Source organism: Rhea pennata, chromosome Z (assembly GCF_028389875.1).
Source record: "Rhea pennata isolate bPtePen1 chromosome Z, bPtePen1.pri, whole genome shotgun sequence".
Lineage (NCBI taxonomy): Eukaryota > Metazoa > Chordata > Aves > Rheiformes > Rheidae > Rhea > Rhea pennata.
In genome coordinates, this window is record NC_084702.1 from 3713906 (window position 1) to 3847820 (window position 133915).

At 40.1% G+C, this 133915-nt stretch overlaps 2 protein-coding genes across 5 annotated transcripts; one reads left to right on the forward strand and one right to left on the reverse strand.

Moving 5' to 3' along the window:
- Positions 1 to 25074: 25074 nt before the first annotated feature.
- Positions 25075 to 109626, reverse strand: MOB3B (MOB kinase activator 3B). Of its 4 annotated transcripts, XR_009961214.1 has the most exons (5): positions 109583 to 109626; positions 78324 to 78929; positions 57931 to 58119; positions 53639 to 53703; positions 25502 to 25521 (listed from the first exon to the last, which is right to left on the reverse strand). XR_009961214.1 is itself a non-coding variant. In XM_062600156.1 (4 exons), exons 2-4 carry the CDS (start codon positions 78739 to 78741, stop codon positions 25492 to 25494), a joined length of 651 nt encoding a protein of 216 aa, XP_062456140.1. In that variant the 5' UTR covers positions 78742 to 78929; positions 109583 to 109626; the 3' UTR covers positions 25401 to 25491. The 4 variants fall into 4 exon arrangements, 3 of the variants coding, with proteins under 3 accessions (XP_062456138.1, XP_062456140.1, XP_062456139.1); XM_062600156.1 differs by lacking the exons at positions 53639 to 53703; positions 57931 to 58119 and adding an exon at positions 41840 to 42042 and having other exon boundaries at positions 25401 to 25521; XM_062600154.1 differs by lacking the exons at positions 53639 to 53703; positions 57931 to 58119 and having other exon boundaries at positions 25075 to 25521.
- On the forward strand, positions 101829 to 102395 carry IFNK (interferon kappa). The gene has a single exon (XM_062599651.1). It carries the CDS (start codon positions 101829 to 101831, stop codon positions 102393 to 102395), a length of 567 nt encoding a protein of 188 aa, XP_062455635.1.
- Positions 109627 to 133915: the final 24289 nt, after the last annotated feature.

Sequence of the window (133915 nt, forward strand, 5' to 3'; positions counted from 1 at the left end):
TCTTTCTCCACTTTTCCTATCTTCCCTCTTCTCCTCTATTTTCTTCCCTCTCTTTTCATTTCTGCTCTCAGTTCTTCTTTTCTTCTTCCTTCCCTCTCTTTTCCCTTCTTCTCTTTTCTCTTCTTTCTTCTTCCCTCTTTTCCTTTCTTCTCTTCTGTCTTCTTCCCTTTCCTCTTTTCCTTTCTTCTCCCAGCTCTTCTTCTTTCTTCTTCTCTCTCCTCTTTTCCCACATTGCTTCCTTCTCTCTCCTCTCTCGCTTGCTTCCTTCTCTCTCCACTCTCTTGCTTGCTTTCTCCTCTTTTACTTGCTTTAGCGCCTCTCCTCTCCTCGCCTCGCCACTCCTCACCTCTCCTCTCATCGCCTCTCCTCTCCTCGCCTCGCCACTGCTTGCCGCTCCTCTCCTCGCCTCTCCTCTCCTCTCCTCCCTCTTTCTTTTGCTTCTTTCAGCCTCCGCTCTCTTTTCTTCTTCTCTCTCCTCCATTTCTTTTTCTTCTCTCTCACTTGCTTTCTTCTCTCTCTCCTCTCTCTCTTTCTCTCTTTCTTCTCTCGCCACTCTTGCTTGCTTTCTTCACTCGCCTTCTTCTTTCTTCTTGCTCCTTCTTCTTCCTCTTTTCCCTCTTCTTCCCTCTCCTCTTTTCCTTTCTTCCTTCTCTCCCGTTTACTTTCTTCCTTCTCTCTCCTCTTTCTCTTCTTCTTTCTTCCCTCTCTTTTTACTTCCTTTCTTCCATCTCCTTTCTCCTCTTCTTCCCTCTCCTCTTTTCCTTTCTTCTCTCAGCTCTTCTTCTTCCCTCTCCTCTTTTCCTTTCTCCTCTCTTCTCTTCTTCCTTCTTCCTCTCCTCATCTCCTTTCTTCTCTCTTCTCTTCTTTCTTCTTCCCTCTCCTCTTTTTCTTTCTTCTTTACTTCCCTCTCTTCTGTCTCTTTATCTTCTTTTCTTCCCACATCTCTCTTTTTTTACTTGCTTCTCTCTCCTCTTTCTTTTCTTTCTTTTCTCTCCACTCTTTTTGGCTTTCTTCTCTCTGATCTTTTCTTCGCTCTCCTTTTTCTTCCTTTCTTCCCTCTCCTTTTTTTCTCTTCTTCCTTTCTTCCTTCACCTCTTTTTCTTTCTTCTTCTCTCTCCTCTCTTTCTTTCTTTCTTCTCTCTCTCTTCTCTTTCTTCTTTGTCCACTGTCTTCACTCTGCTACTTTCTTCTTCTACTCTCCTCTTTTATTTTTTTCCTCTCCTCCCTCTTTGTCCCCTCCCCTCCCTTCCCCCCTCCTCCCTCCTCTTACCTCATCTCTCCCTCCCCCTCTTCCTCTCCCTCTCCCTCCCCCTCCCTTTCCCCTCCCCTCCCCTCCGATCTCCCCTCCCCTCATCTCATCTTCTCTTCCCCTCCCCCTCCCCCTCCCTCTCCCTTCCTTTCCCCTCCCCTCCCCTGCCCTCCCCTTCCCTCCCCTGCTCTTCCATTCACTCCTCTCCTCTCCTCCTCTCCCCTCCTCTCCCCTCCTCTCCCCTCCTCTCCCCTCCTCTCCCCTCCTCTCCCCTCCTCTCCCCTCCTCTCCCCTCCTCTCCCCTCCTCTCCTCTCCTCTCCTCTCCTCTCCTCTCCTCTCCTCTCCTCTCCTCTCCTCTCCTCTCCTCTCCTCCCCTCCCCTCCCCTCCCCTCCCCTCCCCTCCCCTCCCCTCCCCTCCCCTTCCCTCCCCTCCCCTCCCCTCTCCTCCCCTCCTCTCCTGTCTTCTTCTTGGCTCTCTCAATAAATCCGTAATTATTTCCTGAATTTACTGAACAATGCAGTGATTGTATGCAGACACCTTCTCTGTCTCAGACGAGCCTCCCTTTAGCAGAAAGTTGCTACTTACTCTCAAAAGCAGAAATACCGTATCCTGATGGGAAAACTCAAAAATGCTAGGTTGTAACTTTTCGGGAGAAGACATGAGTTGAGAAGAAGGTGAGAGCCACAGAGGGGACCAGGGTCTTGGCGGCTCACATCTGTAAGAGAGTGTCACAAGGATTCCTTGCAGCTGCTTGTGTTGCTGGGAGACAGATCTGTCAGGTTCTGGCATTCTCTGGTCATCACACAGCAGAGCTTGGTACTGAAACGTGAACTATGTGGTAGGCCCTTTGGCTTCAAGTCATCACTGACAGAGTAGTTAAGAAAATAATGAAGTGGCAGAGAGAAGTTTTTTCTTAATCTGCCAGTGGTAGCCATGAGTTTCAGAGACCTCCCTTTTGGATAGAAAAGAAGGGAAAAAACACATGAGAAGTGAGTAACTGCTTTAGGTAGGAACCATTTTGAAATGAAGATCAGTATTATGTCCATTACTCCAGCTGTCTTCAAATACACCATTCAGCTACTACAAGCATCAGTTTACTATGTGACAACAGAACACAATATGTCTTTTCACACAATTGAGTATGTCTTTTTGTCTTTTGAAAATCTCTTGGCAAAATTCTTTACCATGGATAGATAGGTGAATTTCTATCTTCAATTAGTGTTCAACAGTCTTCTGCACTCTGAGGAAATCTTCTTGTTTAAGGAAGACAATGTCTTACAATGTTTCCTCCTCAGAAAAGCAGTGGCGTTAGGTTTAGGTAGTTTTGTTGAAGCCAACGTGTGAAGACACCCTACTATTTTCTCTCCTCAAGTACAGAACCAAAGCATACCACTAGAAGAAAGTCCATTTTATTCCACTTTGCCCTGGTGCATTTGGATAAGAATTGCATTTCTAGGGAAAGAACTTGTCATTAATTCCTTGCTGAAATTTATGCACCTCTGGATGCAGTGTGTCAAACAAGAGCCAATAAGATTACGGTCAGTCCGTAATGATCTTCAGTGCAATGCCAGAGAAATAGACTTTCAGTGCCTAAGTGAAATGTATTTTGCCATCATTCCTTCAAAGCCTTTCCAACTGCAAATGAGAGACCCTCACCTCTGCTCTAAAAACACTTTGAAGGCCAAAGTTACAGTCCTGAGGTGCTTAATATGCCGTCCTGAAAACAGCCAAGCAGACAATGATTGCCCATTTGATGGTATAAGGAATTAATGTTGGTATAAGGGTTACTAGGACATTTTAGTAATAGCTGTAGTATGCAGCCCCCCAAAATCATTTCTTTTCAGCCAACTGAATTTAAATTTGTCTGTGATTATTGTATTCACATGTGAAGTGATGAAGACCTGAATCTAGCAACACCAGCCTAAAGAAAATTCATTCCCGTTTATTTCCACCCTTGTAAGAAGGCAGAGGCGTAGAGGGGTGCTATTATTGTACCTGTACAAGAAGAAAGAAAACAAAGCAGTAATACTACTTACAGGACACAGCTCCGAACCACAGCAGCATTTTTCCTGTCTCAGGCTCTTATCTTTATGCTCTGTCCCCTGTACCACACTAAAGCAGTTCCCTTTCTCTCAGTCCCTCCATGTCTTGGTGGCTTGCTTCTCTATGCCTTTTCTTTTGGCTCAGGCAAGATGAACATGTGGAAGAAAGAAAGAGGTGAAATCCACGAGTACATGTTTCCCCAGCAGGGCAATGGATAGCCAAGGCCAGAGCTGCCTTGTGAGTTCCTGAGTGCACGTGTGCTCGGAGTGCACCTGCGTGCTGCACATAAACCTTTGCAACTATTCCCCTTTTCCTTAGGACAAACATGGTCTTGGAGTCATAACACGACTGCTCTTTTCTGAGAGTATTTTGTGATCCAAGTAGCAGAATTTCATGTACTTGGCCAGTGCTGTTGTTCCATGAATAGAGCGGAGAGAGTTCATTGAAGTTTAATCTCTTAGCTCTCTGCACATAAAGGTGGCCTTTCTCTTTTGCTTCATCAGCATTGCCTAGCTTAGGAATTACAGTTAATTTCAATAGTTTCCCTCTTCACTTGCTACGCTCCTACTTAAATTCCAGGTATGTGCATATTTAACTCACCAGTGGGAATGCGGTTACATCATCTCCGGTACCTTCGGCAGGCTTCTGTCAGCTGTGGGCCAAGATGGTTGGATGCCACATTTAGTTAAACATAACAGAGAAATATTTCAAGCAGGTCTCACTACTGCATTTTTTCTGAGTGAGGAATTAGGACACGTGCCCACTAAACCCACTTCTGGCTGAGCTGCCACAACTCCCCAAAGACTTCAGCGAGCCCTTCACGCTGCCGCCATTCTGGGTAGCCAACAGCTAGGACGCTTGTCATGAAAATGTCTAACTTGATTACAAAACTTTATTTTATCTGCCAAACCAATGAAGGATGATTCTCAAAGAAGATTTAGGCAGTCATTGAATAAGGCCAAAGACCTCTAGGACACTAAACGTAAAGGTAATTGTTTCATTCTCTTTGTTTTGATTTCAGGAGAGAGCTATTGTATATATGGTATTCATATTGTTAAGACGCATGGCAAACATGAACCTGTGTAATGCATTTGCATTAAACATAGCTGCTCATTTATAACATCTGAAGAATATACTTGGCTTGACTCACTTCATTTTTCCTGATCCGACTTATTGCACACCATTACTAGAGTCTGAGGAAGTTTGGAAGGATCCTTTCTGCCATCTCACAAGCAGTTTTTCCTTGTCCTCGCCATCCCACAAAGCACTTTATGCCAAAGGGTGTATTTCATATGCTATTTCTCCACCTCTTTCTTTCCAAAGCTGCATTTCGGAGGCTAGAGAGGGTGATGGGGAATGATCAAGGCTATTACTTGTCTGATACAAAACCAGAGCAGGACACTCCACCTGTCTTACCGCTTTTTAATGCTGAAGGTGCAGCTCTGCAAGGCCCATTGTAAGAGCTGATGCTGGCGTTCATTTTGGAAGTAGCTTCATGGCTCTTTCCACTCTTCTGTAATGTATTTCAATATTAGAGGCTGGGTTGTAGCCCAAGTGAATGGGGACAACGAGGGAAGGTGCATAGCCTTTTCCAAGCCTTGAGACACGAGTCTGACCTTTATTCTGTTTCAGGAGTAGGCTGCAACAAGGAGCTTTTCATTCAGCTGTCTGCTGGAACTCAGTGAATTGCCGGAGGCTTGTTTAGCTCTCCTGCTCCCTCCTGCTGAACTGGTTCTTTAAAAATTGCTAGATTTTTCTAGTTCAGGGGAAAATCCTCAGCTACATCAACAGCTGGCTGTATTAATAACTTGTATGAAATAAAATAATTAAATGAGAAGCTGCACAGGAGATAGATGTGCCAAGGGCTGAGTAAGGAATCAAGGAATCCTGATTCCTCTCTGGTTTTCTCTCTGAGCTCTGACAAAATGTTTTTTCTTAGCAGTTCTGCAGTATTAAAGAACATGCCTGTGCTTTTCTTTCTTTCCAGAAACTCTATGGCTAGCGGCTTGGTCATGAATGAAGCTCCTTTCTCCGGCAGTAACTCTCTCCTTCACTCTGCCACAGGTCTTTGAACAGAAAGAAACATTCTTCATTACGTTACGGAGAATCACAGTGATTCCAGCTGTGAAAATGATTATGCAAAGTGACTGCTGAATTCCCATATGACAGCATTCTTGGTCCGACTGCTGCTGAACTGATGACATGCTGCTGTCTGTCAGGTTTCAAAACTGGTAGTTCAGAAAAGGACAAATGCAGCTTGACAACTACAGCTGCACAACACTGTTGTGTGCTCTCATGATTACGAAGTTGCCCTCTGCAGATCAGCACGTCAGTAAAATCTCAAGACGCAGATTAAGGAAGAGAAGATTTTGCATTCATTTAAACTAAGTTGGTCCAGCTGATACCCACAAAGACAAAGCAGGCATAATTAAAGTGCTAACTCTATGCTTACAGTAAACATTTGCAAAATGAATTCTCCAGAGTTTACTGGAGCTCAATCCCGGGATCTTCTGTGCTTTTATCTCTACTTTGGTTATTGCAGGATCCCATCCTGCCTAGACATCCAAACTCAAAACACAGAGAGGCTGCATGTGTGGAAGAAGAGCTCTGTCGGAACTGAGTGGCAGGAGGAAGTGGGGTTGGTTGAAACAGAACAAGGATTCATGATTCCAGGCCAGTAACTCATGACTGGGCTTCTTACATGTGCTCATTTACCATGGACTGGTAGCTGCTAAAAAAAAGGACAGCCTTATTATAGCAAACAAAAAGACAGAACAACCCGAATCAGACCAACGGAGCGGCTTTTTGCTGCTAAGACTGATCGGCTCTTGCAGAGCTTCCTGAAATAGATGGTGGGTGTCCCAAAACAGGGTCTGGACTCTTCCTGAAAAATACTTTCTCACTTCATAACCGCCAGCTGCATGAACGGTAGGGAGAGGCCTCTGCTCTCAGCGATCAGACTGCCTGATCACAGAATTCTGTGGCCTGAAGGCATAACTGTAGTAACCTGTGGCAGCCTGTGTGTTCCTAATGTTCACTGAAAGGTATATTCCATGCTTGCCTCCCTTTCCTCCTTGCTGCATCACTCCACAAAAGTAACCCATTTTAATGGAATTACATACTATTTTATAACCACGTCTCAACGGTGTTCTCTGCAAATATCCTGAGTTTGAAACTAAATGCATTATTCTAGCTAACTGGCCTGCAAACTCCCCTTTACTCACAGTCTGGGCTGGAGTCTCCCCATCTTCCACGCCCTGTTCTGGGCTAAAGGTTACAGAAAGCAAATTTTGCCTGTAAGGACACTTGGAGCTCCCCAGTGCGTGGGGTTTAGGTCTTTCTGAATGAAGAGAACAGACCATCTATATAACAGCTAATAGGAGTAATACTGGTGTCATGCAGCAGCCTGGTCTGTGAGCCATTGATTATGGGTAGCGATTATTCATGAGAAGATTCATGAGAGATTCAGCTTGGAAGTTCAAAGGGGGCTTGCAGAACTAATGCTCAGTACCCTTAATATATGTGATGCCCATATGCAGCCTCACATTGCTTTAGTCTTTCTCTACCATGGGGTTCTTTCTTTTAAACTCTGACAAGACTCTATGCAGGCCTCCTCCAGAGCTGTTCTCTGTTCTGATTGCATAATCCAAAAGAAAGAAAAAAGAGCAACTTGTGTTCAGATTTCCCCTTCCATACAGTTGTCCATAAAGAGTAAATTTCATTTTTAGATTAAAAAAAGATCTCAAAGGGAAACTGCAGCAAATATAAACCTCTAAACCTCTGAGCACTTTTCTCATTAGGCAGTTCTCATCTTCATATTGGAGCAGCTGTTGCACTGGAAGTTTCCCCTCTCTAATGCAGAATTCCGTCTTCCTTATTAATTCTGTATCTCATCTTCCTTAGAGCTACACCAATTATGTTTGTTCACAACTAGCTAGATGGCGGATTACTAATCTATGTTGTTCTGCTTGTAATGTACAAATGTAGCCATGACACTGGTTTCCATTGCACGAGCAATGTGGAACCCAAGGACTGTGTGCTCTCTGGAAAAGAGAATGTGCCACGTCCTGAGCTGTACGTTGTAGCCTCGGCCTCCTCACAGCTACTGAGTTGTTGAGTAGCTGTCCTGCAAGAACACACTGAGTAGCTGCTTCAAATGGGAGACCATTCACGAGCTGGTGTTACTACTGTTTAGCCATCCTGATCACCCAACCCAATCTGGTATAGAGAAACTCAGAGAGTGATAGAGTCAGCAGAGAATCAGCTGCAGGAGGCACCTTGCACTGGGAAATGACATGGTCAGAACCAAATGGGTGAATTCAGCGGCATGTTGAATTTTGATTCATAAAATTTGGTCACTTGTGGGTAATGAAGGGAAGTGAGAACTCTGACTGGTGTTTTGAGGAAAAGAGAATGTCTACGGCATGCCACTGTCCAGCATACTTCAGCTAAAGAACTTTGCTTTCATCCAGGGCTACGGATGCCTCAGGGTCTTCAAAGGTCAACAGATCTGATGGGACTGAGGAAAGGTGGAGTTCAAGCTGCAGAAAGCTGCTAACCAGCCCAAATGCGAGAATTTCACTGGCTAGAAGAGGCAAAGTAAGCCACTCCTTTGTGGCCAGCTCAGGATTTGGGCTGCTGGAGTACAGGAGAGAAGTGACATGGCTTATGACAGCCTGCTCTGGTTTGTTAGCCAAGAGAGTATGGCAGACTATTGCCAAGACTTCCCCAACAGTGAGGATGTGAATTTAATAGCTTACTCTGATTTCTCTGGTGTCAGGAGCTAGGCAAATATGAGTGAAGATAAACTGCTTGGTGTAACGAGGCATCTACACATTCACACACCAGCCATTAGCACATCTAACATCAACGATGGGCTGACCTGGGGGGTCATGTTGGTAATGCTCTTGAGCTACCAAGGCACAGGAGCTTCTGTAGTGAGAGGCATGATGCTGGACAAAACCCAATTAATTAGATACTCCTACTCCTGGAGGGTCACAGTCTCCACAGTGGCAGGCTCCTGCAGTCTAGCTTGGCTTTGCTCTGCCCCAGCCTTCTTCTGCACATCTCATTCCTAGCTGAGAGAGTTCTGCTAGCCCAGGCCCTTTGTTCAGGGGAAGGAAAATCCCCTTTTCTGGCCAGTGATTCACACCACAGGTGTTGCGGTAGGGTAGAGAAGGGGGCAGGGTAGATAGCCATAGGAAGAAAGCACTTTGGGCTGGGAATTTAATGGGTCAAGAGGACAGAAGCAGGTACTAGCCTCCATCTTGCTGAAGCAGGGCCTAGCACTATCTCTATCTTGCACCAAAGCCACAGAGTAAACATCCTGAGATGAGGGACAAACAACTCTCTCTGCAAGAGAGCGAGGGGAAAGAAAGCTCCTGAGAATCCCTCCCCAGAAACTCCTATAACACAGAGTCAGCTTCACAGAGGTAAATCCCAGCAGCAGTTAAGGTACATCGAAGATGTACCATAGATGCAGTACAAAATCCACAGGATGCACATGCTCTGCAACCAGCATCTTTGCATCAGAGGTTTCTGTTCTGATAGCTGGATCAGGCACTGGAAGACAGCGCTTGCAACTAGCTTTGCAGAAGCATTGCTTAGTGCATTCCTTTAGCCAGCAAATATGTTTTGTGATATGGAGATCATTATGTACTCCTTCCTTTCTGCTAGGCTTCAAGGCACCTGCTTTAGAGCAGGTCAAGAGCTAGTCAGTAGTGATTGCTTCTGCATGGCTCTCCACAGGCATCTGTGTGTGTTATATTTAATGAAACGCAGAGTGACCCCTGTCTGCAGCACAGATCTTTCAATGTTCCTCTGGACTGATGCTTGAGGTCAATGAGGCCGGGAGGGGAAAAGCTGCACAGTCTCTCCCGCTTTTCTAGAGGTACAGCGGTGCTCCTCTAAGGAGACGAGAAGCACAAGGCCTCCACCAGCCATCTCCTTGTATACTGCTTGTGGCAACTAGTTTAGAGTATCCTGCATTTTAAAATTGCATTACTTACTTTCAGGTATCCTTCACTGTGTTGAAGATTTTGCGGCTTGAGAAATCTCCACTCTGGAAAGCAGGGATCTGTTGTATCTTTCCTAAAGATTCTGTTTCCTCCATCCAGATTTCCCAGTAGCCCTCCAACAAATCCAGGCTAGAGAACAGGCTAGAGACTTTCAGCTTGCAGAGGGGAGCAGAACAGATGCCATCAGACTGCTTGGCTCCTCTACAGAGTAATGAAACTAGTACAGATTAAGAACTTTCAGGGAAGTTCTGGAACTTTTCATTGTGTGTTTGAGAGCTGTCACAGATTCAAAAACCAACCGAACAAATTCAGAGAAGAAAAACCCTGCCAAGGCCACTCTGGAGCTGCAAATCCCTGAAGGCTGCATATGTTTGAGAAGTATTATGTACTCCTCTTTTCCAGTCAGGCAAAATTGCTCCCCAAAAAGGACAGGCTGCTGGGCTACCAAGATCTTTGCTTTGTGAAGAGCTCTCCAAAGTCTCTTGGCTCTTGAAAGAAAAGTAAATAAAGGAAAAGAAAAAAAAACATGGAATTTTCTGAATCTAGACTGTGCAGTGAAGTATGTCAAAAAAGCTGGCACAGACAACATATTCCCCCTCCTCTGTATTTTCTGTTATTTGAACACACTGTGTTCCTGACTTGCTGTATGAAAGGAGCAATTTGCATCGGTGAATTCATTTTCATGTGCAAGCAGGTATATTTTCATGCCAGCCTATTTGAGCAAGTTAATGCTTATTAAGGCTCAAAGGTTGTCCTCAAAATGATACCATGCATGACCACTTTCATATGCCCAAATCAAAGACTTTTGGCACTGAAGGTGCTGGCAGGAACCCAAAAGTGTGCACGCTCTTCCCTACCTACTTTGCCAGGACCTCATGCCATGCTTTCCTGATGTAGGCTATCCTCTTCCCCCACGTGCTTTCTTACCTTACTCTGAGTCATCCACTGATCAACAGGGTTAATGAGAACATACAATTTAAACTGTCTTGAGGCATGGCATGACTTACTGTATTGGACATTGTGCTGACTGTATGATCTGACCCCTAGGCTGTGGAAGATCGGTAGAGTGATTCAAGCAGGCGCCAGGCCTGCGTAAGCTAGTCTTGGGATCATCCTCCTACAGGCAGGTGTGCCTGAATATGTCATCTGAGTTTGAGCATGCTCCAGATATCTTGATTAATTGTTTAACCATCTCCTAGTACTGGAGCACCGAACACTTGCCTTTTCTGGGCAGAGAGATCTGCGTTATTATGATAGCTGACCCTCTGCAGTCCAACACTCCATGTTCTTCTTAGAGAGGAAGATTCGCAGAGAAACAACCTATCACTTCACCACCAGCTGTCCCTTCCCACGAAAGGCCACACTATACTTAAACCAATGGAGTCCTACTTCTAGGTCTCTTTTTTTCTGTCCCTACTGAAACTTCTTCCGTCATCTTCCACCTCATCTGAGAAGATCTGGTAGTCTACCTATGGAGGAGCATCTGGAGAAGCAGCCAGTGAAACACAGTGTGGGCCACTTGCATTTTGTCTTTTCTGTTGCAGCTCAGTCTATCACTGCAGTCTGAGCTGGAGAGGACAGTGGGGATTGGGGAAAAGTGAGTTCACTGAGATTTCACTAAAAGTTGCTTTTGTTGATTTACAAGCCATCTGTTTGGCAGAGAAGAGCAGAGCAGAGCCACTTAATGAAATTCACATTTTCGGAGAGGAAGAGTGATTTCTTTATGCAGACATGAAGTGCTGCATGATGTCAGCTGCATACAGGCTACAGTATATGAGCAGTGTCTCCCAAAGGGTGAATGCTGTGCTAGATGGGATGATCAAGAGTGTGATGGTGTGGTGTTGAGGAAAGCTGCAGTGCATCCTCCACAACACCCACTCATTATGAATGTTCATCTGTCTTTGCAACGAGAGTACCACTGGGTATATTTTCCACTCTATTTCCATTTTTACCACCTGAGAAGGTCCCTTCTGCTCACTACCCCTTGCTCTGTCCACAGAGATGTCCCCAAGTATCAGCTTCACTGCCTGGCCCAGTGGCAATGAGCTCCAGGTGGCTGAGCCTTCATGCAAAGAGAGACGTTGCCTCGGAGGTAAAGGACATCTCTTATGCTATTGCTGATGAACTGACCCCATTCCCCATACAAGAAAGAGATTCACAGTGCTGACAAAGTCCAGTGAAAACCACTCTCTCAAGTTTATTGATACGTCTTTCCTCTGGTCCAAGGGAATCTAAGGCAAGGGCTCTGAGACTGAGCTGAACTGAACAGCAGAGCTACTGTGACCCCCTCCAGACTCTAAATCTGCCTCTGTCTCACTGGATATTGTTTAGTCTGTGACTGTGGACTGTGCCTACAAGTGGGCAAGGACACTCTCCCTTAGCAGCCATTGCACTCCACTGTGGAAGCACTCCTTGCAGCTACTGTGGAAAGATGCAGAAAACGAAGACAGCTCTTTTGGCAGGGCTGGGATGCAGGCATCACACTACTGCCTAAAGCAGGCAGACCTCTGAGAAGGTCTGCCAACCTACTACAGTAATGAACCCCAGAAGTGATGGTTTGAAGGGAGGTCTGTCAGTCTCCATTCCCAGCTCATGCTTGGGGGGGATCTACTACCCACCACAGCAGGGAAGGGTGGTGCTGCCTTTGTCAAGGTGAAGCTTGGAAACGTGAAGGATGGACCCCTCTCACACACACTTCACTGCAGACCTTTCCCAGGGCTGAAAAGTCTTCCTGGGCAGGATATTATGCCTATGTCTAAGCTGAGAGCTGAAGCTGCATCTTGTGCCCATGGACCTTGGTTCTATCCTCCGACACTGCCAAGAAGACTTTTACTCTGTCATCTTTGAACTGCCCTTAGGTAGCTGTGCGATGCTGTAGGGTTTCTTTGCTCTTCCTCATTACCATGTGGAAAGAATTAAGGAATCTAAATTCTATCGAGACACTCAAGGCTGTCTTATAGTTTTCACAGTGATGCAGCTGAGTATCATGACTATGTCTGTACACATGCCAAATGAATTAATTCTTTTCACAAACAACCAAGGAACGCTACAGGAGAAGTCATCTGGTGCATGATTGCATACCTCTGAAAAGGCTGGGCATTGACCCAGTGAAGATTAGCTTTGCAGAGAAGGACCTAGGTGTCCTGGTGGACAACCAGCTGTTGGCAGCAGGTCAAAGGAGATGATCTTTCCCCACTACTCAGCCCTAGAGAGGCCATATCAGAGGACTGAGTCCAATTCTAGGCTTCTCAATACATGAGAGACATGGACTTGCTGAAGTGATTGCAGCCAAGGGCCACAAAGATGATTAAACATTTCTCATACAAAGAGAAGCTGAGAAAGTTGTGGCCATTTAGCCTGGAGAAGAGAAGGATCTAGGATGATCTTATCAATGTTTTTACTGGAGGTTTTTACAGGATGCTGGAGGCATCCTGACTTGAGCTGCATTTTGTTTATTACCCTGTCTCTATAACTATCCCCTTCCCCCATCCTGCCTAGTTGAAAGCCCTCTTTACCAGGCTGGCCAACCTGTTAGCAAAGACATGTGTGACCTGCTGGGGTGGATCCCATCTCTCCCCATCAGCTGCTGATCTTCAAACAGGGTCCCATGGTTGTAGAAAACAGAGCCCTGTGGCCAACCTCAGTGGTGCAGCCAGTTGTTAACTTGGAAAGTCTGTCTGTTCCTCCACTCATGCTTCCTCTTGCTGGCAGTGTTGTCCAAAATCTGGGTTCTGTTATCAGGTGTGCAAGCAACCAATAGACACACAGGGTCGAGATATTTGTTTATTTCATTTCTGCACAGAGATGGGTGCTAGGTGGTAAATCCACAAAGCTAGCACACCTTCTCCCCCTCTCAGTCTTGATTTATATACACTTTTCAGGGAGTACTTTATACAAATCTTTCTATTGGTTACAATTTCATTACCTCAGGTAATCGCTTTGCGCTTGCGCTTTCACATTCTTGTTAATTAGCATAGGAAGCGAAGAAGAGGCGGTAACATCATTATCATGTCATTTCCATCTCATTATTCATTTAGGGGTGTGAAATTTAATATGTTAATAAGAAGCCTTAATGAACCTAAGGTCACTTCTGGGTTATTCTGCTGTTTTTGTCTTACCTACCCCTCGCAATCTTCAAAGCGCTGTGGTTTCATCAAGGTTCTTTAGCCGGAGCTGGTTATCCTTTGCAGTACTGTTTTTCTTTCCCCCTTGTCCTTGAGTCTTGTTAACTATTTGCAAGGTTTTTCTCACAGTATTTCTCTAACATAAGTACCTGAAGGGAGGGTGTCAGGGGGACAGAGACAAACTCTTTTCAGTTGTCCCGTGTGACAGGACAAGAGGCAATGGGCAGAAATTGAAGCACAGGAAGTTCCACCTGAACGTGAGGAGGAATTTCTTTGCTGTGAGAGTGATGGAGCACTGGAACAGGTTGCCTGAAGAGGTGGTGGAGTCTCCTTCTCTGGAGATCTTCAAGGCCCATCTGGATGCAACCCCGGATGTCTCTCTCTGCAGCAGGAACACTGCCAAGCTTTTACATGAGCACAACTCTCAGAAGTCTTTGATGAAACTTGTACGTTCAGGTTACCAAGGGAATGCCAGGTTTCTGCACAGGAAACCAAGATTGCTCGCTCCACTTCTCTCCTCCCGTTTCCCCTGGACTTGCCTGTCTTTAGTTTTTAGCCTTCTCTTTGATTGTACTGTGAAAGAAAAACAGAAACAGCTTTTCCTTGCCCACTCGCTGGTCATTTGATTTACACACTTCAACAGGAGCAAGACTTCACTGTTAATAGCAGCATAAACTCTTATCATTACAGAGTGTCAAATTGTGCTTTAGAGCACAGACTCTTATGCTAGCACATTCTGTAGCAGGGGGGAATGAGCTTTAAAACCTGCTAGAAAGATATTATCTCTTTGCCTCTTCTATCCAGGGTGCAAAAGCCAAATCTGTGGAGGGACTCATACACACGGGTCAGAAGATTTGGGCTAGCCACAGGTCTCCAGGCAAAAACTAAAAGTGAATGCCATGTTTTGCTCTTGATATCGATCAGTTCTAGGCGGTGTGATCTTGGTACACAGTCTGTAAGTGCAACTACCTACAATACACAGTCATCACAACCTTGCAGCCTGCAGTAGATCAGAGGTCTTAATGCAATGAACCATTCACTGTGGCCCTCGGAGCATGAAACTGTCAAGTAGCACAAAACTTGTATCTAAAGCCAAATCAGCAGTGAAATCAGGAAGCAAAAAACAGTCAAGAAGATCTTCAAAAAAGTCATGAAGGCAGGCAAAGAACAACAACAACAAAAGCTGAAGATCATCTGGACACATCCTCAGCAACATACTCCAGGGGACTCTGAGCAGGGGCATCAGACTATATCTCCAGAGGTCCCTTCCAACCACGATCATTTTGTGATTCTGTGATTCTATGAATCAAGAGCGTGAAAAAAAAATTGCCATGTGTAGACAGCCTAGGGCTGGCTATTTAGAAGCTGATCCTAGAAATAAGGAAAAGAGTCTGGAAACAGGGATAATAAAGCAGTGTAGCTAAAGAAGAGAGGGGAGGCAGAGGCAGAGTCTAATACACAAATACAACCAAGAGATACATGAGCAAACAGGAACACTGCCTCAGAACCTGATGTGTATCTGTTGAGCGGGACAGATTTTTCCCTGGCTGGTCAAGCTAATCAGGTCCTTGATAAGTTGTAGACCTGGTCATTGCAGGCTTCAGAAACTGGCGCAGATCAAGGAGTTGGCTACTGCCCAGCTGTCAGTGCCTTGGGTTGAATGACGCTGTCCTGCATGGACCTGAGCAGGCCAGGTTGGGGTACACCCAGAACCCAGGCCGAGTGTCACTGCCTAAGATGAAGTGTAGAGACGTTGTGAAACTCCAAGGAGCAAAATCCTAGCTAGGAGTACTCTGATATCTCTGTTTTCTCCTAAAGTCACCCTAAAACTAATGCTATCACTGATCCCAAACACTACGGGAATGGAAACTGCTCAGCTCCTTCTTGAGAAACAGTATGTCTTGACTGTCTGGATCAGTTCTCATAGCAGTAGGCTAATACAGTAGCTCTGCATGCTCCTCTTAAGCAAAGGAGTAGTGTTGCTTCTGTTGATACACTGTTGTTGTGGTCCTGGGCAACTGTAAACTTTATTTTTCTTCCCATAGTTGACCATTTGAAAGAGGAAAGAAAATCTTTACATTTCAAAAACTTCCTGGGCAATGGAAGTGCAGTGTGTAGTAGCCACAACAACACAGAGAAAGAGAATGAAAGTTTTCCAACCTCATTGGAAAAGCACTACCAAAGCCACCGCACCTCTTTACAGATCTGAAAATACTGATTATCTTTAGCCAGTCAAAATTAAAATGGTTTAACACTAATGCAAAAGCTCACTTATTTTTCAATAACAGACAAACCTCATTCTTGTTCCTTAATTCAACCATTTCATCCTTGGTTGAGAGTTGTAGATAGAGGTATGAGAACCCATCAAGTGCGGCTGGTTCTTCCAGTCCTTTTCAAAGCGTGTGCAGCAAGCAATTTGTCCTCCTTGCCCTTGCCTGCTAACTAAGCAATGGAAAAGACAGAATCCTTGTACTCAAGGCTCGTGAGTCTTCCTTTCTCGGATAACGTTTGTCACGTAGACAGAATTTGTGGGTGAAGAAGTTTGCTGAGCGTAGTAGTGCTCTCTCCCACCTGCTCTTCTGCAGGGGAGACAAATGAAATTCCAATACTGCCTCTGTGTGTGCCGTTGAGATGCAGGCTTTGTGATGTGGGAAGGGGCAAAAGTACCTAGCAAGATGCAGAGTCTACCAGCTGAAATGCCTAAACGGAGGCTCCCTTTAAAATGCAGGAAAAAGCTAAAAGAGAGCATGAAAATGAAAGACACAGTCTGGACACAAATTAAAGGACTTCCTCCCTTTCCTTCCACGGGCGTTTCCAAAAGAAACCTTGAATATATTTAGGATTCCTAAAGGAGTATCACATCGTCCTTCAATGCAGGTCATTGATATAGGGCTGACTGTGCAGACATCTGAAGGGAAGGATGGGACATGGCCAACTGCAGCATGCACAGCATGCTGCACACACATACACAGGTGCATGGCTAAGGAAGAGAAGATTGTACCGAACTGTAATCACCATCCATAGCTATACTAATTAAACAATGAGCCACCATTTTTTTAAATCCAGTTCCAATATCAAGAAAAAGTATCTCTATGGCTCTGCATGTGAGAGAGAAAAAAAAAAAAGTCAGATCTCAAATCTTTAGTGTTATTTGTAGTTATAAGAAGTGAGACCTGGAATCCCTCACTGCACTTTCAGCCAGCCTGCTTTCATGCAGGCATTGCAGAGTATCATTTTACCTACTCATTGTCTCATGGCACATAAACAGCAGCTTTGTGACAGTTTAACGTATTGCCAACAAACACCACCTTTTAATTACTGATTTAGGTATTGAGAAAAAAAGACAAGCAATAAAACACTTGGGGAAGAAACATCCTTCCTGATGACATACATTTCTGAAACTTCTCAGGGGAATCTATGGAGTTGAGCAATGACTTCCTTCTGAAAAGCTCCACCAGTTTTCATGATTGCTATAGCAGTAGAGAAGTTGCTTAGGCTCCCACTTCTCCAAATTCACAGGCCTTAGAGACCAAATGTTGCCTACCCTCAACAGGAACTCCTGTTTGTGGGATGCAGGAACTCCTACCCACCAGCCTGTTGTGAGGGTTTAATGGTAGGGCGCTGGGGACAAGAGAATTCACACACATGTAGGAAGGTCTCCTTACTGCCAGGAAAAATCTAACACAGGAACTGTTAATGAAAGACGACTTGTCGGTGAAACTGTTTGCTGAGGAAACCAGGAACTGTTTGCTGAGGAAACGAGAAGCTCTACTTCTCAGGCTACATGCATCAGCTTAGGAAGGTATTGTATTGCCGCCTAGTTTGAGAAGGGTAAGTGCAATGCAATTACTGATTAGGACTGGAGAGTTTTATCCTTGAAGAGTTTGCCAAAAAAAATAGTATTTCTCTCCTTGTATTTGATTCCTACTTAAAAATTAAGCAAGTGGGCACAGACAAGTGGAAACAATTAGTTCTAGAACTGGTCTCTAAAATAATAGCATCACTAAGTCAGAGGCTATTAACTAACAAAGATTTACTCTGCAGCTCTGTGCCCAGCCATTTTGCTGTATTATAAAATGCAAAGGTGGGTTGTGTTCAGCAAACTGCTCCCCTCACTCAGTGGCTGGGAACTATTGCATCTCTTAGAAGGCAAACTTGCTGTGAGCAGCGATTGCACCTGTGAGTGCCAGCTGACAGAAGCCACTTGTTGCAAGGTATTCATACACATTGAAGCCTAACTGAGCCCCTAAGCCTCAGTTATACTAGCTCTCAACCTCTCCTCATATGAAAGATGCTCCAATCTCTTCATCATTTTGTGGCTCTTCACTGGACTTGCTCCAGTGGGTCCATGTCCTGCTGGGAGTCCAGCACTGGGCATAGCACTGGACACCACACTCCAGATGTGGCCTCACAAATAATAGGTAGAGGCGAAGGATCATGTCCCTCAACCAGCTGGCAATGCTCTTCCTCATGCAGCACGGGATATCCTTACCCTTTGTTGCCACAACAGTACATTGCTGTCTCACATTCAGCCTAGTGTTCATCAAAACCCCAGGTCATTTTCTGCAAAGCTGCTTTCCAGCTGGTGGCCACCCAGCCTGTACTGGTGCCTGGGTTTACTCCTCCCCAGGTGCAGGCTTTGCCTTTCCCTTGATCTTCATGAGATTCCTCTCTAATCCTTTCTGAGTCTTGTTGAGGTCCCTCTGAAAAGCAACACAATCATCTGCTGTGTAAATAGTCACATTACCCCGAGTCCCTTCCTGCTAGCCTTGTCACTGGGATTCCTTCACTCCTGCCAAAGTCCTTGCCTTCCCTTAGCAGCAGATTTCCCATTATTCCTTTGATCCTAGCATCTCTCAGCTTCAGCTGCTCCCAACCATCTAAGAAGAAAGACACCTTAAGCCAGAATCAGGTCCTCTCCTCACGGGTGCTGTTTCTGCCTAGCCTGAAGCCAGGCTGAAGCTCTGTTCTTTGTGTTGCAGCTTCCTGCTCTGCTCAAGCTCCAGAACTGTCTCATGTCCAGGCTCCTGCTTCCCCCCACCTCCTTGCAGTGTCACGTGTTCCTTCAGTCTCACTTCTCCTCCAGCTATGCCGCAGTGCCTTTTACTTACCCCGAAATTCCATTTTTAAAATCTCTGCTTTCTGTTTCCTTCTCTCTTCCTGTTGTCTCCTTGTTTAAGAAGCCAAAAGCACACAGGAAACAGTCTAATGAGCATAAATACATTGAAGCTGGTTTCCATCTTTCTGTTAGGCTTCCATCTCCCTTTGTGGCAGATAAATTATAACTAAGTTTTATTTTTAGTTCTGTTTTTAAGAGATGAAACTTTGTTTGGCACTATTTGTCCCTCCTGTCTTGGAGAAGTCCCATGAGGAACCAGCTGACAAGCATGGTGTAACTCATGAATCACACAAGAACAGGCATGCAAGAACCAGCAGGCCAGCTTACTTGAAGAAAGGCTACTTGAACAGTCTGATCCCACCAATGCCAATGAGAAGCTGGCCAGTTTTCACTGGCGCAACCTTTACTCCATTATTCCCGGTGGCATTACAGCGTCAGGCAGTTGCTTTGTTGGCACTGATGGATCTTACTCATCTCTAACTCCCGTGATTTGGACAGAAAATTTTATTCAGCATATCCACCATATGTCTTGCTTAAAAGAGTTACATTCCAAATGATTTCACCACACTTACAGAGTTACGTATCTTTTAATTCATGCTGTCTTAATTCTTAGTGTTATCAACTAGAACTGATTGGAAAAGTAATTTTGCAGTGTTCTGTTTTTTTAACATCTTTAACAGTTAGCATCAATCTCTCTTTATACATGACCAACCCACCATTTAATTATACACAGAACTAAAAGAGTCTAAGACCCATTTGACATAAAAAGAAAATGAATTAACATAGTGAACAGTGATGGTGCATGAAGGAGAAAATGAACCAACCACTTAACCATTAGAACTATAAAGCTCCAAAATAACAAAAAGAAAATAATGTGCTGTGGGGGACAGAGCCAGAGATACATGCATCCATTACACTTCAACATCCACCAGTCCACCCAAACATGTATGCACGTGCACATGTACCTATGAATCAGATCAGACAAGTGAATATTTTTTTCCCCTGGGATAATATTGTGATACAAATCTTTATTGTAATATATTTGTGTTAAAAGAAGAAAACTTATGAAAACAGAAAAGAAACAACTGCTTCCGTAAAAGCTTCAACCTCAATTGGCTAGGCCATGGAAAATGTTGTCTCTCTCCTTAGCATGAAATACACGAAGCATCATATTTGATCATTTTGGATTTAAATGCGTATCACTACCAGGTTCTTGTTAATTTGGCTTGTTTGCCCTTGGGACTAACGACTTTACAATGTCTGTAATTTCTTCCAACATATAGGAAAAAAGTCTGATCACCGATGACTTGTTCATACTGTGTCCCCCTGTGCTATCCCCCTCTTAAAGAACCTAGAACACAGTATGGGACAGGAGCATACTTTGGTTTTAAATATGGTATATCCTAACTCACAGCACTTGGCAGGTACCTCCTGCCCTCTGCTTCTACTTTTCTGCAGAGAGAATGAAAAACCAGCTTGTGCTGATAGGTTTTCAGAGATCCTAGGTGCAAAGTTTTCTTTTCCAGAGGCATAAAAGAGGTGGAAAAGCTACTCTTCATGACAACATCTTCCTTGGGGTGAAAGGGAAAATTAAAAGGCATAAGGTCAGCTCTGAGACCTCACTCCCCAAAAATGTAGGAAAGCTGATGAACAGGTAGAAGAAGTAGAAAGTGAAAGGCTCTAGAATGTGTAATTTATTCAGCTTGAAGTACAAAGTGCTAAAAGACTCCCCCAAGGTTTTGGGAAGGAAGCAGTTTGAGTCCTTGGCTCTTTATCTAGCTTGCTCTGCCTGAGAGAAGGCTGGCCTTAGCTGGAAAGAAGACACAAGGAACCAGGACACACCAGAACAAAGACCTGAGAGGCTAATGTTAACAGAGACGTGGCAATGCTGCTGCAGAGTACCATTCCCCAAGGAACCGCTGTCCTCTATGCACAGCCACAGCAATCTTCTCATGCGGTCACTAGCACAGTGCGTACCCCTCAGGCTATTGCAGGATTTTACTAGCTGTCCCTTTAGTGCCCCTTTAGACTTATGCATTAGTTGTTTTCTTCCCATCATACATTAAGGATTTCACGATCCGAATGAAAGCATTGGTCAGAAGACTTGAACACCTTGTAGGGTATAATTTTGCTGCTTAGAGCTTGAGTTCCTGGAGAAAATGCAAGCCTTCAGAAGTACCTGCCTTCTCTCAGATCTGATTGCATTCACCAGTTTCACTGCTGTGTGTTAGTAAATGTAAACTTGGTACGGTAGTTCCTAGAACTCCCTCCTCCAGCAAAGCTCAGGGAGCTTGTATTAAGACCTGGTCCATGTTACATACGTCACTGAAGTGAAGCGTCAGCCTATGTTCACACAAAGCAAAAAGTTCCTAACAATTACAGAGACAAAACAATGAAAGTCATTAAATCTTTAATCACCGAAGGCAATTCTGTATCACAGCAGCACTGCACTTTCTGAAGTAAAGCTGGCTATCAGCTCAGTCAGCTAAAATGATCCCACCTGTATTAGCCTAAATCTTAACACTACAACATTTCTTAAATTTAGGGCATGTACTAAACTTGGAGTACTGTTTTAAGACAAAGAAAACAGCAACGGAGAGGCACTGATTAGTGATGTGAAGGTTGGGGCAGCCTTGGCTGCAGTGACCATGAGATGGTGGAGTTCGGAATCCTGCAGGAAAGAAGCAAGGCAACAAGCCAGGATTGCAACTGTGGACTTCGGGAGAGCAGGCTTTGGGCTCTTCAGAGACCTACTTGGAGGAATCTCATGGGTTAAAGCTCTAAAAGGAAGGGGGTGGGGTCCAGGAGAGCTAGCTAGTATTCAAATATCCCTTCATCCAAGCTCAAGAGCGGTGCATCCCTATGAGTAAGAAGTCCAGCAAAGGGGGCAGAAGACCTGCATGGATGAGGAAGGAGCTCTTGGCCAGATTCAGACAGAAGAAGAAAATGCACAGAATGTAGAAAAGGGGACAGGCTACTTGGGAGAATTACAGGAATGCAGTCAGAGTATGTAGAGATGTGGCAAGGAAGGCCAAGGCCCTGTTGGAATTGAGTCTGGCAAGGGATGTCAAGGACAACAGGAAGGGCTTCTTCAAACACATCAGTTGCAAGAGAAGGACTAGGGAAAATGTGGGCCTGCTACTGAATGGGGCGGGGGCCCTGGTGATACAGAGATAGCAGAATTACTGAATGCCTTCTTTGCTTCAGTCTTCACTGCTAAGGGCAGCCCTCCCGAATCCCGAGCCTGGATGTGAGGGAGAAAGTCTGAAGAATGGGAGACTTTCCTTTGGTTGAGGAGGATAGGATTAGAGACCTTCTGCGCAAGCTAGACATCCACAAATCCATGGGCCCAGATGGGATGCACACACAGGTACTGAGGGAGCTGGCAGATGTTGCCAGGCCGCTTTCCATCCTCTTTGAGAGGTCCTGGAGAATTGGAGAGGTGCATGAGGACTGGAAGAAAGCCAATGTCACTCCAGTCTTCAAGAAGGGCAAGAAGGAGGACTCGGGCAACTATAGGCTGGTCAGCCTCACCTCCATCCATGGAAAGCTGATGGAATAGCTCATTGTAGATGTCATCTCCAGATATATGGAGGAAAAGCAGGTGATTGGGAGTAGTCAGCATGGATTCCCCAAGGGGAAACCCTCCTTCACCAGTGTGAGTGCCTTCTCTGATGGAATGACTGGCTGGGTAGATGAGGGGAGAGCAGTGGACATTGTGTACCTTGACTTCTGCAAGGCTTTTGACCCTGTCTCTGCTAACATTCTCCTAGAGAAGCTCAGGAAGTGTAGGTTAGACGAGTGGACAGTGAGGTGGATTGAGAACTGGCTGAAAGGCAGAGCTCAGAGGGTTGTCATCAGTGGCATGGAGTCTAGTGGGAGGTCTGTGGCTAGTGGAGTCCGCCAGGGCTCTGTACTGCCTCCCATCCTGTTCAACATCTTCATCCATGACCTGGATGAAGGGACAGAGTGCCTCCTCACCAAGTTTGCTGATGCTACCAAGCTGGGAGGAGTGGCTGATACACCAGAGGGCTGTGCTGCCATTCAGAGAGACCTGGACAGGCTGGAGAGCTGGACAGACAGGAACCTCCTGAGGTTCAACAAGGGCAAGTGCCGAGTCCTGCACCCAGGGAGAAATAACCCTAGGCACCAGTACAAGCTGGGGGCTGACCTTCTGGAGAGCAGCTCTGCAGAGAAGGACCTGGGAGTGCTGGTGGATGACAAGTTGACCATGAGTCAGCAATGTGCCCTTGTGTCCAGGAAGGCCAACGGTCTCCTTGGGTGCATTAGGAAGAGTGTTGCCAGCAGGTGGAGGCAGGTGATCCTGCCCTTCTCCTCAGCACTGGGGGGGCCTCATCTCAAGTGTTGCACCGAGTTCTGGGCTCCCCAGGACAAGAGAGACGTGGAGCTACTGGAGAGAGTCCAGCGTAGGGCTACGAAGATGATCAGAGGGCTGGAGCATTTCTCTTAGGAGGACAGGCTGCGAGAGCTGGGCATCTTCAGCCTGGGGAAGAGAAGACTGAGGGGGGATCTTATCAATGTGTATAAGTACCTGAAAGGAGGGTGTCAAGGGGATGGGTCCAGACTCTTTTCAGTTGTGCCAGGTGACAGGACAAGAGCAAATGGGCAAAAACTGAACCATAGGGTGTTCTGCCTGAATGTGAGGGAGAATTTGTTCACTGTGAGAGTGACAGAGCCCTGAGGCATCTTTGGATTGCATTATAGTTAGACTCAAAATAGCATACAGTAGTCTAACAAAATGGAGAATAAATGATTTTATATATAAATTACTTCTTTTCTGCCATTTAGTTTGTGACACTGTCACCTTTCTACACAAAATTCCACTGATTTGCATCTTTATATTAATCCTTAAAATATAGCACTGCAGTACTGCCCAGCTGCGAGAATGCAGGATGGCAATTTATCGCAGAAAAACTCGATAGCACTTTATTGGCTACAGCTCCATCTCCAGCAGTGCCAAGACCCAGACACTTCAGAGAATGATACAAGAAATATTTTAATAGGTAATTTATGTTGTAATTCCAGGCAGTTAGCATCCACACGTATCCGTTCAGCTTTCTTCCAAAGATATACACATTTCTCTTCTTGAAAAGAAGCAGTGTCTGTTGCAATGAATCCCACTAGTTAGTTATATTCTGTGTAAGTGCCAGCCTCCAAAAAAGGCATCTGTGTGCCTTCCAATCCCCAAAGAGTGACCCTGGTTGCAAAGAGCACTGAAGGAGGTAGGAACACCTCAATCCATTCCCTGAAAGCAAAGCATAGTGCTACTTGCATAATTCTAAAGATGCAGAAGCATCTCCACCTTAGCTGTATCTAGCATTTGCAGACAGAATCCCTTTGTCCCAGCAAGGATTCAGTCACCATCACGCACCATGGACAAGCCCTATTTGAGCAAGCAGGCAAGCACATGGGAATATGCCACAACATGAGCTCAGAGAGGTTTGTTGTTATACTTTAGTGTCTGTACACCTCTATTTTACATGTTCCAATCACTCAATACTTTATTAGACCTGCTAAAGATACTGTCCCAGAAGAAGTAAATGTATCTAATCCAGTTGGGTAGGAAGGCAGCAGCAGGGTTCAGCAATTTCTCAGGCAGGAATGATCTTTCACAGTAACAAAACTATGTAAAAATCATTAGAAGACATGGAATACATAGGTGTATTCCAAATGATTCCTATTTATTCAGCTATATCTCTCTTGTGAGCTTCTCTCTGTAAGCATTACTCTGCCTTTTTCTTTTTCTTTTTTTTTTTTTTTTTTTTTTTTTTTTTAATAAATACTCTTCTCAGGGCACACTCGACATAGAAGACCGGATTTACTGCAGTTGACCCTTCCAGGTTTTCCACAAATGAAATGTATTACTCCAGTGTGGAAAGTAGGCTATACCGGTGAACACTGTTTAGATGCAATGGACACCATCACTTAGATCATCCAGCTCTAACCATCAGACTACTCATCTTCACCATATCTTCCTCCCCATTACCAAATTAAAACCTCTTTTTCCTGGAAGTACAAAACTTTAAGGCAACTGAGGGGGATCTTTTTCTTCTGAGGGGGGCAGGGCACATCAGATTATGTAACAGCGCAGTGCACTTTATAAGGTATTTCAGGAGGATGCTGACTATAGCTTTTTTTCCTTTCTTTCTTCTGTAGTGTAGAGATACTGAGATTTTCTGTCAGTCACAGTAGTAAGAATTCAGAGAGAAACCACCAACATTGCAGAGATAAATCTAGATCCCAATTAACGTAACTGAGATCAGAATCTGTCCCACTGCCAACCAGTCAAGAATCAAAATGAAGTACAAATGGTCAGCTAGAGGACACAACTTTGTGCCTGAAAATAGAAGGCTCTCTGGCATTTGGGAATGCTGACAAGGCCTGGTGAGAGGCAGGGGGACACAAAAGTCTCCAAGTTTTCTGTCCAGTGTGTCTTAGTTTTTCACTGTACATGGAAACAGTGCACGTTACCAAGAAACAAAACAAAAAGAGAACAGTATGGCAGCTAACAAAACAGTTTCATTTCAAAACAATAAATCTGGAGATCAGCCTAGGAACCCGAATTTCAGTAAAGCCCTAGCAGCAGGAACATGATATGTCATCATAGGTTGCTAAAGAGGGTCTCATCCCTAGCGGAGGAGCTAAAGCTTACACAAAGCTGATTCTTTTTTGCAGTAATCCATGTCACTCAAATGAGGTTCACAGCAGCACAGTCCGGGTTAATAACATTGACAGTGGTGAGAAGCATCAGTGAAAGTAACTGTGGTTCTCAGCTTTCTTCCTTCTCAGCTTTTTCTCAGCTCCCATTACCTTCCCACAGTTTACAAAGCAGGTTCAGTTCACCAAGGCAATCTTGTCCTTAAGTTCTGCTTTAAGAAGGAAAGTGAATTTAGCTTTTCTTTCAGTGGATAGCTTTTTAGTGACACATCCTGGTTGTCATCTCTCTCTGTAAAACAAGAAGAGGGAATTAAAAAACAAAGGGCATTCATTGTAAAATGTGGAAACATGCCTTTTTCATTACCATTTCTGCCTCTCTGCAAACTTATGTAGTGTCATATGCCATCACGCTTCTGATTTTTCTGTCATTTTCAAGGACAATGAACATAACTGGGAATTAGAAGGAAGCATATTATTTTTGACAACTTTAATGCCTTATTAATTCCCTAGTCATGTCAGGCAAATGGTGTGGCATCCTGCATAAAAGAAATAAATCACCTACCTCTGTGATGCAAGAAACAATTTGATGTAAGAAAAGGAGTTCCAAATGTTGCCACTGAACTCATACCTAAGAGGAAACATGCAGATACCTTCTTTATCTAGTTATTTCCATCTACACATGAACAGATATGGTAAATCTTCTCCAAGGCTTTATAAGAACTGCAGAGTTTGTCTCTAGGATGGGGTCTGGGACCATTCACAGACTCCATTGGTATCAACTGAAGTTATAAGATGATCATGGAAAGGGTTTCCTGACTGTCTTGTATCTATATTTTATCCTGTATTTAACTGATCATTTTTTTATCTAATACATAGAATTGTAGAGACATTTTTCCCCCTTTTGGAGCTTTAATTCATTTTTATTCTTAGTTGTTTCATAAGCTTCCATAGCATTAGCTGTTATTTTGCTGTTATAATGTAACAGAATGGAACGGTATCATTTGTGGCCATTATAAAGGCAATGTTAATTAGTACAGTAATCTATATTCTCTACAGTAATCCACACAAGAATCTGAAATCTTATTTTCTTATAGGTGACAAGGGTGAATGCTAGTGGAAAAACGTTCCCCTTTTCCCTTAAATCTTATTTTCTTTTTTTTCCCTTTTTTTTAAGCAGCTGCAATAAGGATTATCTCTTTAGAGCAAGAAACATCAAACACAGCACAATTCAGTGTACTGTTGGATGGTTTTTGCACACAAGTAGATACAAAATGCTCACCCCTCTTCTTACTCTGAGAGATCAGCAAAACAACTATGCAAGGAAATGCTAACAAATAACTCTCTAGTACTCAACCTCATGAGAATGAGTTCTAAACCACTGAGACACTGAGAAGCTGGTAAAATCCATCAGCACTCCGTTTTGTTTAAGCCTCAGGAAGCTCTTGCAAGGCGGAGGCGGGTGGAGGAACAGGAGCAGCGAGTGGATGGATCGCAGGCCCCAGCACCACCCTTACAGACAAGGCCTGGCACCATTTCCAAAGTTCATTTTCCTAGGCAAGATTCTCAAGAGCAGTCCTCTCCTGATGGGTTTGCACTCTGAGCGGTCTCCACAGGATGGTGCTAGACTTTTGGCTATGGAGGGAGGATGCATGCACACTGCAGAAACAGGGACTGCCACTTGTTCATCTTCTTCCTCAGGAAAATACGCCTCAGAGAGAAATGAACTAAAATATGTTGAGGAAGGGAGGACTCCTTGCCAAAGTCTATGTTTTCTTCCCAGTTTTTGACTAGTTCTTTTATTTTCTCATCCGAAGAATGACTAGATGCTAATGTGTCCCAAGGCAATGTTAATCTCTGCAGTCCCTTAAATTTCAGTACTTGGTGTCTACACATCAGCAGTGTACACCCCATGACCAAGCTGACAGATCTATGAGATGAAATAGAACCACTTCTTTCTGCAGCTCTTGCTGCACTGCTACTTGTAGTCAGCCAGTAATAGCTTACGTTGTTAGGAAAACAGTACGAGGATAATGCAGACAGTATCAGTGTCTCAGTAAAGCTGGCCATTCTCTCAGGAGCAGTGGAAGGCAAACTGCCTCCCAGTAAAATAACAAAACATCACAAATAACAAATTCATTATGCAAAATCTCTTTCAATTCTTAACTCAAGGAAAAATGTTATAGGAGATTAGACAAAAACATTCAGGCAAAGAGTAAGCACTTAAATTATCTACACACAAGATGTAAACTAGACTACTTTAAAGCAATTGTAGTCAGAGTATGTGTCTGAAGTATTTCAGCATCAATAAAGTGAAGCTGTGAGTGTTTCATTGCCAAAGTGTCATTGAGTTTGAGCCTACAATGCCATCTCAGCTATTTTTTGCCAAGACAGAAGGTATCTTTTATAGCAGCATAAATTCTCCCCAATCTGTCTCACCCTTCATATCTGGAGTATTTTGGGTTCATGATATATTCATGATATACCTGGAATATTTTGTGCTCATGATACCTTCCATCCACTGCCTCCCGCTTTATTCTTCTGTTGCTAAGCTCTACCTCTCCCAGTATCAAGACTGCTGGAAATGGCTCTGCAGTTTTTTCTCTGCTTCCACTTAAAAGAGCTTTTAGTTCCAACACCTGCTTGACTTTGGTTTTGAAAATGTTCACTGAAGTCATAAAGTCAGAATATGCATAAAATTTTTCTATGTGGACTCATATTGTTATCTGTAAATGAAGAATACAGAAACACATAAACATGGCCACACTGCACTCCTATAGGTACGTGCACAAGCTTTTACTGATTTCAGCAAAGGACAAGGAACTAGAAACATTTTTTAAGACCATGATCCACAGAACAGTGAATTGGCATGTGCTTTGTGAGACTGACTTTCTACTTTTAGTTGTTTTTAAAGGAATTTTCAACAGGGAAGAGAAATAAACAGTAAATGATTTCTCATGGGGACTTGTAATTATGAAGTTGGCAAGGAAAGTTAGTTTCAGACAAAATTCAGAGAGGAAAAGTTATATCTAAAGAGTTCCCTTGAACTTCTCTGTCGGGCAGCAGTACATTGCATTCTCTATGAAACAACACCTATTGCTTGGTATTTCAGAGAGAAAAGTGTATTTACTTGCCAATCTGTTCCACTGAGATAATTATTCTTAAAAATCAATCATTCACTCTTCTCAAGAGTCTGCTAGCAAGTCTCACACTGGTTCTGACAGGCACTAGAGACTGTTACTAGGTAAAGAGGCTGAACTTGGTCACCTGATGGCACATGGCTGCTGCTGCTCCATGTCCCCAGGTCCTTCCTGTAGCAAGGCTGAGAAGGTATTCCTGGCAGGCACACATATCAACACACATATATAATACATATATACCTGGCTGCCACACAGATGAACACAAACAGACAAACCCAGCACTCACACAAACACAAATAGCACCAACAGCCTCATCCTGTTCCCCTCTCTGACTGGTCTGGAGGAAGGTCCGTTAGTAGGACATACACATATATATACATATGTACAACGTGGATCCCTTCAGCACCTGGGTGTAGAGCCTCAGACCACCTTGTTGCCATTCCCAGATTCCCTGTCTCCTCAGTCACTGGCATCTGGACATGCAACTGCCCCAGGGTTGCAGCCCCACTCCAGCTGGTGGTTCAGACCCCATCTCTACTCTACAGCACTACACTACTACTCTACATCTACTCATTGCTACAGTCACACACACACACACACACACACACACACACACACACACACACACACACACACAGACTTGATCTGTCCAGCAGCTGACCTTGAATATGCAGTCCATCAAGTAACTGGTCCTATACCCTTCCTCTTCCAGCTGCCCCTGTTCTAGACACATACACACACACACACACGGGTCTCAGTTGACCCTCAGTCCCCACAGTCTCTCCTTGGCAGTCACCTGGGACCTCCAGAGCCTCCAGCAGCCAATTCCCTTGGGCTCTTGCCCTCAGATATACACACACACCCCTGGTTCCCAGGTCAGTTCATCTATTCACTGGCCGGTCCAGCTTGGTGCTCACTAGCGACTGCACTCTGACCTGCATACCCACACTCACTCCCACTGCTGCCACCACACACACGCAGCCCCCACCCCCTGCTCTGGCTCCAGGTGCTGGCCTGCAGATCTCCACACACATGCACACAGAACAGAGAGTCCTTCTCTCAGGAAAACAGGTAGGTAGGAATTTAATAAGAGACAGGACAGACTGCGGTGATCAAGCATAGCGCATGATCAGACAAGAATACCCAGCATTTACAGATGACTGGCCCCTTTTATCCCCTTAGCTTCACACATTTGTTCCTCCTCACACCACCTAGCTCCTTCCTTTTTCCTGCCTTTGGTGCCCTAAACATTCCATAAGACGCCTTGTGCAACCCCCTAATGCTCCCCACAGCATCCTGCCCTGTGTCCCATGCCCCAGGCAGTGCCCTCAGTCTAACAGGTGCTGCAGGGAACTGCTGCCATTACTCATCTTCCTGCTTTCACACCCAGACCACGGGGCCGTTGCTCTGCTGAGACAGCCTTGGAGCAGCCGCCAGGGTGTCCATTTGGGTTCCCCTTCTCTTGCTCTCCTTTGTGGTTGTAGAGACGAGTTGTATCACACAACCTAATAAATCTAATACACAGTCCCACTCCGTTGAAATCAGAACAGAGGTCTCTCTGTAATCTCAAATGAGATTCATCTCACTGTTACAGTGGTGCTCAGCAGTTACACAGGCACTACCTTCAATAGGCTGAAAACCACATTGTCTTTATTCTCTTTTGAATCTGCATGGTTCTGTGCTTGTCTGTAACGTTATTGTTCATTTTAATTTGATAAAAAAGAGAGTATGTTCTTGACTACTAACTACCTATTAAAAGAAAATGGAGGTATTTCCCAAACAGAAGAAATAACAAACAGTTGTTGTTCGACTGTTCTAGCATGGCAAAACAACTAGATTTGCTGTTTCTTTGGCTCAAGGCACTACATACCTAGCCCCAAAGGGCTATTAGAAAATAAAGTATATAGACTAGGCAGGCAAATTAGGGAATGAGACAGAGAGAAACACACAGAGATACATACAAACATTTTTTAAAATATTTAAAACTTTAAAAATCTTTCTAGGTTGACTGAATGCCCCAGAACACAGTTAACAAAAGTTTTCAATAGCAAAGCCTGGGCTTAACTTCATGTATCTTTTGGAGTTGCACTTCCTCTAGAAAAGCAGTCACAAGAAATTCCAGAGTATTATTCTCTGTAACATCCTCCTACATAAGCTCAGGAAGTGTGGGTTAGACGAGTGGACAGTGAGGTGGATTGAGAACTGGCTGAAAGGCAGAGCTCAGAGGGTTGTCATCAGTGGCATGGAGTCTAGTGGGAGGTCTGCGGCTAGTGGCGTCCGCCAGGGCTCAGTACTGCCTCCCATCCTGTTCAACATCTTCATCCATGACCTGGATGAAGGGACAGAGTGCCTCCTCACCAAGTTTGCTGATGCTACCAAGCTGGGAGGAGTGGCTGATACACCAGAGGGCTGTGCTGCCATTCAGAGAGACCTGGACAGGCTGGAGAGCTGGACAGACAGGAACCTCCTGAGGTTCAACAAGGGCAAGTGCCGAGTCCTGCACCCAGGGAGAAATAACCCTAGGCACCAGTACAAGCTGGGGGCTGACCTTCTGGAGAGCAGCTCTGCAGAGAAGGACCTGGGCGTGCTGGTGTATGACAGTTGACTATGAGCGAGCAATGTGCCCTTCTGACCAGGAAGATCAGTGGTCTCCTTGGGTGCATTAGGAAGAGTGTTGCTAGAAGGTCGAGGGAGGTGATCCTGCCCTTCTCCTCAGCACTGGGGGGGCCACATCTCAAGTGCTGCATCCAGTTCTGGGCTCCCCAGGACAAGAGAGATGTGGAGCTACTGGAGAGAGTCCAGCGTAGGGCTACGAAGATGATTAGAGGGCTAGAGCATCTGCCCTATGAGGAAAGGCTGTGAGAGCTGGGCATCTTCAGCCTGGAGAAGAAGAGACTTATCAATGTGTATAAGTATCTGAAGGGAGGGTGTCAAGGGGATGGGTCCAGACTCTTTTCAGTTGCGCCAGGTGACAGGACAAGAGGCAATGGCACAAACTGAACCACAGGAAGTTCATCTTAATATGAGGAAGAACTCCTTTCCTGAGATGGTGACAGAGCACTAGAACCGGTTGCCCAGAGAGGTTGTGCAGTCTCCCTCTCTGGAGATATTCAAGGCCTGCCTGGATGCAGCCCCATTTAACATGCTCTAGGTGATGCTGCTTGAGCAGGAGATTTGGACTAGATGATCTCCAGAGGTCCCTTTCAGCCTTACTGATTCTATGATTCTATGATACTGCATTCAAACTTGTTGCTATTCTAAAGGCTGGATTGCACAATTAACTCAAAACAAATAAGTGCTATTCCCCATATTGCCACCAACCAGCCCCTAAGGAGAACTTTACACAGAATTGACTTCTAAGGAACCTGAAGAGAGACCATTTGTTATTCTTTGTCAAGTCCTTAAAGAACTTTCTCATTTGCTAAGTTACTCTAACCGGCACTTAATAAGCAACATGTTTAAACACTAGAGGATGGTTTATTTCCATGGTGTTTGAGATGTCACAGAAGGATGCATTCCTGGATATTTTCATGGAAGCACCTTTTCCCAGAACAGGGGAAAAAAATGCAACACAATTTTAAGAGTAATCAATCATTATTTCTCTGATGAATATCTATTCGCTTCCACTCTTTGCTGCTCCAATATGCATGTCAGACACATTCAGCTCACAGCTCTCCACCTAACAATTTCAGTTTCTGCTTTTCAGCTCCCACTAAATAAAGCAGAGAAAAAGGAAAAAAAAAATCAAACCGCTTACAGAGTTTGCGAGTAGCTGAAGAAATCCCTCTCTAACAGGACAAATCCATTTCTGCAGACTTCTGGATGAAATCTGAATGGAGTACCTGAAGAATGCATTTCCCAGTAAAGAACCATATTATTCTAAGAAAATGCCATTTTTACTCTTGCATGAGTCAAATACAGAGTGGACAAAACATAAGGCATAAAAAAAGATAAATGCATATTTGATGGGATTCACAGTCTGTCAAAAGCTGATGGGAAGGTGGGTGAAGTGAGATAAATGATTATAACGGCATGGTATAAAAATGAATAAACACTAGAAAAAAGAATAAATGCAATAATCACCTTCATAAAAACTAGGGCTGCTTTGAAGATTCAAATTCTTACTCAACTGCTCTACCCCTGTTGCATTTTCAGTTCTGCCAGTGCAGCATAACTGAGTTTGCCATTCTTCCCTCCTAGCTCCTGTTACTGCCAGTAGACAAACCATGTGATGGCATAATAAAGTTGTGTTTCAGTCCCTGATAACTGCTTCAAACCCTATAAGGGTCATAGCTTTTTCCTCTATGCTCTCACACAATGAAAAGAAAGCCTCACCCAGGGGGAATCCCATATATACACAGACATAACAAGACTTCAGAATCTCAGTGAGGTACCCACTAAGCTAATCCACAGCCTTTTAGTTGTTCAAATCAGAACCACAAAATAAGCCAATGAGCAAGTATAAGGTATAAAAGAATATTCATATTTCATACATAAATACAAATGATCATAACTTTCATTGCTGACTTTATCAAGAGGATTTCAAAAAATGACAAATATTCATCATGTGGACAAAACTTTTAGTATCTTGGTCACAAAAGAGGCTGTTTATTGTGGAATAATATAGATAAAGCAGTCCAAAAACCAGTGTTGCAGAACTTAGCTATATTTAGACAGCTAATAACCAGAATAGGAATGCTGAAGCAACACTAGTAACAGGTAAGTGATTTGCAAATTTACTCTCTTTTTTGTGCATTTTTAGTTGAGAGTCATGCTTTGAATCTACATACACAAATTTTCTCCAAAGTTATTTTTTCTTTTTTTTTCAGTTCTCTCTCTCTGTACAGTCATAGAAAAAATGACAGAATTGCTATCCAGTAAGTATATCGATCACTTGCGTATTCCTTGATTAGATTTCAGAACACCTTTTATTTGATTGACTCTCAATTATCTCAGTGAAGAAGACTAAATTAATCCCTCCCATAATCTGCTTGGCTTCAGGGTAGTTATTTTGAAGCTAAACATGGCCTGATGTTCAAAAAACTATAATAATCCTAGCTGATTACTCCTGAATTTGTATAGATTTTTGTAGAATGTAGGTAATACTTCTGTTTCTGCATGCAACCTCTTATCATTGATGACAAAGGGAGTTTATCAAGTTGCAGCAAGATCAGAAGATTACACTGCGAAATGCACACATCAGTAAGACTAAATTCAGGTAGACACACAGAACATATCTTTGATGACTGATTTGATTAAATATTGTCATATTCCAAAAATGTTCTTATGGCGTTCTCTTTCACCTATTTTTTTTCTTTGTCTGCAACTAACTGACTAGAAATCCTTCTGTGGCGGGTTGTGATGCATCTTGTTCAACTGACTTATAATTTGCTGCTCTTGGCACAGAGGTTATACAGAAAGAAAAAGCAAACAGTAGCACTACCATTGGTATGCACTTCATAGAGAGAAATTCCTCTTAACCTTAGCATCAATTTTTCCCAGACAGCACATGGGCAAGGGGTTAAGGCCAGTCCACACAGTGAAGCCTATATTCTTGCTGCTTGTGTTGCACTTGTTTTGAAAATACTACATTCTCCTCATCCAGTTCTGTTGCATCTTTCACTAACATAACACCAAAGGGAAAGAGCAAAGGACTTCAGAGAGGTTGGGAACGAGCCTTTCTTGCAGAGTATTTTCTCCTATTTAGGGGATTAATCATATCATCATAGAATGGTTAGGTTGGAAGGGACCTCTGGAGATCATCTAGTCCAACCCTCAGCATAGCCCTTATGGGGACTGAACCTGCGACCTTGGCATTAGCAGCACCATGCTCTAACCAGCTGAGCTAAACCTGCCCCCCTCTCCAATATACGCTGAAGAAAAATGCAAAAAAATGTGCTTTTCAATCGTGTTCCCAAGCAGCTGTAAATCTATTGACATAATCAAGGAACATCAGCCCTACCTAGCCAGCCCCAAGAATGGCCAAAGCTTGGTTAATTGGTCAAAGCTACTTTGGCCTCAAGAAAAAGTACTGATAGTCTGGGGGACTGACATTAATGTCTTATTGTAGTCTTGGCAAAGTAAGAAGAAGAAACTTTTCTCTCTCTTTCTCTCTCAAATATTCACCTGAGCATTGTTTGCCTAGAATACATCTAATAAGCTTACCTGAAACAGACAGGATTCTTGGAGAAACTCAAAAATGGAGATTTCCTGATCTGGTATCCTGAATCCCATGTGAGTCCCTCAATCCATGACTGGACTTGCACAGATTACTGCTGCAAGCCCAAGCTCCCATGTAAAGGTTCCTTCACTCTTGCCATGATTAGAGAAAGACTACTTTAATCCACAAAGTCACTTTAATCCACAGAAGTACAGACTTCTAGGAAAGATATAGTCACATTTCCTGCTTGCCCCATGTCCCCCAAACCACCAAATGCCTTGTTAGTATATTAGATTATGTATAACTGCTCAGGGAAGAGTCCTGGACAAAAATATCAGTTTTGGCTGTGCTAGTTTTCAGCTGATCATTACCTGGATCTGACTACGGTAATATAAAGGCTCCGACACAAAGAAGGAGAAAGAATCTGCAGCTGGAGGTGATAGGGAAGGCAGGACCATATTTTTCTGCTTTAGACTGCATTTATCTTGGCTTAACATGATGGTGGATTATACCTTAATTAATCATTTTTCCTTTTTTTTTTTTTTTTTTAAGGGTTATGGAAAGTATTGGCTGAAAGGCCTGGTGGGAGAAATATTTTCTATTCATAAACAATGCAGCACTTCTGATACCCTGGTTAAAAGTATATCTCTGGGAGAAAATGACTCTTCCATCTCTCATCGTAGTCTTCAGTTGTTCTGCTAACTGTGGCTACAAACTCATTGATAAATACATTCAGGGGATCCAGAGCACCCTACAAAAGCATTCAGAACAGCATATTATGTAATATTAATGTTGGTAAAAAAATAGTACATGAACATACCGCTTGAGACTGCAGGGCTAGATTTTTCTCTGAATTTTATAGGAAAATTCCACTGGCTGAAATGAATGTGCTCCAGATTCACATCAGTGTAATCAGGGCTGCATATCAGCTCTGCATCATAAAATGTAGGAAGGTAAAGATATGGCCATTACACAAACGTAATTGTGCAATTTCCTGAATATGTTTAACTTTTAAATTTCACTGTCACCTAGCTCATCATAGTGTTCTGCAATTCACATATAGTACTGCTTCATAGAAGAAAAAAAGAAAGAAAGAAAGAATTGGAGAGAGTTTAATGATCAGGTTAATGTAGAAGTTAACTTATCTCTTTACTTACTAGTCTGCCTGGATAAATACTAGAAATTCCATTCAGGAAAGAGAATTTTCTGTAGAGACGGAAAAGCTAATTTAGATGCTTACTTTTAAGCAGCACTATATATTAGATGAAAAAGCTTGGAATTGCTTGGAAAAAGCTTGGGATATTGGAAGTCCATTATGCTACTGTAAAGTCAAAGGAAGCTTTTACATTGCGAATAATGGGGTGGTAAAAAGACATTATTTCTGGTTATCCTGGATATTAACTCCATCCTGCTGGAGGCAATTACCAGCTTTTCCACTTTTTTATATATTCAGATCCACTGACTACCACTTCTAATCCCAATGGCATCCACTTGCAATCATAGCTGAACCTCAGTGCATCAGTATTCTTAGTATTTATCACAACTGCACACTTAAATAATACTCTTCTCTACTTTTTTCATCCAGGTGTAATTATTATTTTTTGTCCTCATAAAGCGAAGTATTTATAACAACCGGTTTATTAATTGGTTCTAAGGCATGGGAAGAAAAAAGACATCCAGAGAATATGCAATAGAAATTGACAGTTTCTATTGTATTTTACCCCTGTCCTCACTGGAGAATTTCACTATAACCACTAGCTTCTGAAGATATGTAGGAATCTGCTGGGGATCTGAATACTATTTTGCAATGAACTTTCAGAAATTTCCAAGAAAGCACAAAAGGTGCTTGGTGCTCTGTCGGAGGACAGTATATCTGTAAACACAAAACAGCACATACTGGTGTCTCTAGTCAATAGACTTGTGCCTTCTACACTACCTAGTTACTACAAGAGAAGCAAATGTATTCAAATCACATGAATCTTTCCTTCATGGTTGGCAGAGTCTCCCTTGGTCATCAGTTCCCGCGGCCCTTTAGTACAATAGGAACTCTTGACTGACACACAGTTTTGTAACTCTGTCCCTATGCAGAGTTGAAATACACTTGCTTTTACAACTGAAATTTTTTATTAGAACACAAGTTTCAAAGTACATATTGAATATATAACCTCTGCATAAATTCTCAGGCCCTCTACGACCTTGCACAGACTCACTAAGAAAGAACAAATACACATTTTGTCTTAGCTCTCCTTTTTAGGAGATACAACATGAGGTTACATAAATAAGTAATGTTCATTAACGAAAAAAGGAGGGAGGCCCATTTCTTCTGCAAAGAAAGATAAAATGAAGGCGCCTTAGGAACCTTATTCTTCAAATGAATTACACTATGCGCAGAGATCTAAATTTAACATTGACATCTCACCATGTTTTGGGGTGGATTTTTATTTTTTTTAACTAAGTCTCACAAGCACAAAGCATAGTGAATATGTAGGCCAGCTAAAATGAAGAAATTTAAAAATCAAAACAAGATACTGCAACACATCATGAACAAAACTGTGAAGCTGGGAGCAGGCAATATCACCTCCCTTTATATCACTGACAAACTGCTATCGGACAAAATGCTTTGCGCTGCTGTTCACACACTGATCTCTAAAGGTTCTGAATCATTTGGATCTAAAACGACTGACCATAAAGTACAGTTGCAGGATTCTTTGCGCTTCTCTCTCTGAGAGGCACCTTCCTGCTCAGAGGGAAGAAAAAAATCCTCTGTGATTTAATGCTCCTCTGGAACTATTTTTTTTGCTTTTCAGAAGTAATTTTTCCCTCCCCCCTCCCTCTCTTTTAGGAGGAAATGTTGCTCCACAGGTTTCACGACAGTATCTGCTGCAGCTGAGCTCGGACTGTAGCAGTGAACAGGCTCTGTAGTTACTGTGCCAAGTGGGGCACCTGAAAGTGCTCACCAGCTATTGCTGAAAAGACCCCCAGCACTCAGTGATGGGAAAGAGGAACTGTATTTCTTGCAACAGAGTTCCTTACCTCTGGGGAAATGGGGTCTGGGATCTGCTTCTGCATATAGCCAGAGGACACTTTAAGAAGCTGGATTCCTTTAAAGAGGGAATGCTGTACCTACAGCTGCACTTCATTCCTGCTCATTAGTTGTTATTTAATGGAATGAGAGTAACGGAGAGTTAGGCATATCAGGGAGGGTGCTCATCTGTCTTTAAAGGAAAAAGCTATTTAGGGTTACTTATGCTGTACTGAGGTAAAGAAATTAAAAAACTTGAAAAGGATTACATTGTATCGAATGCAGTAGCTTGCATTCCTTAAAAATAACAAGACCAATGGATGATCTGTCCCAATAAAATATATTAGCAGAGTTTGTCAAAACTACAAACAAGTACACCTTTCACAACTAGAGATGGTGCTTATGACTGCAAATATTGTGAACATTTTAACAGTGATGAACTGCTCTAAAAAATGGTTCAAAAGACAATCTGCTCTGAGAAAGAAAGGGAAGGCTAGGGTCCAGTTTAACAGACCACTAGCTTAATGTAAGCTTTTTGTTTATTCTATAGTGCTACAAAATGTAATAGTGTGATGCTTGCACATTTCCAGTTCTCACTGGAATTCCTAAGGGAATAGCAAATAAAATGAAAAAAAGACCTAATTAAACTATGCAGGAAGTTTAGTCCTCCCATTTTTTATACACACCAACAAGAAGGATTGAGCTTGCTACTGAAGGTCATTCTTAAACACGAGATGCCAATTTTGGGCTCATGTTACAATCATGTAAGACCATCAATAGTAAGTTCTACTTTTATTATAGTTTTATTTGGTGGCATCAGAGTACCGAATTCAGTATTTTCATACTTTTGTCAAAGGCTAAGTATTATCATATTCGATTCAAGAAAACTGATGAGAGCTATTTATTTACACTGTGAAGGGTAGGAAAGCCACAGCAAAACTGGAAACAGAATGAAAGGTTTAAACCACCAGATTGCATATAACTTATATACTGCTTATAATTCTTACTTTGTAGAAGATGCATTGTAACAGGCACAAATTTGGGGTGTAAGGAGGTGCTCTATGTTGGGCAGGGACAGCCCCAAGGTACTGTGTCTGTGGGTGAACCACACTGGACCAGAAGGACTGCAGCTCATGGAAGAGCCATGCCAGAGCAAAGGAGGAGTAATCAGCAAGGAGCTGCAGAAAGAAACCACTGTGCACATGTCCCCAACCTCCTGCATGGCCTGACACCTCACTAAAGGGATTGGGAGGGACTGCGTGTAACCTGCTGCAGAAACAAGGAGAGCTAAGACCAGGATGGGGAGGGGGAGGTTGCTGACTGAAGCTAAGCCTGGGAAAGGGGAGGAAGGATGTTTCTTCCCCAAGGGTTTTACTATTTGTCTTTTTTTTCTTATTACCTGAATCAATAGTCAAAAGGTTGTGTTAATTGGCATAAATTACGTAACATTCCCTAAACTGAAGCCATTTCACCCAAAACATGTCTATGATGTGCATGTTTTCTAGGCTGCCATTTGAACAGTAAATTCTGTTCAAATTATATGAAGCTATATGCAGCTATATGAAGATGTGAACTACATATTATTATCTTAAATATATATTAGGTATCCTTATTATTATATATTAGATATTAACTAACAAGTTTGGATTCATGAATATTTAAAGCACCATGTATAAGAGGTCATCCATGTGCAGTGAAGGTGTGGTAGACATAACAGATATCATGCAGCTAGATAATTTTTGTCCACTGAAAGGCGCTCAGAAGTGAATTAAGGTGAACTGCTGCTAGTGGAGAATAAAATCAGCTGCACAGGGAGCCAGTACAAAACAGAGGCCACATCTTAAATCCACATCATAATTTATTTCCTAATAGCCTACCCATGGAGACAAGCATTACAGGTCTTCTGAGAGATATTATGGGGTAAACTGCCTTGGCTGCCTGTTAACTGTTGGGAAGGGCAGGTATGTTTTCACACTTCCTTTTTTCCCCCAAACTAACTAACTGGCTGTGTGTGCCTTGGGACCACCCGCAGAGTCAGTGAGTGTGCCAACTTGGGGGCTTTTTTTCCTTCAAACAAAATAGCTCTACAAAATCTCACAGATCTGTTAATTTAAGGTAGCCTTCAGGATGGGGCAAGGATAAGCAGCATTTTAAACTACAGTCTCCACTTTAATTGATCAAATGCAAATTAAGTAACTCCCTAAGGAGAAGCAAGGGAAAAAAAGTGTTTGATCCATTTGATTCATTTGATTTTATAACTGCTGCACTGAGTTGCAGAAGGCCAATAAGATCTACTATTAACAAAGAGCCTAAGTCTTCCTAGCAGGCTAAGAGTATTCATCCAGTGCCTGCTTCCCCAGTTACTCTCCCTTCTTGAAGGTACATTGATATATCAGTTGCCTTCATCCTTATTAAATCATATGCCAGTCTGTTTATTTAATTAGCTCTTAGACCATTTTCCAATTAAGGAAAATAATGTGGGCTTATTTCCTTCCATGGTGATCCTGGCAAGGCATAGGTTGTTCTCAGTATTATATCAACAATCGAGATTATTTGTCATGTCTGCTTTTGTTTGGCAACTCCCTCCCTGCCTTGCTGAAGACAAAAGTACAGACATATGTTTTTCTGCATCTCTGTACTGCTGACAAATGCCCAAGTTAAGGAAAGGAAGATGGAGGAAGCTTGCTGAGCTGGAAGCTCCTCAGTGTAGGTAGCAGAGTTTTCTGGAAGTCCTTGAATCGCAGTTCATAATACTATGTCCTGTGATGATACCAAGAGTCATTTTATGAAGGAAGGGAATGCTGGGGTGCAAGGGGAGTGCACTCACCAGTTGGAGTGCATTCCTAACTTGCACTGCAGTTACACATGGGTAACTCCTGAGCCACTCTGGCCCAAATCCTTAGTCTCTCTGCTTAGTGCAGGAATACTGTTAACCAGTAGCTGTGGCAATAGGTCATCCTTAGACTCTCTGTATTCCAAGAGGGGCAAGAATATTTAAATTCTTCTCTTTCTATCCCTGAGATATCCTCCCCTGCAAGCTGTTTGAGACATAGCCAAAGCATTCAACAGCTACAGCTAAGCTCAAATCACTGCTGTGGCAGGGGAGTTCTCTTTCATAGGGCCTGGTCTATCCCTTAGGACACATTTAGATATCATTTAAGTTATCCTGTCTCAAAACAGTCATGGATACACCGAAAGTTATCAATGCACACCAAATGCAGTGTCTTTCAGCAGGCCCTCCTGTGAACTGCTGCAAACAAGACCCTCTATTTTGTCTCGCTCTACAGGCTTTGCTTCAATGAACATAAGCACAATGTGTACACATCCCCTGCAACAGCCAGTGGTTCCTGTGCAAGTATAGGCAAATGTTACCTTGCTACACATTCAGAAACGTCTCAGACCAACCGTGCTATATATCTCCTTTCAATGTAGATTTATCTAGAATGACTTCAAAAATAATAATAAAAAAAATCCTGATGGTTTTAGCACTTCAACAATATGTTGTAGGACACAATATTTTCCAAGCTCTGATCTGTGCAGAAATGTAGCCCTGATCTCTTCTAAAATTGCCTATATGGCCACAGCGAGAGTTTGTTGGTAAATTACTTTCTGAATTGTCTGTCATTTCTATATTTTTATTTTATTTGCATTTGCAAGGAAAAGCAAATCTGTTTCCAATTCTGAAGTCTTATTTTTTGAAACAGTAAGTTTTGATCTACCCCAGACCAAAGGGAAGTGTCTAGTTTTGTTAAGCTGTTAATTGTCTGAACCTTTCTCTCTTCTAATTTGTCTAACTTAGCATACTCTGGATCTATCACACTCAATACTTTCACAAACGCTTACTTTAAGATTAAAAAAAATAAAACTCAGCGAACCCTTACACAAGTCATTGTCCCTTTCATATGCATCCAAGTCTTACGTACATTCAAGTCATTGCTCTGAGTACCACACTGTTACTAACTCATGAAAGAAGATAGTGAAAAATTAAACATATATATAGTACAGGAAACAGCATAAGAAAAGTGAACTTCTGTTTTCAAACATCAGCATTTTTCATTCTGTACTTTTCCTTTCAAAATACATTGCACTCTTTCTGTTAAGCCTGCTGAGTGTCTCGCTGCAGCGGATGGGACAAGTCTATGGACAGAGGTAAGATTTTCCCCTTTTGACTTGCCTAAATTCAATCATGAATCATCTTTCCAGTAGAAACCCACTGCAGCAAATATGGGAAAGACAGTGAAGGCAGGAGGAAGATTTCCCAGAGCTTTCCCCCAGACTTCACACTTACCAAAGGCTCTAGTTCTTTGCGGTCTATGAGACTGAGCTCTGTCACAAAATAATAAAAGTGCTTGTAACAGGTATTGACATGGGCCTCAGCCCCCATAAGGATGATGCGGTCAAAGTGATGAATGTAGACATGAACAAATACCCGAAAAAGCCGGCAAAGTATCTTCTTGCAGATCTGAAGGAAATTCTTTGGAAAGGGAACACCTGTGAACAGAGAAGGCAGGGCTGTCATAACTATACTGTCACTCCACCCTGCCCCCGCAAGACAACGATCACGGAATGAAGCACCCCTTTGTGATTACAAAGTAGGTTATGAGTTCCTAGGCCACCTTTCCAATTTAGAAGTTCACTTAATGCACACATTTATCTTACTCCTGGCACCATTAAAAGCAACCAAATACTTAATCACTCTAATGGATAAAGACCAAAAGGTACCAGTCTTTTTAGTCCTTAACTAATGTAGTGGAGGAACAGCTATGTTGCAATGTTCAGAAATGTGATTTTCACAGCAGTGCACACTATCTCCTTAAAGCAAATGGCTTTTCATCCTAGGATGGTTGTTCTCCACGCAGTTTCAGACACAGCCCTTCCTAGAAGTAATACATTGTCTCCTGACCATCTGTTTCAGAATGGTACTTTCATAATATCAAATTTAATAAAGAACACAGATTCAAGGATAGATCCATTTGCTTACATCTTCCTCCCACTTATATGTTCCCTTTTCACTGCTGTTCAAGAGAAAAGCTCTTGTAGAGCCACAGGTATAGCTCTTCCAACACAGCTTAGAAGTTAAACCACTTTGCACTTCAAGACTCCAAAGCAGCAGCAAGAGCAACACGTGGGAGTAAACAGCACCGTAAGTGGTATCCATCAATGTAGCATCAACAGTGCGTCCAAAATCTCATTTCATTAAAGACTGATCTTACATGGCATTGTATACATTTGTGCATCACTGAGCTTCCAGAAAAATTGAAGGTTTTACCTCTTTCTGTGATCGTGCCCTGGACACGGCTGTCCCTGAAACTCCATTGCCAAACTATTTTCTTGCTCATTCCCTTGATTTTCTGCTTGTCTTTCATATTTTAGGGAGATCTGAGCCTACTATTTTACAGAGATATCATCCACTGGTCATGGCTTTGCTTCAACTGGTGTTGTCCTGCCTCTGCTAAAGAATCCCAAAACATGATACAAGTTGGCTCTGTAACAAAACTCAATACTAGATGAATGTTCAGAAGAACGGCACTTCGTGCCATCACAGAAAGTCCTGCTTGGCTTCAAAGTGAAACTCTAAGGCTCTTTCACATGTCTTTGTACCAGCAATATATTTGCTAATATGTCCTGTAAGGCATTTCACACATGTAGCAGCACCTGTGAAACAGTGGTGGGCTCACAGGACAGCAGTTGCTTCCATTCCACGTGCTTGTAGAAGGGGTACTGACTACCAATTGATTTGTGATAGCAAAATTAAATAATGACATTTAAAGAAAAAAAAACCCACCATTTAAAATATCTGGTGAAGTAGGATACTCACCAGTAGCTCAATGAAGAAACTAAAAACACCCTAACTGGGAAAACTGTTACAGCTGTCTTCCCATTAAGCACAGTTTTAACTGTTCCCCTCTCTCAGAGATAGTTGTGTTCAGCCCACCAAATCTCCCTAGCTACGATCCATCAACACTCACACAAAGTCACAAAACTAGAGTCTGGTGTGATCCAGTTGTGGATGGCAAGGAAACTAGCTTCGTGTTACACTTGCAGCACTACCAGCACTCTCAAGTTCATCACCAATCTCAAACTGCTTGGTACATTCTTAAACGGTTAGCTCCTTTGTCAGACGTAAACATGAAGATCTTAACTCCAGAGAGGTTGTGGAGTCTTCTTCTCTGGAGATATTCAAGGCGCACCGGGATGCAACCCTATCTAACATGCTCTAGGTGACCCTTCTGAGCAGAGAGGTTGCACTACATGATCTCCAGAGGTCCCTTCCAACCTTACTGATTCTATGATTCTATGATTCTAACTATCATTTTAGTAAAATTCCTAGCCATAATAACTGCAGGAGAAAAAGAGCTTGAAAATGTGACACAACTGCAACTCAGGGGCTCAGAAAACCAAAAATATCTCAAACTATAGGCACCGCTCCTATAAAAATGAGTTTCACTGTTAATGGTGTCATGGCCTCCAGAAACCTAGCTCATACTCGCAGCAAGAAATATATTTATTATTTGCAGGAAGAAGATGAAGATAATAAATCAGCATTCTCACAAACATTCTGATTTTCAAATCTTAATCCTCTCTCAAAAACTGCTTAATACCCATTGGAGACTGGTGAATAAAGGGGTAAATTTGTGTAAAATTGGGTATAGTTTCACTCAGGGAGATTTGAGGACATACAGCAAGAATTTCCACACTGAAATCAGAGCTTTGATTACAGAATACATTAGCTATCCATCACAGCCGTAATCAGTTCACATCCCACCAGCATACACATGCCCCTTTATCTGGGCAAGTAATTACCACGCACAGACACTGCTGACATGAATGTCACTGTGTCTGTTAACACACAAGTTACAAACATACAAGTAGGGAAGTGTATCAGATGCTCAGACCTACCCTGACACTGGTCAGACCATTCAGAGGCACCCCGTTCTGACTGCATCTATGTGTGGGCCTAAGGAAAAACTATGTTCTGGCCCAGTTAATCCAAATCTTTTGTCAGTTATCTGGAAGAACTCCTCAAAGTAAAATGAAATAACTTTTTAAAATGTAGACGTGATAGCATATACACAGTACAAAACTCGTATACACAGAACTCTTGCAGATTCCAGGCTGCAATAAACCTTGGATTAAAAGTCTGGGTGTATTAAATAAAGGCAAAACACAGCCACCAAATAGGTCTGATGGTCTTTCTCTCACGCATCTACTGAGTAGTCACGAAGTCCATGGGAAAAGGCAGAACTATTATACAGTTAATTCTTGAAATTCAGATCACCACACATGATACAGAAGATGTAGAAACTGAGAAGGATGGATAAGACTGGAGGGCAGGATGCTTTCTTCCCGCTTGTTTGTGCTGAAGAGTTGCTTATTGTACCTTGAATTGCACCTACATTGGCCATTGCTGAGGTGAGGACACAGTAGGGAAGCGGCTACACACCTTATTTTTATTGTCTGTACTGTGTTCATTGGCAGCAAATTCTTATGATGTAATTTCAAGCAGTTTTAAAGATGTCTTAAAAATCTGCAGTGCAGCCCTTCTTCCTCCCAAGGCACAAATTAGGGACTGGAGATCTGGATCTATCAAATCACAGTTTCTCCATCTCCTTGAAAATTGTTCACTTTTGACTGTCACATCCATTTTTAGAAATTAGTTGATCTCAATGCAACAGGTGAAAATCTAAGGTCACAGAGGAGCAGGTCTAGACACTCAAGCTTTGAACTGAGGCATCTCTAAGTACGGGAAGCAACAAGAGGTGCAACTGTCCTGGCAATATACAAACCAACTCCCCTCCCCCCCCCAAAAAAAAAAAAAAAAATTTAGTCACCCCCCTGGATTACTGAAAGTTATTGTTGTTATTTCCCATGGCAAAATAAATACAGTAGGTTAAAAAATATAACACAAACCTCATTTAGGTGCCTGTTAGCCAGGAGGATCTGGCTGCCTGTTTCAGCCAGCAGAGTGTGACTGAACTCAGGAATGATAACAGCAGCTGCCTGCTTTACATTTTTGTAAAAGTAAAATTTGTAAAGTTTAAAAATACAGTGAATAAATTTTCTAAGTCTTAAAAGAGGAGGGAAGCAAGGAGGGAAGCTAGTTCACAGAACTAAGAAACAAATTCTCTATGGTACTGTATTTTCTGATCCAGATCAGACATATCCCAAAATGGAGAATAATTAGCTTCACTTCCACTGGGCTCAGTGACTTGTGATTGTTACCACACTCCGCAAATAAATGAAGAACTTGTACTCCAGTACAAATAAGCTGAATAAATTACACTGACAAAGGGAAATTAATCCTTTACCTCTTTGGAGCTCCTGTTCCCATGGTTTTAAGACCCACAGTTATGGGTATTAAAAGAGCAAAGGGCATAGAACACTGTTCTTGCTGTGCGTGAAGCCTGAAAGGTTTTTAGATGTGTTGTGCATTCAGTTTGAGGACATGTAAATAACTGCTGAAAAATAAAAAGCCAATGCAAAACAGCCTAAGGCACATAAATTTACAGTGTTCCCACTGTTCCTTACGTGCATTTAATTTTCACATGAACTGTATAGCTTTGTTCAGCATTGTGGAAATTCTCCAGCCTTGCAAAGCTATCTCTATTTCATTTAGTTTGATTCTTAAGTGAACAGTGAAACAGCGTTGCTATCACAGAGTTATCAGCGGGCACTTCAAAATCCATTTTCATATCAAATGACTCTGATTACTCTCTCCTTTTTGCAAGGTTGTTTGCCAACTGACATGGAGTCTTAAATAGCTAAAATGTGTCTGCTTCTACTGTAGAAAATAATTGATAACTTGTGCAGTGGATTAGTGATCTGATGTGGTCTAGTGGTCAACCTCAATCTACAGGTGAAGCATACAGAGAGGACTGTAGCAATAATTTAAACATACACTGCTGCTGCTCTTTGTACTCAAAATTAGACAGGGAAGATGGTAGGAACACTGTTCTGAAGTGCCATCATTTTAAATATTCTACTGTTACAATGGATTGAATTCAAGGTTATGGCATCAGAATTTAAAAAATCAGAGTGAAATTGTTCTGGATTTACGTTCTATGGTCAGAATTTGGCCTAATGTTTTGTTCTCACTGCAATTGCTATTGTCATATGTAAATCAAGCAGATAATGTAATCATTACCAGTGATTCCTGTGAACTGGCAAGGTTAGAATTAGGTCCCTGACTTGGTAGAGTCTTTTCTCATTCCTTCCTACTCCCTTTGCCTTCAACTCTTCAAAATCCACTTTTGACATGAAGCCCAAATTTGATACTTTCTGTCCTGGAACTTTGTGGTTAAATAAATAAATAAAGTGGTGGAAGAGAAAAAAAGTCCAAATACTTATTTACATTTTGAATTATTTTTCAAAATGAAATAAATTTCCAAGAATAGGACTGTCTAAATATCAGCAGAATGATACTGTAGCAAAAATAAATGTTTAAAAATACCAACTTAGATTTCTGAGTTACAGCCATTAAAAGGCAAAGAAATACAAAGATGATGGTAGAATTTTTGAGCTAGCTGCCAGCTGTTAAAGAAGTATTTCTGGATAAGTGAATTTGCTCTAATGCAGCTGCAGGCTGAGTCCCAGTACTGCTGTATGACAGAGGAGTGACAGAAGGATCCTTTCTGCCAATCTGGAGTTCAGAACAGCTCCTGATTATGTCCTAAGAACATGCCAAGTTACGCAAACAGCTCTCAGGCATTCCAGGCACACAGTACAAGCTCCTCTACCTCAGTGTTATATGTGCAATTCTGAAGCAATTCAGTGGGAAACCGATGGGTATAGCAGCAGACACAGCAAATCTGGAAGAGAAGAAAATGTTCGCACAGCATGTGACTATACTCACACCACTCTGGAGTACAAGCTGTACTTGACAGTGTTAACAGAAGGCTATAAGGAGGTGGTTCCTTCTCCTCCACCTGTAGAAAAGCTGCACCAGCATACCTTGGTAACAGATGCACCAGAAGAACATGAAAGGGCAATCACTTTGTTTTATATTCCCTCTCACCTACCCACACTCCTGAGCCCTTTTTGCTACTGGGAGAGTCTTCCATTCAGCAACTTGTAATAAAAACTAAGGCTTCTCCTCCTTCATCCTTCCACTTCACTAGATGTAAAATCAGATACTGTTTTGGGAAAGCTGAGGCAAACGCTTTATTTTAAGACTTTCTACCACATTAAGGGAAAACAGAGGGATTTTCCCCTTTTCCAAAACAGACTTATTCCATAGATCCATACAAGTTATAGACTTCATTCCTTACACCACTTTAATTTGCTAACAGCTGTTCTCCTCCTGTGTCTGACTGACAAATCTCATTGATCTGTTATCAAATAGACATATCACACAGTGCTAACAAAGTCAGTGGCTCTGTGAGTCTGTTAGTTTAAACCACAGAGATATTTTAATGCCATGGTCAAAGAGGTTCTGTCTGAAACAACAACCGCTCTTTGTCTAATCCCATAAAAATAGTTTACTAAGAGAGAAACTAAGAGAGTAAAGATGCAAAAATAGGTGGGTGAAGGGGGCTAACTAAGGCTCTGGGATGAGTAAGACAGGTAAAAAGTTGTTTCATTGAAAGAACAACCATACTGAGTCTCCTCATGTCAAGACCTACAATTCATATATACATACTCCCATCAATACATCTCTTGAAGCATGTCAGTTCCACAGCTTTGGGAGAAAAGAGAAGTAAAGTCATGATAGTGCTTCCTCTCAACCGTTTCATTCATTATTTTTAGGTAAAAAAGTCAAAAAGAATATGGTCCCAGAAAGTAGATTACAAGCAATCAGAGAGGTAGGCAAAAAATCAGAATTATTTTCTCTTGATTCCCCAGGAACCCCTCATATATACACATGCTTCTTGACTAGCTTACACTGCTGCTTGTAACATGCAATGAAAATGAAGCCCCAGTAAACTCTTCTGTGATGTCAGATACACAAACATTTTTGACCTTCCCATCATGCTTCCGAATTTTTAGGGTCCATATTTCCTTTACCCAAGGGAGACTAGCAAGCCCCTTGGCAATTGTCCATAGAAATAGCACTGCACTTGTGAAAATCCTTTAACAGGCCACAGATATCATCCATATTTTTTAGAAAATGCATGCATGGAAACAAAGAGAGAAACTCCCTTTCCCTTTGGGAGAAAAGAACTGAGAATATATCAGTGCAATGTAGCTTAAAAAAAAAAAAAAAAAAAAAAAAAAAAAAAAAACCACAGACAAACTAGGAAACTAGGAAACGAGGAAACGTCTCAGGTAAGGAGTAAGGAAACTGGGCTACCAACATCTGAAAGCATCGAGAACATACTGAATCAAGCCCTTCCTCCTCTGCTCTCCCTCTGCCCTCATTCTTCTCCTACCCCTGCCTCAAGCACAAAATACAAAAAGAGGCCATCAGATATGACTATAACCTTTTCTGAAAAAAATACCTATCCTTTGCCAAGCCTTAACACAATGTCAGTGTGCTATTCAAGGAAGTGTCAAATGTGCCAATGAAAACAATCTCAGTTTTATAGGACTTTGTTCCTCACCTAAATAAGCTGACAGTTGTAAATGGGTCAGGAATAACTAGATCACCAGGTACTTAAATTGCACGGATACTGCTCTCCTCTCTGTTTTCACATCATTTGAAGAAAGGAAAGAAGAAAACAGAAAAAGAAAACACTCTAAGATTATAAGGCTTCCTAGTCAAATGATGTCCTTTTCCCCTTTTCAAGTAAGGCTGCCATCAACAAGCTGTTATTTTTCGGTCAGAGCCAGTGTTACCCCTGATTGGATAAAGGCAGGTCTTCTGACAGATTTTTAATAAAAGTACTCATTTTGCCATTTAATTAGTAACTTAATCAGAAGAGGTAGCTTTGAGACATGCAAATACTGGGCATGTAAGAATGCTAAGAACCTGACTTGATGCTCCCTGAAATCATAGGACGGAGGACCTAAACACTTCTGGCTGCAAAAGCCATTCCCTTTGGATTTTAAATAAACTTATAATGACTATAACTTGACCCCATGTTACTTATTAATTTTGAATCTGTTGCTGCAGAGGAACAGAAAAGAAATAGTGCAGGGAGCATTCTTTTGCTCCATGTTCCTAGTGGCACTAGTTTTGTCCCACACAATAATCAGGCAGATAAACCCACTAGGATTGAGCTGTGAGCCTTCAGGCCAATACGGAAACTGGATGCCACAAAAAGCAGTGAAGTTGTGTTTGTCTGACACTGCAACTGATAGTACACAACCATTTGCCTTGGAAGTTTCATCTTCTCTGTAGTAGCAAAAGGGAATTTGGTGGTGCTCTCATCTTTATATGGCACTAATATACAGATAGTTTAAAATAGGCCTGGAATCCATTAGAATAATTTACACCTTCCCCTGCCTTAGTAATGGCTCAATTACAGGCAAGTATAAATGCAGTCATTTCTAAGGTCAGAATACAGCAGCCATCTGGCAGTATAGCAAGGGAAAGCTTAGGATAGGAAAAGAGTTTATTAACCTGCAGAGTGAACGTAAGAAAGCAGAATGTACTAACACTGAAGTTCGGCAAAAATACTGAGGGAAAAACTCTGCTCCTCCTCACCTGATATAGGTTCTATAACTACGTTCCTACAATATTTATCACTACACAACAATCTGTGGACAATATCATGGCTTCAGCCTTTCATTCTGAGTGTATCATCCATTTTTAATTTTTTTATTATTAGCTTTTGACACTTTCAGGAATGGCTACCTATTAATTGCATAGACATACTGGAAAAAAAACGCTGTTCCAAGAGGCCCTCTTGGATTTATCTGAGGCAGATGTGAGAAGCAGCAGTATGAAACAATATGGGAAGCAGTATGCAGCATTAAATACTTGCAGATGTATTCAGACAGCTGTACCCTGGTTACAGTTCAGAAATTCTAGTAATTAACTGAAAAACTGAGGTATTACACATGCAGAAACTCACTTAACATTAACAGGTAACTTATTTGAATGGTTAATAGCACAAAATGCTAATGGTTAATAGCACAAAAGCAATTCAAAGAAGACAACAGAACAGAAGGAAAATATTTCAAAGAAAAACAATGAATGTTTGCTCTTCAGATGCTCACTGTGTTAAGTTCCTTTTTAATGTGTCATTAAGAGAAATGTTCAGACAGTTCTAACACCTCAGATCACATCCCTTGCTTCCACCCAATGTAAGTCATTTTCTGACCCTTTCATTTCTGTGCTGAGGTAGGTATCTTGTAAGTGCATAAGCATGTCTTAAGTATTTATTGATAGTTACTTGAAACGGTGATTTAAAAGGTTTAAAGAATTGTGATTTTTTCTAACAAAATGTAACTCTTTCATGTGCCATAGAAAGACTGTTACAAAATAGTATGCCAAGGAAGCTGTGTGGTAGACGGGGAGTTAATCCAGGCTTTACTAAGTGAAAAGAAGAACATAATCCAAGTCCCTGATTTTGAGTGAACCATGATTTACAACAGTGCAGCTGAGAACACAACCCAGCTTCCCAGCAGAGAAATCTGCAGTTTCACAGGCAAGAGCCACTCAAGAGTTTTAAATGTGCTTTTACCTGTTTAACTACTTTTCTTTTTTAACCTCAGATCTGATGTAAAAAACCAGACACTTTTAACTACTCTGCTTTTAAGACACTTGAAGATGTTATAAAATCGAATGAATCCTTCAACTGAAGAAAAAAGAACCCTCTCTCCCTCCCCCCAAACTTTCATGTTTTCAAATATCTGAGCGCTAAGCCAGATTCACTCTTTGAAATTTACTAACTGCTACTTGAGCGACTATGTTTTCACTTGCCCTTCCTCTAGTCAGGATAGGAGAATCTTGGTCACCTTAAGTTTTGCTTCTCTTGCTTCTCAGAAGTGCCCAAAGGGAGGATGTCCACGCTTCCCTGCCATGTAAACACCAACTCATGTTCGAAAAACTGAGCATAATTCCCAACCTTCCTGAGGCTGGCAGTGGTGACTGTTTTCATCTCAAAATAGAATCAGAGAAGGTAATACTGTCTATCTTGTATATCATTATCCAGTTAATTTGGCAGTAAGAGGCTTGAGTGCTTTAGGACCTCCACAGCTAAGGAGACTCAAAGCTCTTTCTGCTGTCTTGCAGGGAAGTACTCCTAATCAGCTGTCTATACTGCTGCATGCTTCACGCCACCTCTGGAAACCACCATGCTGAAGGCAAAGGCTCACATCAGAAAGACAGCAGAAGAGGTAGTGTGACTGGCTGGCTTAGTGGATAAAGCCCTGCTCCTAGGACTGCTCCTGCATTCTGTAGTGAAAGACTCATCTGATGAAAGAAAACCCACTTTAAAAACGTTCTGGAACTGGAACCAGGCTACACTGGATTTTACTGTCACAGATGACAGCCTTTTCCAAGAGATTTCAGATTTATCTCAGACAGATACATGCACACATGCAAACACACCCACACCCACTAATGCTGTGAAGTCTCTGTAAAAGCTACCATTGCTTAAGGTGTTCTAAATTCAGCCTAATTCCAAAGCAGGAAATTAGTCATATTAAACAGATTTGATAATTTTAATTTCACATGTCCATATGCATACACACATGCTCGTTGTTTATAAAGTATTTGTAAAGTAGGGCAACTATCTTTCAATTTAAAAGGCCCTTCAAACCTACTATTGCCCACACAAAGTAGCTAGTATGATTTTAAAAGATTTTACCAATTTGTTATAAATAGGTAAGGTCTATCTCTTCAAATACTAAGGGTTACAACTGGTACCTTGAAATCAAAAGAAATTTTACCAATGATCTCATTGAAAATGGGTCTGGAAATCAGTGAGCAAGATCATCTTCTTTTAAAGCATCATGAATCTATGCAATATAATATTATTTTAATGTCACTAGCAAAGGACAATTATGGAAATTATTTCCAAAGATGTATTAACTTTATCTTAATCAATTATTTTTGTATCATCTAGGGCTAATTAAAAGATCCTTTTTCATGAAAATGAGTCAATAAAAATCAAATGTTCTATAGAACAAATGTTCTGTAGGAGAAGTTTTCAAAGAGAACAAATAAAAGGAATATTTTAAGATAATCAGACAAAAAAAGTTGAGCTCCTACATTTCCAAATTCAGCTGTGAAAGAGATACCTTATCTACCTTCAGTAGAGTAAAATTTTATCTTTAATAGTGCTTTAACAGGGTTAATATTTTCTTTGCCTTTCCCTCACTCAGAATCCATTCTCCAGCTCCCACTCACCCCTGTTTGGAATATCAAATTTCTGACAGTCTTGAACACTACCTTTAGCAGCAACACCTCAGATTTGCCTGCCTAGTCATGGGCAATAGCAGAATGTGAGTCATATTATAAAAATGCCATTTAACCATTGTGTAAAGAAGAATTCCACATTACAATAACTTCAGCTGCTTGAACCTTCCTTGAGTCTTGAAAACCGCCTAGAAACATATTCTATTTTCCCATTCAATGCCTACTGAATATCAGAGAAGTGAAAGGAAAATAAATCAAAAAAAGATTACTTAACATTCATTTCTTTTCCTATAAGCCACCGATTTTACAGGAATTATTTTTATTTCACATAGAAAAAAACAAGAAAACACTCAATAAATACATTTTTGTAGATGCAAAGATAATCCTAAAATCTTGAAGGAAAGCAAACACAAAAACATAAAATATTTTTCTTTACAGAATAGATATTACTTCAATAGAAGACAGGACAATTTTAGAGGTTTAGTATCCCAGCCAGAGTCAACATTTCTTGATAAAAATGGACTATCAGAAATGACTTGTTCTGAAAGACATCTTCTCAATGACCTTAACAGCAGCTGATCTGCTCCTTGTTTTGGGGGAAAGCAGAAGAGAGTTCTTATTTTACCTCATGTGTACTTGCTACGAAACTTACCTCTTAGTAACTTCAGAAGATTTATAAATGCCTAGCCATTCTGGTGAGACAGCAATCAAATGCACTTACCAGGGAAAAAGTAGTACTTTTGTTTCAACTAAATGAAAATTTATGTATCAAGTATCAAGTTAATAATTTTTTTTTTTTTTTTTTTTTTTTTTTTGGTATACCAGAAAACCAGTATTTACCTCTACTCCACTCCTCAGGCACACAGTGCGTACCTCCTACTGTTACCTTTCCCTTCTCCTAATACCTGAAATAGAAATAATAGTTAGATCCCTACATTGTTTTTATTATGCAATAATAAAATTATACACTTCTGATAATTTAAACAGAAGCGTCACTTACAGGTCTTGTAACATAGCTTGAGACATCTACAGTAAGAACACATGCAATTTTCATGTTAGCAAGGATGATTACTCCTGTTCATCAATACAGTTAAAGATCTACTTTTAAGTAGAACAGAGACTGCTATACCTATAGGTTTATATTCAGACATAAGTTTACCTGATCTCTGCCACTGTCATATGGAGTATAACAGCGCATTGCTCTTAGGTTTATGGGGATGTATATGGTCACCTGGTAACTAACAAAGACCAGAAGGAAGCTAGAATTTTAAAGGATAGATAGAACAGTGCAAAACAAGTAAGAATTGGCAGCTGTACAGGTATTTGGACAATTATATTTTTCCTTCTACAAAGCTGGACAATGGGTGAATCTGGTCTTGGCTCATTAAATATCATTAAACATCCCTCAGAAGGCACGCAGTCACACAGGTCCTACTCACCAGCTCTTTCATGTTTCCAAGCATTAAGTTTTTGAATTTAAGATCTGAGTACAAATGTACTGCATAAGATGAAAAGCACCTGCATCTCAGACATTTCTGCACTTTAGAGGAAAGATGAGCTACTAGCATCTGGAGTGAGAGCAGCTGATTGTTTTTGAAGAAGAAAAAGAAAAAACAACTAGGAACTGGATGGGAAGCTCAAACTATCAAAGATTCATTTATTCTTTGTCACAGAACAATGTTTCAAAAGGATTTAATTTTTGCATTTTAAGAGTATCTTTAGGTGCTGGGCTCAATCTAGCCCTTACTTCCAAGGAACAAAAAGCATAAAGAAATCATAAAGAGAATGGATTTGTTATTTTCCTTCTGCTTACTCATAATGAAGTTGTTTATATTTTTGTTTTCCAAAAACAACTTCTAAAATCCTGAGGACAGTGCCAACAGCAGGCTCTTTAAGCCTGCTCTCACCCCACGGATTCACAGTTTGATGTATCTTAAAACATTAGATCTCCATGACAGTGAAGAGGCCAGCCTGCCAACCTGTTCTTTAGCTATGGTTCATGAAGCTGAAATGCTCAATGCATATTTCAGGATGAATAACTACATTCATAACTCAAAAGGTCTATTACACTACTGTATAATACTGAACATACTGGAGATTTTCAGCTTAGCACCCACAAACATGTCTGGCTTCCCTGCAACTTACAGCTCGGGCAGGCATGCCACAATGAACAGCAGAACAGTTGGCTCTTACTGCTTTAACCTTCCATACCCTCTTCTCACATTACTACTATTTTGGTAAGTATGTCTGATTTATTTCAAAAACTGAAATCAGAGCTGTTTTACAGTAACATGCTGAAATGCACAGCAGTTTGGGAGCTGATTCACAAGCAGAGCAGCCCTCCAAGCCTCGAAGGAAGGCAACATCTGTCAGCGGGATATGGTAGGTCACTCAGAAGGGCAACAGTTTGGGGTTTGTGACTTCAGTTCTTTTCTGTCTGTTTGTCAGAGCCCTTATCTAGAAGGAAAATGCATTACGTCCAAAGGACTTGTTAAAGATTAAGCAGATTTACTACAAAAGTAGTGTAAAAACAATTGTACTTGTTCAGGCCTAAGGTCCATCTAGCCCAGTACTCAACACGATACTTTTTCTAACTCTTTTCTTGCCTCTGATAATTTCCTGCTCAAGAAGGGAAATAAATCCTTAAATCCATGTGAAGTTCTTCTGCCAGCCTCTGTGAAAAGACCATTTCCCACTCTTTCTTTTAAAAAATGGCTCTCCCTGGCTAGATTTTGTGTGGGGAAAAAGCAGTAAACAGTCAAACCCTGTCCACACCACTCATGTCTTTCACTCTTTATCAGCTCACCTCTCTTCTATGCAGAAGTGTCTAAGCCAACTGCTCTCTCGCTAATATTTCCACACTGTTATTCACCATTGCTGCCCCCTTTGACACTTTTCCAGTTCTAACATTAACTCTTTGGGATAAGAGGGATTTTTTGGGATGATTACTTCATAAGATTAGCAAACTTTATCACCTCATTGCTCACCCTTTTTCCAGCTCACTTATGAATATGCTAAACAGTCTAAGTACCAGCAAGGACTGCTGCAGGAATTCCACTGCTAACTTTCTTCTACTGCATATTGTAAGAATTTGTCCCTTTATTCCTCCCCTTCTTTTCCTATTTCTAGTCAATTATTTATGCATTTATCACCTGCACCCTAAGCACTACAAAAGTAGTTTCTAGTATGTAAATATCACAATTTTGTAATCTAAAATCAAAAGGGATAAATAGCAATGATTAGATAGAGGAAATTCTTTGTACACTGTGTTCTTCATTTGTGTTGATTCCTAAAAAAAACAAACAAAAAGATCTTCTACAAACCAGGAGATTAACTGAGATAGTGTAACTGACATTATTATGAAAGTAAGTCAGAGAAAACGATTCAGTGATGATGAATCTGCTGAAAATACATACATTTTTTTGAAAGTCTGCCTGGTGACCACAGTCATTCCTATGTTATCATGACAGATGATCCTGAGGGCTGCCATAATGCAGTCACACAGCTCAGGAAGGACTACATGAAAAAATATCATGTGAGGACACCATAAAAATATTGTTTTGGCCAACCGATTCAAAGTAAGGCAGATAAAAAAATTAACACTCAATATCTAATTGCTAAAGTAAAGCAAATGTTATGCAAGCTAATTGTCCCCTTCCTTGCAGTGACACTTAATTCACAGGATTGGTTAGATCTTTCTGGGAAAATAAAAGATTGATTTCAGCTGTCATAAACTGGAGTATAATCTACCTTTATCTGTCCTTTGCTATTCTTTGTTTTGTTAACTGCTCTTATCAACCCTAACTTTGCTTAATGTTCTTTTGCTAGTATTTATTGCTAGTTAGTTAACCATAGCAGTTTTACTAATGCTTTCCATTACTTCAAGTTTTTGCAAAACTGTATGTCTCATTGAGAACTAATGTGGTGCCCTAGGACAATCAGTTTTCTTGTCACTAAAAATGTGGGCTTGGATTCAGAGACTTTCCATTGCCCTGTACCATTGCTGTCTCTTGTACACTCCAAGCATGCAGGAGTCTGTATCTGTACTACATGATACTTGATGGGAATGGTCCGTGTTGTAACTTTTTGTATCTGTACTACCTGATACTTGGTGAGAATAGTCTAGCGCTGTAACTTTTTAGTGCCTAGAACAATACCACTGTGTTAAGTGGGATACAAATAAGTAACTAACAAGGTCTTGGAAATCTGTGAGAAAGAACAGCGGTTGGTCACATATAGATTCGGTGGCTTCCAGCCACAGAATCACCATGAGAAGCAGTCAGCATGAAGGTCAGAAGCTGAAGAGTAATGAAATAGCAACCCCCAAAGTCAAGTGTGGCCCCCGAAATAAGTCTGCACGTGTGCGCAGTATCATAGCCCGGTTATGCAACCGGGGCGGAGTTGGGCTAGACTCCCTGCACTTGCTGGCCCCAGGTGCCAGGACTCCTGCCTATCGCAAGTAATCATAAATGCCGGAGTTTTCCGAAGGAGGGAGAGGCTGCTACACAACAGAGGACCACGTTGCCTCCTCGGGGACGCCCGAAAAGATTGTTCCTGCCGACTCTCTCTCTCGCCATGCAGACGATCGGGACAAGCATTGAGGTGGTCCTTCTCGAGATTACCATCGGGTCGGTCTGTTTGTAAGTATCTGCTAATAAACTGCTTGCTACTGCAGAGTGTTTGTGTGTGTGTGTATGAATTTGTGCTGGCTTGCCAAACTGGATGCTTTGGCCCCCGGGAATCTAACTAGAACAGAGTCTTCAAAGAATCTCTCAAGTTTGGTATTTGCTAATTATCACTGAAGTGCCAAAATCATTAATAATTTTTGATAATCTTGATGGAAGCAAATATTGCACTGAGATTTTAAAACTTCTTCAAGCCTTTGTTCTTCCTTCAAGATGATCAAAGTTAAAAGACAAGGTTTATGGATATTTTTGCTTCTGTATTGTCTCAAATTTTTTTATAAATAAGAAAAGCTTATTCAAAATGCAGATGTTCAACAATAACTAAAACTTTCAACTGGATCCTCCATGACTGTCTTTCTTGGGACAGTAATTGTGTTAGTAACAAGGAAATGCGTGGCGTTCAAATGTGGTAAGCAGATGGAAAATTTAACAGGTATCTTTACGTACCGCTACATGATTTTACAGCTGATGCTTGTCCCTCGTCTGGGAGAGGAGGTGGACCATTAAAGATGAGATGCTAAAACAGAACAATCTGTTGGAGGCAGCTGAGTTCAGTTGGTTGAGTTAGCAGCTGGAGTCTGCAGCTGGTAGTCTTAACACTCAATTCTTTGTCTGTCTCCAGGCACCAGAGATTAACTACAGAAAGTTTTAAAAGAAAATCATGCCCATTTTGCTTAGCAGAAAATCACATGTAAAGACAAACTTCTTACATCTTGTTCATTTTCTGACATATAGGTTACAAAGCAAAACTTCAGTCCAAGGAACAGGATATAGTGAGAGAAGTTCACAGCTTTTGAGTCTTAGTTGGTGGATTTAAAGCTAAGCCACATTAAAATAGACCTGGCTGAGGAAATACTGGAGATACATGGCAGCCAAGTATAACCAAGATCTAAACAAGAGAAAAATATTACTGTCATTTTATTTGAGGAAAAATCCTATAAAAATAAAAATATGTTTTTATATGAATTTTCATGAAACAGACAATTGAAAAACATAGTAAAACTAATCTATAACTGTTAAACTTGATCTTCAATATCTTATTCATTTACCCTACTGTCAAGGTAATTTTTTTTAATTATTCTGATTTAATATCATTTTGTTTTTGTATACATGATAATGAAAGGCTTATGCAAGAGAGAACTTGCTCACTGTTCCTAAGAAAAGAGCAAATTATACACTTTTTTTGTTACTAAAATATGGAACCCTAAGGATGACTTTATAGATCTTAGACTCTTCTCAGATCTTACTGAGTTAAAGTAAAATTTGGACTTGCTATTGATTTAATGTCCCTTTACTTCTATGCCCCTTTTGGTCTGCATAGTTACTAAGCACTACTCTGTAAGCTGCATAGTTGCTCTGATATATTGATGTTTCTATCCTATCCTTTTCTATTTGTCTGCAAAACACTGCTCTATCATCCAGGAAATAACAGAACAAGGGTGAAAGGGCATATAACAAGCTGCATTCTGGGAGGTTTTATAGATGCTGATTTTGATTGCTGCATCTCCTCTCATCCCTCTCCAGAGAGTCAGGTGCCCACATCTTCCTGCATAGTGCACACATCTGATTTGCCATGGGCCATGGCATTGCTGATGATACAGCTGGGTTCTAAGGGATTATGAAAGACAGGGACTGCCTGCAGGGTGTCTTTAGCAGGCTTGTTTACCACTTATGACTATACCATAATGCTGACAAAATTCTGTTTTAAAAGGTAGTTATAATCATAGAAAGCATTGTAATACCAGCTCTGTATTATAAACACAGCGAATGCACTGACTGTACATCCTCAAGCATTACGATCAGGGCCAGAGTGTCGAGATCCTTACCATGATGTACTCACGACCTTCAGTGAAAATATTTTCATCTTTACAATGGAGCTATTTAGAGAACTATTTGAATGCTACCACATTAGGAGGTGAAAAGGTCTGCTTTCCTGTGCCCACCATGCAGAAACATCTGCGAGAGTACTTTTACAAAGTAACTTACAGTAGAATTCCCAGTAGAATTTAACCTGCTAAATTCAGTACTGAAAGAAATACTTAAAGAGGAACTGTTAAGGCAGGAAAAGAAGTTGTGTGTGTTAACAGCTGAGATCTCGTACTAGAAGGCATGCTAGGATCAGCTCCGGTAGATGACAGGAGAGATAATAAGCAATTTCTTCATTTCAGCTGAAGGCTACACAAATTTTCAGCTTGAACACTTCTATCATCACTTATTTTACCATAAAGCTTCACAGCTCATGGGCAGGCAGTTGCTCCTTCAAAGGGAAATCCTCAGTTCCCTGCAACTCAACTGTTTGCACAAGGCATGGAATATACAAAATGAAATCTTTATCATAATGCTGATGACAAACTTCCATATCAATGAGTAACTCTAACTACTTTGTGTTAACAAGTTTCTTTTTCTTTTTCTTTTTTTTTTTTTTTAATCTTTTGTTGCTATTGTTGATTTCTCAGAAAGTAAATTACTGCACCACTGTCTTTGAGTTACTCACTCCAGGCTCTCTTGTTCCTATGACTCAGGACAGAGACAAATATTTGTGATCATCTGCAGTAAAAATGGAAACTATTAGTTAACTGTTAGTTAATCAATTAGTTCAAACTACAACATAACCTGAACACTATTACGGGCACTCGCCTTTATTCCAAAGCTTCTGCATCTGGATGGGAAAACTACTGTGACCTTTAATCCCTTGGCAGAAATCCTCCACTGAAAAAAGGCAACATTAGTAAAAAAGTGAAATGAGTAGAACACAAAACTAGCATTAATACAAAACTTTGAGATTGCAGTGTGTGAGATCCTCCTCCTGGTCAGAATTCCTAGGATCAAAGAGTGTTTTGAAATCTTTGAGAGAGCCTCTGAGATGTGGATTGCTGGAAACTGGAAAATACCACCTTACCATTTTCTCATACTCTTGTCTTACAGACATTCTCCACTGGGCTGGGTAGACTTTTGCTTTAAACTTTTTCAGTCATTGTTATGCACACCATCTGCTCATTGTCCATGGATCTGATACCAAATATTCAAAATACCAAATATTGCAGGCCTTAAGTAAAATACAACTAGACAAACTCTTTCTCTGTTCGATTTGCAATTTTAATACTTCCAGAAAATGTCAAGCCTTCTCTTGTAATTGAATGGCTAAAAATGCATTTTTTTTTAAAGTCAAGTCTTACATTTTTATTCTCCTTTGTTCCCAACAAAAGCTGAAACCTTCATGTATACAAGAACTCTACAGTTTTAGGAATAAATAAGCAGTATTCTTGGAATCACTGAACTATTCATTTTTGGATCTACCCTGAATGACTGTACAACCTAAGAAAAATCACTTCTACTCAGAATTTCCTATCTGTGTAGCTACTCATACATTAGGTATATTATCTGTGTTTTGGTCTCTTGTTCAAAAAGTGAAATAAGTAATATTTCCCTTGCTTTGTAGGGCTTTTGGACAATTACATCCTAAAACAAAACAAAACAATCCCTCCACCCCCCCCAAACACACAAAGTCCTAGAACTTCAAGGAAAGACATCCTTGGTATGCAGTTAATTTTAAAGCACATAAATTCTAAATAGTTTTATTGTTCTAATGCCCAAATATTCATTGGCACTTTATAAAAGGTTTGATCTCATCCAGCAAGTTGTTTGGAAGTGTCTCAGTTGCTGAGCATTATAGTTTCAAGCATTAGGGATTTGTCTATTACTTGGTAGAGTTTTTTGTATTTAAGCTGATTAGAGTTGACAGTGGAGGAACAGTTCTCATTATTTCACCACAGTAATGTTGACAGTATACATTTATTGGTAAACTAAGTTTCTTAGTTCAGTTGATCATCTGACTCTAAAAAGCAATTTTTTCCAAAGCCAGACAGGGTTTTGGCTTTCAGAGAATTTGTTCATTGCTTCCCTTTTCTCATCCAAATATTAACAAACTTTTGATTATTCCCTCCTGGAGCATCTCCGATTCCAGATGTCAAGGTGACCTTTCTTTTCTTTGTCATGAATCAGTGTGCTACTGATTCATATTAAGAGAAGAAAATTCAAGTTTCTGCTGTATATTTTTAAGCTTACGAAAGGGCAAAGATCCTGTGGTGTTTCTCAGACTCACTGTGAGATGGAAAGAGGAAAAGAGGGGAAAATGCTGTGTATCAGCACTAGGGGTAAAGCCTGTCTCACTCTGTACTGTCACCAAAATGCTTTGAACATCTGTCAGGTCTTTATTCACCTCTGACTTTGCTGAAAGTGGATTTTTCTTCTCAGTCACACAGAACAGTCACCCATCAGTAACCATGGTTTGCACTGACCCATTATTGGAGGGATTCTAAGCACAGCCTGGAGCCAAGTAAAAGAAAACCTTTTAAGGGTAAAAAAGGGAGACACACAAAACATCACAGACTTCTCTGTTTTAGGAAATTCCTATAGCCATTTACACTTGAAGGCACTCACTCCTGTGGTATGTCTTCTGCTGAAGAGCATGTTCTCTAAGTGTTTGGGGAAATTAAAGCATTTAGACTTTGGCTTCACAGTTTTCTGAGTGTGAAAATAATTCTTTGAAGTTAAATGGGTAACCCCAAGATTTTGGGTCTCATATCAATAGTGTCAAACACGGAAAATTATCTGGTATTTCCATAGTCCTGATGCACACGTACTTTTTGTGATGGCACACAAATACCACGATAAGTAAATAATTTGTACTATAAGTGTTGTTCCTCTTTGTGACACAGGTCCAACAACCCAGCTCAAGGGCTGCTGTCAGGCTGCAAAGCCCTTCTCTGGGTTCCTGTTATTAAAGTGAGTTATAGTTTAACAAAAGTTGTCTCTCATCTCACTATGCACTACTAAGGCACACAGAAGCAGCACTAACCAGCAATGGAGAAGAAGGGATTTTTACTGCTTTAATTAAGACAGCCTGAGCAGCTCTGTCCACAAAGCTGGTAGATGGGAAGAATGAAGGTATTTGAAATGGAAGGGGCAAATCCTGCTGCCGTGTAAGAAATGGCAAAAGTATTACTTCATCTTGCCGAAGCAACAGATAAGCATTATTTCTAAGACTTATCAGGTCTCTTCTTTGCAGGAAAACAGCTTCTGTTGCCAGAGCTACATCAATAAGATTGAGCTTTATCTTTTGCCTTCAAATTCCAAAAGGCATATGCAGGATGCACATTTTGCTTCATGTTTTACTGTAGGAAGTTCTTTGATTGTACTTGAGGATAAACTTCAGTCAAAACTGCCCAAATTATTAAAAAACAAAACAAAACAAAATAAATAACACTGCATATATTAAGAGGACAACCAGAATGAGAGGGAACATCAATCACATACCAGCTCCTATTTTGAGTCTGTGTATTTCCATAGCAGTCAAACAGTAAGTAGATTTTCCTGTGGGGACAACAAAGCTGCAAAAGTGCAGATTAGGGAACTTGACAGAGCTCTGTGGTCCTCTTAAAATCAACAACATGTGAACACAAGCCGCTTGTGTTAAGTCAGTTGTGTCAGGGCCAAGGCTAAGTTTGTGTAGAAAGTCATGAAAACCTTGCATGCACCGGTGGACTAAAAAATGCAGCTCACAACTGTCAGGGAAAGAAACCCTTTAGTCACCACCCATAGAATGCACATACAGACATGCCACATGCTCTGGACGTAGTCATGTAAGTATCTGCATTGCAGATATGGAAGGCCAGCAGACAGTACTTAATGACTTCTCTTTGGATTGCTATAAGACATTAACAAAGGTAGATCAGACAACTTTTTCCTAAACTGTTCACCAAGCTCAACAGAAGGTTTGGCCTAGCAATAGCTTAATTATTGAACTAGGAAGGGCAATCCTCAGCAAAGGAGACAAACTGATGGGAAATGAACCTCCATGCAAGGCAGTAATACTATTCTCTCATAGAACTCTATAGCACTATAGCTGCCTATCACTGCAGTATGAATAATACATTTGAAATCATCAGCAACAGAACTGAGAAAGAAAAGATAGAGATCAGTTCCCACAATTTATCAAGAGTTAGACTGGAATCACCATTTGGAGAGTCTGACAGTAAGAATCACCAGGCTGATTCCCCCTTCTGAAATGAGTTTTAAGTCAATTTAACATTTATAATTTATTCCATCATAATGCTACTCTGTTGTTGAGGAAGAAAGGCTTATTTCCTTGATATATATCTTTTTCAGGAATTATTTTGCATCTTCTAGTCCTGTTTCAAACAGTCCAGCCGTCACAAGGTCACAGCCTTCTTCACGCATGGTAACTGTAGTGATACATTCCTTTATAAAGGCAGAGGGGACAACATGTCCTCAGAGAGCTCTGAAGGGGAGCAATAAATCTTATTGAACACTAGACATGCTATACATAACCGTACGGAAAACAGAGAAGTCTGAACTACCTTATCCTTTTCCAGAGCACCTTTTAAGAAAATCATCTCTTCTCACAAACAAGCAACCTAAGGTCACTAGCTTGAGGAAACAGATAAATGAAAATGAGTAAGTTTTCTCTGTAGTCTAGCAAGCTGTGATCTGGTCAGGACAGACTGGTCAAAAATTAGAGGGCTGCCTTCAAACTCTGTACTTCTACCACTCTGATTAACGTGAAGTTGTAAATCTAGGATACACTAATTTCCCTGAGCCATGGCAGTACATATAAAGCTGCCTCAGCAAAAGCATGTTTCTGATTCTGTTATCCAGTGTTTGCTCCAGGGAGAGAAGTAGAAGCTGATCTTTCTCTCATCACCACCACATTTTTTTACCATAACTACAAGTATTTTCAATAAAGAACTGTCTCTGAGACGAGGTCAAAGAAGTCAAAAAAAATCCACTAAACTATGCAAAACAATAACCATGGAAACCTAGAAAATATGGATATGGCAGAGACCAAAAAAAAAGGAACCATAAAGAAACTTAACAACTTATCAGATGGTCGAGCTCTGTCTTCATTACACTATCAGTCTCACATGTAAGTTATCACAGCATCAGGAAGTACAGTAAATCAAACAACAAAAAAGCAATGCAAAGAATAGAGGTTTTTCTTTCATATCTAATAGATTTTTTTTCTGGAAAAAATAAATAATACTGAAACACAGTTACTATAATGCAGACTATGTTGTTATTAATGCTTCCAAATGCATTTGACTCCTGAACTTCTACAAATTCCCTGTAATGAATCATTTCATCTCTCTGTACATCTCTGGCTACCCATCTATCAAATGCAAACAGTATTTTTTTCTCTCACTTGTTTTACCTGTTTCACATAGTCCATCAGAATATTCCACCTGTCCTGGCTCCTTGAAGGAGGGATACTTGAAAGCCCAAAAGCAACAACATCTCATTCTGTAGTTAGCATCTATTATGTACTAGCATATACTGTCAAAAATAGCTACGTAGTTAAATCCACATTTTAAAACAAGCAAAAAATAAAACAATTCAAACCCCAAATTGCTGCAAAACTGTCAGTTTTACATTATTACTGTCCATTGACTTCTTGAAAGGACATAAGATTTTCTTATCAGCACTAACATACTACAGATTAAATAAATATTTTCAATGGCAAAAGTGAGAGATGGAATAAGACCTACTAGATCAAATTAAGATAACAGACATCAAGATAGCTTTTATCGTATTTTTTGTCCCAGCCTAGCACACTACAGGAGCTATGGACTTGTTAGCAGCAGATCCTCCATCATGGATCATCAGGTGGACAAACACAGCGCACAGAAACACCATATTCAGCTGTATTTCTGCCAATAAATTTCTCTCAGGACAATTGCTGATTTTCGTACATGTAAACTGAAACTGACTGACAAGAAGGCTGGAAAGAGTTGATCTTCTTTGCTCATTGTATTTACATGAGCTTTGCTGGCAGTTCTGATGAACATAATTCAGAAGGTCTGAAAATGTCAGAAAGCTTCTCAGATATTCAAATAGGATCATTTCTATAGAAGAAAGAAAATTGTGATGGTGTAGAAAGTCATGGTAGAAAGTCATGTAGAAAGATGGTTCAAGAATTAATTCTCTTTGAGATTTTTACTCTAACTACTGAAAGAGACCCAAGTTTAACATTTGTCTTTTGTTCTACATAGAATGCTGGGATCTTTAAATTTTACTTCGACAAAAGTTAGGGAAAAAAAAAAAAGTCCAGTCTTCAAAACCAGCTACAACACTCAGTAAAAACACTCAAAATCCAAATATTTCCCTTCTCATAGTATTTTAGATTTCCACTAAACATATTTTGAAAATGTAGATTTCATTTTGGTAAGAGAATCTACAATTCTGTTTTTTTCAACTAACAGATCAGCAGATCTACAGAAAGCAGAGAAGTCATCAAAGAATTGTATGTGGCTCTGAAAATACTTTTCTTTTTCTTTCCAAGCAATTAAAGTAACTCTTTTTCTCTAAAGCTTCTGAAATGCTGTGTGACATCACTGAGTGATATATTCGCATCTATATGTTTCTGGTTTGTCTGCTGAATTAATTAGTTACTTTGAACCTCATTATATTAACCTGTTGGTTAATATAATGCATCTGGCTTGAGGTGTAGGGGGAAGGAACTCTAAAAACTTTGACAGACAGCAAACTAGAAGTATCTCTCCAGAAAGAGAGGGTTATAAGATGTGGTCTTATATGGTGAAGATGGTCTTCACCATATATGGTCTTATGGTTCTTATATGGTCTTATGTGGTGAAGAAAAGGTCTTCACCTTTTGCAGCCCTAGAACAGAAACAGTGACAGAGGCAGAGGTCCAGATGGGTCTGTGATGAAAAAGAAAAAGCTACAATTAACTTGATTTCCAGTAAACTGAAGAACAATTATTCACCATGAGGGATATCCGGGTTAGGCATTCATTTAATCAGTTAATCTGCATATTTTGTGACTGATGATGAGTATCTAAAAAGTCCCTCTTAATCCTGTTAAAACAGAATCTATCAAATTTCTCTTCTCTTTACCTTCCTGTTCTACACTCTCAAAAAATAAGCTACTTATGCAAGCAAGTAAATTCATATTTAAAATTAAAAAAAAAATCATTTGATAAGTTGAGGGTCTAATCCAGCAGTGTGGTATAAAACTCCAAAGTTATGCTGAGTACTTTTCATTGCTATTGGCTTAGTCAGACGCTTGCATTGGTGCGGTCGATGCTTCCAGAAATCAAGATAATGAAGCCACGTTTATGTTGTAAATCTTGAATCTTAAGTTACGTTAAATATGGAAATACAGACTGAGGTATGAACCTCACCAATTTTCTCACTTCTAATGCAAATTCTTTCTTACTAGAGAGATATTGTTGAGCTTCCAGCCTCTCATACATCTACGCACTTTGGCAAGAATTATAAAAAAAATTGGTACGTTGTGCCTAGGTAGACTCAGGTCTCTGGACACATCAGTCCTTAAGCACTTAATGTCTTTGAGTTCTTAGGCATCAGTAATGCTAATCAGAACAAAAAGGATATGAAAAAGAGATTGTCCTCAGAGAGGAAGAAAGAGTTTGACTGTTTGCCATCAAGGGTAGCATACACTAGGTTCGAATAGGGCTACATTATCCTCCTTATACCAAATGACTTCTTTTAATTAATTATTTGAAGAAGGAACTAGAATGTCTCAGAAGCATACAGACTTTGAAGTCTGTTGACCAGTGAGAGAAAAGTCATATGTTTTTAAAAATCCTCCTGTGGACAAATATGGGATTCTTTACCACTCTTTGTAGAAAGTACACAAGAACATCATTCACAGGATACCACTGAACCAGCTGTTTGCTAGGCAAGTAATCATCTTTATTTTCTATTCTTCTGTTTGTGTCACTTTGCGTTACAGGAAGCAATCCAATGCAGCATAATCATGGTTCTGATGCCTGCTGAGGAACTCTATGTTAGCAAACAGGCTCAAATTTTGCAATCTCACTGACCTGTCTGTGAAGTAGTGGGAATGAGAAAGCTAGATATCACTACGATGTCTATCTGTTAAAACTTAAGAAGATAGGAAGCACAAGACAGTATTTGGGTGGAAGAGGTATTAAAAAGGGTGGAAGATCCAAACTCCTATTTTGTGAATGGCTTTTTTTCTTGTTTGTTTGTAATGGGTCTTTTGCATGCCAGCAGATGTTTTCTGTTATTTGAGCTAATCTGGGAACACTCTGCCTCTACTCAGAGACAGGATGAATGCCAGGGGAAAACCAGACATCATACGTGTCAGACATCCAGCACTGTGTAATTCTTAATCAGTTCTGAGTCACTTTATAAACATCGCACTGATATGTTGGGAAAAAAATCTAAAAAAACCCTCAGTACAATTCTGGTACTAAAAAGCATTCTTAGAAGTCCTAAAATATTAAACATTATCATAGTTTTTCTTGAAAAATATAAACTGCAAATTCTCTTAAGAGTTTTGGTCATAATTTTTTTTATCTCAAATATTTACTTGGAAACACCCACAGAGGCACACAGAAGCACATCCTACTGAAGCCTTCAATTTTTTTCTTGATTTTCCTGATGTCAGCTGGGTTTTCCGCATATAACAGTTGGTAGCACTAGAATCAGAGAACATATGCCCTCCACTGCATGGAGTGAAAACTGACAAGCATCCATTTTTGTTCTATTGGTCATATTTTTTAGTTCTTTTTTTTAACCACAATATAGATTAATATACACAAAAATAGACTTCAAAAGCTACCTCTGTGCTGCTTGCTTTTTGAAATCTCCACCAGCAAGGATATTCCCAAATGATTTTTCTGGGATATTAGAACAAAATCGGCTTAATATGAAAAATTCTGCCATCAAAACATATATTTTTGAAAGGAATTATTTTCTATTTTAAAATGTCAATCCTATTGTGAAAATATAAAATGAAAACATATGTTTTACAGCATTAATGTATATTCGTTCTTGTCATGTATCTTCTCGACAAAGACCGTGATGCCCATCAATTTAGACACTGTCATTATAGGTGCAGGAAAAATGGAAAACAGAGAAACACCTTATGCTTGTTGCCTGCTGCAGTAACACCTCTTTTTTGGTCTACTTCTCCCTCTGTATTTGGGCATCTCTCTGTTCTCAGAAACGTTCTGCCCCTTGTGTGTAGAGCATCAAAGCTTTTACAGATGCCTGAACTCTAATTAGAGGGTCTGAGATAGCTTCCTGTACATTTCAGCATTTTGCAGACAGCTTTGGGCTTTGCAAGACTGCTTAAAAAGAGAACAGTGGTAGAAACTAAGCAGTAAAGCCATTTGAAAATAACTTACCTGCTAGTCTTCTTGTACTTCTATTTCAACCTGCGGCATTCATTACCCCTTCCATATTCACTTCCAAACATGAGAAGCAGCAAGAAAAAACTACTTGTCACCTGAGACAAGTGCCTGTCAATATTGCATTCACACAGGTGAAAATGTTCTCAATGCACACAGAGATAGAGCAGTAAGGGGCACAAAACACACACCAGACACCTCTCATGCCCTATATCATAGATGGCACTCAGCTGTCCCCACAGTTCTTCCCCTGTCTGAGCAGCTGAGACATGCTTCATATGCTTTGCCAAAAGTGGGTCAGCTGAGATATGATCATATTTACACTTCTGATTGACGTTATCATTTTGGTTTCCAAGTAATTCCTAGCCAGATACACACATACCTCAACAAAAAGAAGGATGCTTTATATTACCCCTGTGTATGACTACTAAGCAAAATGAGTAATATTGTCTTGAAAATGGAGTAATTCTGACAACTGTCATTCAGGCTGGTTCATAGTTTACTAGATGCATACCTGTATTCAACAGCTAAGGCATGGAATTTTTACGATAGCCATGTGAGGGACTATGGTGGACCACACACCAAAGAAACTCTCTTTGAGACTCGCAATCACAAAGACAAAGGCAACTCATTCTCAGACTCATAAATAAACACCCTTGAGAATTATCAACCACAAGCTTTCACTGCTTCAGCCTAGCCTTTTCCAATGTAAATACATGGAAACACACAAAGAAAAATAAACTGTGGTCCACAGAATCAAAGCAATACAATGCACATACAGTTCATTCTTTGCAGGGAAAATGAGAGACTAAGCCATATAGATCAGTTGCTGGTCATGTCATACAGAGCACGACCTGTGAGTTTTCAGCAGTCAAACTATTGTGGAGATGAATATTCCACTTCAGCATAAGCCACGCTAAACAGCTTTGCTCTGTGAAGAACTTTCTCACCACAATTCCTTGTTGAATTTTGCTTAGTCATCATGTAAATTCCTCAAGGCAGAGAACTCTGTCTTTAACGGCAAGCATATAACTGACTTAAAAAAATAATAATTCTGGTAAGAATGGTTGACAATTCTCTTTCTAGCATTATGGGAATGAAAACCACTGCTAATAAGTGCTTCAAATTATCTGAATTGCAGGGAAAATGAGAGACTAAGCCATATAGATCAGTTGCTGATCATGTCAGAATATAAAATTCTTGGTTTTATATTTAAAGAATAAAGGCTCAAATATTGCTTTTATCAACACAAGTGGTGTTTAACCAACTACTTTTTAAGTATACACTTGATTTCCATCCAAAAATATCTGTAAAAGACATGAGGGCATCATTTAGAAGAAACTTATGACTTTCCTCCTGTTAAGAATTCTAATTTTGCTCTATTTATATATTCTAACTAAAACTAGAAGAGCAAATTTCTATTTGAAAATTCAGAGGCAATGTCAGTGGATGTAACCCTGGCTAAAACAAAGGATCTTGTCCTTCCTCTACTCTTTTCAGAACTGTTAGAATCATGCAGTTACCATACAATCATAGAATTAGTAAGGTAGAGCACTCTAACCATTCCATAGTGAAGGTAAATGGAGATTTTTACTTCAAAGTGAACTAAATTATTTTATTTTCATACCTTTATGACAACACTTTATTGTGACTATTACTACCATATTAACTGGGTTATCTGAAGACCACATTTATAGATGCATCTTCCCTTGGCTATATTCTGCATAAAATAAGCCTAAGAGTATTACTGTTGCCCCCAGAATATTAACCTTAAAGATGAAAATGATTTGTGGGAGTATCATGAATTTTTTATGGCATTTCAGAGGTTAAATAACTTAAGTTTCACAAATGAAGCATGGAGGAAAAAAATGGAAAAGGCATTACTTGTAAATCTTATTTTCTCTGGGTTCCTGAAAGTAAACTAGCAAAGCCATTATGACCTATAAATATTGTTCTTCATAGATTTAGTTTTGGAGCATCTCAGACAAAGTCTGCTTTTGTAAGGTTTCAGATAAGGAGTTATTTATTCCCCTTGTTTATAACAGAGGGGAATGCACACAATGCTGTGGAATGCAGACAACTCAGCTGCAGCAACATCAGCTCACTGATGTAGAAGCAAATTACCCTAAAGAATTTACAATTATTTTCTATTGCAGACTTGTGTCAACACAAGACTGAAGAATGGGTTAGTTTATGGTTTTGAGATGTAAGCTGACCTCACATGTTCCTGAAATGGCACATCTGACATCGTATCAAGAGGGTACACTAGGGAGGATACTGTTGGGAGTATAGTCACCTGTCAGGCAGGGAGGTTGGACTAGATCATCTCCAGAGGTCCCTTCCAACCTTATTGATTCTATGATTCTATGAGCACTTTAAAAGGCTGTTTACAGCTACATGGTTAAATTTACACCCTGTAACAGGCAATATTACTTATTTAGGGGTTACTGCATTGATTCATGTGGTGAGGAATTTTAGAGCTGTTTCAGCTCCTAAGCCAGGAACAGATGGCAATTTTCCAGTATGCTTTGAGTGGTGAGTGGCATTAAATTGGTGCCATCCCAGAAAACAAATCATGCCTATCCTTCTTCTGGACTTGTTCCAAGACAAGCTAATCTGCTACTGGCTGTTATGAGCAGCAGACTGCTAAACACATGGCCTGCTAGCTCAGCTATGTTGGTAACATGGAGTGGGAAAAGCATGTTATCAGTAGTCAGTATTTAAGAGATGGAGTGAAGAGTATAATTTCAAAATTTCAATTTAACTAGCTGTTCAAAAAACAATATTTGAAATGAAGACAAGATAGCAAAAAGCATACGTAAAGACCACATCTGGAACACTTTGAACTAAATTCTACTAATCACTTAAAATGGCATAATATTCTGAGCCTCAGAACTTTCTTTGATATGAAGCACTTAGTAAACACTGACAAAATCAAATTGTCCTGTGTCTTTAATAATGGCCAGTTTTAGCTGAACTAAAGAACAGCACAAGACTTCTTGATTACAACTGCACAGCAGATGGAGGAATCACTGACTGATCCACATGACTCCTTGTTATTTACCCTAAGTAATTAACAGTGACCTGGCTTGAGGATTGTCTGCACTACTTCCAAGCTTCAGTACCTATTCTTGTATAAGCATAGACCCTGGAGTAATCATGGCACGTTACATACCATATAAAGCTAGGGAATCAAGCTGCTCCAAGGTATAATCAGTCAGCAAGAAAGTTATGTAATGTTAACTAGGCCAGGTATCTTATCTATCTAGTAAATAATAACATTTGTTATACATGTGGGACTAAAAAATACTTCTCAGCCTTTTTTAAGGATAGAGCATACCCAGGTTTTTCTAAAATGTATTAGGTTTGTTGATTCATTGGTTCATCTGTTAGCTTGGTTTACAGAGAAACATCTGCTAGCTCCTAAACAAGAGGAAAAGAAAAAAAGAGGGAGATGAAGAGGAGGCTCTGACAGATCTTTTTGCAAAATATCCGCCTAACATTTCCAGCCTGGGAAAGAGATACAAAACTTTCTTGAAAAGATAGCTCTGAGACAGTACTTTGCTTTGCTATAACATACAAATACACATGGAATTTACATAGTTTAATGACTGGAAAGATGTTACAGTCATACAGTAGTCTATATCTTGGTGTTTTTTCTTCATTTATGTAACAGATGAAATGAAAGTTATTATGAGCACTTACACGTGTGGATGATGGGACTAAAGAAGGGCAGCAATAGTGAAAAGAGAAGCTTTACAAAAAGATATATTTTTTAGCCTAAATCCAGCATTTTTCTAACAAGCATGAAGGTCAAGCAACAGGATTGTCTGTAATTTATAAGAGTCTTCAGCGGGCAGCCCACAGCTATAACCATCCGTCACTGGATATATGTGTGACCAATTAATAGTCAGTGGTCTGACTCCCTCCCTTCAATCTCAGGCAAAGCATTCTCTTAAAATAAAAGAAACAAACCAGCTGCACAGATTGTATGATTTTTATTGCAGTATGGGTGTGCAGAAAGCAATGGTGGTTCCTAGAGGTTGATGCTATTGGCTGCAAAGGGAATGGAGAAAAAGTATATGGAACCAGAAGAGCCGCTTCGCCCACACCTTGGACACCTCCCCATTCATTGGAAGGGCAATAGGATTTGGAGGGATGTAGGACAAAATCAACGACATCAGACACACTCTCCCCACATTCCTAGGCTATAAGCCCTTTACTGAGCAAAAACTGTTGAGAAGTCCTCAATCACACCCTCCAGTCAGCTGGTCCCCAGCCTCTGCAGAAGAATGCCTAAGCAATAATTTGTCTGTAGGCTTCTGAAACCATCTATTATTGGCTTGAGAAACAGAAAAAATTCTACCACAAGATTAATAAGAAAACTATTTAAAAAGCTTAGATCTTGATTCAGTGATTGTTTTTAGTTTCATCCACAAGGGCTGTGCAAACACTTGGTCTGCTTTGTAGATGCACCTTTGGCAACACACTGGCTTTCTCTTTTGGCAGTGGCATCACCTATATGCTTTGTGCAAAAAAAAGTGAAGCTGGCAGTAACTACAATTTACCAGCCCAGCACAGACAGAGCAGCATACTTCTAAAGATATGTTGTCAGTTGAAGTCTTAACTTTAAGGAGATTAAGAATATGTTGCCATTTGCATCAGCTATAACTATCTGACTTGATTACAGAAACTGAATACTCTTGAAATCTTACTCTATGCAAACTTTTACAGCTTAAATGTGATTTTGTACTTCCATCAAATGCCAAATTGCAACTGATTAATCAATTTCTGATCAATTAGCTCTTGTCTGTTAAGCAGCTTGTCAATATTGATATTATCAGAATCACAATTGAAGCTCACAGGGACCCTGAAAGGTCTCTAGCCCAAACTCCTACTTGAAGTAGTCACAAGATTAGACAAGATGGGCCAGGACCTTCTGCAGCCTGATCTCGACAACTTCCAAGCATAGTGATGGCACAATCTCTCTGAGACCCAGCTCCACTGCTTGATGGACCTCATGGGGAGAGAGTTTTCTTACATCATGTCAGAAAAGATGTTCATGTTCTTGTTTATCTGAGCAGAACTCTGTCTTCTGTACTGTCTTCTTGCCACAAGCTAAAGACCTAATAAAACTCTGGCTTGTATTACACAAGAGGTCAGACTGGAATAGATGAAGATATTAATCCCTTTTGTCCTTAAGTATCAATATTTTTTCCAGTAACTCTTAAAAAGAAAGAAAGAAAGAACTCACTATTCCTTTCCCTCAAGATCTAAACAAGACAGAATTACTCTCAATTTAAGGCTGTACTGGGGAGGAGAGAGAAAAAAAAAAGAAAAAAAGAAAAAAAGGACACAAGCACACAAGGGAGCTGAATTTGTCTTCTTTAGGAATCAGAGTCAGAAGAGAACACACCTAGCTCTTCTTTTGATGCTGCCAAAGCACACATAATGAAAGCTGTGAACTACCGTTGACCAAAAACAGCAGTTGTTTCAAGGATCTACTGCTTCCTGCTCCAAGTGATTCCTTCATTTTTTTTAAGCAAAGCTCACAAAGGTAAAGAAGTAGGAAAAAAAAAAAACTTTTGAGCTTGTGGAGCATTTAGATGGTCCACAGGAGCCTGGGGAATATACCCCTTGAAAGGTATTTGAACATCAACGCTGCTAGGTATCTGAAAGAGCAATTACAGGTACTGAAGCAGAAGAGTTTACCGCAAAACTAAATACCAACACACTACAAAGACTCATGCTAATAATGATAGCTTCACTAGCATGGCATGAGTAAGCACATCTGTGAATGCTCCTCAGTTCTCTTCTTACGCCCCCATTCAGTGAAGGCTAGAACACAAGTCAAGATTACATCCAGTCCTGAGAGCTGTGAGCTTGTTACATGTTTTAAATACACTTTAAAATGGATCAAAGAAATTGAGAACAATGCTAATGAAATCAGGAAATAGTCAGTGAAATTCTACAAGCAGTGAGGCCATTTTCCAAAGAGAGTCCTTAAAGCTTAGCTTGACAAAAAAGAAGTGCTCTTAATATTCAGCACCTGGTTTTGTCAGCTACTTATAGCTGTTATCAGCTCCTCAGTTCCCATACTAGCATGCTACCCCTGTCAGTCAGTTTAGTGTTAAGGCTCAATGAAGAGGCTCTGCTATCAGCAAATGAATGAACTGGAATGCCTGGAGGAAGAAAAGATGAAATAGCTCCAGACCACAGGAATCACACAGACTGGTAAGCGATTGGAGGTTATAGTACAAATGTAAACAGGTGAAAACGGACAGACATTTCTGTTAAAAATAAGTTTAGTAATTATTTATAACAAAACTGCATTCATTTCTTTTTAAATCACAGAGGGATGAGGAAAAAAAAAATAAAAAAAAAACAACCACTGAGCCTGGCTACTTGTAAGTAGGTCCTCAGTAAAAGCTGCCCTTAATCACAATTCCAGAGTTTGCAGGAGGTACGTCAAATGAAAAAGGACAAAGGACAATGAGAAAAATATGTACATGTTTCCATAGACAGCTTCTATAAATGTGACTCTAATTTTCTTAACTCATTTGCTAATAGAAAGGTCAGGCAAAATCCCATACAGGGCATACGCTTTTTCCAGAGGAATACACTGATAACCATATGCTACGGAGATCCGAAGCAGTAAATCAGTCTCTCTAATAACAGCCAGATACTTCATGAGAAGCAATTTTCTGTAGCACTTTCTGCAAAAACTCCTTTCACATTTATGAAAATAAGTACAGCATAACATAAGGTGAAGTTGTACTGTGTTTTAAAAACACTGTGCTAATAAGAAGGGCAACCTGTTTAGTTTTGATATCCAAGTATGCCATCTTCCAAGACCTATTTCAGTTGCCTTGAAGAATTAACAGCCAGAATTTTCATCAGCATTAATTTCTCAGAATGAGAATAAAGAGATGTTTGCCTTAATACTGAAGGTAACAGAGAGCCCATGGTACACTCCGTAATCAAAGGCTACTGCAGAGCTGGCAGAAACAAGTAGTACCCAACACGATAACAAAGCTTCTCTCTCCCTGATCATCTGTGAAAAGCAAAGTGTAACAATACGCATGCTGATTTAGTGCATTTCTTTCAAAAGCTTTACAAGCTGTACTCATACAAGTGGGTATTATCAACTCCATTTTTACAAATAGAGGACTGATGTGTGAAGAAACTAGAGTGATTCCCTTGAAGGAGAACTAATTTACCCAGGAACAACAGGAACAGATCCTAGAGTTCTCTATAATCCCTAGTATAGCTTCTTGACTAGTTTGGGATGACTAATTCGGGACTTGCTGAGAGAAAAGGTTTCAAGAACTCCAAATTCAAGTCAGTGGGCATCAATTTCTGAACCACAATATCTAGGGACACCTAAGCAATTTTACCAATTGTTTCATACTACAAATCGGTGAATCAAAGGGGGAGAAGGGTGGATGGAAGAAAATGCTGCTTTATGCACTAATGCTTCAAAGATTATCTACAAAATCTCTTTACGGGACTGCTAGTCATCCTGGTCTACAATACAACCATGACACAGTTCACCACTCCAAGTAGGCTCAAGCAGTGTTTTCCTCCTTCCTTTGGCTCAGTTCAAAGGGAGACAAAGATTTTCACAGATACCAAGCACTCATGTTCTGATTTATAACAGTTCGGCTCCATTCTGAAGACCACAGGTCTTTTTCCTTCCTCATTTTTTATGGATTTGATACAATCTACAATAGTAGCAGCTACTGGGAGAGAAAAAAAATGGTAGAGGGTATTTACTGACTTCATTCCTAGGCTGAATATTGTCTTGAAATGTGCAGAAAGTGATGGGTATTTTTTATAGCTGCTCTGTTATACTAAGCACAGAGAAATCTATCTGCCACAGAGAGACTTCTACCATTACTTAATGGCAAGCATCTCTGGACATCTAGCAATAAAGTAGATATAGATGATAACCCATAGATAATGGGATGTCTCCCATTAGACTAACAATTTACAATAGATATGCACCTTCTGCACAGAAGTTCCTCTAGACACATCTTCCTAAATATGTCAGAAAGGGGATCTTTTAGAAGTGCAATCTTGTATGTAATAGATCATTTGTTGGTTCAGAAAAGCTTATCAGCATGCCAGTGTGTTTAGTTACCTTCTCCCCATACCTTTAGAAAGGCCACAAACATATTCTGCATATATAGTCTGCAAGAGCACAGCAAAACAGTGGAATGCTCTAAGACAGGAACATGGTATAACAAAAGCCTGCATGAACACCAATGGAAGCATAAATCCCAACACTACCCACACTTCACAGTACCCCAACCCATCCTGAACTCCAAAAATCACTCCTATACAAGAAACAGAAAACAACAAATACTTGAAGAAACCAAACTTATTTATTACTATCCAAAATAATGCACTACTTTGGAAATTCTCCTTATTCCTGCTATGCAACACACTGGCAAAGTTTAGGTTATAGGGTGTAGTTAATGTCTTCTTCTTTTTACCTATTAGTACAAGGACTGGGAAACTAACTGTAAGTTTATCCAGCCAAATAACTCTCAAGGCCAAGAAGTAGATACTTCAAAGGTCAAGATAGTGCTAAGTAATACATACAACCTCTTGACATACCATCTTCTACCAATTAACCTCAAGTCCTAAATGAACATAAATTGCAAAATATTCCACTGAACTTATTTTAATATTTGAACATTCTTATGAGTTACTCATCCAAGTCAGCTATTTATACATACCATTCTCCCACCTGTTAAATGAAGGTCCCAGCTTTTTCACTTCCAAGAAGTTACTCAGGACTCATTAACTAAAACTGTTAAAAGTTTACCTAAGTACACTGAAATCTAAGATATGACATATCACCCTTCTTATTTATAGCAGCCAGAGCTAAAGATGTGGGCTACCTCTATACTAAACAATGCACTTTTCTGGTAATGTCCTCTTCATCCAGAGGGAACTATTCCAGCAAAGATACTTCTACCTACTTGTCTACCACTGGGAAAAATATTCTTCGAATTCAAAGGAAAATTGTGCTGCCCTTATTGTTCTCTGCTCTGGTCTGTCTGCTAAAATGGCTATGTTGGTTAAACAACAGCCAAAGCCTTGTTAGTTACATATTGTCTTGGAAAGATACTTTGGAAAATAATTCACTTCCCTATTCATCAATTTGGGGGTAGGAAGTCAAGCAAGTACAGACATCACTGCATTCCTGACTCTCCAATGTCTTGTGCACAGCTTTACACACTTTGAAGGAAATATGCCACTCTAAGTAAACTTTGCTTTCCATCTGTTCTGTATCTGCACAACCAGCCAGGCAAGGTGCAAAGCAGTTCAAACATGATTAGCTTTCAACAGTTAATAATGCACTGAATTTTAAGATTTAACCTGAGAAGCTCACTAGGAACAAAAGATTGGGATGAAAACTCAACTATATTCTAGCACGCATGAGTAATATTTCACAGATTTCACACTATTCCTACAGGACGCTCTCCTCTTTTCCTGCTGCATTTTAAGGGCTTGAATTTCACAATCTTCAAAATGAGAATCAGGAAGGAAGAATACTTACTATGCAGAACAAAAGGCAGTTTACACTTCAGGCCTTCCTTGCACTTACCTACACTGGTAGGAAATATATCCTCATTGTTGATTTGCACCTCGATCCAGTCCATGAGAAGGTTCATATACTGGGGTGCTGGCAATGCTGTGGGCTTCTTGTACTTCATGTCATCCTGCCACCGGTACTCATACTTAGGGCCTCCAGACATCACTGGGCAGGTCCTCTCTGTGCAGAACTCACAAATAGTTCCATAAATGAGGTTGATGCGGTTGAAGAAGTCGACAACATGGACTGCCACCCAGTCATTTTGGTCTTCTCCACTTGGCAACTGCACCGCTGCTTTCAAGTCCACACCCGAGTTCAGAGAGGCCTGGGCTCGTTTATGAAGCTCAAATCTCTGGGTCCCAGGTTCAAACTTGCGTTTAGGACGGAAAGTCTTATCCTTATTAAAGACTTGCTTGAGTGCTATGGACATGTTTGTCAATGTTTTACCTTGTAGCAACTGGCAGAGAAGCACAGTTGAGATTCAGTGCAGGTATTCAAAAACAGTTGCTCCCTGTTACAGGTCCTTCAGATCCAATTTTTTGTCACAAGAGCTCTTGTTGCCTTTAAAGTGGTCTACTGGCTATTCCTCTTGAAAGCCTTCCTGAAAGGTTCATGTTCCTAAGGATATGAAGAAAATACAGCAGTAAGCTCAAATCTGATCCTATCAATCTGTTACTGTTTGCTATCATCTTCTAGTAACAACGAACTGAAAAGCAAATTTGAAATATATATACATTAAAAAAAAAACTTAAAAATCAGCCAAACTCTAACCTGATGAACACTTAAACTAAAAAGCCTTTTTCCCCCCTTTTTTTCAGAATTAAGGAATTAAACACGCTGCCTTTTTAAAAGGCATCTACCCAAATGATGTTCTCAAGTCAGCATAGGGATGGGAATTAAATATACCTTATATAAAATATATCTTATATAATAACTGTCCATTTCATTTACATATGTTTTACACTGAGTGCACCCCATACATAATACACCTGTAAATTTAACAGAAATACTGCATGACAATTTAGAGTTCCTAAAGTGGCAGATGGTGCTACTAAGTTTTCACCATAGTGTTATTCTTCTTCTTTTCTTCGTCTGTATCTGTACTACATGATACTTGATGGGAATGGTCCGTGTTGTAACTTTTTGTATCTGTACTACCTGATACTTGGTGAGAATAGTCTAGCGCTGTAACTTTTTAGTGCCTAGAACAATACCACTGTGTTAAGCGGGATACAAATAAGTAACTAACAAGGTCTTGGAAATCTGTGAGAAAGAACAGCGGTTGGTCACATATAGATTCGGTGGCTTCCAGCCACAGAATCACCATGAGAAGCAGTCAGCATGAAGGTCAGAAGCTGAAGAGTAATGAAATAGCAACCCCCAAAGTCAAGTGTGGCCCCCGAAATAAGTCTGCACGTGTGCGCAGTATCATAGCCTGGTTATGCAACCGGGGCGGAGTTGGGCTAGACTCCCTGCACTTGCTGGCCCCAGGTGCCAGGACTCCTGCCTATCGCAAGTAATCATAAATGCCGGAGTTTTCCGAAGGAGGGAGAGGCTGCTACACAACAGAGGACCACGTTGCCTCCTCGGGGACGCCCGAAAAGATTGTTCCTGCCGACTCTCTCTCTCACCATGCAGACGATCGGGACAAGCATTGAGGTGGTCCTTCTCGAGATTACCATCGGGTCGGTCTGTTTGTAAGTATCTGCTAATAAACTGCTTGCTACTGCAGAGTGTTTGTGTGTGTGTGTATGAATTTGTGCTGGCTTGCCAAACCGGATGCTTTGGCCCCTGGGAATCTAAATAGAACAATGTCTATCTAAAGAAAAAAATCCATGAAATACACTTTGTTCTGTATTTTTAATTAATGAGCTATTTGTTTACACAAACCTCATAGAATCTATTGAGAATGAAATAGAAATTATTTCTGTGCAATACTGTGTAAGTTTGGCAGAAATGTATATGGATTGTTATCATTCTTCACTTATTTGGGGGAATTCAGTAGTGATCTTAACTTTCTATTGAACTGTGTAGAAATTAAAAAGCAATGTTGAAGCTGCCATTTTCTTTAAAGCTCTATTCAACTTCTCTGTAGGGAAATACTTGGCATAGTGGTTGTTAAAAAAAGAGCTCTGATTTTGTGTTCTCCTATCTAAGCTAGCCTGACTGGCAGCAACAAAATAGTTTTAACAACTAGTCTGACTAAAAAAAGCCTTTTTTCATTTACATACGTATGCATGTGCAGGAGAGTATTATCATCAGTAAATGCAAGCAACTAATCATTGATGGACTAGCTAGTGGCTAGTTCAATGAGTCAAATTAAAGTCCTAAAAAGAAACCATTTCATGCTTTGCCTTATTTAAACTAAAAGACTAAAATCTTACATATGCACAGAACTACAAAAACCCTACCCTGTTAGCATCTAGCATGCTCCCATGATTCCATTCTTCCCTTAAAAGAAAGCACTCTCATGAAAATTTTTCTGGATTGTATGTACCAGACACTACATTCTTCTGAAGACAGTTGCCCAAGGCTTTGCTGAGGGGCAGAAAGGTACAGAGAAAGGCGCTGCTTTCTCTCAAGCACCACAAGAGAGTAAAACATACCTAAGCAAACAGAAATCCGACATTCTAGACAATGTCTTCTTCACCACAAAATAGAACGTAATAGCCATTAAAAAAAAAAAAAAAAAAAAAAAAAAAAAAGCTAAAAGGTTAGCACCCAGCCAATTTTCCAGTAAGCAGTAACTAAACAAAACTGTCATGGAAGTTCCTGTTTTTATCATTGAGATGACACATCTTCACATTGCCTTGGAGGGATACTCCAATCAGGAGTTCATAAACAGTCATTCTTTCAGTGCCAGCAAAGTGTGGGAAGTTCAGGGATGAAAACAGTCCTCCAGGGAGACTATTGTCTTATCTGATAGGCTTCTTGAAGTAATGCTCAAGCACAGTCCAGACTGGCTGACACCTGAGGTAGGTTGGGGAAAGAGGCCTTACAAGATACCTAGCCTCGGATTTCTTTAGTTAAGTGACACTGGCAGGAAATGAAGGAATTTTAAAGAGATGGCTCTGCCCTGCAGTTTGTTATGCTGAATCCCACAATTTCCAGCTCTCACAGGCTTTGTGGCAGTTGGCTGTTTGTTTGAAAGCCCTTCAAAGAATAGGTGAGTACTGCTGCTTACACTGAGTTTGTAACTGACACACTTGGAAACGGCACGGAGCCAGTGTCCCAGTTCACTCAAGTTTTACAGTTCAGGTAACTACATTTTCTTCTTCTTCAATACACCTAGAAGTATTATGTGGCTACTTTGATTCTTTCATCTTCAAAAAACACATTTTATTGCATAGTACTCACTGGTGTTATTTTTTTTCAAGAACAGAAGATAGTGTTTTTATGAGTTATTTCCTACTTAATATACACAGAACCATACTAAATATGTACTCCTTCCCTCTCCTCTCCATGTATTTCGTAAATGTAAGTTTGTATAACAGAAAATAAGAAACAGAAGAAACAATCAAAACATTCAGCAAATAACTCATCTCTTTCCACATCATCTCTATTTCAAGTGTCATTGTTAAAATTGCCCTTGGAAACACACATGCATCACCTTCTAGGCCAAATTCTGCACAACAACTAACACAGAACATTGCTATGCATCCAGAAGAAACTCTGCTTTAACAGTCCAAGAGTGTATCTGAACAAACCAGAAGCTCCCACATATTTTCTACTTGCAGAATCTTCTCTTCAGCATATTGCAATAAAAACTAAGCCTCTTCCTCTTTCATCTCCCTTCCACTTCTCCAGATGTAAAGCTGGATTCAGTTCTTGGAAAGCTGGACTCTACAAGTCAGACTCATTGCCTGCGAACCAATGTGCTTTGTTGCTCATACATTTTCAGGTGCAAGAATACAAGGCAGATAAGCATATGGTCTGAATTTCACAGAAATAATCTGGTGTCTTGAAATCAAAATAATTTTGCGCATCCTGTTTCATGAAGATCTTTTCCATGTCATTAACCTTCTTCTCCACTCAAAGGCTGAAAGGAATGAACAAAGAAATAAACACAAATTTTGAGAGCAGGCACCTCATTTCCAAAACAGTAAGTTTTACAGCACTGCCCTTACTCTCACTAGAGTAACCAGTTCAGTTAAACTTTTCTAAAAACTTACAAAGATCATCACCATCACTTTCCTGGAAGAAAAAAAAAAATCTTTCTCTTTAGTCTCAAAGAGAAAAGAACAGGCTGAGCTTTGTCATATGGCTCAGTAGAGTACCTGATTTTCACCCGAGATTCACAGACACCTTAGGCTTGGATCCTTTGGAAATTTAAACTAATGGGAAAGCTCTGGCAACGGCCTGCAGGTTCTAAAAACATCTACTTTACTAGACAAGAAAGTCATGGTAGTTAATGTTAGGATGGACACTGCTCTGCTTTGAAACTGGACTGAATCACTAAGTCATTGCAGAAACTCATTCACCATTAGACTTCAACACATCACAGACCAACTTTGTTTGAATCAACAATGAATGATGGGAGGTTTGCCATTCCATCCTATTGTCAATTAGAATTTTGCAGTATTAGACTCAAAGTAAAGCTATTACTTCAAAATTCTACAGCATTAGCAAAAGTAAAACTTACCAGTTAACCTCAACAATAAAAGGTAATCACTAATCAATGCTGTGTTTGGTCTTCTGTAGAAACATGCATATATGAAATTTTAGACCAACTTCATAGTAACTTGTAACATAGTAAATATCAGGTATTTACAAAGGCAACATTTGGAAATAATAAACTGGTCCTACCCACACAGGTACCACAAATAAACAAAACATCATCACCATCATTTCTGAGTCATTGCTAAACTAAAAACATATCTTCGTATACTTTTTATTATGTAACAGGCAACAACAATGTTACATGACAAGCTTGGTTTGTAAATGCACACCTTTCATCAGAATACTCTAGTGAATGTTAAGCAAGTTCTAGAGAGCTACTTGAAAAGTAACTGGTATGATTTCTATTTTATTAATTAAGAAAGTGAAGAGATACAGCCTGTCCAGTATCAGATACACCTAAAGTCTGTCTATTCAGCAAGACATTTTCTGAAACCCAATTCATCTATTTTTTTTTAATGTAAGTCTCCAATCTGAGTATTCACCTACTCTGTTTCATAGCCAGATGAAGCCTATAGAAAAGCATGATTGATCCAAATCTCATTAAGATCAAAAATTTTACAAGTTTATCATGTTTGGCTCCATACTTTACTGTCCATACAATGGGCCATTTTACCACCTGCAGCTACCTGAAACAACAGGTATCGCTTGTACATTACATGGAGTGCTTGTCCCTTTCTTAACAAGCAAATGTACACTTTTCCACTTCCAGAATCCTGTTTGACAACCAGTATCTTACTATTTAATGCATAGGTTCTCCATTTAACAAATTCAAGTATAAAAAACTATTCAGTAAGTGAGAGCCTGTCTTGGAATCTGAAACATGTTTCCCACATACACAGTGAGGAACAGCCAAGTGCGTAGGAATAGTGACGTTCCACGTAAATTTATGCAGTCATTGGAAAAAAAATTGCAATTCTGTGTACCAAGAGTGAAATTCTCATAGTAAGAGCTTCTTCATGAGCAAAAAAAAAAAAAAAACAAAAACAAAAACCAAAAACGAAAAACCAAAAAAAAACCCCACTACACCTTACTAACCTGTAATGAAGACAAGGCAATGAAGATTTGCCTTGTGGTCACACCAGCATTGAAAGGTAAAGGAAAAAGTACCAAAGCAAATTAAAAAAATCTAGGATACTGAGAATATGTTTCTAAAACACAACATACATAAGCATGGGAATCAGCATATCCTTTCCTAAATCCCATACTATCCTCAACAATCTTGTAAGATCCATAAAGACTAGAATCCCAGACAGAACGATGAAAGGTGTCTCTTTATTACTGCGAGAACTGGAAGCATGCACAGAAATGCACAAACAATGACTCTGTCTTCCATGTGCTGGCACGATAGTGTCTCCATGCCTTTTATGGTGAAAGTTCTGAAAAACAACCAAAACTATTATGGAAAAAAAGTCTTGTTGCAGCTCTTGTGCACACTTTTCACTGGAAATCTAGAGCATGCAGATTAAGACACAAAATAAAAGCAATAGAATGGTAGCACCCAGCGAAAGGAAACAAATTGATGCTTCAGGTCAAGAATTTTCTATTGTTTATGATGGCAGAAGTCGGAGCATCTTTAGAAAAAATTCAGAACTTAGTTTAAAGTCCTGCTCATGAAAGGATTCCTGTTTTTTTGGTTTGGTTTGATCTGTTTGTTTTTCCCCCAATTTCTTCCCTTTAGATCAATAACAACTTTCTCCTTCCGTTTCTAAACTAAACTAAAAAAAAAAAAAAAAATAAGAAGCAGAAGACAATGGATAACTGCCTGTAAAACTGCCTGCTTTAAAAATGAAAATAATCATGTAACAAGACAAAGAGTATTTAAATTGGATCAACTTCTGCCTGAAAATATCTGATATATTAATATTACAGAGACATTTGACAAACGGAATATAATCATGTTTTATCGACTCTGCCAAAAGGCACAGAGCTTTTTCTAGGGATAAAATTAAAAATAATAAACAGAGTTAAAGAACAGGGCCAATCCATCTAATGTAACTGAACAGCAATGGCTGGAGGAGAGGGTAAAAGAGATAAAACATGATATTTATAGTTCTTTGTGGACAAACAGAATTAACTCTGTTATCACATTTACCACAAGCACATTTCAGACCAAAAAGATGAGAAGTTAGGTATAAGTTTTATACAGCAGTGTCTCAATGCCTTGTTTACAATCACTAATTCCACTTCCTTCAACAAACTTCTGTTCTATACAAACTACAACATCTCTCTTCTTTGTTTTCTGCAAATTGTTTGTTGGAAAACGCATAATTTGAGTTAAACAAAAGTCACTTCTAATATAAAGTGTTTGACTTCATCATCCTAGATAATTACATAGATGAAGCACGGTCTTCAGAATGGGATAAATGTCGGGAAGGTTCACTTTTCAACCAGTATCAATTTAGTTCATTTACACGTATTAAATGTATTACATCTCATTTGAAGTTCTGTAAAGGTATATGATCCTATACCATCAGGATACTTGGTACTTTGTCATTCCAATTCACACTGTAACAACAACCACTGCCGTTCATTGAGGAACATGTCCTTACAATAGCATATAGTTGAAGATGAACTCAGTTAGGTATCTCTCAGAACCACAGAAAAGAAACCATAGAAAATTCATGGATTAGATTAAACTGATGTTCAGCCCCCATTCCATTGTCATCCAGGAACTTAAGGCCTTATACATTCATACTCATCCAAGCATATGTAAGACTAATTTCTTGATGACTTAAAGCACTGAAAAAAGTCTCACCTTCTCCTGCTTCATGTTCCTGCTTTTTACAATGCCCTCTGTAATGCCTGGCCCAGGTGTTTATAGACACTTGCAGCTGTATGTGGCTGAGAATTAAACTGCAAAGATCAAACTGATTTTTCAGTCCCATCAATTTCCTTGATCCCTTGCTTGGCCACACAGCACAGGGAAGAGAATAGCATAACGAAAGGTCTATGTAGGAGAAGATGGGATAGATGGTACAAGCAACATGCGGGACAGCTTTTCCAGTGACTCACAGTGTGCACCATTATCATTTCAGATCTCTCAAACTCTCCAAGTATGTGCAAAACTCCCTTTAAGCAACTATGGACACTGCAATTTAACACAGTGACAGATCATGTGAGGAGGCTTGTCGTTCTGTTGCAGTTCTGACTGACCCTTTAAATGTTTTTTTTTGTTTGTTTTTTGTTTATGTTTTTTTTGTTTGGTTTTTTGGTTTTTTTTGGCTACACACCCAAGTTCTTCCAGTTCTCTCCCAGGAAAGTCTACAAGCACGAAGCTACTGGTGTCAGCTGTAGTTAGCACCGGCTAGCACTGTCACTACAGCACACTCACTGTGAGCACACAAAGAGTCTCTTCTTTCAGCTATAAAGCCTTGTGAATTGGTACCTCCTTCCACCACTAATAAAACACAGCTTTTATGAGTGCATATGCATGACTTTGCCAGCTGCCCTTAAAAATCATTGCTCTTGTAGGTTGTTAATATATGTATGTGGACTGAGTCCTTGAGCTTCCTGTAGCAGAAGTACAAATAGAACCAACTCACTAGCCATGCTCTGCCAACAAAACCTTTCTGTCTCTATGGTTGCAGTCCTCCCCACAGCAACATATGGTTCTTAGACTTATTCAGTATATTTATTCCAGAATTTGCTAAAAAAGAGAACTGTTATCTTTAATTCTTTAAGAAATACAGAGAAGGCAGGTGAAAGAAGTAATGAAATTCTAACAGCTTTGACAGAAAAAGATTAAAAAAAATAACTACATGGTGATTTTCTATGGTAACAGGCATTTCTCTCCTCCAGTTTGTTTCATTTCAGACTCTCTTTTTCTGGAGATGAAATTCTGGCTATGCTGCAGTCTGTAGGAGCTTTGATACTGACTTCAAGAGAGCTAAAATCTTACTTCTTTGAAAAAATGCCCAATAAGCTCAGCACAGGTCATACAAGTAGTAGGGAGCAGCAAAACATGTACATATAAAAATGCTCCAATAGCCTCAGATCTGTAGCCAGAGCCTTGCTCTTCCCCTTTGTGTACAGATTAACCTAAGGTCATGTGTTTCTGTACTAGGCAATACAACAATTAATCTGCTAGAAGTCAGCAGTTTATCCTCTGGAACTTCAGACACCCTGCTCTGCACCTAGCAACTAAGTTCAGTGTTATATTTGTCCTAAATCTCAGCTTTGGGACCACATATGTGGTCCACTCTAAGAAAAAAAGTCTAAATCAATATGTTGCATCTTAGAGTGTCATTTTGATTAAAATCACTCAATTTCTTTTTCAGGGAAAGCATACAGAGAAACAGAGGCATACAGTCATTATTCCTACTTGTATCTTTGGAATAATATAAAGATTTCCACAAACGCAAAAGAGATGGTGACTTTGTAGGTCGAGAGTCTGTCATACTCGTAAGTTGGCAACCTGGCAAGCCATACTGTGCTTCAGCAGCACATGGTCGCAATGCATAGCCTTTTGAAGTTGATGGTGCGGTCTGAAAGACCCCATGAGCTGTACTTTCAAAGGAAAATCAGCCACAGTGTTGCTTCATACCTGGTCCTAACTCGTAGGACTAAACCACCTGACTCAAAAGCTGAAAAGATTTTTCTCTAAAGAAATGCTCTGCTCACCAACTTGTATGCTCAAACTTATCATTTGGTCAAAATGACCTACTTTTATACACAAGGGGAAAAGTAGAGAATCAGCTAAATACATTCATCCCCATAAACTAGCCTAGAAGCTGAATACTTGGTATTATGGTAGCCATCTACACTCCAAAGCACTAAATCAGCAGTCTATTACTAGCAGGATTAATTTGTGGGAGGAAGAAGGAAAAAACAAAACAAAACAAAAAAAACGCTACTCTCACAATGTTTTCTTTGGCATCTGTGATTCATGAAATGTAATGAAAGCAACTAAATGAAGTCAGAAACATAGTAAATCAAGTATTTAGTACGGGCAAAATTACAGAGGATAACAACTATACCCTCTAAGGAGAAATAATGACCATACTCTCTAAGGAGAGCCACCTCTTCTTCACAACAATATAATTGTTGTTGTAACAAGGATTGTTCACATGGAGGGAAAAGAGTACAGAAAAAAACATGGATTCAGCTTTTTTTTAATGCAATATAGCAGATGATAGGTAGCCAGCCCATATGGTTGTCCAGCTCTGCATGGACTATCAGTCAAGCATCAATGCTGGAGTGGCTGCACACTAGCAAATATGAAGAGAACAACCATGGAATTACATTTTTTGCCCTACGTGCCCAAGCAGAATTTTACAGTTTATGATTTTACTTTATCTTTCTAGTGAATTAAACTACTTAAGCTTCCAAAGCCTTTTCTCCACCTTTGCACACTGCTCGATCCATACTGTCCTCCATGAGCCATTTACCACAGCAAACAAAACTTTTGTTCACAAATGGATCTCAAAGGAAGGTTTGGGTGTTTTTTTTCTCTTAGCTCCTGTGGTAAGCAGTTTATACTTACGGCAATATCTTGCCATTCCTTATGGTCTGGTTTTATGGTCAGTGCAACCATCACCTTGCCCAAGCTCTGAGATTAAGTTTTCTCTTTTCCCTTAAACCATTTTGCACTATTCAGAACACCACTTCTAAACAGGCAGAAAGATTTACTGTGATGGATGTATAGGACCAGGTTTTCAATCGGTATAAACAGGAAAACCTCGTTCACCAAGGATCTGGCTTTTCAAAAAAAGTCACCCATAGCTATTGCCAATAAATACTTCATACTACAGAAAAAAGGGGGAATAAAGAAAAATCATTACGTGCACAGACTGTAAAAACAATCAGCAGGAAGGTTAAGATGGGGTTTTTATTGGCTATTACAATAAGCAATTTACTCTAAAGAAAAATAATTGATCAATCCATGTGTTCTGTGTGGTCACAACAGTCACCCAGCAGGGAAAGCACACATGACTTAGTCTCTGGAAGGTGCCATTTTGCCAAAGCTAGAACTAGAGCCCTCCTCACCACCTACAACAGCTCAGTTTAGCTTTAACTAAAAAGTCAGTTGCTAATCTGAATTAAAAATAAATGTAAAGCTGGTAGAGCCTGACAGTGGTAGTGATAATTCTAATAGCTCCCTAACCAAGGAAAAAAAAAAAAAAAAAAAAAAAAGATAGATTCCTATTTATATTTGTATATACTTGTACACCTCCATGTAGCACCTGCTCTGAATCAAAAGACTGGTCCCCATCTGTCTCTGGTCCCAATCAGTGCATCTCCATTACAAAAATTTACTGGTATAACTCTAGAATTTTAGTAGGGAAGTTTTGTGCTTATGTTTTTTAATCAACCCTTGAAATTGCAATGTCTCTTTCTACCATACCACATTTCATAGCCTCAAATCTCAGACACTGTGGTGGACAGGACAGCCTAGAGAACTGATATAAGCCATTAAATTCCTGACACATTATGATCCCCTAGATGCTGGGAATTCTATGTGGCAGGAGAGGCTGTCTTTTCAAAGATCAAATCAGTGATGGTTACTGCTGTTATAGAATTCATAGCATGTCTAATACACCAGTAAGTACCTGCTTGTATCATATATATCTATAGAAGTTCTGTTTCCTCAAAACAAGATCTTTTAACATTCACACTCTCCTATAACCCATAAGACATCAGAGGCACAGGTTGGTGCAGAGTAATCATAGCAAAAAACAAAATCATTGATGAGAGATAACAGGTTTGATGAGATCAGAGGCAGGAAAGCCACCAAAATACGTAGAGAAGGTACCAGGCTAAAAAGCCATGCACTTCTTGCACAGCTACTCAGACATTGGGTTTTCTAATTTTATTTATTTATTTGGCAGCTCACTCCCAGACTGTGATTCTAAAAATACAGTACTTTATTATTCACGGATCTGCCACAGGTGGAAAACTAATTCCCTGTCAACATTCTAAGAAGGCTGTAAGATACAAATATTGCAGATAATTTTGAAAGCCTCACATGAAACATAATTTGTACATTCAAGATAATTTATTTAGAAGAAAAACAGCAACAAAAACATCCTCCCAGAACTTCATTTATTGCTTGATATTAGGAAGTGATTAGTGCCTGAATTTTCTCCCCATTTCAACTACTCATAGTCTTCCAAAGAGAAATCATTTGACTCAGCAACATGCATGAAAAATCCACTGTTTCCTAAAATATGACCTAGTTATCATACCCTGCTGACATTATAGTATCAATGAATCTGTTTTATCACTGAATGTTTCCATTACCAGGTTCTGAATCCCACTTCCATCTATTCCACATATATATTCTGCAAAACCTGGAAGATACTGATGTTTGTTTGTTTGTTTGTTTTACTGTATGTTTGGTATTTCTAGTACATGGCCTTGACGTGTTTTTTCTACATTTTAATTTATCCATTATAATTTTACACAGTATTTAACAGTACTGAGAATACTGCTTATGTTCTCACAAACTTTAGCAATGCAAATTAATTTCTCAAATGGCACTGAGCCAAAATAACCTTAGCCCTACTGCCCTTTAGGTTATTTTTGTCATTCATTTTGTCATGCCTGTAAGGCCAGAATCGACCACCCAATTCTTCACTCACTCACTCTAAAATAAAACCCAATTAACTCCAGCTAAGGCGGAGACAGACATATGCAGCACTCATGGGAATTTAGAGTAAAATTCACTACTCGGATTCCTTCTTTTATTAGACATGCCTAAGCCAGCATGAGAAACTGCGGCATATGTAATATAGAAATTTGGAAAACATGATGACTATAAGGGAACATAATAATTAAAAGGAGAAAACTTCAAGCACTGACTACGTTAGCTGTAAGTATAACAGAATAATCCAGTACTTCCAGGAAATCAGAATTTTCCAATCTCTAGTAAGTATCATCATCATCCTGTTTCTTTCAGTTCCAACCTTTTTTTAAAAATAAATACGAATACCAATACTAGCCTTCCAGTAATTAGCAATTACTAACAGAAAGAAAATTAATCAAAACAACAGGCAGAACTGAAAGTTATCAATGAATGGTGTATTCTGAAAATAAAAAAAAAAAATTGCAAAGTGAGAAATATTCACATATACTCAGATTCATGTATATTCCAATCATTGGACTTCACATAGGAGTTAAATCCAGTTTATAGCAACAAAAAGGTCATTTTGACATATTTCAGCATAAGAAATCAAACACTTTCAGAGGCAGATCCAATCTCTCCAAATGCCTAATCCAGAATTATATTAATATAAACATACTGATACATCTTGAAAGTCTTGCAACTATAATAAATGTGTAAGAAAGCTAGGGCTATTGAGCAGGCTTTAAAAACTGCAATATTAAATATCTGATGTAATTTTGTGAAGCAGATTATATCTACAGAGAGTCACATAGATGTAATGTACCTCTTCTGGCCTAGAGAGTGATAACAGAGTCCTGTTGTATTCTACAGAGTTCCTCAAAGCTCACACATCTGATGTAACCACACATTTTTCAGAAGAGATACCACTGAAGGCAGAGTGTAATCCTTAATTTTCAATATGTAACTACCAATCCAACATCCTTTATGCCCAAAGAAATAGTATTCTCTCCAAAACTCCACAGAACAGCTAACAGCTTTGGTAGGCTGGACACATAAAACTTGCTTTTCGGCAGCACTCTCTAGAGATACGGACTTATATTTCATCTGTCTATCAGAGATACTGTATCCAGACTGAAATAGGATACTCCCTTCCACAAACTAACCATGCCTTGCTCAGAAGAGATTTCAATATGAGATTGCTACAGCATAAGGAATAAACTTATCCACTTGCTTCTGATTTGTCACATCCCTTTGTCATTAGGGATGTTAGATTAATTACAGCATGGACTCAGTTATTCCTGTACAAGCCAAAGTTATGAAACAGATGCACTGGGCAAATAAATAAATAAATAAATAAAATACAGGAAACGCTATGTCAAGCATTACAAGCATTAAACTTCTTGTCTGCTTAAGACTTCACATTGTTTTGGTTTCTGAAACATTATCAGATGAAAGCAATTAGTCTGGAGTGCAGATGGTGCAGTGCTGGACTGCTATTTATACTAACGCTTAAGAAGATGAGACTTTGCTGGAACAGATTCAAAGTGTGTGCAATGTCCAAGGCAGCAAGCTGAACTGCTGCATTGATTCAGCTGCATTTGGGGTTTTCTCTGTAAAGACCTAACAGACTGGGTAAGAAAAGGGGACACTGATGAGGAATACAATGAATCAATTCATTGTTTCAGGCCTCACCAGCTCTGAAATCCAAAGCCAGCTCCACTGTCAGCCCGCCCTTTGAGCTGAAACACCAGCTTGCTCATAGAAAGATTACAGGAGTAATCTTTCAGTATAAAGACATTTTCTCACTCAAACTACAGTTGTTCTACACAGAGCATAAGAATTAAGTCATGCTTTTCTTTCAAGACAGATGTAAAAAGGAATAGACAGAATAGCACAAAACTGTCCTCAAAGATTTAAATTTAGCCTATAATCAAATCAATAACTTTTTTTAAAGTAAAACAGCAATCTTTTTGTAGGCATATGTGATTCTGCTTACATTTAAACTTCAAATCCAGTTTCTGTTCTATTTTTTTGGTGGTCAGATATCAGTTGTTCTCTGTTCTCATAACCATACACTTTCATTCATACTTACTGATCTGAAACAAACAGTTATTAGCAGTGCAATACAAATTTCCAAAGGAAGACTACATTGGCAACTCCACAGAAGATAAGTAGCAATAACCCCTTTTACTGTTTTTACTGGAGGCAAAGAGACCATTTCTGGTCACGCTGTACCTCCCCTCCACAAAATACAACAGAATGTTGGTGACATCCTGACCAGAAAAAGCATGAACAGCCAATTCTTCAAGAAGCTTTAACATTTCAGAAAATGCACTTGCAATTCCTCCATTCTATAGCATTGTTTTAAACTGGCCCACTAATGGCAATTTTATCTCTTTTCTAAATGACAGAAATGGCAAAAAGTTGCAGGCTGAAGGGCCAAAAAATATTTAGCCAATAGACATAAGAAACCACTGCAAAAATTAGTTTTAGAGAATATGACTTCTTTTCCTACTTTCTGCATGCATTTAGAAATAAATCTTGTGAACTTTGAAGCCCTTGATAGGTCTGAAACATAATTCTCAAATAAGATGAAATACAGTGGATTCTACATTCCTTCCTTTAACTAATCTAATCAAACAAGATCGACTTGCCTAAGGAGAAGCTTAGCTTGGATCATCAAGAACAGTACAGATCATCACAGGATTCAATGTGCCTGTCAGCATGACTGTAGCAATATAAACACAGCGATCAGACCATAATCAAATCTCAGAATTTACAACTGACGGAGTAGTAAGCACAACACAACAGTGTAATATGTATCAGCTTAGCTTAGTGCACTACTGATCACAATCCCATATTAGGAGCAACTAGTGGCTGAAGAAATCTAATAAGTGCAAATAACAAGAGTTCAGCAACTCCACCTTTCTGGACAAAAATACCAGATTACATGGCATAATAAATAATCACACATCACTGTAGAAGTGCCTCCCAAGACTGCTGCAACAGATTATGAGACCTAAAATAAAGGATGACTCTCCTTTCTCACCTTCCTGCAGAGCCTGTATCCATCCACAGCAGTATTCCAGACATGACAGCTATCCCACCTTGTCTTCATAACTGCAATGCGATCATAGTCCTCCAACTGCACATGGATACCTAAGTCATTATGTTTATTCCCCATGCTCTGTGCATTTGTACAGAAAGACAGCCAAGTATGCCGATTTCTCAAGAGGTTTCCCCATGGTGTTGTCTGGTAGGCCCTGATTTGTACATTGCATGGTCCATGTAATGCTCATCTTCCTTCATCTTTCTTAGTTTAAAGCCCTCTTTACTAGGATGGCTAGTGTGTTGCCAAAGAAGCTTGTGCTTCAGTTACTGAGGTGGATCTCTTATCTTTCAAGCAGATATCAGTCTTCAAATAGGGTCTTATGATCATAAAAAACCAAAACTGTATTGCCAACATTAGCTGTGCAGCCAGTTGCTGCCTCACAGTATTCTTCCACTTCTCTTCACACCTCCTCCCTCACTGTCATGACAGAGAAGAAAACTACCTCCACCCCCACATCCCTGACTACCACCCCCCAAAACTCTGTAGTCATATTTGATACTTTCCAAGTTGCTCTTGGCAGGATTATTGGCGCCTCCATGGAAGAGCAGCAGTGGGTAATAGTTTTCTAACTATTGGACAACCTTAGTAAATCTCTCCACAGCATCCCAGATCCAAGCCTCCAGCAAGCACCAAACCTCCCTAGACAGGAAGTCAGCTCAGCAGATGGGTCCCTCTGTCCCCTACAGCAAGATTCACCAACTACTATCACCTGCCACTTCCTCTGAGTGCTTCTGTGTGTCTCATGGTCCATTGGCCCAGATACTTTGCTTCAAAGAGCAAGCAGGTCCTCCTCTTTTTTTAGGGCAGCGAACCTGATGCTACCTGCTCAGTAGTTGCAAGACTTCAAGAGGAGTAGGAGCCTTCTGGGCTCCTTTTTGTACCTTCTGGATACAAGAAGTCACCAGCTTCCAGCCTTTGCCTTTCTCAGTGTTACCACTTACCACCCCACAAGGCACAGAGTCCATCTCATCTCCACTGCAGCTGGAGGTTGGGAGCCTTTAAGTCTGTCTGAGTGAAAGCCTCTGACTTGGCAGAGACAGTGACTCTAACAGCTACCAGGGACCATGCCCTGTGATGTATCACAACCGTACCTGAGGATGCGTACGCTGCTCTGAACAGAGATAAGACCCTTCTGCACAAACTGCTCCCTCTTCTGGCTCCTCTTCTGCTCTCTAGGCCTGGCTTTTATATAATAAGCTTCTCCCTAGCGCGGATAAAAGGGTGCTTGATTCTCCCTAACTAGGGGTCAGCTGGAATAAAGGCTGCAGCTCATCATGGGCAACCAACAGAGCTTGTTAGCAGCAGCTAGACCATACTAGAGCTTCCCAGGAAAAGTTAAGGCCTCCTGTAGCTGTCCTTAGTTCTCCTTAGCTGTCAGCAGCAAGAAGGAGGATTCCCAGAAAATCCCCACAACCTCCAAAGCAGTTCTCAGAAGATCTAAACAGAGCCCAGAAACTGCTGTGCAAAATGCTAAGTCTGCTGCCTGCACTCTCACGGTTAGCTGCGCTCTCCCCAGTCCACAGTGCAAGCCAAAACTCTTCTCCATTTATACCAGAGGCAGTACAGTTTGAAATGACATCCTGCTCTGTTGTTACAAAAACACGCTAGCAGTCTTGAAGAGAATTAAATACAGTGCTAGGTTAAACTGAAATCTGTTCTGAGCTCAGACAGGTATTGTCTGATTCTTGCAGCAACCTCCTTCCTCCCATATGTTCCAGACAACTTGTTACTGAAGAAAGACTAATAAAGGGTTTAGGAGACAATCCTAGCTGTTTCACAGACAGACTTCTGCAGATACAGAATCTCAATTAGCAAAACATGCTGTATATATATTTCTCTATTCTGGAATCACAAACTACACAGAAAATGAATCAAATGTCACTGGATTAATAGGGAACTTCAGTTCAAGCATGATGTCTGAACTATTTCAGATGTGAAGTGTGAGAATGGATTGTATCCCCAAACAGTCCTTCACATAGAGCAAACAGAGACACATACAAATATATTTGTATGGAGCCACATGATTTGCTCCCAACTTGGAATCTGCTCCACTGCAGAAACTTATATGATCCCACATTCCTTTCAGGGCTAATCAGAGCTTTCACCTCACAGTAACCTTCCTATTTGATAATCCACCAACGACAAGAAAGAACCGCGTCTATGTGACCATTTAACACTTAAACCTCCATCATCTAGCTGGTGATGGCTGTCTTTATGATGTGACCATCTCAGATGATGACTTTCCTCCTCAAGAAAATAAAGCTAACTTGAAACTCTAATACATATACCACCTGGGGGAAAAAAAAAAGAAAAGAAAAGAAAAGGAAAAAAAAAAAAAAAGGGGAAAGTAGAAGCTGGCCTGGTTATTTATTCTCTTTTCAAAACAAGTGAACATCAATACTGTCCATCTTCACCTTATTTCAGCTGGCTCACCAAAGTTCACTGCAGCTATTCCTCAACAACAATTCCAAAGACACATTATGTATGTGTACTGTTAACTTTTGAGGTAAAATATAGAATTATATCACTAAGATACTTCTCAATTCATTTCCTAAAAGAAAGAGGCCAAACAATCCAGCTGTCTGTGTTGCTTCCCACAATAACTTTTCAAAACATGATTCAGCAAGATTTGACAGAGCACTAGAAATCTCAAAATAATTCCTAACCTCCAAAGTTTACAATAATTAGCACATGGACTGAGATGAGATCAGTTTACTGATCTCACTGAGGGAACACACATAGAGCCGAAAACTAGTTGTAGCACGCCCTCTGTCATACCTCCTAAAAGCTTTGACAGAACATGAGAAGGAGGAATTAGGGTAATCAAATGAAAGGAGGTCAGAAACCAGGTTTCATTAGCAATGAACTAAACTTTTAAAAATTATAAACATACCTGACACACACAGTTAGTCTTCAGCTCACCACGCCTGGGAAAAACTACAACATCATTCTGTTAATAGTCATCATGCTACATAGTTCAAGGTGTTTCTCACTGGCAAATTGCCATATTAAAATAAAGATGATTTGTCAGCAGCACAGAGTTTTCATTAGATAGAGGACCCTGACAGGCAGTGGCCCTCTATGTGAAGAAAAGTGATCAGAAATACTATAACTGTTTTTTTTTTTTCAATTATTGATGACATGGGATAGCCTAATGGAATTACTGTAATATAAACTGCATGCATATACTGTCAATGGAATATTAATGCATATGTGTAGCTTCTAACACTATACAGCTTTACATACAACACAGACTGATTTGCATCTGGCATCAAGAGAGGAGAGTGTAGCATGCATTCCATAGGCAGAAACCTCAATTTTCTAACTCTACATTTCAATCTTCTAGAATCTTCTTAGCTTTTTATCAGTTCATTTTTAAAAGGTTTTGCTGTCCTGCATTCTGCAGATAGTCTTAGCCTCAAGTATTGGAATATGGAGCTGAGCCACTTTACAATACAGTTAAAGCTTTCCTCTCCCATGAAAGGGGATTTGTGGGTATCATAATGAGAGAAGATGATGTGATTATCTCAGCCAGCTTTCTGCAGCGCACAGGCCCCTAAATTCAAAAGTAACAGCTTTCCAAGCTCTTACTGTCACATCTCCTTTAAAAAAGTCTGAAGTTAAAGAGATGCCATCCAAACTGCTAATCATTCTAAAAGCTAAGAAAATGTTTTTGTTATAGGCCCTATAGGATATCAGCAAGATCTGATATTTTTAAGGCCAAGGATACCATTTCAGGTGATCTAAAGGCTGCCTGTGATGAAAATGGAGGTCCTGCTCTCATGCTAGAAAGCTGTGCTCTTCTGGCCTTCTCTCCGTGACACTAGCAGCTCTACTCTGATTAGCCAGTTTAGGAAACAAAAGTAGGCAGAAAACTGTTCATTTCTTTTTCAGGGGAAGAAAAGGGGATTGGCTTTTCAGTCTAATCCACACCCTGAGCTACAAGAGTCCAATGCCTGAGATCAGAAGAGGAGACAAACATCACCATCTCTTCAGAAAGGAGCTAATCATCAGTTTGGCTGTGTGGTAAAACCTCACACTAAACTCTGTATCATCAGTGTCCTATCAGAAGTTTACTCCTGAGAGTACTTAACTGACAAAGGTCTAAAAACACATGCAGCACAAAATGTTTCATCTGCAGCTGGGAGTAGACAATTTAACTAGGTGCAGGTTTCCTATCACATTTATTGGATTCTGTGATTCAGGCCCAAGGGCTTTTCCCATCTGAAAAAGATAACATGGTGAGATGTTTGCCCTCTTCTCAGTGCTAACCAGTGCAAGTAAGAAAGCATCAGGAAATTTTTATCTCATACCACTACAGAGAAGCTTCAGTAAGTGCTAATTTTAATGGCTTCCAAGGTGAGCCATTTACAGATGGAAGAACTAATATTAGTCTAACCACTTATTACAATTGATTGGAAGCAGGTAAGAAGAGTAAAGTCACAGAAATCTGACAGAAAGTGGCTGACAGGGCAGCCAGGTGTAAACTCCCTTGGGAATCCAAGCAAAGTCTCTCTAGGGTACTCTATTTCTTTTTTTTCCAGTAGGGTTTATATATGGCCTCTTCATTTTCCCCATGGCAGGCACTCTACTAAAAAATGATTCTTTATTTCTTATCCCTGCAAGTGTTCCTTCATTTGCAGAGAGGCCACAGTAACAGGAATACAGAGAGGAATAAGGACTTTATAAACACCCAGATGAGACTGGATTTCCTATTTTACCTGCATGCCACTGGCTGAGAAAAAAATGACCACTATCTTGTAGTTTATCACCACTACTTTTTCAGCAAACATACAGGTCAATATTGAACTGAACAAGAGAACTGAGAAATTAATGTACCCTCTCTCTTAGAAACTGGTGTCATCTGGATTCAAAACTCATTTGCATTTATGAGCCTTCAGCCATTTCTTTCCCCTGACAATAGTTTCAGCTCTTTGATCAACATACACTTCTCATAATACTTCAACTCGACAACCTTGACACAAAGCCTGAGTAAAGCTCTGTAACATCCCCAAGGCATGTGGTAGTTATGGGTGTCTACTTGTAAAGATGCAGGTAAAATGCAAGAAAACTTATATTGGGACTTTGTCCACAGGCTCATCCAGTTGAATTCCGGCTTGAGATCAGAATTCAATTCAGCCGATTCCTAGTCCTAGCAATGTGATCTGTTGCTTCAGTTTTATTTTTTCAGTTTTGTTTCCAGTTCTCATTTGAGCCACAAAACTTTCACATCTTTGGTTGCTATGGCACAAAATAGTATGGGCAGTCCACAGGAAGTCCTCTCTGGTATTCACAGAAACATGACTGAGGCTACCTGAGTAAAATTACCAGAGATTCCAGTGCTTACAATTTTTACCAGGAAAATACAAGATTTGTTCTAGAGTGATTTTCTGTTTTTGAAAACAACAAACATATTAGTTCTTACTAGTGAAAAGAAAACTCTTCCACGGAATTTGGGTCCCTTGACAAATTCTAGAGAGTTGTTTAAGAGGAAAGAATTTACTGTGAAACTGAAAAAAATCCTGCATCATTAAAACAAAAACAGAGATTATAGCTACAGATTTGCTCATTTAAGCTCTTCTTCTCATTGCTGCAAGAGAAATATTTACATATTTCCAGTAACAGCCAATAATGGGTTAAAAAAGGCCCAGCATGAGACTGGTCTCAGAGTGGATGCTTTGCACCACAAGCTAGAACTGTTAAAAACCTAAGTGATGTATCTCTTCCCCTCGGTGTCTGCAGGGAAGAAAAGCTTTAATTCAGAAGACAGTAATCTTCTGGGTAAAGTCGATGTTGTCAAAGTAGGGAAGTTACAAACAATATTGTGTAGAGAGAACTCAATTCACATAAGCATCAATCATTTTTACTTGTGTCTAGCTAATCAGCACCTAGTTCAACAGGTCTCTGATCCCTAATTAGGGTCAAAAGGTTCTTCCACAATGAATATACCTCTCTCTCCTTCCGATATTAACACTACATGTTAACACTACAGGCTAACAGTAGTTACATGCTAATTACAGATTAGTTTAAACCATTTGGATATGTGTACAGACTTCAAGAAAATTAAAAGATATATATAAAAAGTAAATGCCTCCAACTAAGTCTAAGATCCTTACCTACTAAAAGTTGTACCTATATTACCTGTTAATAGCAAAATAAGCAGATACGTTGAAAGAAGAGCAGGAGAAATGTATGAATCCTTTCCTAAAACAACAAAGAACTGAAGGTGAAAGTAATTTGGAATCTCAAGGAAGGATATCTGTGGTAAATCCATGCATTAATAATTACCATATTGCTCTTGATTCTCTTTCCAGGCTTTCAAACACAAAACCATCCTTCCCACAATTTCATTCACAAATCAGCCTCTCTGCAAATCACCAAGTGTAAATAATTTATGATAATAGCACCATATCACTGCAGCACTACCATCAGCAGTAGCAAAACAAAAGGAATTCCTACAGGAGTGTTACCACATTAGCAGAGTCCCACTGTATACCTGTCATCATGTGGCTTGCTAAACAAGCTGTTTGCCTATAGCAATCTTTCAGTCTGTGACATTACTAAAGGTCCTCCCATGCGTTAACATTTTTTTTTAATACTACCTTCTAATCTCAAGAAAATCCTGCAATTCTTTTGCTGCTTACATCAGACATTCTCAAACTTCAACATTTTTTAAATTCTCTATGAAATATCCCTGCAATTATACAAGCTTAATTACAAATGGGTATGTCCCCCAGCTTTATAAGCTCTGTACACTTCAGTGACCAAATCACCTTAGTTCATATATAGATTTATATATGATCATCATAGATTGAAGAACTCAGAGATTGCCAGGAAATCTGCCTACCAAATGCCTTGTCACTTCTGTTCATCTTGATATTCAAGTTTTCTTATTGAATCAAAAGCTAGTTACAATATTCCAAATACAGAACCCAGTTAAATTGGACTAGACAGAACTAGCTATACCAAAAAGCATAGCACATAGTGCCTGTACAGGAACTGACATATCAAGTGCTTTGACTTCAGCCCACAATACTTAGGTAGTACTAACTCTGAATTGCCATCACAGTAGACTGACACTGTTTTGGGCACTTTAACACACTGGTGGCTACCTACTACAGTAGGTGGTCCTACTACAAGCTGGCCCAAAGACTTAATATTCACAGAAGTGCAAGAAACAAGAAACTAAGAAATATATTCCAGTGCTACACTGGCTGGGATGGTTCTGAAAATGGGACATTTTACTATCAACACAGGTAAATTTGGTCTCCTTGAGAGCTTGTCTTCACGAAGGGAGGCTTCAGAACAAAAACTCTCTCACTCTCAAATTGGAAGGAAGGGTCCTTCCTCATGTAAAAGCATGTTTTCATTTACAGCTGTCAAAATTTAGGCAGACTGGTCTAGTGCTGAAATAAAAGATTCTCTGCACAGAAAACTCTTAGACTAGGGAAAAAAGATTTTCATTTTAAAAGTTGTATATATATACCTATAATATATATACTCATATATACACACATACACACATATATATACATATTTTTCCAACCTAGCAACAGCAGCAAATTCCCTAGTGGAATCAATGCTTGTGCCTGCAAAGGGTTCTTCTGCTAATAAAACTTAAGCACGTTCCCAAACAAAACAATCTGTCCAAGAAAAAAGAAGTCTGTTTTTAAATCAGTAAAATTACATCTTGCTTAGGCTGTACAACTGCACATCTGGGGATGTGGTTCTTTTTTCACACTCTTCTCCAACTTAAGCTTAACAGTAAAACTTCTCAGCATAAAGCAAGACTGCCTGTTCTAGTGAGCAAACGAGAAGATGAAATGCATTTATGGTCAGATTCTAATCTGCTAAACTAATCTCTCAGTGTCCAGACCAGATTGTTTTGTTTACTTTTTTAAAAAAATTAAAAACGGCCATGGCAAAAATGAGCAAACCTTTCCAACTCTTAGAAAATGAAAGCAACATGAAAGCTTTGGCAGTATCATAGTTGATAAAAACATGGTTTCTACAAAATAAATAATAGCCAGTGTCTCATACAGGAGAAATAAATTTAGAGTCATGAAAGAGCAGCACATGAACACGGAAAAGACATTCAAGAAACTACAGGCTTAAAGATCTACTCAAAGACAAGGAAAATAAGACAGAGTGTGTGATCAGCATGCCCATCCTGGTCCAGAGACATTTACTGCAAGTTTACATTACATTGGCACTATATATCAAAATCTCACATCCAGTCTGCCTTTTCCAAGGAAGCAAAGTGAACTACCAGCACATGAACTTTCTGTGCAAAATGAGTGCCAGTTTTCCTGTGCAATGTCTCAGAGAAAAAACTGATTTTAAATTCCCCACAGAGATTACCGAAGTCACACAGAGGAATGCCACAGTGATGATCCATGAGCTCCTCCAACAGATCTTCTATCTATTTAGCAAAAATCTTCCTGAAAGTGTTTGGAATGCAAGCTGTATTGAGAAATTCCAAAATGGTATTAATCGGCAAATTGAAGAATTGGAGACATGCTTATTGGAAGAACTATCTAAAGGAAGAAAGAGCTCCCGAACAGGGGTCCTAAATAGCACTACTCTCAGTGTGAGAAAGTACTTCCGAAGAATCACCAACTTCCTAGAAAATCAACAATATAGCCACTGTTCCTGGGAAGCAGTCCGAATAGAAGTGAGAACATGCTTTATATTTATTGACTGCCTTATGAGAAAACACATGACATGAAGCAGTAGCATTTCTTATATTTCATGTCTCTGCAAGATTCTGGCAATTCTTCCCCTTTTTGGTAAGTCTCAAATTTTCAAACTTTCACTGTTCCCAAATTCATAATTGGGGCTTGTTTTTTTTTTAAAAAAAACTTTCAGTGCTCTAAGTGAAATATGTAGAGGACTTAAGTGAAGGAGACTTGGTATACTTAAGCTCTCACCATTTTTAGTAGAAGACATGATCTTTAAAAAAGGGATGAAAATTGTTCCTATGTATTCGCTCTTGCACTGTAAAAATACTCTGTGGTCTTTCTACAGAATATGCCAATTGTTTAAGGACTTGAAGCCATTGTATTTGGACAGTGCATTCATTTTACTTTTGCATTACTTCACCAATGCAGAAGTAAGTCCAAGATGCAGATGTACATGAGGAAGGCAGATCTTTTGCACACACTCAAGTATATGTACCACAAAGATCTTAATTTACAAAACATAGCAGAATTTTACATGACACAAACCTCTTTAAAATGCCAGATTACATATACATACATGTAGTGCACATCTCAAAAATAATGCTGGGTAGAGATTCTGAGCTTAAAATGTCAGTTTCTGTGATTATTTTGCAAAGAGATTCCTTTCTGAGATAAAAACCCATCTTTCTATCTGGCATATTCAATAACTAGAGCAAGAATTTTTAGGATATGTTGGTTCATATCAATATATAAAATAGTTGAATCTGCTTTGAGTTCGTAAGTGTACATGAATAATCTGAGAGTATTTATCACATGGACACAGATACAATCAAATTTCTTCTATTCCTTCCCCCTTCTTTTCCCCCATACAGGCAGAGCCAAGCAGTGCTTCAAGTTACCGTTTTTAAGCATCAGTTTATTTGCTTCTCAGGGGAACTCTGGACCCAATATAATTCCCAAAGGTTGCATATATTTTGACATGGATTTTTCTCTACCTCAGATCTCTAAGAAACTCTGATTCCTAAAGAATACTTATTGCAAATGAAACCTGTTCTATTTGAATGTAAGATGTCAGAAAGGAATTGAAGTATTTATATGACTGTATGAATTGTAGGGAACGGACAGGGAAAAGTGGAAAACTTCTGAAGGCAAAAAGTTCAAAAGTGCTGTGATTACTGCTTAACTGAGTAGAAAACCTCAACGTTGTGCCTGAAACATGGACAGCACAATCGTCACATATCTTTCTCTTAATTAAATGCAAGATATATACCAAAATCCCTTCACACTTCGAAAAAAAAATGTAAAACTGCTTCTCGATGGAGCAGTCATAATGGAAGGATATTAAAATTCCTGATCCCAGGAGAGCAACAACATGGTATTTACAACTGCTTAATTTTAGATATCTTAATTAGTCCTATTCCATTCATACTCACACTATTCTATTTTACAGAAATAGGGTAAGGGGAAGAAAGAATGGGTTTTCAGACTCCTGCATTTAGGTCTGCTTTCAAGCATTCACATAAGAGCTCGTTTCCTTCACTGTTGTACAGGGAGAATAAAAACATCAATCTTCTAAATTTGGCATGCGGTTAAATTTGCAACAACCTCATTAATGAATCCCAGCTTTGCTAATTTAAACACTTTGCTACTAAGTCAAGATCACAGAGATGCTTGAGGTCAGCAGAGTTAAGCAAACATGTTGAAGTCTCATACAGCATTTTAGCTGGGAAGGTCTTATATGCAACACATTTCACTCTGATTTTTTCTCATAATGTTTCTGCTTTTAATCCGTGATTACTGTAGGTAATTCATATGCTCAATTTTGGATACCCAATTAAAGTACTTTGCTAAATCAGAGCCTATACAGAGATTTCCTTACACATAAGAAAGTATGCAGGCTGATGCAGGCAAATTATATCTAGCTATGTACCTACATCTATGCTAGATATATTTGTCTTTACTCCAAGCAAATCTGCATTTGAATTCCTGTCTCAAAGAATTCAAGAGTCAGTACAGAGTTTAGCAGACAGGACAGGACACAACCTTTCACATTTTAGACTGCATTAATTCCCCCTGGGATCAAAGGACATTTTGCCCTTTGTCAAAGGGCACATCGGACAGAAGCACATCCCTGGGCCGTGTAGAGAACTTCATCTTCCCCTCCGCAGAGGTACCTCCATGAACGTAAAGCTGATATGCCTACGAGCTTATGCGTGCATGACTTATATTTCAGATGCAGCTTTATTCTGAAAGGAGGGGAAAAGGAGGTTGTAAAGCTATAACTCACTGGCTGATAATTTGGGGTACCTAAGTAAGCTTAACTGATTGCTGGAAGCTAAACATTTACAGGGAACAGATGTTTAAGAAATGCCTTCCCTAGTTTTTGCAAACATATTTGATTTTTCAAGTTAAAATTAATTCTATCTTATAAAAAAAAAAAAAAAACAAAACCAAAAAAAAACAAGCCATTGTAGACAACACTATGTTCACTTTTCCTGTTGGGAACTCAGAGCTTACCCTCAGTGAGGAACACTCAGGCAACTTTCCATTCCTGTAGAAAGTATTTCAATTCAGAAGACTGTGTCTTCTATTATTTGAAGTGGCATAACTCTAGATCTTAAAATTCTCATTTAAAGGAGCATTTTCAAATGAAACACTGTATTTTTCTATCAAAAAATCTAAACTACTACTGGTACATGTAACCTTTAAGATTATTATAACTGAAGACAAAAAGAAACAAAAAATGTCCATTCATGTTTTTTTGAACACTGTGGATGCAGACCCTTTTGATGTCTTCCTATCAAGAACTCTGTATTACCACCTATATTACTATGTGAGTAGATACTTCCACTCAGGAGCAGGTGAGAAGACAATAAAATGAGAAAGAGAAAAAGGTACTGTTAGGCTCTTAGAATTAGTACAGAGACTCTGATTCACTTAATAACTTCTTTTAAATTAAAAACTTGGCTACACTTCAATACGTTTTAAATGAGTAATTTCTGAACTATTTTACTGATTGAAAGAAGAAAAAAGAGAAAGTCCATATTTTGCAGGGAAGCTGAACCTTTGAAATGCTCACTGCTAGCATTTGTATCATGCCACACTGGTAAATGAATGGTTTCTCTGAAATATAGAGTTGCGTGAGATGAAATAGATAAATTCCAGTTCTCCTAGAATTTAGAGATGGAATTAAGAATATATGACCAACAGATGAGAAATAAAAAGTAACTTTATTTCAAACAGCCCTCAGCCACTTTTCTTTGGTTTCAGCACACTCAGAGTCCTAATCAGTCATGTGCTGGTGTGAATCCTGTCCAAACTATTTTAAATACCTATTCAACACTCTCATCCACTCCCCGACTTAGAGACTGCACTATTATATCTGCTTACATTTGTTCCAATACTTCAAAGCTACCTAATTATGATAGATACATTTTCATTTTTTGTACCTCCAAATGGTACTAAGTGTAAAATTAAAAAAAAAAAAAAAAAAGAAAAAAAAAGAAAACAAGGGGAAGGAATCATTGTTTTTTTAAGACTGGAGAGCTCCTTTATCACCAAGTATCTGGATACTGCACATTACCTTGCCAAAGAACTTGTTACCTTATTACAGCCTTTCTGCACTGAAAACCTCCATCTTTTTGTAGTATGTATGTTCAATCTTCACACAAAGACAAAAAATCCATTATTTTTCTGATTATACTGGTGCAGTAAGGAAGTGCTCTCAAGACTAGGGACACAGGTATCTTAATTAAATCTGAATACAGATTTCCAAGATCAGATAGGTCTTTAATGTTTAGACTGAAGATCCCTCTGCTCTTAAAAAGTGTGTTCTCGTGAAGATACCCAATCAGCTCAATTTCCGCTCCATCTTTTTTTTTTTCCCCTGGTAAGCGAGATAAAAGTTATGGTTCGCAAGACATGATGGCTCAGTTTAACATCACCCCTTCCAACCTCCCCCAGTTGTTCAGTTCCACAGTCTTGTACTGCACTAACACACACTGAACTCTTTTCTGAGCCAGCACATCTCAACAGACCACCACGAAGTGATCCAAACAAAGCAAACAAACAAACAAATACAATCTATCATTTCATTCCAGGGTAACGATTAAAAGTAAAGGAGGGGAAAAAACCCAAAACATAGGTGAGTCAGCACAAAAGGGAAAGGGGAGGGGAGCAACAACCATGAGGGAACAGTGAGCAAAACCTCCTTCTGCCTGCTTCTGGCCAAAACTCCTTTCAAAGGCAGCCTCTGCCACTGTAAGACTGATCCTTAGACCGTCAGTCATTCATGCAGTTCATTTGTGAGCCTTTTTCCTTTCACCTCCTGAAATGCTAGTTATCCATTACCAAAGAAGTTTACTGAGTAGTATACTGTTAATTCCCTTGGAAATAATGCTAATATCATTAGCAAGTATTAACATTCCATATTTTTCTTCCTTACTTCAGCTTTCTGTCCCTATTTTACTAGCACAAGCCTAAGTCTCTGACTCAGAAAAGGCCAGTAAGACTTCAATCCATCAAAGGTATCGCTCAAAACTCTAATCCTAAAATAGTATTCTAGAATGGAAAAATGGGATAATACTTCATCTATAAACTATTCCAGCTAAGATCTCAGTTTACCTGCCTTGCAATAAAGATTGGAAATATTCAACAACCAAAGTACCATATAATTTACCTATAATGTTTTGAAATAATTATTATTCCAAAGCTCTCTGCAATTTGTGTTTCCAGGGCATTCAGCACTCTGTGCTTGCCTCTCAGTTTCTACTCCAGAACACAATTACCCTCCTCTCAGATCTTGTATGATGCCAAGTTTTTTGCTAGCACTTGATAAGAAAAGATCTATTGCTAGAGAAATCTTGGTAAAGAAGCTGAAGTGATCTGATCCAGCCCCAAGTTATCACCTACTAATGTGTTCTGAGCACTACTGACTACTGCACCATTCTTCTGGTACATAGCATTAAATCACGATTCCATTTTGCTTGATGCTAAACAATATTATGATATTCTGCACCTATCTCCATTCACTCTTCAGCATTTTCTGTAAATCAGTATTACTTGGCTGTACCTTCTGCTTGTCCCTCTGCTTTATCCCCTCCTTTGAGAGGCAGAACAGAGATGTGTGCACAGATGGACCCTAAAAAGAAGAGCTTTCTCCCTCTATTGTGTCAGGAACTCTTTTTTTCTGTCTCACAGTGTGGAGGAGTGAAACTGTCACAAATGTTGGTCCACTCAAAAGGGTTTGCATATCTTAAAATAAGATGCTTTGGATGGTGGGAGAAGAGGAAGAGGTTCCCCATCTACTCACAGTGGAGCATCTGGGCTACAAAACTCCCCAGTCTGAGAAGAATCATGTCCAGAATTTTTCCTCCTGTTCCTCCCTTCATAAGCAGTTAAAGTTTCATTCATTATATATAAATTATACCTGTGTGTATAGGCCCAATGAAGTGGCTTGGGAGAATCTAAACAATCCTGCAATGAGCAGTCATTGCCATCTGAGCAGAGGTGGGAAGAATCCTCATCCACCCTTTACCTCCCTGATAATCATGGGACAAGGGACCTGTTTTTGTTGTGACTGCATTCAGGAGACACCTCAGCATCATTCAAAACACCCTGTTTATGAAAGCTGCCCAGCCCAATCCAGAAACAGACTGATCTGACCACCACATTGAAGCAAGAACGTGTTTATATCGTCAAATGCTAGCTGGGAGTCTTGCCAGAAAAAAAGATAGATGGCCTGCAGGGTCAGGAGCTCTGCCAGCTGGGACTCTTCCACATTTGCATTGCAGCTGTCCTCTTTAAAGTCAGCAGTGCACATCTGTAAGGTCTGCTGGTCCTTGCACCAGCAAGCTTTTCCCTTGCACCAGCTCTGGCTTGAGTGGCACCTTAACAGAGGAAGGTGTTAAGGTGTTTAACACCTTAAAAAACAGGAAGATGTATGGATATTAAAAAACAAGCAATCATCAAGAATAATAGCATCACTGTCATAAGAGGAGTGATGAAAACAACTTTAGCTCTCAAGTTTAGATTAAACTGCTGGTTAGGATTGGGAAAGAAATATGGGAATGGATGCATATGAAGTGTTAGCTTTACAGAGTGCTGATCCAGAAGAGGTAGTGCTGAACACTACTCTTAGTGCAAATGTCTGATTAGGGAGGTTCTTCCTCTCTAGTCCAGCAACTGTCTATTTTCAAATAAAACTGAGAATGAATGTGCTGTTCTGGTATCAGGTCCTAAGACACAGGGTCAAAACTCAGCAACTACTCATTTTTCTGTAAATCAGTTCTGAGTCAGCCTCTGAGAGTCCAGCTGTCAGGTTATTACAAGCATGACAATGCAAAGACTTGCAAAGATTTCAGATCCTGTCTCCCACTAGTACGGAGAAAAGTTTAATGCAAATCATTTCTCAGGGAACAGGCTTCTTTGCAAACTAAAAGCAAAATCTAGCACACTGAGCCTGCCTCTCCATGACTAAAAGACTTGGTAGGTCAAGTACATGGCAGGTTGTCTGAGACACTAACTTCACTGAGGTTTCCTTCTCTTTGGTCACTGCTGGCAGAATATGGCCAGCAGCTAGGGCTCCGCAGCTCAGCTCACTCTTTCAGAGCGAGGTGCAGAAAGGCTCCTTCAGGTGGGGGGATAAGCCTGTTTGGGAGGGGAGCATTAAACCAGGGTTAAGTGGAGGTGGAGAGAAAAAAAAAGATAACTTCACCCCGAATCTGATTTCCACCTCCTTTCCCCACCGTGGAAGCTCCTTCCACCCCCACAGGGCTGACGCAGTGTCGTCCAAGTCTTGATCCCACCAGCTTCCAGGCATCCATCGTGCAGCCGCATGTCTGCAGAGCCAGCAGCTCCCTTAACAAGACCAAGCAACCCCCCAGCCCACTGCCCTGAAGAAACACTGGAGGAAAATGTGGAGTGACGTAAACTTTGGAGAGAGAGTGGGGAGTGGGGGAGGAAAAGGAAAAGAAAGAAAAAGAAAATAAAAAAAGAAAAAGAAAAAAGAAAATGAAAAAGGGAAAGAAAGGACGCCCAGGAAAACACAGTCCCGCACAGGCTCCGCGTCCGCGCTAGCCGCGGTACCGGGCGGCGGCTGCGCTCGGCGGAAACGCGGTGGCCGCGTGGGCTCGGCAGGTGCTCGCTCCGCCGAGTGGCGCCTCCGTCCCCCCGACAGCTTTGCGGAGCCTCCGCCGGGCGCGGAAGGGCTCCCCGCGGCGCTCGCACGCCTTACCTCCGCCGCCGGGGAATTCCGCGCGGCTCCGCAGCGCACTCCCCGCCCGCTGCAACCCACTCCGACGACGTCGCGGAGCGGCGCGGCCGGCGCTGCGCCCCTGCGCCGGCCCCCGACGCCGCCGCGGCCGAGCCCGCCCCCCGCGGGCGCGGGGCGCCGCGCCGCCCGCTCCGCGCCGGGGCTGCAGCTGCGCCGGCTGCGCGGGACGGGCGGTGTCTGCCGGGAGGCAGGGAGCGATCCGCAGTTCTCTCCGAAGGTGTTTGTTCTTTCTCGGCAGAAGAAAGCAGGTTTCTTTCTCTGCCTTTGAAACACCATTTCTTAAAGACTTTAAAACAAAGTGTCTTAAACTTTTATTCCTTCGCGTCCAGAGGACACATGGCGTGGTGAAGTGAAAGCAGCACAAATTTTGCCACTCACAAGCCCTCAGCTCTGAAACATCAAGCTATCACTTTGTCATGCCTGTGTGTCCTCTGGATAGGAAGGAAGAAAAGTTGGGCTATCAGGACAGATCTATAAAAATCTCAAACTCCAGAACCTTCTCACAAGGCTCTTTATAAACAAAGTATTTTTGGGATTAGCTTGCAGACCAGAGTGGTTATCATTTTACCCTCATCAGTACAGACTGAAGGCCAGTCTCTTTCTAGATACTAGGATATGATAAATAATTGTGTTCATGTTGTTTTTATATGAGACAAAGGGATTTGAGGTTTATTTAATCCTGGAGACTAGGCTATCAAATACACAACCATTCATATAGCTAAATCCACTTTTGCAGTTACATTGATTTGATTGTCTTGGTAGGAAAAAAAAAATCTCCCAGCAATGTATAGCTTTGCTTTTCATGCTAATAAAGACTTCAGGGTTTTATTCCTTCACATCTGCACCTGTTTTTTCAATAGAAAAAAACTCGTGGGACTGATAAAGAAAAGAGAGGGGAGAACAGAGGCACATACAGCAGAGATCTGTTTCAGTGCCACTTAAAATAGTTGTGTGTCATACTTTAAGTGGAAAAAATTCAAATCCAACAGAAATCCTTGCAACAAATCCACCAAGACTGAATGAACAAAACCCAAATTCCCCTCTTTTCAAGCAGCAGAAACCCACTAGGAACTGTACAGTTCTTACAACAATGCTGGAAACAGAACCATGCAAAATTGAAAGTGTTCTTTACGCTGAGAACAGCAACTGCACAGCAAGCATTGACAAATGACAGTGTAAACTGTCCAGTCTCTCTTTCTGAGGAATCATTGCTAAGAAGCAATGAGAGGAAGGTGCCCATTCCACAGATCTGCATGAGATTGTAACAAATTACCGAGATATAATAAGATTGTTGTTGCCTCCTTCCCAGCCTTGCATGACAAAGGAAAATGGGGAATATGTTTTTCCTCCCTTTGTACCTTTTTCTTCTTTGTGGCCCATCCATACCAGGGCAGAAGGACCCAGGTCCCATATATGACTCTGCACTGAAGAGTGATGCTCCCTTACGGCAGAGGCAAAGCAGAATCTGAATTTAACAGCTTACAGCTGAATTTGTGACCTCTTAAGTGAGAGCTGTGATTAGGAACTAGTTGCTACCAAATCAGAAGAAAACATTTGAATGGGGAACCAGGAAGCTGCCAACAGTTTAGGGCAGGTACTAAGGGCAGGTAGTTTAGGGCAGTACTGAGGGCAGGTACTACACTGCTACTGATTAACTGTTCTTTCCAAGGACATACTAATCAAGGTATTGGAAGCAACCTTTGTGCCTTCACAAATGCAGCAAGAACAGCCTGAGTAAAAAGGGACTCTGTTTCAAACCACTCAAGTTTCAGCACCGCAGCCATCAAATGTTTCTCATAGAGCTATCTGAATGAGCAGTAACAGGAGTATCTTCATTCCAATACTAGCATAAGCAGGTTTAAATCACTAGTAGAATCACTTTTTTTAGTCTCTGATCAATTCCCTGCATTCAGCTAGGGATTCAATCCTTTCTTCTTCCCGAGCTGCAGCCTGTTTTGATGTTGTCATTACTGTCTGAATCATCCTATATCCCTGCGTAATCTCTGCTTGAAAACAGCAGAGTAAGTGTACTTTAAGTTTATGCGATGAGACCTCTAAGAAGTATCAGGAAAAGAAGAGAAACTGCCACACTCTTTTTTTTTTTTTTTTTTTTTTTCCCTAAAGAAAGATAATTATTTCCTAGAATATTTGTAAAGAATTAAAGATAATATTGGGACAATCCCAGACCAAGACTTAACAACTTGGACTCATCTAAAAGATACAGTAAAATAATTTTCAGGCAGGTTTTCTGTTAAAAAAAAAAAAAAAAAAAAAAGAAAGAAGAAGAAGAAGAAGAACCACTAACTGTAGCTTTCCCATTGTCTTAATGTCCTAAACAGTTTAAAAATGCATCCCTCTAAACCCTGTGCTGAATGATGTTCTGGAAATACAGTAGGTTAGACTGACAAGATCAGTTTTATCATATGTATTCAAGCAGGATAGATTATGTCTTTGAGTACAGCATCCACTCTTTTGTGCCCTAGAGTCATTAAAACATATCCTGTGAGCTTTATCTACAAACTGACAGCTTTACCTAGAAATAAGTTAGTTTTGGTGATGAACTAATGCCCAGAAAGGATACAATTCAGATGCAGTTCCTCCTCTGAACTTCAATCTATGATCACTTTGTTCTTTGCTAATCATCACAAATTGCTGGAGCTGTTAGTGTTCTCCAGCAAGAGTGACAGATGAGAGGGACAAAGTGCTTAAAAGCACTCCAAGGCGAGCTGACCTTCCAAATGGGAAAGGGTGTTCAGCTATGGAGTACACTGGAACCTGGCCCCAAAGCCAGACTTACCATCATGCTCCAAATAAATAATTTATTTCACCCCTAGAAGAGAAGCCAGAGACCAGGTTTATGAATCCAGTTAATCCATTTACTTCACCAGAATTTAAGCTGGAATTGATTTGGCCATATTATTATTGGCACATACAGTAAAGATGCTGAAGTCGAGAGTCTTTCCTCTTTCTACTCCATGCCCACGTTACAAATGAACAAGGCTTCAGATAAATTTTTGTCACTACTAGCAAACTGGAATGCAATTTAACACAGCGTCAAATTGCTGAGGACAGCTGTTCCACTGCTGGGAACCCAAAACAGAGAAGGACACAGATGGAGCAGATCACTGCGGTGCTATAATAAGTCTTTTCAAAGTTAATTTCTGATTTTCTTTCTTTTCTCATTTTCTACATTGAGGGACAGAGCCTTTGAAGATAGAGTGCTTAGTCTGCAAAGAAAAAATTTGCTAAGAAGGACCGATGTTATTCCAGATTCTACTTCTGTTAAAAACAGAAGACTTCTGTCTCTCACACAGCATTAATACTGTTCCTCAATAAAAGCGTGATTTCACCTGACAGTTATGGTGGATAACATTGGGCTCAAGAATTTTTTTCTTCCCATCCCACTGTGATAGGAAATCATCCTGGATATTTGACAAGGCTTAGTCAGATTAGAGATGACTGGTATGTCTTGTTCAAACGATGGATTTTCTTCTAAATGCGAACACAGAAGCTGTCTTACAACGTTGTGAAATGTGAGGATAGTGAGAGCTTTGACAGAGATCTCCAGAGCAGCTCTTTGAACAGATGATCACATTGTAAGGCCTAGAATCAGCATAAGTGTTCCCGTAACTTCAATAGGTTTTGAATCAGTCCAGCTATGGCTTTCTTCAATAATATACCTGCCTGCTATAGAGCAGTTTCTATGGAAATACAGTAATATTTAGAGAGTGAAATTTATGTACAGGGAACAGCAGGCAAAGTCTGGTTACAGATTAGCAAAATTGAAACTTGTTTTTACCTATTAATAGCACTTAGTTCAGTGCAGACTGTACTGAGTGAAAGCACTTTTATTACATTTTCAACCTGTGTATTATGTACAAAATTTTCATGTTTATTTATGTTCCATTAATCATGAGTACTGCCAGCAGATGGCCAATAAGCAGACAGCACATCCTGAGCCAGCCTACAGACCTATTAGTAACTGGAAGAAAGAATGAACCATCGCTGGCCCCAGTTTGATTTTACATGTATACAAAACTGGAATACCACATCAATGGTAGCCAGGTAACTATTTAAAAATAAGCACAGGCATACCGAAGGCCTAGTTTTGTTAAACTGGAGATTAGTGTAGATAAAGGGGAAAACAGCAGAGCTCTCTTGCTCTCACCAGCAACCAATCTGCTTAAGTTGCAAACACTTGAAACTGGTAGGAGCAGCCTATCATGTTGTTGCTCTGTCTGGTGTTGGATGTGCTTAGAAACTCTTAAAAACAAAGTCTGCAAGTGGAAGCGTTTACAAGAGTTGATGTCCTATGGCTCCTTCCCATCTGGATTTTTCGTACCTAATATGACTAAACCCACATTCCCTCAGTGGATCATTAAATTTGTGTACATTGTTTTGTCTGCCCAGACATCCATTTGCAAAAAACTTGTTGGAACTTAATATCTTTGACATTTCTACCCCATAATCAGCCTTACGAAACTGGTCAACAAAACTGGAAGTGACTTGGAGGTAGGGAGGACAGTATCATAGAATCATAAGATCAGTAAGGTTGAAAGGGACCTCTGGATATCATCTAGTCCAACCTCCCCGCTCAGCAGGGTCACCTAGAGCATGTTAGGGCTGCATCCAGGCAGGCCTTGAGTATCTCCAGAAAGGAGACTGAACAACCTCTCTGGGCAACCTGTGCTAGCACTCCATCACTCTCACAGTGAAGAAATTCCCCCTCACATTCAGGTAGAACTTCCTGCGGTTCAATTTGTGCCCATTGCCTCTTGTCCTGTCACACGGGACAACTGAAAAGAGTTTGTCCCCATACCCTTGACACCCTCCCTTCAGGTATTTATACACATTGATAAGATCCCCCCCTCAGTCTGCTCTTCTCCAGGCTGAAGAGGCCCACCTCTCGCAGCCGTTCCTCATAGGGCAGATGCTCCAGCCCTCTGATTGTCTTCGTAGCTCTATACTGGACTCTCTCCAGTAGCTCCATGTCTCTCTTGTCCTGGGAAGCCCAGAACTGGACGCAGCACTTGAGATGAGGCCTCCCCAGGGCTCAGGAGAGGGGCAGGATCACCTACCTCCACCTGCTGGCAACACCCTTCCTAATGCACCCCAGGAGACCATTGGCTTTCTTGGCCACAAGGGCACATTGCTGGCTCATGGTCAACTTATCATCCACCAGCACTCCCCGGTCCTTCTCTGCAGAGCTGCTCTCCAGAAGGTCAGCCCCCAGCTTGTACTGGTGCCTAGGGTTATTTTTCCCCAGGGCACAGGACTCGGCACTTGCCCTTGTTGAACCTCAGGAGGTTCCTCTCCGCCCAGCTCTCCAGCCTGTCCAGGTCTCTCTGAATGGCAGCACAGCCCTCTTGTGTATCAGCCACTCCTCCCAGCTTGGTATAATCAGCAAAAAGCCCCTCCTCCCAGCTTGGTATCATCAGTAGAAAGATAGATGTAACTGAGATGTTGTCATAAACTCCATTTTCTTGGGAAAATGGGATAAAGTTAAAGCCTGCCTTTTCCTCTCTCTCTCTCTCTCTTTTTTTCCTAAAGTGGCCAGCTACTGTTTTGAATTAAATCTGCAAGAAATTGCAATGGTTTTATGACACTCAGTTTCAATTGGGAGATGATTTTTATTCCATTCTAAATTGCCACCTGCAGTGGCAATTCAGACCAGCTGAAATGCAAAGTAGAATGCATAGCAGGCTCTCACATAACATTTCATGTACTGTAGGCATGTGAAGCTTAAAACAGCACATTAAAAAGACCTTTGGAATTCTGACTTAAATGATTCCAGCAGTTTTTGAAGTCAGTATGCCTTTGTGTTTACCGACACCCAATTCTGAATGTATTAGGACTGGGCTTAGTACTGACTACAGATAACAGAGCTTTACTGAAATCACAGAACAATACCATTGTACACCCACTGAGCATATGGCCAATGACATATAACTGAGCTACTGTCAGATACACTGTTTTTGAAACATCTCCAGTAAGGCAAATAAAAATTTATTATTTTTTAAAGTCCTTATTTTACCAGTATTAAAGCTAATGGTACCAGGGTACCTTAGGTGAGAAAGGACCCTGCTGAGTGGGGAGGCTGGACCAGATGATCTCCAGAGGTCCCTTCCAACCTCACTGATTCTATGATTCTAAGAGGGAAGGATTATGGCAAAGTACCATAAATGAATATAAATGTCTACCTTTTTAGAATTTTTTGGTTCACTGATTTGGAACCATTTATGGATCAGATTTTCCTAAAAGAAGGAAGAAAATGAAACTTTGTACTTTTTACGGATATAAAGGATTTCTTTTGAAGGGGTTACCTTTAAAAAAAAAAGTTTTTCTCCTTTTAATCACCAGTATGACTTTTGCCCCCAACCCCAAATCTAGAGAAAAATGATGTGGCAAAAAAAAGAAAAAAAGAAAAAGAAAAAGAAAAGGAAAAAGAAAAAGAAAAAGAAAAAGAAAAAAGAAAAGAAAAGAAAAGAAAAGAAAGAAAAGAAAAGAAAAGAAAAAAGAAAAGAAAAGAAAAGAAAAAGAAAAGAAAAGAGAAGAAAAGAAAAAAGAAAAGAGAAGAAAAGAGAAAAGAAGAGAAGAGAAGAGAAGAGAAGAGAAGAGAAGAGAAGAGAAGAAAAGAAAAGAAAAGAAAAGAAAAGAAAAGAAAAGACAACCAAAAAACTCAATACATAGAGAGTCAATATGGCAAAATCAATAAAATTCTGATTAGGTTAAAGCCACTGTTCAGGTGAAACTGAACAGACTTTCTGACAGAATTGTATTTCCCTCCACTCCTTTACTTGATCATAGGAATCCCATAGGATTCCTGACATTAATATCCATCCTGACTGGGTCATGACTTTAACAGGTCTTCAATGTTCACAAGCATCACTGTGCTTCACGCAATAACCAAGCATGAATTTTAAACTTCATCCCAAACTACTGTACAATAAAGGGAGCGTGCTGTAAAGACAAAGTCAACATAGTAATCTTTCACTCCAAACTATCTGCTTGAATTCATGTACATAGCACAGTCCTACCAGAGACTGTACATAGCACAGTCTTTTTAAACAGCTATGGCAACATAGCATTCAATAACCAAGGCATGGTGAAAAGAGGCAGTAGCCTGGGCCTCTGGAGTCTCTGACTGCAAACAGCCATAGGACTACACTGCAGACAGGTCTACATAGGTTCAAAGCAAGCTGTTCCTGGCATTGTTGAAGGAGATACCGAGGTACAGTGGGGCAGATCTGCTGCTGCACAGATAGCCCCTTTCTCAGCAGCATGTACCACCACTCTGTGCCTTCCATCTGCAGCTGTAAACAAATGTTTCCCGTCCAGGCATTCATTCCCAGCTTTACTTCCATTTCCTTGCCACCTGTTTTTCATGGCAAGAATAACTCATTTACTGGAAATGTAGTCATAGAATTTAATTTTGTCTGTACCTCTGTGAACCTTTAACTTGGCTCTAGTACTAGCCACGTTCTCTGCATGTTCTGTCAGGTAGTCCTCATGATGAAGTTGCTGTCTGCGTGAAAAAGGAGAGAGCCCACAGAGATGCATGAAGAGAAAGAAAAAAAGAGAAGAATGTCAGAGATATTAACCCAGTTTCTTTATTTCAGCTAGGTTTTGAATCCTGCTGTCTGGTGTACTATTAAATGCCTCCAGCAAACATCTTCCCATCTCCTACATAGGACATAGAGATAATTAATTAGCCACCTCCACCACACACCCGTGCACTCATGATTACAAATAAAGAATGTTTCTTTTCCAAAAGAATAGGATGTAAAATTTCTATTTTATTGATGTGGAAATGCATTTAATATGCTTCTAGATGTTGTAAATATTATTAATAGAAAGCATAAATACCTTACACCAAAGGCCCAAGGCTCACTTTTTTTTAATATAATCAACATATATAGAAAATGTTGGCATTGAACAGAAATATTACAGCAGTAAATCTTTTCTGTTATATTTAGGAATTGAACAACCAGCCAAGATCAGTCACTTATTCCAGAGCATCACAAACTGGAATTCTCCCAGTGGTATGCCTGGTAAAAGAACATGGTTTGGCAGGGGGAATTTCAAACAGGCCTCTGCTGCTATCTCTGGACACAGAATCAATCTGTTCATATATTGACTTATTTTCAATACATTTTTTTTTTAATTTAAGGAGGCATTCTAATATTTGGAGACATTCCAATAGCATATGCAATATGATGTTAGCCAGCAGCAGTTAGTATAGTCGAGTGAAGCAGTCTGTAGGACTAGGTTTGCCATTCTAACTGGTGGCTCACAGAGCAGCTACCATTATGTCATTACTACCACTTCCAGTCAGAGCTCACCATTCCAGGATTTAGTGAGAGGCAGAACAGATGAAGGGAAGGTGAAAGAATTGTGAATAAAGCAACTGGACTATCCTTCTACAGCTTCACTAGAGTTGGAATCCCTTTTTGTTGTTGCTGGTCAGACATTATGATGGTCCTCTTAAAAGCCTATTTTCCAGTTCAGTGATTGAAAAAAGACAGTTATTCTGTTCATTCTCCAGCTTATTTTAGTTGCCCATAAAACAATTTATTATTTCCACTAGTTGAAGGGCATCAGCAAGATTATTTGGTGGCCTGGAAGCCACACATGAGGCCTGAGTACATTTCAGTGTATACATGATTTTCTTGCCTGCTTTTATTCCAGGACTGTCATAACTGCCTCAAGAAGATGGTTTCTGGGCTGTAAATTTGATAAGAAGGAAAAATAAAACAACTCACACTTAACTGAGTTCTTATAGCAGTGATACATTTGGCAACATTAAAGAAGAGACACAGTCCTTAAAAGGATAAGGTAGTATGTGAACAAATTATTAGTTTCCTAAATTTGCTTCTGCATTAAGAAAAGCTTTCTAGAACTTTTCATTGCAGAATGTAATCATGTACTGGCATTAAGTAATGCCTCTGGAGAATGCTTCCAGGTTCTATCCTGAGGTATACAGAAACAAGTTTTGCCCAGGATTAGTGATGTAAACCAAGAAAATCTTTCAATTCTAGCAAAGGAGACATTGTAGGTTTATATGAGGGTGGCCAACAGCAGAACTCAGTGCCCTTTGTCCCTTTGAGATTAGAGTACTATTTGCCATTCCTACCCAGCAAAAAACAAACAGCAAATTCCAATGATCATTTCCTCTAACTCAAACACTGCTCAAGGCTTCTCTCAGGACAATGATTGCATTCAAGCTGCTCTCTGGACTTATTTCTCCTCTTATTATTGCTAAATCTCTTTAAGAGTTATTTTCTAACAAAACATAAGTCAAAAAAATGCCATAATCTTACTCCTTTTGGCAAAACAGAAGTCGCCTCCTTCTGTTTTTCTGAAATCCCTACTTCTCCTTTTCTGCTCCAGGCAAGTAGATTTAGCTCCAGCGCTGGATCAAAATAGCAAATGTTCCTTGTAGCAGAAACTCATGGAAGACACAAACAAGACAGCCTTCAAATGCCAAGGCTTTTCAGCCATACAACCACTTAAATGTAAGATTGCTTGGGGATAAACAACAGAAATAGTTCAATGCTTTCATGGAACAAGTGGCAAAATTAATCTTCCTCCTGGGATTGTTATAACACTGATATAACATGAAGGAGTTCTGGCATGTGTACAAAGCATATATTGATTCTGTTTCCTGTTCCATTAAGAGTTACCTGATTGAAGATTTTGCTTTCAGCCACTCAAGGCACATTATAGACAATGATGTAGCCAAAACCAACCTTAATGGTCCCATACAGCTAAGTACAGAATTATCATCTCTCCAACAGGTGACAACCATTGCTGCATTCTGAGCGAGAAACAAGGCTGGCTGAATGCTATTTAATCACACAAGTATGGTATCAGGATATCAGTTGATCTAACAACTCAAGTACTGGGAAGATGAGTCCTCCCTTTCAGCTTTTATTTGCTGTGTTTTGTGAGAGAACACCTTGCACAACCACACTTTCAGTGAAGGAGGCAAGGAGCTGCCCATATAACCTCAACCATTAGGCATAACCTGATTTTCTCCCCCACACCCTGCTGCACACCAGCATCTGCCGTAGTGGAAAATGTCCTGCTAACGATAGGGTAAGTATCATTCACATTCAGAATCCACCCTAGCTCCTTCCTAGTGTATGACAGCTGTATAAAATACTCTTCTTAAATCTGGGTGCTATTAGTCCTACCTCAAGGTTTTATCCTGACTTCTTTGCCTCTGCTTTTAGGGGTTCCTGCAGGAAATTCTTGGATCCTACTGAGAGCTACTGTGATCCCCACTCACATTCAACTTGGAACAGATCATCAGACCATATACAAAGTCTGAAAAACTCTCTGCCCTTCTTTTAATTGCAGTAGGTCTATATTTAATGGCTCAATTATATACCTTCTTGTGTCCCTTCCTGGCCACATTCTGAAGAGTATTTCATCTAAATTACAGTAACTCCAAGCTGTATTATCCTGGCCTCCCATTCTGGAAAAACAACCTTAGAAAAGAAAAAAGAAAAAAAGAAAAGAAAAGAAAAGAAAAGAAAAGAAAAGAAAAGAAAAGAAAAGAAAAGAAAAGAAAAGAAAAGAAAAGAAAAAAAATTGTGCATTTTTTCACTACACTTTAAACCACATTTTGAAGCGATATCCACAAAGAACTGATGTCTACCCTGCTTTCTAGCCAGATGATTGACAGCAGTTTGCACATATATAAGGTATAAAAAAAGTCCACAATATCTCTTTGATATATAATTGACACATCAGAACAGTCTTGATGTGAATATACACTTCAGAATACCCACATACACACAGTGATAGATATTTTTGCTTGGCACTTGATCTTACTTGTTGAGTACACTGTTTAGGAATATGTAGAAGAAACCTCAAAAGATGTGGATTTGTGTTGTTTCAGATTCAGGCGTACCTACTGCCTTTCTGTCCCTAATCTCTCCTTCTATTTAATGACATCTTTCAGAAACCAAAGCTAATTTGGGATTTGGCAGCCTACTTATTAAGTGGGACTTTAGGATGGGAGAGCATTACATTGCTGCTCTGGTTGCCTAGAAGTCTCTGGGGAAAATTCAAAGCTTTTAAGACTCTAATTGTTTTGGATCTGGGTTATTTTATCAGCAGAAGAGGCACTCACCTTTGAGAAGCCTTGATATAAAACAGAAGTGGGTAGCAAGGGCACTTGGATATTCAGGTCTCTTTCTCCCCAGATTAAACTCCCAGATGTGTCATTAAAGCTATTTCCCAGTCTAACAGCTGGAAGAGGGGTGGCTAGAAGCTCTTTATAGCATATAATTAGTTTATGTGCTCAGTGCTGTAACATCAGCTGGTAGATTATTTAGATGATGATATTCTGTTATTCTGAACATTATTATAAATCAGAAAGAAAATTAAAGCCTTAGAAAAGTATTTTTAGTATTTGTGTCATCTGAAATGCTTAAAAAATATACTCTTGGAAATTATTCTTTAGGTGTTCAACAAATCCAGAACACTAAATAGTTTAAATTTTAATTCAGAATTTTATGACATGGTGGAACACAAAGCTCATAGTCTTTCAGAAAAACAGGGCTATTATATAAAACTGTTTGTTTGTTTGTTTAAGTTATTATGTTAAAGATAACACTACCATCTTCTACGCAAGGAAGGCTACCTTAAGGTCCGAAGCACGGGAAAAGTGCCATTTTGGTGAGGGAGAGGTACTTGCTTGAAGACTAGACACCAGAAAGAAAGGGCTGATACTCTAAAGGAAGATTCAGAACTATGAACATTAATTGCTCTCACATACTTAAGCAGCAGTATATGATATTCAAGTTCATTTTTAATGTGCCACCTGATTCTTCTTTCAGTCAGGATGGTGCCTGAAGGCTGCATCCTTAATGCATTTCAGTTCTCAACAAGACCACGTTGACCTACCATGAGCTAGCTAGAAGTGTAGGCTCACTTTTTCTGTCTACACTCTCCATTTTACTGAGGGTATCTACAGGAACATCTAGAAAAACACAACTATTTATTGCATGCCAGGCAATACCACCAGTAATACCAGTTCTAGAAGTTTTGCAAAGTTATTTCTGCTACACAAGTTGAAGGCAGGGCCTCAGTACTAGCTTCAGAAATTCATAGAATACTCCCACTGAGACTGATGGAGTCAAATAAATATAGTTTCATAACCCAATTAGGCCACAAGTCTTACTTTTGCAAGGTGACTCACTCCTTCAAACAACATCAAGGACTTGCTTGATAAGAGACGGAGTATTCATAGTCTAAAATCTCATCTTGAAGCATGAGACTTCCTTTCTCAGTTATGTTACCAGCTTAATAATAGTCCTGTCTCTCAGAGTACTAGTTTCATGGCTATAGATAATATATGATGCAGTTAATCATTAAAGAGTAGGTAGCAGTACACCCTTTCTGCTTTGTGAAATATAGAGAATGTGGATGACTCCATCACAAGATAAATCTCTGCATTCTAGCTGGTGAAAAGAGAAAATGCAAGGGATTAGGGACTTCATTTCAATACACAGACCTAGACATCCCTGTGGATGATCTGCAGCCGTACAGTTTGCCTAGGAAATAAAATTTGTTAAGAAATATAAAAAAATTTTAATAAATTAAATAAAATGTGCACAAGTGTTCACATGTGCACCCAGTATGCATGCATTACACGTAGAAGTCTTATTGGTGTAACTCCAGCAGGGTTCTACAAGCCTGAGTCTGATGCCCTGTTCAGGCATTTTAATTTGGTTTCAGAATGACTAAACTGCTAGTGTTTATGTAAGTCTATTCCAAATCCACATAAACTAATCACTAGTTATTCATATTCATATGGCCAGAAAACCTTTTACATTAGTTTAATGGAAAGGACTTTGAACCACATTGAACATGAAAAGAAAGTGAAGAATAAAACTCATGTTGCAGTTCCTAGTACCTCTTTGCACCTTATCTGTGAAAGATGCATTCTGTCATTGCTGATTGTGTAGCAGATACACAGTAAGATACAAAATGTGATAATGCTATGTCCACCTGTGTGCACAAGAGACAAAAAGGGCAATCTTATCTGATACTGGAACCTTTCACTGGCACCAGGTTAAAAGATTTTACTTTCTAGAAGAAAGAGGTAAAATTCAAGAAAAAGTAACATTGATATCAGCCCCATACTGTCCTTACCTATAAATCCATATGCATTTTTGAGCCCGAACATCCATCCATCCATAACATTTCTAACTGGTACCTCAAAAGGAAAGAGATAACACACGGTATCTGAAGCACTCTAGAGTGATTTCCAAAACTTCCGGAGTCCGTGGAGTTCTGAGATGACCTGAGACAAACCAGAAACCAGTCTGTGAAATCCCAACTCCACCTTCTATGGAGAAGCAGAAAGCAAAGGAAGGACTGAACCATGTCTGAAAATATTGCAAATCATTTTTTTTTTCACATAAGAGACAAAGTTTTCTTGGTATATTTTTCCAGATATTTGTTTTTCTGGGGTGTTTCTGCTTTTATATGCGTTATTCAACTTTCATGAATTACATGAAGTGGGAAATGCTCCCAGTATAACTGCTGTGGTCCAACTAGTTCTGTGATCATTGTATCTTAATGGGATCCAAAAGTACAGTAAACTGCAAGCAGGCACATGTAAGTATTTAGAATACTTGAAATTAAAGAAAAGGGAAATTTCTGCTGGCCATTTTGGCTCTTTGGCAAGTCAGCTTGCCATTTCGACAAGCCATAACACTCCTTGTCTAAAACCAAATAATAAAGACAGTCAGAAATGTCTTTGCAAAATTTGAGGTCAAAGAGAAAAAAAAAGAAGATACTTCCAACTTTTATGATTCAGCACTTCCTGTATAGAAAATATAGGACAAATACATTAAACTCAATTCAAATGGCTTTTGCAAAGATTTGTTTATCTATTTCTGTTTGGTTTTATATTGCTAAAACTAAAATACTCTAAAAATCTAAATTCTGTTGTATTTCTTTTCATGTTTTTCACATTCTCTTCCTTTCCCTTCCTTTCCCTTCCCTTCCCACCACAAAAGAGAACAGAGAAGCTGGATATTTGAAATTAATTTAATTTTGATAAACTAAAATAGACTTTAAAGTGACCTTTCAGTAGAAAGATTTAAACAGAACTGTGTGAGTTTTTTGCTATGCAGTCAGCAAGGCTCTGTGCTTATCAAAAGGAAATACTGCAGTCCTGGGGAGAAGGCTCAGGAAAAACTCAGCTTGGTCTTTTGCTCCCCGCTAACTGAAACAGGATCAGCATTGTGGAAACATTAAAAGTTTGCATTGTTGGTGTTGAGGGTCCAAATCTCAAATCTTCTGTTGATCACTAGTTAATGACATGTTTGCATCATGGCTTGGCCCATCCATTTCTATACTTGGGACAAAAAGGCAGCTGTTTTTTTCAGATATACTGAAGTACGCCAAACCAGAAAAGCTGTTGTGATGCAAGCGAAGTGCCTCCTGCTTGCAGTAGATGGCATTTAGCTCACTCCTGACTCAGAAATCTTGAAAATACAGAGATTTTTCCCTGTTTCTCTTTCTTCCTTTCACCTATGCCCCACCCTACCCTAAAGCCAAATAGATTTCAGACAAGAAACACTAGAAATATAATGATGGTGAAGTCTATGTCTCTATATCAGCAAATATCTATTTTGTGTGTTGTTCAACATTACAAAAATGATCTCAGTATAGAAACCAGATGTGTGTGGCCTTTACTGGAAAAAAAAGCTATTTTCAATAATAGCTTTATTTTTCTCCATAGGAGAGATTTAAAATGCAGAATACTCAGCATTCCATGGTTCCTGCCCACAGGCAAGTGTGGGATGACTGCAAGACATCTTGCTTCATTTGTACTGTAATAGTTTTCTTATGAGAAACCGAATTTCTGAAAACTGGAGACACTGCAGCACACAAAATCCTTAGAGAAGAGCCTTGTAAAACGACATGGAAGTGAAAGCAGAGTTAAATAAGGCTATACCGGAAACTGTCAGAAATCTACAGTAACAAACAGAATAATAAGTTCTTTTCTGTAAACTGTTTCAAACAAATTATGAAAAATATTTGGTTGTTGTAGGTAATCCCCTGTGAAATACATTTCATTATTTTTTTCTAGGATTTCAGCCTGTGCTTACTGATATCAAAAGGTGTTTTTCTATCTGCTTCAATAGGCTCTGACCAAACCATATGTCTTTATAAACATTTGGATACATTAGAATAATCTTATAAATCTTTCCTAATAGAGCATGTACAGAAATAGTTATTGAGGCATGTTTCTTCCTGTCTTTTTGTTGCACACTGCATTAATTTTCTGCTAGATATGAAAAAGTTGCTTAAGTTTTGTAATTAGCTGGGCAGGAGGAGGAGGGAAAAGGAATCAGAAGGTAGTTCACAAACACAAATATTATCTGTAAAACAAATATTAAATCTGAAACACATCTGCAGCAGTGTGTCAGTTTAGATCAAGAGTGCTCTCCTATAATCATTGTCCTGGTCGCTGCTGCTCACTGTATTTTGCTTCATCTCATGAAGCTTCCAGTCAAACTGAACTGGAAGATGGACTCCTAGGGCTAGCGAGCAGTCACTGTATGGAACCAGAATAAAGCTTGCTTGAAGTAAAACTCTTTAAAACACATGCAGTATGGATGTTAGGTCTTCACCACCAATTGTTTTGCTCCTAAGTCCACTCCTACAACCTTTCATTAAGTGCTAACATCACACACACACACACACACAAAAAAAAAAAAAAAAAAAGGGGGCATGTGTTTGACTATTCATATATCCACTGGAGCTCTTCTGTGTCCTATGAATGCATTCTGGTTTTCATCTTGGTGCTGTATTTGTCATATATAGTTTTCACTTTCTTAGCTTCCCTTTGGATCTCGCGCTCATCACACTTCTCAGCACATTGCTGACAGTCTCTCTCCACCTACCCCTGCTCTGCCTTCTCCAACATCCTACCATTCTCAATCCCCCCTTTTCCAGAAGGCTTAGGCTCCCTTCCCCTGAACTCCGTAATTATGACTTTTTATCTTCCTCCCTGGGAGGAATTTATGGCTAACCACTCAAAGTCCTCCCTCCACCCAAATCCTTCATTTGCACTAGAGTGAACCCTGCCCTTTCAGCACAGCCATAACCACAATATTTGTTTTTGCTTTGTCATTGTGCTGTTCTTTCCAGCTGCTTCCTCAAAATATTCTATGAATAGAATGCACAGAGAACATCTGAAATCCCACCAGCCGTTCTTCTATTGGTTTGATCACAGACTCCACCAACTGCAGCAAGGTTCAGCAGCTGCCTACAGAGAGACAGGTCTTGGTGAACCATGTAAAGAAGCCCACAAAAAGTGCTGTAACCTCTGGCATGTCAGTCTATCTAAAAACCTCCTTTCAACAGTTAGAAGGATTGATCTTTCATTGTACAGTGGAATAACTCTGGCATGTGTTCCACAAAAGAAATAGTTCTGACTGGATTTAAAAACATGGTCAGTCTGTCTGTATTTCAGGCAAGGAGTTTCAAGTGAAAAACATTCAATTCTTCCCCATTTGTATTGTTGCGAGTCTGTAGGGTGATTTCCCCTTTCCGTATGAAATCTTGTCAGCCTCTCACACAGCTGAAGAGCTAAATGGCAGAATCCAAATAGCAGGGGCTGGAGGTAGGCGATCTGGGTTCCAGTCCCAATCCACTGTATCAGGTAAACCAATTTTAGGTTGGGGTTTGGAGACCAAAACTGTTGCTTCTTAAATTCTTTCTTCAGCCTCCTGGAAAATCAGTTATTTTCTCCCCCTCTGTGCTAGACTCCATCATCTTTTTTTAAGCACTTTTCACAGTCTTGTACAGACCCAAAAAACAGAGTCAGGAGTTTAATGAACAGCTGAGGCTGAGGGGAGCACCTGCCACCTTGCACAGACAGGACCACACCTGCAGCTTTTCAGAAGTGGAGGATAAATTATATCCTGCAACTAGCATGTTCAGATTCCTCACAGGTTCCAGCCTGTGCAGTATTATGCTAATGTGGGTTCAACTTTGGTAGCTCTTGGCAGTTCCAGCCTACTCTCAAAATTACTGTAAACTTCTGAATATTATCTTTTATATAAAGGTCATTTAGAATCTAGTCCATACCTTTTGGTGCCCATCCTAATGAATTTATTTTGTAATATGCTTAATTACTAATGATCAGAAATTAACAAACACAATTAGACTAAAAAATTAGAGTTTTGAGCAAAATGAAATGTACTCCCAGTATCCAGTTTGCTTTCTCAAATAAAATTGCTCTCAAATAAAGCATAACAAAACCACATAAAATGCTGGAACATTTAATACAGCACATTTTTTTACATTTACACCTTCTAAATTTACAAAACCCAACAATCAGATAAGTAAATAAATATATATAGCATAATGTGTAAAGGTAGTCTTATAGATTTGGCTATCTTTTTCTTAATAAGCTGTAATTTCTCTGAAACTAATGCAAAAGATCATGACTTTATCACATCTATAAGATCAGTCAGACAAACAAATATTTCTTTTCCAATCTGTGGTAGGTTTGTTCACATATGGACAAAGGTATCTAATGAAATATGAGAAGATAAAAACATATTTCTTTTAATTTCCAAAAGTGGAGATGATCAGTTTATAAAGAGACTTTCTGAAAACTAATGGAGCTCTTATTAGTTACAAAATTATTTAAAGGTCATTTCTTTTCCTTCATTACATCATCAGAAAGTGACTGAAGTGCTTTATTGTATTCTTTTCATAAACTTGAAATTTTCTTTCCTCATCCTGTAAGTCCTGTCACCAAAAGGTGTCTCACAGCTTCATTCAGTCAGCATTCAACACATTTGGGAGCTCATATACCTCTCAGTGTGCCGGTGTACAAGACATCCCACCAGAGCGTGTGACCCCATAACAACCAAGGCCCTGCAGGGATCCATGGCAGCCCACAACAGAAATGTGAAAAAACAAATTACTTTGTTGCTCTGGTAATATAAACTATCCGTACATACGGTAAGAACCTGCTTATGCTTAGTATCAGCTAGGTAGAAGAATTCAAGCTGAAGTAAAACAGAAATTGAATAAGGTAAACTCAGTCCAACTAGTCTGAACTGAACAATGATGGGGGAGCTTTTGAGCAGAAAGCTATTCATGCTGAGGAACTCTTCCCATTTGGCTCACATATGGCCAAGACAGGTAACAATATCATAAATATCAACATCAGGTGTGGATGAAGCAGAACTAGGAACAAGAGGGAAAAAGGAGTGGGTTGCTGAAAGGAGCTTGGAGGGGGAAGGAGGATGCAAGGAAGGCAAAAAAAGTGAGCTCAGATTAAGAAAAGGTAGAGTATAAAATCAGATACAGGAAAAAAGAATGTGGATCCTCCAATAACAGGAATACAAATGCCTACTGGCAGCAGCGATGCAGACCTGCATGCCCCAAACTGCTTGGGTGCCAGAGGGATCCACCCTGGACAACCTACCATTAGGACTGTGTTCATAACATTTGGTGTGGGAGGAAGTAGATTTGCACCTCTATACTTACACAATACAATAATGATTATTTATGTGATCATTTGGTCTTAATGCCTATAATTAACAGTCAAGTCTAATACTCCATATTATTATATAATAGCATATTGGTATATCTGATTGCCTAGTTCAGTGCTAATTTTGCTCCTCTACCTATTTTGCTTATAGTGTATTCATTTCTCAACAAACATCTTAACCTGTTTGCTTCAGTTATATTTCAAGTCTCCAGTTTAAAGGGGAAATGTCAAACCTTGGCAGTGACAATGCCAAAAACAGAATGAACCTTAAATTTTTTTCAGCCCTTCAAAGCCCAATTATTTGCCAAAAAGCAGGCATAAAGGTCATGAGACATTATTTATGGTCAAGGCCCTTTTACTAGGACCTAATTATGCAGGTTGTCTGCATGTTCACCCTTGGCTACCACCCCTCCCCTGCCTCCATAGGCCAGAAACCCTTTCCTCCCCAATTCAGAAATTATTTCCAAGTGCTACTGCTGCAGAGAACAGCAGATCACAGGGTGATGTAGGATTAATAACCTGTGAATAGGCAGCCTGAAACAGAAAAATATTTCAATGTGGACAGTCTCTCCTGTGGTCGGTTGGAACTGCAGTTTCATCAGTCAGCCTCGCTACAGAATACTTTGGCAGAAATATTGAATTACTTATTGTACATTCAGTCTGCAGTACTAAATGTCAGTGTTCCCTGATCAGTGATTTCTTATGTTCCTGCTTCTCTCGAAAAACAAAAATCTGGCAACTGTTAGCCTTATATAATTTGAGATGGAAAAGACACTTTGTCTTTTTATAATGAGACAATTTTATAAATGGAAGAGAAACAGGCATTGAATATAAAATTTCACATATGAGTTTTTGGCTGCTGCATATTCTCCAAAATTTTGGTTAATTATCAGATACAAATTAGGAATGAAGTTTCAGACATTTGCCTTCAGATGTTACAGTTTCAGAGTATCAAACTTTTCATTTGACAAATGTGGTCAAAAATGCAATTAAATTTTATCTAGTTACCCTTGCTTCTCACTTCTATATTTATATTCATTTCTTAAAAATCCTTGCTTAGACCTCCATGTTTTAATTAAAGAATATGCTTCCATTAATGTTAACATGTATATTGACATCTGTAAACACCATACTTATGTTACTCACCTTTTATTTCTGTAATTCATATATTAGAGCACTACATTTTCACTGATGAATCCAAGGCCACCTATAAGTTTCTACACATCTCTGCTCTTGCCATAGACATTCTACAGCCCCTTCTTTTATTCATACCCTTGAAGATACTAAAAATTAACTGAATGATGCCATGAGCAACTTAGATTGAAGTTGGCTCTGGTTTGAGCAGGGATCTGAATCTGTTTGCCTCCAGATATCCCATCCCACCTAAATTATTCTGTGACTCTAAGCAACAGTGACTATAGCTGATCTGTAGAACCATTACTCTACAGGTAACTCAGGCCTGCAGGGCCCCTGGGAGGTCTTTAATTCAAACTCTGTCCAAAGGAGGCTCAGCCAGAGGGTCGCACCAGCCTGCACTGGGATTTATCCCACTGGAGATTGAAAGCCTCAAAGAGCAGAGTTGACAGAACATTGCTAGATCTCAGTTCTCCTGTTTGGCTTGCCCTTGTGGAGAAAAAGCTTTTCCTTATCTCCACCCTGAACCTCTCTAGTTTCAGCTTATGCCTGCTGTCTCTTGCATTCTTGCTAGGCACTGCTGTGAGGAATCCTCCTCTCCAACCAAGGTCCTTAGGGGCGGCTGCTAGGTGCCCTGAAGCCATCTGTGCTTCAGGCTGGCCCAACCCAGCACTGCAGCCTGTTCTTGTAGGACAAAGGCTCCAACCCCATGTCTCAGTGCCCTCCCCTGAACCCACTACAATTTGTGAACATATTTCCTGCACTGAGGGCCCAAACTGGAGGCAGTGTCCAGCTGAGGGGGCCTCACTCTGTGTCATGCCCCTACTTGCAACCACCAGAATGCTACTGCTCTCAGAGCCGCCCAGTGCATGGCTAGCTCCTGCTCAGCTCACTGCTGTCAGGGCTTGGGGCTTCTCCACTGAGCTGCTCCTGGTCCCAACCAGTATTACTGCCAGCCCTTTCCTCCTTTCTTCCCAGGTTTTCTAGATGGCAGCTCTGCCCTCATGCCTATCAATTTATCTCTCTCACTCCCATTTGGTGTCACCTGTAAATTTGCAAGAGGACACTTCATCACCTTCTCCAAGTTGCTAATAGAGATGTAAAGCAACATAGGTCCCCTGATAGGTCCTGTGGGACTTTGGTTGACACCAGCCTCTAAGCAGATGCCTCAGAGGCTACCTTCTGAGCCTGACCAGGTTTAAAATCCAGGTTTATTTATCTGGCTGTCTAGCCATCAAGACTATATAACTTGTACATCCTGGGAAGAACATTGTGGGAGACAGTCTCAAAAGCTTCTTGAAGTCAAGATAAATGGCATCCACTGTTCTGCAGATAATTCTCTTCTATAAATCTAGACATAAAGATCACACAAGGCATCCAGCTGACTAAGGCATAATTCACCCTTGGTCAAGCCATTGTGACTATTCCCCACTACTTTCTTATCCATGTGCCCACAGATGTGCTCCAAGAGCATTCCCTCCATGATTTTCCCAGGCACCAAAGTAAGACTGACCTGTAATTCCTCAGATTGTCTTTTTAGGGCTTTTTGGAGATATGTGAGATATTTGCTTTGTTTCAGTTGTCATGGACCTCCCCCAGTCTCCCTGGTATTTCAAAGGTAATAGAGAATGACACTGATCAGCTTTCTCAGCACCCTCAGGCACAGTCCATTGGGTCCCATGGACATATATGGTTTGAGTTCAGGCAAGTAATACCTGACTTGACACTTATCCATTGCAGTTTGTTCACCTCTTTCTTGAGCCCTGTCCCTTAGCACTGAGAACAAGACCTTGTTAGTGAAGACTGACACAGGCACAGAGCATTTCAGCTTTGCTCTTAGCAACTGCCACTGAATCACCCATCCTATTCAGCAGTAGTCCTATATATTTTCTCTGTTCATACTTCTACTACCAATGCAGTGATTGAAACTCCTCCTGTTGCCTTTGACTTCTTTCACTAGTCTTAGCCTTGTTTGAGATTTGGCTTTCCTGACACCACATCTGCATGACTGAGGAATGTTCCTGAATTCCTCTCTTGCATCCCGTTCCTGCTTCAACCCCCTGCTGCCTTTTGGCACTAAAGCTCCGTGATGAGTTCCCTGCTTAGTGAGGCTGGTCTCCTGAGATGTCTGCTTATCTGCTTGAGCATTGGGATTACCTGCTCTTCTACTTGCGGGATGCTTACCTTAAAGCCCTATCAGTTCCCCTGAGCTCCTTTGCCCTGCAGAGCTGTCTGCTGTAGCATCCCACATATCTGCTCCCTGAATAAGCCAGTCTGGTTGAAGTCCCAGGTTTGTGCTCTGCTCTTTGCCTTCCTCAGTCCTTGAAGAATCTTGAGCTTCTCTATTTCTCAGTCCTTGCAGCCAAGGCTGCCAGTGATTATTATCTTCCCAGCCAGCTCCTCCTTCTTAGTGAACAGCACATCCAGCTGTGCGTCACCCAGTGGGCCCATCTAGTACCCCTACCAGAAACCACCTTGACTACTTGCATCCTGCCATGGTATCTTCCAAGAGATGTCAAGGAAGATAAAGTCCCTTGGTAAGAATCAGTCAGTGATCCAGTGACTTCCTCAATTGTTACAAGAGAGTTTCTTTCAACATTTTTTTTTCATTTTCACCCTAATTACGTGCTGTCTAATATTATTATTTTCTAATTACTAAAGACTGACTGCTCTTTACAAACTTGCCTCCTGGAGTATCAACATCTTCCAGGTCTCATAACTTAGTACCATTTTCCAATAAGCTGCTGTTTTCCAGTAATTCCATCTTTCCTCCCAGTTACTGTACACCGTTTGTCCATTGAGATACCAATTACTTAAATCTTTCAGTGTAGTGTAACTTTAATTTTGGCTAATCAATTTAATAACCTTCAGGTGCGAGATTGTTAAAAAAACATAGCTAAAAAAAATGGGAACAATTATCAATTGCCATTCCAACCTATTTTTCCTTTCAAAGGAAACTGAAGAATTTTTTTTCTTCCTACAGATCTTTTGCTCAGAGAGGCAGTCCTGTATGTTAATGAACAATTGAAAGGGCATTGCATAGTTGCTGTTATTTTAGTTCCAGCTGAAGTCAGACTTTCTCACTGGTCCTTGTCAGGATTGTGTCTTCTTTTCACCCATTTCTGAACTTTAATTAACTTTTTATGATTTTGGGGGCACAACACAGTTGTAGCATAACTATAGGACAAAGCAAAGGTAATAATCCACCTAACAGTGTTCTGCTCGTGTGCAAAAATTACATACCACTGCACATTTTTTTGCATCTTTATTGTTGAACAGAGGACAAAGTACATGGTCATGAACAGGCTCTGATCAGGCATCAGAGGTAGTGACATGTCTATCTCCTCAAATACTAGAGATGTTACCTTTGCTTTTGCAAATCTTAGAAATTAAAATACCTTTTCTTGTAGAGAATGGAGTGTAGAATTGCTGGCAAGCTATGTTGGCACAGCATACTGGTGGCTCAGGGATAAAAACATTATCAGAATACTTCTTTAGCTTAGGAAGAAAATTGACATTGCTACATCGGGTATATTCAGGATTGGGACAATCACTCATGTCTTAACAAAAAAGATATTCTAGATAGACATTATCAAGTTTTCCTCTGCTACCTTTATAGGTGTACAACGACCAGGAAAAAAGATCAGGAAAAATGTGATACTAAAAATGCTTTAAACCAATACTCTCAAATCCAAATGAAAGTAATAAATTTGTTCTATTCTTTAAACTATAAAGAACTGGAATCCTGAAGAAAAGTATTTGCTGACTGCTGGATCACAGAATCATAGAATGGTTGAGGTTGGAAGGGACCTCTGCAGATCATCTAGTCCAACCCCCTGCTCAAGCAGGGTCACCTACAGCATGGTAGACAGCATTGCATCCAGACAGGCTTTGAGTATCTCCAGAAAAGGAGAGTCCACAACCACTCTGGACAACCTGTTCCAGTGCTCTGTCACTCTCACAGTGAAGAAATTCCCCTCATGTTCAGGCAGAACTTCCTGTGGTTCAGTTTGTGCCCTTTTCCTCTTGTCCTGTCGCTGGGCACTGCTGAAGAGTCTTGCCCTGTCCCCTTGACACCATCCCTTCAGGTATCTGTAGGCATTGCTAAGATCCCTTCTCAGTCCACTCTTCTCTAGGCCACACAGATTCTGCTCTCGCTGCCTTTCCTCATAGCCAAGATGCTCCAGCCCTCTCATCATCCTTGTAGCCCTGTGCTGGACTCTCTCCAGTAGCTCCATGTCTCTCCTGTACTGGGGAGCCCAGAACTGGACATAGTACTCGAGATGAGGCCTCCCCAGGACTGAGTAGAGGGGCAGGATCACCTCCCTTGACCTGCTGGCAACACTCTTCCTAATGCATCCCAAGATACCACTGACCTTCCTGGACACAAGGGCACATTGCTGGCTCATAGTCAACTTGTCCACCATCTCTCCCAGGTCCTTCTCTGCAGAGCTGCTCTTCAGCAGGTCAGCCCTAGCCTGCCTTGGTGCATGGAGTTGCTCCTCCCTAGGGGCAGAACACTGTACTTGCCCTTGCTGGAAGCATTTCTATATTGCTACATATGGGATTAAGACTTTTTAAAAGTAGGGCCTAATTTCTCTTTAAAGCATACAAGA

Bases quoted from the DNA above. Each gene is read 5' to 3' on its own strand.
- IFNK (XM_062599651.1), top strand. From the start codon at position 101,829: ATGCCCATCCTGGTCCAGAGACATTTACTGCAAGTTTACATTACATTG.
- MOB3B (XM_062600156.1), bottom strand. From the start codon at position 78,741: ATGTCCATAGCACTCAAGCAAGTCTTTAATAAGGATAAGACTTTCCGT. The intron at 42,043-78,323 runs GTAAGTGCAAGG...CTCTGTTCACAG, and splicing joins TATATTTCCTACCAGTGTAG to GTGTTCCCTTTCCAAAGAAT. The intron at 25,522-41,839 runs GTAAGTGTGAAG...CTTGTTTTACAG, and splicing joins GCAAAGAACTAGAGCCTTTG to AGAGAGATGACAACCAGGAT.